The sequence below is a fragment of the Macaca thibetana genome, chromosome 18, assembly GCF_024542745.1.
Source record: "Macaca thibetana thibetana isolate TM-01 chromosome 18, ASM2454274v1, whole genome shotgun sequence".
NCBI lineage: Eukaryota > Metazoa > Chordata > Mammalia > Primates > Cercopithecidae > Macaca > Macaca thibetana.
In genome coordinates this window covers 44,821,662-44,965,840 of record NC_065595.1, presented here as the reverse complement: position 1 = coordinate 44,965,840, position 144,179 = coordinate 44,821,662, and the positions used below count along the sequence as shown (strand labels likewise).

General features: G+C 43.0%; 1 pseudogene; it reads left to right on the top strand.

The window, feature by feature from the left end:
• Positions 1-72,642: 72,642 nt before the first annotated feature.
• LOC126941059 (nuclear receptor-binding factor 2-like) lies at positions 72,643-73,545 on the top strand (annotated as a pseudogene).
• The last annotated feature ends 70,634 nt before the right edge of the window (positions 73,546-144,179 follow it).

Below are 144,179 nucleotides of genomic sequence, written 5' to 3'. Positions count from 1 at the left end.
CTGTGCTGGGGCTGGCTTGTGCCACCTCTCAAGGGTTGATTATTAAATTTTCAGGAATTTTACATGCTGCTTCTTCAACAGTCATTATTAAAAATTAAATGATGTAAACTTACGAGTAAATTACATTTAAAATCAAGGTAATAGATATTTGAAACTCATTGTTTCATTACGTGCCTGCAATGTATGCTGTTGAGGTCATTCATATCTGTTGTGTTTTTCTGGTGGAAGGATTATATGCTGGTGTTCAGTGAGGTCAGGCTGGTGGCTTGAAATGCACCATAGTGGGAGCATTTACAAGCCAGCACCCCACATTTTCTTTCAATAAACTGATTGTTAACCAGCATGTAACCACTGGTAACAACTGGCATGACCTGGAGGTGCTATGGGCCTCCATTCACCCCTCATCTCTCTGGGGGCGCCCTCACGAGGTGCCCACCAACCTCTCAGGGGGTTGTCAGCTCTGGGCAGGACAGTGTAGGGAAGGGAAGTTGCTTCCCTCTACCCTTCTAGTTCTTTGGCTGGTCTATTAATTAAGATGATACAAGACACATTAATAGGAGAAAAAACGTTTTAACTACATACATAGGCATGGGAGTCCCACAAAAACATGAGACTCAGAGAAAGGCCAGATGATGGAGGCTTTTAAGCATTCTTTCTGTTTTTGTTTTTGTTTTTTGAGATAAAGTCTCACTCTATCGCCCAAGCTGGAGTGCAGTGGTGCGATCTCGGCTCGCAGTAACCTCCACCACCCAGGCCTCAGCTTCCAAAGTAGCTGGGACTACAGGCGCACACCACTACACTTGGCTAATTTTTGTATTTTTAGTAAAGGTGGAGTTTCACCAAGTTAGCCAGGCTGGTCTTGAACTCCTGGCCTCATGGGATCCACTCACCTTGGCCTCCCAAAGTGCTAGGAATACAGGCATGAGCCACCGTGCCTGGCTGAGGATTTTAAGCACTCTGAGGTACAGAAAGGAATAGGGGTTTGGGGCTTCTGGGGGGTGGTGAAGACAAATTACGGGACAGGAAGTGGAGGAAATGTCTTGTGAATAAAGGTCAGCTCGTTATGCAGATAAAAGATTCTCAGGTGATAAAAGTTGTCTCAGAGTAACGCCCTTCCCGGTACAGACACCTTTACTAATAACAGTGTCTTTTATAAATGTACATTTTCTTTACAAAATGTAAAATTTTTACCTTATTTTAGGCCGTTGAAGGGAAGGTAAAGAGCTTTTCCTGCATTGGCTGGTTGTCTATTTCTTTTAGCTCAAAATAATCAAGACAACAAAGTGGCACATTTCGGGGTGACACATTCTGAACTTCAACAGCATCTGGCGGATGCCTAGAAGGGCAGCTCTGGGCATTGTAGATGTTTGGCTGGGGCCAAAGGCCAGCACGGTTCCTCTGTGGATGCAGCACAAAGTAGCAAGTAAACGCAGCTGCATGAAAAGCACCTCTAGACGGTCTGCTGGACTGCGCACCCCTTCCTCTTGGCTCTTAGATAATCCCCAAAGGGACCTGTCTCCCATACTCTTCTTCAGCCCTGGACCCACCTCTCCTGGAAGACATCCAATGCCTGAGGCCCCGCAGGTTTTCTCATCCTCAGGACGTCCAAGGTTCCCGCCTTGTGCCTGGATAATGGGAGCAGCCTTCCACTGATTTCTCAGCCCCCAGCCCACTCCCAGGCTGCGTCTAGCTTCACCTTACAAGGCTTTTGTGATGTCTCTTCCCTCCTCTAGGATCTATACTGCCCCCCTACTGCTGCCACAACCAACACCAACTCCCCACTCTGGCTGTCAGTGACCCCAGCCCTGCAGTCCAGGTACTCTTTAGAACGAGGCTCTGGGAGGGAGTTAGCTTATATTGGTGAACCAGCCCCATTCTATCATGGCCTAGGTCCAGCATCCTTTTGGCCAAAGAGAATCATTGAAATGGCCCAGGTGCCAAGTACCTGAGGTTTCTGCCCTTGGCCCCCATCCTCCAGGTGTCCCCAGCCCCTGTTGCCCTGCAGGGCCCCTGCTCCTGTGCTTGCTCTCTGGCTCCTTGTCCCCTTTGTAAAGCCTGTCCCTGTTTTGGGGTCCACATAAAGGCCATCACTGCCTCTAATCATTTGTCCCTTTAAGAACAAAGGGCCAGACCCACACATGTAATGGGGCATGTGAAAGGCAGTTTGGGCAGACAGCAAATTGCACAAGCTGCCATGTTCCAGGGAGGTGTGAGCCTACGAAGGAGGACTTGTTGGAAATTCTGTGACTTTTCTACCTCTAGCCCTCATCCAGGGCATAATGGGCTGAGTTGGGATGCGGGGGTTTTGCCTTCAACTTTGGTACTGAGAGGGGCTTCAGCAGGACACATGAAGAGCTGGATTCATGTTCTCTGTGGTTTGGTGGTAGCATGGACGGCGTGTGATGTCTGTCTGGAAAACATGCAGGGCAAGGGGCTGCCTGGCCCATGGCTTCTCATACAGGCAGGGCAGGGGAATTAAGAAGAGTCTAGAAGATCAAGGAGGGCATTCTAGGCAAGAAGAACAGCACAGAGGCTGTGGTTGAGATGGCACCTTCCAGCCTCAGGGGCCCCAGCAGCCTGGCTGAAGTGCAGAGAGGTCTTGCGAGAAATTGTGAGGGCCCTGGAGAAGGCAGTTGGGGCCAAGTGAGAGCCCAGCTTCCCTAACCACTCTCCCTACCTCTCCGTCTCCTGTACCAGCTTCCTCTCGATTCTGGTGCCTGGTATGAGATCTCCAGGGCCTCTTCCATGTCTCTGTGTTGCCTTACCTCTCCAGGTTTTCATGCTTCCTCTGCTGCAGCAGCTTCTGGTTCATCCTCCACACCTGCACTCCTCTTCCTACAGCACTGCCTCCTTTACATCTCCCCTTGGATGTCCAGTCAACTTCTCGGTCCCAACATATCCCACTCTGAACTTGTCATTGCTCCCTCAAAACCTGTTTCTCCATTTTCCTCAGCTCTGTGAGTAACATCACCATCCTCCCAGTCAGAAGTCAGAGAGCTGCCTTGAGCCTCCTCTGTCCACATCCAATCTAGTACTACACCTGGTCAAATCTCTCTCTCTCTGATGGTCACTTAAATCCAGTCATTTCTTGCCACTCCCAACCCACACCCATATGCAAACAGCCACCAACACTTGTCCAGCTGCCTGGCCTCCAGCTGTCCGCTGCGTCCTCTACTCCCAGTGATGTATTCTTTACACAGCAGCCAGAGTGGTTTTCCTGAAAACACATATCAAATCATATCACTCCATGGCTTAAGCCCTCCAGTTGCTTCCCACAGCATCCAGATTTAAAGCAGTGGCCCTTCACCCTGGCCTAGAGGGCGCTATGTCGTCTGCTTTCTTCCCACACCACGGGTCATTGTGTCCTCCGCACTTCCTACACTCCCCAGGAGCCCCAGTGACTCTGACCTCCCCTGTCCCTGCCAGGGCACACCTCTCCTGACCAAGGGATTTCTACACATGCTGGTCTTTCCATCTGAAATGCTCTTCCCACAGGACTCCTCTTTCAGAGCTCAGCCTAAATTTCTGCTCCCTGCAGACACCTTCCCTAACACCTCTCCCCAACTCTCTGCTTCCACAGAGATTTTTCCCTCCTCCCCATCCTTTAGTCACCATTATGAAACCACCTTTGCAAAAATTATAACAGTGAGAAAATTATAACAGTGAAAGAGATCTGATCTAACCAATTCCATCTTGCCTTTAATCTCCAAACTGTTTTTGGTCATTACTAGACATGGGCCAAGCTGAATTTGGGAGAAATTTACTGTATAGTTTAAATGATATAATAGCCCTTCCTAAAACTAAACCAACTTTGTAAAGCTCATGAAAAACCTTAAGGTTAGGAAGATGAGATGGGGCCTGAATCTGCTAAGACATAGGCATAAACTTTTACCAGCCATTATTCTGGAGGTCACAAGATTTGCAACTTCCCAATTACTCCTATAAATAACATCACTATTGTGGAACCTAAGATTAGCCTTTTGAGATGTCTTTTCAGACTTTTGCATTTCTAACAACCAGGTGGCTCCACCTGAACCCAAGATTCATGACTCAACAGCCCTGTGGCTTCCCTCCATCAAGACTCAGTGCACAAGGACCATTTTCCATTTTTCAAACTCTTAGGATTCCATCCCCAACCATTCAGCAGCATCCATTCCCTAGCTCCCTGCTGGCCAAGCTATCTTTAAAAGACCCTAGCCTTGCCCAGGCACAGTCACTCCTGTAATCCCAGCACTTTGGGAGGCCGAGGCGGGTGGATCACCTGAGGTCAGATGTTCGAGACCAACCTGACCAACATGGTGAAACCCTGTCTCTACTAAAGATACAAAAACTAGCTGGGCATGATGGCAGGCACCTGTAATCCCAGCTACTCCGGAGATTGAGGCAGGAGAATCACTTGAACTCGGCGGAGGGCGGGGGCGGGGGGCGGGTGGGTTGCAGTGAAACAAGATCATGCCATTACACTCCAGCCTGGGTGACAGAGCAATACTCTGTTTCAAAAAACAAAAACAAAACAAAACGAAAAACAAAAAAACCCCTAGCCTCCCAATTTTGGGGGAAGCTGCTTTAAGTAATAATAAAACTCTGGTCTCCTGTTTGGCTCACTGTAGTGGATTAAACTCTTTCTCTATTGCAATTTGCCTGTCTTGACATCTGGGAAGGAAGCAAGAAGAATCCAATGGGCAGTTACAATTATAGCACTTGATTTTCTTCATAGCACTTTGTATTTTGCTTCCTTCTTGTTCATTCACGCATTGATCCCATAGATAGCATGGAGAGCTGTCCAAGGTGCTGGAGACACAGCAAGAACCACACAGACCTCATCTCTTACCCAGCTGACTGTTAGTTCCTCTGTGCCTGTTCTGTGGCCTACAGGCCTAGCACAGAAAGGGGGTGCAACAAATATTTGTTAAATGAATTTGTTTCCTTCATGGGTTTGTGTAGGGAATAGGCTTGAACTGATGAAAACAGTGTCTTAGCTGTAAAGTCTCATGGACATGGGATAGTTGCAAATCCAATAAACCAGCTGGAATATACCAGAAGGCATTTCGGAGCCCATAGCAAATCATTTTTTAGAACAAAGAATCCTTTTGTAATGGAAATCATCCGTTGCTTCCTCTTAATTCTTTGTTGTTCTTGCTCTGGAGCTTTTTCCTGGGTTCATGAACCCTCTAAAATGATATGCAAAATGTGCACATGCACACATCCTCGACACTTCTTTGAGGTGCTCATATCTTCCATTAGACTCTTAGATTTCCATTACTCTGAAAAGGTCAGGAGACGTGGCTCTGGCCTGTGCATTTTTTCAGTACTGTTTTGATGGTGCCCTTTCCTAGTGAGTCAAGTACACTGGTAATTGTCTATTTTTAGAAAACAGCTCTTTATTAGCTACAAACCTCCATCTAGCCATCAGTAAATGAATCGCCAGGTCCATGCACTCAGTGAAAACTCTTGTATATAAAGCATAACAGTGCTTTCTAATACTGAGATGGAAAAATATCTTTTCACTGTATTTCAAAGAGGCTGAAGGCAACAAGTCTTTAAAAATATGAAAAGCAAGATATGTTGCTCAAAAGCAGAAGAGCCCTTGGAAATTTCTTGTTAAGGCAAAAAAAATTTAAAGAAAGGACATTCTCAGTTTCAAGCTGCTACTGAGTCTCACAGTGAACTTCACTCATTCTGAGATGAAGGATTTCTTCTCCCAAGATTAACATTGCAGAGGAATTTTTAGAAGTCACAGTCCCTTGAGCAGCATCCCTTAGGAAAAAACCTGAGCTCCAGCTCCTTGAATCTAAGAGTGAAATCCCATCCACTCCCCATTCCCCATTCTGCCAATTCCCCTGTCCCTTAGGGAGCCAGCCTCCATTTATGTCCCCTCCATCAAATCCAAGGCCAACTCTGGCCATACCCTGCACCCCCTTGTGGCCAGTGGTACCACCTCACCTAGTCCCCTCCCTAGCCAGCACTCTGCCCAGGAATCTGCTCCAGACTCTGCCCCAGGGAGTCTTCCAGGAGGGCAAGTGTCTGTCACTTCCTCTCCTGATTGTCCATTGCCCTGTGTGGCCCTCCTGGGACTTTCCCCATGGTGCTCTTTCTTTTGTGGACCCATCTGTCCACCCACCACCCTTCTGGCCACCTCATTCCACATCCCAGCTTCCAAGGTAGGGGCAGGGAGCACGGTGGGTGGGAGCAGCCTGGAACCCTATGCTGAGTCAGGTCAAGTCACCTCTTTTCCCCCTCTGAGAGCCAAATCTGACCCTACAGCCCCCACCTGTGTTTTGCCTCCCAGAATACCCCAACCAAGTAGGCCTGTGAGAGGATTCCTGGGGTACAGAGGGAAAGTCACCCACAGATACCACAGAGTTACCAAAGGGTCAGGAAAAAGAAGCAGGAAGGAGGGGAGAGCAATTTACAATAGTGCTTAGGGCTGTCCTGTTACCTCCCTGCTTTAGGATCCTTGATAAGGTTTATAACATTTTCAAAGAGTTTCTAAAGCTTTCTTCCATGTCTGCAGGCTTTGAGGATGTACTGCCTTGACATAGTGGCTTCCAGGTCTGGACTGGTCTGGATAAGCTGATGCATTTTTGCATAGTCCTCAAGGTTAAAGAAAGTTACACTTCAGGAGATTTTGGTTTGTTTTGCTTTTTTGGGGTTCATTTTCTATTATGGAAAATTGCAAACACGTGCAACAGTAAAGTTAATAGAATGATACACCTCTATGTATCCCCCAGCCAGCTTTTGACAGTTTCATTTGCACCAATCTTGGTTCATCTTTGTCCCCCACCCCATCTGCCCAGTGAATTATTTTGAAGAAAATTCCAGAATTCATAGCATGTAAATATTCCCATATGAATCTCCAAAAGATAAAGAATATTTTATGTAAACATGACCATAGTACAATGATCACATCTAAAAACTTTGATGATAATTCCCTCATATCATCAAATATGCAGTCAATATTTACCTTTCCCTCACTGTTTCATAAATGGTTTTATTTTGATGCTTTGTTTAAATCAGGATCCAAGTAAGGTCTACACTTTGCAATAGGTTGTTATAGTTCACAAGTCTCTTTCAGTTGGAGTTACCCTTCCAACTCTTTTTTCCTCCTTATAAAGTGTTTGTTGGAGAATATACTTCACCGTTAGCCATTCTCTTCATTTTTTTGTCATTGCTTCTGCCTTCTCTGAGATTCTTGTTTTTTTCTTGCTCCACCTCTGTCTTTCTTCAAATATCTGATGGGGCTTGGCTGCCCACTCATTTCATTTAGAAGGAGGATGGGAAGTCTTTCTCTTGGGCTGTTTGTTTCCACAACTGGGGACTGTTTAGTCTTTCCCAAAGGGGATGCACGTCTGCCTACCAGCTTTTCCTTGGGCAAGGTAGGGGAGGGGATTTGGGGCCTGGCTACTATGTCATCATTAATTTAATCCCCTGTTCTGGAGATACACTCCTTCTTCAGCAGTGCCAGCTGCTCCGAGGCTCAGTCTTTCCAGAGTTACCTCCTGAAGAATGGGAGATGGGGAATGGGAGTCTGGGGCCTGTTGATGTTCATCAGTCAAAGAGCACCAAGAGCACACCTGTAGCCAGACACATTTGGGGTTTATTGACTTATTAATGAGGGAAACTGCCATCATGGAGAACTATGGGTGCCTCTGGAAGAGATAATTAGGAAAGACTTGGAATTGGATTTGAGTTCTCTGGATTGGGTGCTGGCAAATTCAAGAGTAATCCTGTGATGACTTCATGAATCTTGTCTGGGAGTTGGGAGGAGTGAAGCAGCGCAAAAGCTGTAATCAATGAAGAAGTCACAGCCACTTGTATTTGCCAGAAAGAGAGGTGCCTTGGTCATTTTTCAGGTTTGGACAGGGTTGCTGTTTTTATGGATGCCCAGGCGTGGTTATGGAGTGGCTTTGTTTTTATCCTTATCCATCACAGTCACAGAGTGGCCTTGTCTGATGTAAGTGTTCTGTGAAATTGTTTTTGTTCAGCAGGAGACTGTCAAGGGCTAGCTATCTGTGCCAGCCAGCTCCCAGGGGCTGGTCTTTCCTCTCTCTGGTCTAAACTGCACCTGTGTGCTCAGTCCCCTGACACCTCTTGTGCTGAATCCTCCCTGCTCTTGGCTCACACAGCTAGCTGACCAGCTCTCCTCCCTGCCAGCTCTCAGCTCTCAGCCCCCAGCTTCCTCTGGTTTGTGAGGTCAGCAGCCACTCAGACAGCTGGTTTCCACATTTTTATTGCCTTCCTCTCTTCTATGGTCTCTTCGCCTGTCTCTTTACCTTATTGGGCTTATGCCTTTTTGTTTGTCTGGACGTTTCTTTGCTGTCATTTTAGAGGACTTTGGGGAAAGGCAGAGGTAGGTGACAGCATCTCCACCACATATTTTATTGGAAGTCTTATCATGATTTCAGTTCAGCCCAGCTTCTCAGAAAACTGCTCCTCAGTGAGGCCTTTCTGCCTTTTGTGGGGAGATGCCTGATACTTCTGCTCAATAAATCTCCTCCTTGATAAAATAGGGAGAAGCTGTGTGGACTATAGACCAATATTGGGATGAAGAAAGTTCCAATTCCCTTATTTAATGAGAACTGTATTTTTCCGCAGGCATTTCACTGTGTCATCTGACCCCACACTGGCGCTATGGCATCATCGGGAATCTTATGGATTCGTTTGTCTTCCAAAGTGGATTTCCCTTGGCTGAGTTACTTAGTTCCTTTATGTATGGAGCAGGAGAAATATTTGCTTCTTGCAAACTGTCAAGGTAGCAAACGGACACTTTAATAAGAACCATACTTCTCATCTGTGAGATTCAGTATTTTTAATTAACTAGGTGGACAGATCCTTGTCTCTTTTTTTAAGGTATAAATTATTAAAGGCCACAAGGGGAAAATGTCCATTTAATGCAATGACATGCTCATACCATCTGTCTCAGCAACTCGGCTTCACTCAGTTGTACTCTGTGGAGACATAATGACAATATTACAAAAGAATCATCACTAAGATGCCATCGCAGGGAGCCAAGACTCTTCCACCATCATCATAATTACACATCCCTGGTAATGTGTCAAACGCGGAGAAAATATCATTGTAGATATCCCTCAAGAAGGAAGTCAGTCCTGGGGATGGGAAGACTGATTCCAGTTCTGAAGATCCCCAGGTGTTCACTTTTTTGTGGCAAACTTGTCAGGGGTGGGAGACTGCAGGTGCAGGAGCTGCACAGAGTGGCCTGGAGTGAAATCCACTTATGATACCTTTCACAAATCTTGTTCATATATATATATATATATATATAAAATCACATTTTTGAAGAGCCGTATTTGCATGTAGACTGAGATTTGTTACTGGAAGTGAATAAACTCTCTGAAAGAGGAGGGTATGTTATTATTAAGCAACCACTCTTATTAGTAGGAGGTACAATACTAACAATACAATAGCACTACCCACTGTGATTTATACAGCAACTCTATGTGCCACAGGTGGGGCATATTTTGTTTCACAACAGCCCAAGTTTGCCAGTGAGGACAAAAGGCCAGAGAGGTTGATAACATGTTACAGTTAGGGAGTGATGAAACCTCCCTTCAAACCCAAGTCTAACTCAGCTCAGGGTCCCCTCCTCCAGGAAGCCTTCCTTGACATCTGTAAGCCCTCCACTGTGGCACTTGCCTCGCACCCCAGGAACTGCTGTGTCTTCCCCGCTTGTTAGACCACAAGAGCAGGCTGAGAACTTCTTCCTCACTTATTCCCAGTCCTGATCCAAGGTATCCTCTGGATAACTTCCTCCCAAACTCTCCCAGTGCCAAACTGCGTCCCTCCCTCCTCTGTGGTCAGTGTTGCCACCTGTCTGTCTCTGGCTTATGCTCATGGGGACCTGGGATGAGAACTCTGAAAAGGGCCATTTCTTATAATACAAGCAAAACATGAAGTCACCAGCACTGGGGCTGAGGTTTTTCTACAAAAGGAGCAAGACTAATAAACAAAGAAGGAGCAAAGGATGAGAAACGGCCAGTCCAGCTGCAAGGCAGCCCTCCATATAGACATGCATTTTGCAGCTGATCTCTTGTGGGCAGCTCCCTGCAGTAAGCAAAGGCACGAATAGACTGGGGAGTTGGTGACAAAGGCCAAAGTCTGTGCAGCTAGGAGAGTAAAGACAGCACATGATGAAGGCCATAGCCCCAAAGGACTGAGAAGGCAGAAAAAGCCTTATGTTTTAAACTTAGAACCACATCCTATTTGAGTCTAAGACATGAGGAAGAGAAGACATTCAAAAGAAACAGCCTCCTTGGGTGTGACGGAGAACACTGGGTAGATTATGCTGTGGGTAATGATTTCCGACATTACAGTGGAGGACAGGCTCTAAGCGGGACTGCCTGGGTTTCGGTCCCAGCTGTGCCACTTTCCAGTATGGGACCTTGGGCTAATTGTTAAGCTATCTGTGCCGCAGTTAACCTTCCATAAAATGGGAGTGACAATAGTATCGATTTCGTTTTGAGGATTAAGTAGGTTAATACTATGAAGAGCTCAGAAGAGGACCTGGTCAATCAGCAGAGCCCCTGTGGACTGACACCTGCCATATGCCAGCTCCGTGCCCTGCACTTTATGGGGGGTGAATCACAGGAGCCTCTCATACTCCTCTGAGGCTGGCATTTTGATTAGCACCTCCCATTTCACAGGTAAAGAAACGAAGGCACAGATTGCCTACCTGTATTTCCCAAGATCACACAGCTAAACAGCAGCAAAGCCAGGAGTGGAATCTGGTAAGAATCCCTCTCCTAACCACTGGGCTATGCTGTCTTTCAAAAGCGCTCTTCTTATTAGGGTAGAGGTACCGGTTGGGGGTAGAATTGTGTCCCTCCAAAAGATCTTTTGAAGTCCTAACCCCCCCATGCCTGTGAATGTGACCTTATTCGGAAATAGGGTCTTTGCAAATGTAATCAAGGTAAGATGAGCTCATACTGGATTAAGGTGGGTGCTAGTACAATGACTGGTGTCCTTAAAAGAAGAGGGAGATTTGGACAGACACACAGAGAGAACACCATGTGACACCAGAGATTAGAATAATGCATCTACAAGCCAAGGTATGCAAAGGGTGTCAGCAACAGACAGAGGCCTGGAAGAGGCAAAGAAGGATCTCTGCTAGAGGCTTCAGGGAGGGCATGGCCCTGCCTGCCCCTTGATTCCAGGCTTCTATCATGCAGAAGTGTGACAGCACACATTTCTTGTGTTTTAAGCCACCAGATTTGGGATGCTTTGTTACAGCAGGCCTAGGAGTCTAATATAAATGTATATAGATGTATAGATGTATACATGTATAGTCTAAATGTATTTAGATGTGTATTTCCATAGAAACTTGCTCTTTGAGAGTACGAACTTCTTCCTACAATGTGGTGTATGGTTAGGTAGGTAGGCTTATGTATGATTGCCAGCCAAAGCTGACTTGGTTGCTAACATATTTTATTAATAACTACAGATAAGGCCTGTCTGAATAGGAACCTTTGAGGAATGAGGTTGTTCATAGGCTGACGGAATTCAGGTTGGAGCTCACATCCTCTCTGAATCACAGTCATCAGTCTGGTGGACAAAGGGAAGAACAGAGTGATACATATTGATACTTAGGTCCTAAGTTAAATGTACGAGGTCCCCAGTTCAAGTCCTAGGGTGTCGATCACCCACAGAGCCTGTGCAGAGTAAGTTCCAGGCTCAGCATGTGGGAAGGAAAACAGAAACATTGGATGCAGCAGATACTTGCTAGATCCAGTCATCCTTGGAGGAGAGTGTGAGAGCTTGTATAGAAAATTCAACCCCAGCTAAGCTGTATAAAGTCAGTGGGTCCTGTCTGGACAGCGTGGCATGTGGTTTTATTGCTTAACATGTAGTTCTAGTTTGCACTTGCTGAAGATGGCAGGGCTGTCTGCATGAATGATGAGAACACATACTGTTGGGAGCTTCAGTCTGTTTTTCTGCTATACTATAGACTTCCACACAAATGCAGACCAGTAGTTGAGGAAATGATCAGCCTGTCAGGGATGGCCTTGCAAACTTTCAGAATGATAGCAAATGCCACTGGACAGAGCATGAGGGACCCAGAGACCACAGGGTTCCACATAGCAAGAACCTTCCATTCCCATTGCCAAGTGGCTGGAGGAAAGTTGCATTTATTGAGTCTTTTTCTAAACCAAAGACAAAGTTCGTACCCAAAGTCACAGCTCTGCCAAGGCCCCTGAGTGACCCCCAGAAGAGAGCATCAGCTGCTTCTCTCCAAGACACAGCCCTAACCGAGCCTTGTTTATGCTGGGCCTTGCGTAAACATATGTTTCTTATTCTCTCAACAACCATATGAGATAGGTATAATATTTTTCTATTTTGCTCATGAGGAAATGGCCTGTCTAGAGTCACCTGCTGGGATTCAAACATTCATTCTGACGTCTGAGAATTTCTCTCACACCTCCATACCCCACGGACCTCAGTTCCAAAGGAAAGTATCTTTCCATCATGACACCCAAATTGTCAACGTGACATTTTGAAACATATGTGAGAGACTGAATGACTGACTACATATGATGATGAGATTCTGACTTGCAATCTGTATAGGCACAAAACTGCGAAGCTAAACCACAACCACTGTGGTGACCAGCCCGGAAGGGTCAGCACCCGGCGGCGACTGCAGCTTCCCTTTGTTTTATCCTTGTCCCCTCCCCAACACAGGACAAACCAGAGAAAGCCCAATATGTGCCCCAAAGCAATCATATAGGATGCCCCACTTCTAGTCTGCCTCCAGCTCCCCCACACCAACAGCCTCCAGTCAGAGCACACCTGAAGCCTCCCCTTTTCCACTAGGAAGCATCCCCACTCCCTGCCTGCCTTGGAGCCTCTGCCCAACACCATGGTGCTGGCTGTGGCTGACTCCCTTGCTAGAGCTCTGAATGAATGGCTTCCGCTTGCTCTCATCTGGATGGTCTTTGTTGTTTTCACCTACGTTTGTTAAGAATATTCTGCATGTAAAAGAAACTACCATCAGAGTGAACAGGCAACCTACAGAATGGGAGAAAATTTTTGCAATCTACTCATCTGACAAAGGGCTAATATCCAGAACCTATAAAGAACTCAATCAAATTTACAAGAAAAAAACAAACAACCTCATCAAAAAATGGGCAAAGGATACGAACAGACAGTTCTCAAAAGAAGACATGCATACAACCAACAGACACATGAAAAAATGCTCATCATCACTGGCCATCAGAGAAATGCAAATCAAAACCACAATGAGATACTATCTCACACTAGCTAGAATGGCAATCATTAAAAAATCAGGAAACAACAGGTGCTGGAGAGGATGTGGAGAAATAGGAACACTTTTACACTGTTGGTGGGACTGTAAACTAGTTCAACCATTGTGGAAAACAGTGTGGCGATTCCTCAAGGATCTAGAACTAGAAATACCATTTGACCCAGCCATCCCATTACTGGGTATATACCCAAAGGATTATAAGTCATGCTGCTATAAAGACACATGCACACGTATGTTTGTTGCGGCACTATTCACAATAGCAAAGACTTGGAATCAACCCAAATGTCCATCAGTGATAGACTGGATTAAGAAAATGTGGCACATACATACCATGGAATACTATGCAGCCATAAAAAAAGGATGCGTTTGTGTGCTTTGTAGGGACATGGATGCAGCTGGAAACCATCATTCTCAGCAAACTATTGCAAGAACAGAAAACCAAATACTGCATGTTCTCACTCATAGGTGGGAATTGAACAATGAGATCACTTGGACACAGGAAGGGGAACATCACAAACCGGGTCCTATTGTGGGGAATGGGGGCGGAGGGATAGCATTAGGAGATATACCTAACGTAAATGACGAGTTAATGGGTGCAGCACACCAACATGGCACATGTATACATATGTAACAAACCTGCACGTTGTGCACATGTACCCTAGAACATAAAGTATAATTTAAAAAAAAGAATATTCTGCATGTACAAGTGCTCAGATAACTGGCGATGAAACTTACCAAATAAACAGGACCTTGGTGATAATATCACGCACGGCCTCCGGTGAGGAAAGCAAACTAGGGAAATTAAAATTCTGTTTTACACTAAAATAAAATTCTTTAAATTCTATCTCCACCATTTCAATATTACATTTTAAATATTGCCTGCCTCATTATCCCACCCACCCCAAAGGGTCTCTCTTGGCAGGAAGGGGAAAGGGTGAGAGTGGGGACAGATTGTTTTTGTCACATCTATCTGAGAAGCAAGGACTGCCTGACAATTTGGAAACAGCGGAACTCAGTGGCATGTCCTCTGAAGAGAGGGAAGGACAGGGTTTGCGATGCACCGGGGGTGCCCTCTAGGTATAAAAGGACAATTTAGCATGTGCAAGCCATAGCTCAGCAAGAAGCTCCTGCTTTGAGAAATTATTGCTGGGCAGTTATAAGCCAGCAGTCTCTACAGGTACGGAAAGCCATGTCCATAAATGAGAAGGCAGGGTCCTGGACTCGCTGCATTTTTGTAAAAAAAAAAATGGAAGGACACAAACTGCAGTGCCAACAGAGGTGAATTCTGAGTAGCGGGGGCGGTGGGGTAGGAGGAACAGATGACTTCTGTTTTGTTTTCATTTACTTTTGCTCTGTGTTGTGTGTGTGTGTGTTTTGTGTGTGTTGTGTGTGTGTTGTTTGTGTTGTGTGTGTGTTGTTTGTGTGTTGTGTGTGTGTTGTGTATGTGTTGTGTGTGTTGTGTGTTGTGTGTGTGTTTTGTGTGTGTGTGTTGTGTATGTGTTGTGTGTGTGTTTTGTGTGTGTGTTGTGTGTTGTGTGTGTGTGTTGTGTGTGTTATGTGTTGTGTTGTGTGTGTGTGTGTTGTGTGTGTTGTGTGTGTGTTGTGTGTGTGTGTTGTGTGTGTGTGTTGTGTGTTGTGTGTGTGTGTTGTGTGTTGTGTGTGTTGTGTGTGTGTTGTGTGTGTGTGTGTGTGTGTGTGTTTTCCATGTGTTCTGCAATAAACACCCCAAACTTCTGGAATTAGAAAAGTTAATTTTAAGAATATAAGTGTTGGGGTGTGGGGGAAGATGGCGTATCTTTCAAGACATCATGAAGTGATGGCATAAAAATCACCATATGAAAGGTCACTGCTGAGAGGCAAGCTGTGAACTCATAAAACGTTCCTGTGAGAAAATATTTTGAAATTGATAGGAAGTGTTGGAGAGTAAAGAATTTGTTAGTATCTCTAGGGTTAGAAATCACAGTGAGCACAGTGAGCTCAGGGCGCTTGCACTGACTGTTTCCTCTGTCCTGACACTTTTCCCTAGATTTCTGCCTGCCATCCTTCCTCATTTCCTCATTTCCTCAGGTATTTGCTCCAGATCTTCATCAGACCACGCCATATAGAAAGCATCCCCCACACTCTGTCACAAACATGTTTACCTGCTCATTGTCCTCCCCTCACTAGTCCCTGCCTGACAGCAGGGACTAGGTCTGTTTTGTTCATTGATATACATATGCCTGGGGCTTGAAACAATAGATATTATAGGTGCTCAAAGTATTTGTTGAATGGACAAATGAGTAAATGAATGAAGCAAATCCAAACCAGTTAGAGGTTTTAAGGGTGGTACAAGTGTTACTTTCTGGTATTGGGTTGGGAGACCCAAGTCTGTCTCCTCATGGGCTCCTTGAAGGTGATATGTACACTGGACTCTCAAAGCAACGCAATGGCCTTGGCCTCAAACTTCCACATATTTAAACTTTAATGAGCTCTTCCAGCCCATGAGAACAGGGTTTAAAGGACTTAGGGCTATAGAACCCAGATTGTGGCTTAAAAGTTTCAACTTCCACTAAAAGGAACCAGAGTTCCTTAGAAGAGTGGCTGATTTCATGCCTGGGGCTGAAAGCATACAAGATGAGACTGGGACACATTGTAATGCCTGAAAACAAGAAGCTCTTAATGTCTACTAGAGTGACGACAAAATAGACCCCAGAACCAGCCTGATGGGGTTCCCATTGCGCAAAGACAGGGCCATTTGAATAATGATGGCAGTGTTTTGAAACATACCAAATATATTAAAATCTATGAGTTCATATAGATACTATTTAAACAATCCAAAATAAAACAAAATTAATCCATTATCTTGGGAAATTGATAAGGTGCAAATACATTATTCTGGAAATTTATAAAAGGAAGGGAAAAAAATTGAGCATTGTTCCTGTTCTTTTCTACAGTCTGTATTTCAAGATAACCAAATAAAGAGAAGAGATAATGTTTCCTCTGTAGAAATCTGTTCAAGCTAATAAATGAAGAGGGAATGAGATGTTTAGAAAATCACCATTTTGCAAATCCCCAGTGAAATGATGGATTTAGGTAGCAATAATTAATGGTTGCTAACCATTAAGTAAAAGTCAATGGAGGATATGATAATGGGTGGATCAGGGTGAAAAACTCAACCCACTGATCAATGTCATAGTCACTGAGGGTGGCAACCAGACTTAGGTGTCTCTTGGGCTGATGCAATCGGAAATACATGGCGCCACCTACGAAGTAATCTTGCACACAAGCACATACACACAAACACACACACAAGCATGAATCTAATAAAGCCTTTGACTGTAACTCACAGGAGATAGGAACTACTGGGGATAGAGGAAGAGATTAACAGACTGTCCCTGGAAGCAGTAAGCCAAATTCAGATATGTGAAAAACTCTACAGGATAAATGACTCTCTTTCTTCAGCAACCATACGGTTTTAAAGAAATAGAAGAGGGAAGTGTTAGATCAAAGGAGACCTGAGACAGACCAGTCAAATGCAGTATGTGGCCCTTGTTTGCATCCTGACTTGTACGAACCAACCTCAAAGTTATTTTCAAGATAATCAGGAAAAAGTGAAGATAAGCCAAGTATTAGATACTATTAGGAATTATAATACTTATTTTGTTGAACGTGATGATTTTGTGATTAGAGTTTTTAAGTCATTAGTTTTAAAGCTACATACTGAAGTAGTTGCTCACACAAGTATATGATGTCTAGGATTTGCTTTAAAATACTCAAGCAAAAAATAGAAGTGGAAGAACAGCTGAGACAAGAATGTTGAAAAGTGGAAGCAGGTGTGGTCCCTGTGGTTTTACAACGATGTACCTTCTCCTCCTCTTGGGAAGGAGGGCAGATTTGCTTATTTTAAAAAACTTCCAATTTATCATAGACTAATACTTTTATAAAATACAATAAATACAAAATACTTTTATAAAATTACAAAAAAATTAAATGATAAAAAACCATACATACAAGATGTAAGTCAAAATTTGTCATTGTACTCAACAGGCATAAAATTATGTTTCAATAAATATAATCAAAACAAGCATATCATATAAAAAGAGCAAAGACTTTTAAAACTCTTTTTTTTTTTTTTTTTTTGGCAGAGTCTCACTCTGTCGCCCAGGCTGGAGCACAGTGATGCTATCACAGTTTACTACAGCCTCCAACTCCTGGACTCAGGTGACCCTCCTGCCTCAGCCTCCTGAGAAGCTGGGACTACAGGCATGAGCCACCCCGCCTGGCCAAGGCAGAAGAGATGTTAAAGCAATTTCAGCAAGCTCAGAATATTCATTTTAAACTGTTATCCAAAAATAAAGCAAATAATGTTGTATTTTCAAAATTTGTCTTCAGTCCTTGGTCAGTAGCCAGTTTCAATTTATTCTGTAAAGTCATAGTTTCATTTAAATTATCCACATCTATTGATGAAAGAAATAGATTCCAGAACCATAGTTTTCTTATGTGAGCATTATATTTGATATAAATAAAATTCAAATTTCACAAGTATACAGGTATACAGTAATAGGCCATCCACTACATTTCTGATTATTGTTGCTGAGACAAAACATGTCATAAAAATCTGTAGAAATTCTAATTTTTGGTTTTGCCTTTTGATGTTTTCTTGCCTTCCTTCTTTACATGAAAATTTAAAGATCATTAAAAATACCTAACAAATACCATATGATCTCACTCACATGTAGAATCTAAAATAAAGTAGAAGCAGAGAGTAGAACAGTGGTTACTAGAGAGTCAGGAGGGGAGAGGGAAGAGGAGAATGTGGAAAGGTTGGGGACAACCAGTACAAATGTACAATAGGCAAGATAAGTCCTAGTGTCTATGGCACAGTAGGGTGACCATGGTGAACAGTAAGGTATTGTATATTACAAAACAGCTACAAGAGAGGTTTTTGAATGTTCTTACCACAAAGAAAGATAAGTACATGAGGGAGAAGATATGCTAAATACACAGATTTGATCATAACACATATGTATCAAAACATCAAATTGTACCTCATAATATGTGCAATTACAGCGTGTCAATTTAAAAATTAATTAAAAAATAAATGTAAGAGACCTAAGATATCAGAAAAATCAGCAAGTCTGGATGTCCAATTTACATCTTTAAACACTGGATCAAACGGATTCCTTATCTTGCAGAAGCATGATGACTTTATTCTGCATTTTGTTCCTGACAGACTTCTGCCAAAACGATTGAATCTCAGCATGCAGTAAGAGATTATTGGGTTCCACTCACATATTACCACATAAAAGAAGGAAAATCTTTAGTGCATTTGTCTTCATGTAATTCACAAATTCTTAATTCATTCCTGGGTATACTATTCAGTTCACTGGGGGGTCTTTTAGGATTTTTTTAGTGTTTTTGGTAGCAAGACTTTCTCACTGAATGAAACCATGCATTTGACTTACATTCTGCCACAAACTCCTTAATCTGGATGACTGCTCTCTCTGCTCCAGAATATTCTCCTGTCACTGCAGCGGTCAGAACACAAGAATACACTCTCCACACACTTTAAACTCAAAGCCACATTTGTGGACAATGTACCTTTCATCGGTTTTTGTTGTTGTTTGAGATAGGGTGGTCTTCACCCTGTTGCCCAGGCTGGAGTATGGTGATGCAATCATGGCTCCCAGGTTCAAACGAGCCTTCCACTTCAGCCTTCCAAGTAGTTAGGACCACAGGTGTACCACCACCTGGTTGATTTGTTTAGTTTTTGAAGAGACAGGGTTCTACTATGTTGTCCAGGCTAACCTCAAACTCCTAAGCTCAAGGGGTCTTCCTGCCTCAGCCTCCCAAAGTGTTGGGATTACAAATGTGAGCCACCACGCCCAGCCTCTTTCATAGTTTTATGTAGTTCAGAGCTAGTTGTGTTGATTGGTAATGGAGCTAAATTCTTCATATCGGCATCATGTTCAAATTGCACACATACTAGAATTGCAACATTGGCAAACCCACACATTCTTTGAACTACAGTGAAAAATTCACCAGTTTTATCTGTTCTAAGGGTTGGTTTTCTCTATCAGTGGGCAGTTCTTGAGTACATCAAGCTATGTTGTTGAAACATGGAGTTAAAATAACACAGGGTTAAAAATAAATAATTGGACTGTTATTTCTCTAATTTAATAATTTGCTAAACCAAAACCGAACAAGCTTGAATAAAAATTGAAAATAAGAAATTATAAAATAAGTAAATGCTTACATTTCTCAGATTTTTATAACTTTGGATTTCAATCATCAAACTAAACTGAAACCATACATGTTGTAACATGTATGTAGTACACAGATTATACCATGCACAATTTGTCATGAGAGCAAACTGGTCCTACCCTGGAGATGAGTCTAGTGGTCAAGCACTTGGGTGTCATGGCAATGTCCGACTGCTATAGAAGTTACTCAATGCTTGCTCTAGTTTCTGTACTGATTTCCTCAGGGATCAGGAAGAGATTGTAGACAGTATGGGTTCATGGAGCACAGGCATTGCACTATTCTCTGTGCTTTTGAGTGTATATGTTTTTTATTACTGCATAACAAACTATCACAAAATTAACATCTTAAACCCACACACAGCTATCTCACAACTTTCTTGGGTTAGGAGTCCAGGCGGGCCTAGCTGGGTCCTTTGCCCACAGTTTCAGAAAGCTGCAGTCAAGGTGTCAGGGGGCTGCATTCCCATCTGAAGGATGCAACTTGGAAAGAATGCGCTTCAAGCTCACTCAGGTTTGGAGAACTTCAGCTTCTCACAGTGGTGGGACTGGGGTCCTCAGCTCCTGTGGGCTGCTGCTCCCCTCCGGCGGTTTATAAGGCAGCTGTTTGCTTCACCGGGACCAGTAGAAGAGAGAGAGTCTCTGCTGCTCAAAGTCTCTTTTAAAGAGCTCACTTGATGAGGTCACACCTGGCCAGGTAAATCACTCTTTCGGTTAAAGTCAATTGATTAGAGATCTTAACTGTATCTTCAAAATTCCTTCACCTTTACCACTTAAAGAAACCTATTCACGGACACCACCACATGGGGACATCATGGGACTGTCTTAGAAGTCTGCCTATCACAGTATGTGTTTGAAAAAAAAAACTTTAAAAAATTTTCTTAATAATGGTAACAAAAGGAAGTTATGCCTAAATATCTGGAAGCAAGATAAGTTCAGCTTTCTCTGTAGCTGTTTTAGACCCAGGCCCCAAGATCATTCTCATTACTGCCCAGCACCAGAGGGATAAGAGGGCATGTTGTCCTGTGCCCGGAGCAGGAGGGCAAGAAGGCCTTTCCACTGTCACCCTCAGCACAGGGCACATACTGTGCGGACAGAGCAAGCATCCCAAAAGGAAGGAGGATGGATGGCTCGGCCTTTCCTGCCCTGGGGGAGCAACCTGCCCCTTGTAACACTTTGCCTCGTGAAACCATGGAAGGAAGAAATGAGAAAGATCACTTCACATATGCCGCATCCTCATTCCCTTAGATAAGACCTATGCTAGGCCAGGAACGGTGGCTCACACCTGTCATCCCAGCACTTTGAGAGGCCGAGGTGAGCAGATCACTTGAGGTCAGGAGTTCAAGACCAGCCTGGCCAACATGATGAAACCCCGTCTCTCCTAAAAATACAAAAATTAGCCAGGCATGGCAGCGGGTACCTGTAACCCCAGCTACTCGGGAGGCTGAGGCAGGAGAATCCCTTGAACCCAGGAGGCAGAGGTTGCAGTGAGCCGAGATCGTGCCATCGCACTCCAGCCTGGGGGACAAGAGCGAGACTTCGTCTCCAAAACAAACACAAAAAACCTATACTCCGTGCACCCTCCAAAAGTAAGCAGCCTCTTCAGTGTCTCTGAATTCCAGCAACATACCTCCAGTCGGGCAGGGGTGGGAGGAGGCCAGGATGGTGTGTGGAGCTTCCTGCCCCTCACCCTCATTCCTCCCTAGAAACAAAAAATCATAGCAGCAAGGGAATGGAAGAGTGACTTGAACTCTCCTGGAGTCTGGCAGTGACTTCTGGGGAAGATGCTTTTGTTCTAGTGGACCAGCCACGGGTGTTTAGTGGAAATATCCTTGGACTAGAAAAAGGTTCACTGAGTTTCCAAAACTCACTGGAAATACTGCCCATTGTATACATTTTGCACTTCACTTTGCAAATTTCTGATTTTTCACTTGGTCTGGGCAGAATTGTAGAGAACTTGAAGCACTGAAGACCTGAACTCATTTATTAGTTTTTAGTAGATTCCTCGGGAGTCTCTTTATACAAGACATGTGATCTGCAGATAGAAATGGTTTTACTTCTTCCTCTGGATGCCTTTTATGCCCATTGTAAAGGAAGCACCTAGCCTCCTGGGTTTTCCAAACCTGGCTCAGGGAGAATCCTCAGAGCAGATGAGGTAGAGAACTCACAGAACAAAGTTTCCCACTCTTCAGCTCTGAGGACCAAACTCTACAATGAAAATCCAAAGGACCACACCAAAGTGAAGACCACCAGCCTTAAGTTGCAGTAGAGCTATTTTTGATAGTCCTAAAAGCTTCAAACTAAAAAGAGAAGCCACCCGGGGCAATACAGGGAGACCCTGTCTCTACAACAACAACAACAAAAATTAGCCAATGAGCCTGTGGTCCCAGCAACTTGGGAAGCTGAAGTGGGAGGACTGCTTGAGCCCAGGAGGTTGGGAGGTCAAGGCTGCAATGAACCATGATTGCACCACTGCACTCCAGCCTTGGCAACAGAGCAAGACATTGTTTCAAAGATAAATAAGTAAAATAAATATAAAATAAAACTATGAAAAACAGGGTGACTAAAGAAGACCTGTGAGATCTCTCTTGCATTTTTGGAATTAGTAACTGAAGTCCTTAGGTGTGGACAAAGTATGCTAATGACCTTGCCTTCTGAAAAGTTTAGGATTTAAAGGAGAAGCTATCCATATGGAGTGGGTAGTGGGAGAAAAGGGCAGGAGTTTGAAGGAGCAAAATTGCTAGCAGTTTTTGGGAAAATATGATAGCTTCTTGTTGATACCTCAAGACACTGAGACTCTACTCAGCCGGTTACAAAGTAGGGAGGAAAACTAAACCCAGGATATGGGAGCAGATGAGGAAGGAGAGCCTGCCGTGTTCACACGGTTCCACACTGTAGCCTGGAATTCCCCATCACTGTTTGTGTCATTCCTACTTTGTGCAGGGTCCGATTCTTGTTGCTGGCCAAATCAGTGTTCAAATCTCACCTCTGTTGGTTGTGTGGATATGCTGGCCTGGTCCTAGAAACCCCACAAAGTAAATGAGCTTTGGAGATTCAATTGGCCAAGATAACATCTGGGAATTGTCAGCATGTTCAGGTGTTCCGTGGGCAGTAGCTGTTGGGCAGTGGGTTCAGCTACAAAGACCGTCTTGCACAGAGTAGGGTCATGAACCTGCCTCCAGAGATGGGTGAATGAACCTCACTGGACATGTCATGTCTGGGGTTGTTTGGCTAGGGAAACTTCTTGCAGGACAGAAATTAGAAGTGAGAGGCAGACAGGTAGGCAACAGAATAGTCACTCTGGCACCATCTGGGTCTGTGGCTTAGAGGATCTGGCTGGTAGTTTTCGGGTGTCAGCATGCCTAAGCATCACCACAGATGCCACAGCCACAATGTAGGTCTCTGGGCCCCATTGGAGGAGGGCCTGAGATGATAAATCTTGAGTAGAGCCCAAGAATCTTCATTAACTCTCACTCTAGATGATTCTGATGCTCGTGCTGAGCAGGCCACACTCAGATCCTGTAGTCCAGGTGTGGCATTCTCTTGAACAGAGTCCAGGAGGGTGGTACTGATGAGGAGAGAGAGGCCTCTGGGCCACTGTTGCTGATCTTGGAACACTCAAGGAGAATGGAGGGGGAGCCAAGGACTTCAGTCACTGCTATAGACCTGACTTTCACACGAGATAAGCTTGGGTTTCATAGAAATACAAATTGAGTTTTGTACATTGATCTTGTGTTCTGCAGCCTTCCTGAACTCATGTATTAGTTCTAATAGTTCTTAGTAGATTTCTTCAGGACTCGAAGTGTACAAGATCACGTGTTCTGCAAATAGAGATAGTTTTACCTCTTCCTTCCAGATGCCTTTCATTTCATTTTTTTACCTAATTGCCCCGGCTAGAAGCTGCAGTCTAACGTTGAATAGGAGTGGTGAAAGCGGACACCCATGCCTTGTTCCCGATCTCAGGGGGAAAACGTTCAGTCTTTAACCATTAAGCATGGGCCAGGCACGGTGGCTCATGCCTATAATCTTATTACTTTGGGAGGCTGAGGCAGGCCGATCACCTGAGTCCAGGAGTTCGAGACCAGCCTGGCCAACATGGTGAAAACCTGTCTCTACTGAAAATACAAAAATTAGCTGGGTGCGTTGGCTGACACCTGTAATCCCAGCTACTCTAGAGGCTGAGGCACAAGAATCTCTGGAACCCAGGAGTTGGAGCTTACAGTGAGCCAAGATGGCACCACTGTACTCCAGCCAGGGAGACAGAATGAGACTCTGTCTCAAAACAAATAAACAAACAAAACACAAAAAACAAAAACAAAAACAAAAAACGTATAATGTTAGCTGCAGTTTTTCAGATGTCCTTTATCACGGTGAGGAAGTTTCCTTCTATTCCTAGTTTGTTGATTGCTTTTATCATGAAAGATTGCTGAATTTTGTCAAATGCTTTTTCTCTTTCTATTGAGATTATGTGGCTTTTGCCTTTATTCTATTGATATGGCATATTATATGAATTAATTTTTAGATGTTGTATTAGCTCAGGCTGCCATAACAAAATACCATAATCTGGATGGCTTAAACAACAGAAATTTATTTTCTCACAGTTCTGGAGGCTGGAAATCTGAGGTCAGGGTGCCAATATGATCAGGTTCTGGTGAGGGCCCTCATCCTGGCTTGCAGACAGCCACCTTCTCCTGTATCCTCATGTGGCAGAGAGAGAAAGAGATCTTTCTTTCTCTTCTTAGAAGGCCACCAATCCTATTAGGTTATGACCCCACCCTTATAACCTCATTTAACCTTAATTACGACCTCAAAGCCATATCTCCAAATATAGTCACATTTGGGACTAGAGCTTCAACATATGAAGTTTGACAGGGACGCAATTTAGTCCACAGCAGATGTTAAACCAATCTTACATTCCTGGGATAAATTCCACTTGGTTATGGTATATGACCCAAAAGTAGGTTTTAGATCCCAGCAAAATTCCTGAGCGCATTAGCATTTAAAAGAGAGAGAGAGAGATTGGGAAAGAGAAAGAGAAGGGAGGACCCTCATACCCTCCCCACCACAGCCAAGGCCAAGAGTGACATCATGTGAAATGGGGCAGTCACCTGGCCTACCTCCATCTAGTCCTACGGGAGTCCCATGTCCCCTGCAGCTGAAGTCAGCAGCTGAAGTCCTTGCTAGAATGGGGTGGGAGCTCTCACTTGCCCCTGGCTTCCCTAGAGGGAATAGCATTGGCTGAGAAACAGAGGATCCCACTGCTGTCCTTGCCTGGACAGCCCAGCCAGTGCTGGAAATGGCCCAGCACATCCACCATGCAGCTCTAACATCATGAGAGGTTCAGCACCCAGCAGGCCCATGCTATGGCCACCAATAATCTCCTTCCATCACCCCAGAGGCTTCCAGCTTACCAGCAGGACTTTTGAGGATAAAAAATAATATAGAATTTATTTGGAGGTCATTATCATTAGAATAATAAAGACCTAATTCTGTTTGATGCTGCATGGATAAAGAGGGTTTGATATTCTACCTCTGAATTTATTAGTACTGCTACTTTTGCTAATTTTATCCTGTATGTTTGAAGTCATAGCTCATTTCTATACTTTTATGAGAATTCAGACTTTTAATGTATCTCAAGACTGGGCAAACACTTGAGCCAGTGACTGTCCAAAATCAGTCACCTTCAAATTCAAGAGCCACAGATACATACTACTTTTATGCAGAAAGGTTTCTAAGAGTAGGCTGTAATCCCCAACTTGCTATGTTCTTGATCCCGTGATAACAAGAGGCCTTTCATCTTGTTTTTAGTATCAGTAGTAAGGAGGGTTGTAACACTCAAGTACCAAAAATTTTAAAAATATGCTTTATTAGTCACTTGTCTTACTTCTTCTTGCTTGTCCCCTATGGCTCATCTGCTGACACCTCCCCACCACTGCCCTCATGTCGAGCTGTCCTGCCAGGAGCAGGCAGCAAACTGGCCCAGGAGGAGCTGGGATCAGGGCTCAGGGGATGGCCTGAGTCTGCTGATGGATACCAGGTGTGAGGAAGTTGAATGGTGCATGGTCATGATTTATTATGTTTCTAAAGGAAATGGTGACATCAAACAGGCCGACTTGTAAGTCATATGATGCAAGTGTCTGCTGTCATGCACCTGCCAGGTCCTGCAGTTCCTGCAGTGCCCATGGAAAGGCATTGGCAGAATGTGTTCCCTCAGAATGAGGCTTCTCGCTTTTCCTTTATGCCCAGTTTTACTCATTTTGAAACTGTTGGTTGTTGAGTATTACAATGCATAAGAATTTCAATAGATGTTACCAAGAAGTCCTAGGAATAATTACATCAATAATATATATTATTATGTTGCCAGTTATCATTAACTCTTTTGAGCTAGAATTATAGTAGCTGATTATTTGAATAAGAAAAAGAAAAAGGGCCGGGCACAGTGGGTCATGCCTGTAATCCCCGCAGTTTGGGAGACTGAGGCGGGTGGATCACCTGAGGTCAGGAGTTTGAGATCAGCCTAGCCAATATGGCAAAGCCCCGTCTCTACTAAAAAATACAAAAATTAGCTGGGCTTGGTGGTGCATGCCTGTACTTCCAGCTACTTGGGAGGCTGAGGCAGGAAAATCGCTTGAACCCAGAAGTGAGAGTTTGCAGTGAGCTGAGGTTGTGCCATTACACTCCAGCCTGGGCAACAGAGCAAGACTCCATCACAAAAAAAGAAGAAAAGAAAAAAAGAAAAGAAAAGAAAAGAGATCTTTAAAATAAAAATAAGAAAGGGCAGGCTTTGCAGAAGTAGCAGAAAAATAGTGTTGCATGAACTTCCTTTCCATCATGCTGGGGCTGGACAGTCCGCAGGAGGCCAAGGAATGTATAGGGTCTTTGAAGTTCCCTCACTGTGAGGTCTTTAAGGGATGAAATGACTGATGCTGAGCGGTATGATGAGGCTGATGGGTGAATCTGCCTCCAGATAAGCAATGTTTCCACAGTCTGTTGGCCAATGGCTTTCATGCTATTAATGGGGCCCCTAATTGGGACTCCAGAGCAGTGTCTCTGTCCTTATCTCAACATTTTTAGCAGTAACTTCGATGGTTATTCCATTTTCCAACAAAACACAACTAGGAAGAAAAGATAAAGTGATAAGCAACAGAGTCAAGACTTAGAATTATCTTGGGAGTCAGGAAAGTCAAGTTAACACAAAAAAATACTAATTTGCACAAGGATGAAGATGAGGTTTACACAGGCATCCCCCAAATCACTCACAAATTGTGAGTGTGGGGGAGACCTGAAAGAATTCTTGTGAAAACCAGACCTAGTGATCTCAGTCAATGCCAGGCCCAGTGTCACCCGAGAGTGTGATATGGCAGCAAAAAAGACGAGTCCAATCGGGTCTGCATTAATCCTTTCCAGAGAGCAGGATTAGGGCTGCACCACCCTGCCCATGGGCTGCCACGTGTGGGTGTTATGCTCCGGGGCCTTCTCGCTGGCTTCTCAGTGTCCAGTCTTCCTTTCCTACCCTTTCTGCACCTTGCTGTTACCAGCTCCACCTCAAGCCTACATTTGCTAGCCCTGAAGCTCCATGACTATCTTCTCTTATGGATATTTAAAAATCATGTCTGTGTGCTGGGATTTCTAGGTGGAGTTCTGGTGCTCATTTAGTGAAATTAGGCTTAGGGTCCCAGGAATGCCTGCTTCTCCACCTTCTCCTCTTGGGGGTTCAGATTGAGAAATCTGTCTATAAAGAACAAGGAACAATAACTGAATGAGACTAAAATACCATTATTAAACGTGAACCAATGCCCTTGATCCACAAAGTAGAACCCACTAGGAAAATTAAGTTGAAACAGGCAGCTTTGGTTCAAAGTCAAAGTGGGACTCCTACTCTCCCCTACCTTACCTCCAGTGGGGAGAGAGACAGAGAGAGACAGATGGAAATGGATAACCCGCTTACCAGATGGGGAATTTGACATAGAAACAGCAGATGGCTGGCCTGCCATTAGCTTCCAAGTCTCGCTTTGGTGTCAAACAAGAAAGTGGGAGAAGGCACCACAAAGGGTGGTGATGATCTTTTTTTTTTTTTTTTTTTTTTTTTTTTTTTTTTGAGACGGAGTCTAGCTCTGTCGCCAGGCTGGAGTACAGTGGTGCAATCTCAGCTCACTGCAAGCTCCGCCTCCTGGGTTCAAGCGATTCTCCTGCCTCCCAAGTAGCTGGGATTACAGGCACACGCTGCCACAGCCAGCTAAGTTTTGTAGTTTTAGTAGAGACGGGGTTTGCACCATGTTGGTCAGGATGGTCCTGGTCTCCTGACCTCGTGATCCACCCACGTCGGCCTCCCAAAGTGCTGGGGTTACACCCATGAGCCGCCCACGCCGGCCTCCCTAGGTGCTGGGTTACAGGCGTGGGCCGCTGCTCCCGGCCGCGTGGTGATCTTTTAAGGCCCAGTCACTTGGTCCTCCAGTGAAATGTGGCCATTAACTGTCCTGAGATCTGACCAACCATAGCAGCGACTTACCCCTTAGAGGGAGACTGTGTTGGGGCTGAAAGAGAAGCATGGAGAGAGGGTTTGGAAATGCTCTTTTTCCAAGTAGAAACTCTTGGAGGACAGGGATATTATTTTATACGTTTATAAATTATCCATTTTTGGCTGGGTGTGGTGGTTTACACCTGCAATACCAGTACTTTGGGAGGCCGAGGCAGGCGGATCACAAGGTCAGGAGTTTGAGACCAGCCTGGCCAATATGATGAAATCCTGTCTCTACTAAAAATACAAAAATCAGCAGGGTGTGGTGGTGGGAACTTGTCGTCCCAGCTACTCTGGAGGCTGAGGCAGGAGAATGGCGTGAACCCAGGAGGCAGAGGTTGCAGTGACTGAGATCGCACCACTGCACTCCAGCCTGGGCGACAGAGCAAGACTCTGTCAAAAAAAAAAAAAAAAAATTATCTATTTGTAATGCCTCATTCCTAGCACTTACCTGGCACTCAGTACTCAGTAAATATTGTAGAACTGATTTTGAGATTTACATTTTAAGACTGGTATTGACAAGTGTGGGTCAACCCAGGATATGGCATCTGGAAGGTAGAGAGGTCTAGAAAATGTATAATATGAGCCACACTTGCAGGTTTGGGTCATTGCTAGGGCTGGGAGGGGGATTTTCTATATTACAGAAATAGGGCAGAACAAAGGCTAGTGACTGAAGGATACAACAGGGACACGGTTTAAGGCTCTAACAATATAAGGAAGACGCTTCCAACAATCAGCCATTCAAGCAGAGGAAGCGCTGCTTTGAGAAGCTGCATGAGCTCAGAGCAGCACAAAGGGACCTCTGGTGCCAAGAAAAGAATTAAACTCAAGAGCTTCCAAATCTGAGTTTATGAAAACTAACTTCATATGGGATTTGAGAGAAAGATAAGGGAATGATTGAACCAAACATTTAAAAACCAGATTTACATTTTGAAAATCCCATTTAAGAAAAGAAATCCTATTTCTTTTCTCTTTATCCACTCTGCAGATAATGTATTTCAAAGACATTGTACGCCTCACATGTTTATGTTGTATTATCATTAGGTCTTTAGAGTTCAATATAATCAGTCTTTGGGAATATTGAGTTTTTGTGCCATTATGTCCTGAAATCATTTATATCCAAGCTGAAATGGATTAAAATAAACATACTTTTGTCTCCGAAAGTTCAAGGTTATCTATGACTTTGGATTTGGTACCTAGCTTTCATTTACAGGAATATAGCTGGCGTTTGACTGAAAGCATTCTGCATCAGGTACAAAGGTCACATTTTACTTCAGTTTTCTGTTTTTCTAACAAATGATTTGTTGCAAAATTAACAAATCTGAAACAGTTTAGGAAAATGATAGCTAGTATATGTTTAAGCATATGAACTAATAAAAGCCACCTTCTGAAGTTTCAAAGAATGGCAGGTATTTCTAATTTACAACTGGGTGACTGCTGTTTTAATAGTAATGTGATGAACTTGTGAATTTTAGTAAATGTAATTATTGAGGAAATAACTGCATTTTGCTTATTGCATATTTGGTGTGATTAAACTTTACAGGTAAAAAAAGAATCCTCCATGTAAGAGTTTTAAGCATTTTTCTGACTGCCTCAGTGACATTTGGTGCAAAACGAATGAACTCTATTTTACACCTAATGTAGAGTTATATATCTTTATCACAAGCTGAGCTAGATTTGGTCAGAAGTAGCCTGTTGTAAATCAGCCGTTGCTGCCACAATTCACCAGAATCAAGCAAATTCTAGAAAGATTGTTTCTTAACTTGAGCCCTTTCTTTATTAGTCATTTGCCACAATTTTATTTTACAGTCTCATTTCATCCTAATGCTTTCTGTATCATAAAAATGTCAATTATTTCTGTTAATATTTTATATTAATTTGTAAAAGCAAGCTTATACAATGCCATAAACCTGTTTTGCCAGAGATTTGGTTGGGGGTGGGGAAGCCAACACAACACACCAGTATCATAGGTCAAATATCAAATCCAATTGTTAAAAAAAGTTAATTGAGGGCTGGCAGTAGTAGGTAAAGAATATAAACTAGGCTCCTGACTTCAGGAACCCACAGCCTGATGGTGGAGACACACATGTGAAGAGGCCATTATGTTACAATTCAGGGGAATAATGGCGGGAGAGAAGAGGGGCACCAGCCAGCCAGCCCAAGGGAAAACATGGTATTGATATGTCTTTTCAGAGGCCCCTTGACTTAGTGGCCCTTCACTAGATTTAATAAAATTAAGAGTAACATAATGCATTTAGATCTCTTTTTATTTTAAAATGCAAAATAACCTTGTGTTTTGGTAGGCTGGGTACAGTGGATTGCCCTCTCCAGTGTAGGTGGGCATCATCCAATCCAATTAAATCTTGAACAGAACAAAAAGGTGGAATAAGGGAGAATTTGCTCGCTCTCTCTGCCTGACTGTTTTTGAGCTGAGACTTCTGTCTTCTCCTGCCTTAGGAATTGGACTTGAACTGAAACTTATTCCATTGGCTCTCCTGGGTCTCCAGTCTCCAGCTTGGCAACTACAGATCTTGGGATTTCTCAACTTCTATAATTGTGTTGACCAGTTCCTTATGATAAATCTGTATCTCTCTTCAACTTCCAAAGGGGTCGCATCCCAATAAGCCCATCCAAAATTAAAAATATTATAAGTCAAAATGCATTTAATACACCTAAACTACTGAACATCATAGCTTAGCTTAGACTGCCTTAAACATACTCAAAATACTTACATTAGCCTACAGTTGGGCAAAATCATGTATTTTATAATAAAGTGTTGAATATCTCATATAATTTAACAGAATGGTGGTATGGGTGCTCAAAGTATGATTTCTACTGGATGCCTGTCACTTTCACAACATCTAAAGCTGAAAAAATTTACATCAAACCATCATAAGTCAGGGACTTCTGTATACAATAGCATATATATACTATGTGTACACACACACACACACAGGAGTCACAGCCCCCTTATCTGCAGTTTCAGTTACCTGCCATCAATATGGGAAATTGCTGAAATACAGAATTCATAGTTTTTTTTTTAAAGGAAAACATAAAAGAAAGAGAAAAAAAGAATTCAGGGTTTTTAATTGCATGCTGTTCTGAATAGAGTGATGAAAACTTGCGCCATCTAGCCCAGGATGTGAATAATCCCATTTCATCCCTTTTTCTGGTGTGTCCACGCTGTATACCCCACCTACCCATTAGCCACTTAGTAGCCATCTCAGTTACCAGGTCAACTGACATAGTGTGTATAGGTTTCATACTATCTGAGGTTTCAGGCATCCACCGGCAGTCGTGGAATGTATCCTCCATAGATAAGAGGGGACTACTTGCTCTCATTCTCTCTCTGTCTTTTGTTCTCTCTTTCTACACACACACACACACACACACACACACACACACACACACAAAATTAGTTCTGTTTCTCTGGAAAATCCCAATAAAATATACATAATCAACCTGTGAATATCCATCAGTTTCCAGTAGAAATGGTGTGTTTCTGCCTCCACAGAGGTCTTCTCAACCCAATTAGACAAACTGAACCAATATTAAAATATTTATTTCATTGACCGAATATTTATTTCATTGACCTAATATGAAAATATTATTTCATTGGCCAGGGTATTATGTGGAATGTGCTGTTCAATTTAATTTTCCAGTTAAGTGAGGACAAATCCATTTCTTCCTCAAAGACTCCAAAGCATTCTCCTTTCTCCTGTGAGTTTTACCTTCAGAATGAACATTCTAATCAGGAGGAATCAAGACAGCCTCTAAGACTGTCTTGTTTCTAAAACTGGGGTGCTCAGATGAACAGCCAGAACCACGCAGAGCCCCATTAAAAGTGTGGACTTCTGGGCCCCCTCTTATGCCCCTGGGAAACCCTATGGGGGTGACTGGACTTCAGGGACCCATATGAAGCTGGAGCACAGTCCAGTGAGAAGATCTCAGAGCACATCCAACAGTCATTTCACTGCTGCCTTTTCCAGTTAATTATAGCGAGATGTGTTCTCTATGTACAATATTATTTTGTTTTGTGCAGGTTTTTTTTTAGAACCAATTCTAGTTTCTGCCATTTCCAATCAGTCTTAATTTTCACAGCCCTGCTAGTTCACACAGACACCTGACACTCCTATCTACTGCAGAGTAGCTTTAGGGAAAGAGATTATTTCCTTTTCTTCTTCTCCATTTCCACCCTAGGTTTTTTCTGTTTAAATAAATCAGAAATTGGTCAAATCTGTATTTTCGGGGGATCTTTGTTTAGCTGTGTTAGGACTGTACTTGGTGATGTGGTGGCAGAATAATCCCCTGATTAATAAAATGTGCCATGTCTAGATGTTCTGGCAATAAAATTGTGCTCTCAAAATGAGAACAATGGCCCCAAATGGGGTCCTACAGGGATTACCTAACAAGGGAGAGGTCTAGTTTTATGGAGTCTTTCATTCCACCCCACACTGCTGTCCTTTCCTCCTGGGGCATCTCTACCTTTCCAAAGCTACAGGAGAAAAGGCAGTGTGTAGATTGAGATGTTTAAGCATCACTGTCCAATTGTTCCAGTCAACTACATAAATAGGTTGGCATGACCTTTTTATATAAAGTTCATAATTTAACTCTATGACCCTTTCTCTGGAAGTTTCGTCCAAATTTATGTAACCTGATGAACAGATAAACCAAAATGTAGTATATCCACACAATGCAATATGAATTGGCCATAAGAAGAAATGAGTGAGCCTGAAAGCATGCTAAATGAAACAATTCAGTCACAGAAAGCACTTGAAGAGCCCTGCTGGACCAAAACCACAGTATATCTGTACCCAAATGGCAAATCTTCAGTGAGGGCTCTGGGAAAAGATACTCCTTCCCAGAAAGAGAAGAAGGATGGCTCAGCAATCTGATCCTAGACTTTGGACCTTCTGTTTACTAGCTTTATGGCCTTAATCAAAACTCAGATTTCTCTGAACATTAATTTTCTCATCGGTAAACTTAGGAAAACAGTGTCTTCATTTGTGAGGATTGAATGAGACTGTGTGTTTCAGTGCTATAGTAGTTTGTGACATAAATTGGCCCCTGATCACTTCTTATTTCTACACTCTTGGTAGTCCCCTCCACATTGATTCTGTGATTAGTCATGTGACTTGCTTTGACCAATGGCACATTAACAAGCATGATGGACGCAGAAGTTTAATACATACTGTGTATTGGGGTTTGTCTTATACCACCTAAGTCTACCACATGAAGATGCCTGGACTAGCGTGCTGGAGACATGTGGCTCAGCTGTTGGCCAGCCCGACCACTAGCCATGTGAATGAAGCCATCTTAGACCATCTTATCCCAGTTGAGCTGCCAGAAAACTGCAGCCATGTAAGTGACTCCAGGTACAGAAGGACCGTCTAGCTGAGCTCAGCCCAAATTGCTGACCCATATATTAAAGACTAGTAGAAACACACTTGTAGTCAAACAAGTGTGTTTAACTTGCTGCATTAAGGGAGAGTTATTCCAGAGGAACCAGGAAGGTGGAGTAGGGAGGGGCATATTATTGGATTTGAGTGTCTGCTGGGTGATTCTATAATGGGTAGAGGTGGGGTTTTTTTGGTTTGGTTTGGTTTGGTTTTGAGACAGGGTCTCACTCTGTCCCCCGGCTGGAGTGCAGTGGCGTGATCTCGGATCACTGCAATCTCTGCCTCCCAGGTTCAAGCAATTCTCCTGCCTCAGCCTCAGTCCCTAGCTGGGACTACAGGCGTGCACCACTATGCCTGGCTAATTTTTTTTTTTTTTTTAGCAGAGATGGGGTTTTGCCATGTTGGCCAGGCTGGTCTGGTACTCTTGGCCTCAAGCAATTCACCCACCTCAGCCTCCCAAAGTGCTGGGATTACAGGTGTGAGCCACCGTGCTGGCCTAAAGGGACAGGTTTTGATTGAGTGCTGTCAGGAAGTGGGGGCAACTTGGTGACTGGATCTCTTGGTAATTTTTACCTATGAGGCAGGAAGATTATAGTGGGACTAGAGCTCTCAGTGATAACTCATATTAGCTGGAGGTAGGGGAATGTTTAGTTATTTCTGAATTGCGGAATGTCTGTCCCTACATTCTTTCAGGCATCATCACAAAATGGTTTTTTTCTCCATGGTCAAAAAATGGCATTGTCTGAGTATTGTTTGTATGTTATGAAAATTGTTCATATACATTCAGAAACCTTACAGCTGTCAGCTGCTGGCTGCTGGCTGTTGGAGACATCTTTTACTTTTTTATACATAGTCATGAGCAAATACAATGGTTGTCTTAAACCTCTAAGTTTTGGGGCTTACATTCAGCAACAGATGAGTAATATGAGCATGTGTAATGCCTAAAGTGCTATGCAGCTGTCTTAATTCCTTCCATGGTTATATACACAGAAAGCTCCAACTCTAGGGGATTATGAGTGGAGGAGGTGGGCAGAATGTGGACAGTCAATCAGGACCTGCCAAGATCTAGGGACTAGAAAGGGCCTCAGAGGCCTGAGGGGGCCACAAACCTGGCAGCAGACAGGGCCCGTTTAACCACCTCCTCCCTGAGCCTGGCTCCATCTCATTCAGATGCAGCTTCCCAGGACCAGACCTTGATGCTCTGTCTACCATCCCAGCCCCACTCCACCCAGCATCCACTCCTGGTTTAGGAGGCATCAAGACTAAAGGCAGGACTCTGGGACCTCTTCTTGGTTAATATATCTGATAGGCATAGAGCAGTCTATGATCATCTCTGCATGAACAATCTATTCTGTTCACAAATATTTCTGTGGATTTGACCACATAAACCACAGTGAAGCCTCTTTGATTTTTGGTAGAAGGATATACCTGCTGTTGCTCTGCATACAGAAGGCACTGACTCATTTCAAGGAGGCATAGCTGAGAAGTAATATTTCTTGATTATTTTTTTACCCCTTGAATGGCCAATAACCCAAGTGTGAACTCTTCTGCTTTTCAAGCAGGGGGCCTTATCCTAAATCACCATTGGTCAGACCTTGGTCATACATCTCCTGAGGACAGGCCATGCTTCTTGCAGTTACCTCTTCTCTAGCAAAAACCTTCAGTGAAGTTCAGAGGGTTGTTGGGGTAAAGGGCGATAAATCTTATTTTCCTCTTGTAAATACTCCGTAGGGTGTCTCCTACTGACAGTTTTAAGATGGACTCAAACCTAACCAACTCCTAAGAAGCATTATTTCACTCAACCACAAAAATGTGTTTTTCCATTCATTCTCAAAGTCAAAGGCAGTTACTTTATCAGAATCTGTCAAAGTCAGGTACAGAAAGACCCAAATGACTGAAAAGCAAAAACTCATACCGGCTTCATGAAAACGAAGCAAGTAAATCCCAATGGGAACACTGGGACATGTGTCTCAGTTCAATAACTTCTTGCAAGAAAATAGGAAGCATTCCTTTCCATTGAGAGTGTTGAATTACACTTTATATGAGAAATTATTATTACTAGCAATCACAGGGGACTTTTGAATCTCAGTGGGTCCTTCCTTCCTTCTTGCTCTATCAGAGCAGCAGACAAGCAACAGTAGCTAATTGCAGTCAGATGTATCAACTCAATCACGATAAACTGGATCTTCCACTCCTGACTGTACAGTTTGTCAGACAATGTCAATGTTAAAATAGAAATAGAATCCATACTTTGAAGACACAATCACTCAGAAAAGTGTTTCTACCCTTTTAAAAAATCCTCTAGTCAGATTCCTGGCTCTGTACCCCACTGGCTATCTCATAAGACTTTTGCATTTCAATTCCCTTGTTTTAGAAAGTGTAGGATTGCTATGAGGAACAAGAGAGAAAATGCAAAATTGCTTTGAAAAATATAAAATAATAAGCATAGTATCTGTGAGACTTCATAAATTTATTTAATTTGTTAGTTCATGAAGTCTTACCATAATTCTATCACAGTAAGATAAATGGCAACAACTTAAAACACATCTTTCCCAAAAGTAACAAGAATAAATTGTGAGCTTCTTGAGGATGAGAGCTAATTCCAACCCACTGTATATCCATTGTCTATCACCAAGGAAAAGTTCCCAGGATGTGTTTGTTAAATAGAGAGAAAATAGAATGCTGAGTTGACGGATGAATGGATGCACGGACAAATGGATGGGCAGATGGGTGGATGGAAGGATGGATGGATGAATGAATGGATGGATGGATGGATGGATGGATGGATGGATGGATGGATGCAGGTCCAAGATAGTATGCACCAGGATGGGTATTCAGGTTGTCAAAATATTAAAATACTTCTACATTAGTAGGTAAACATCTATTTCCCTGAGCTCCTCAAATGCCCCCTGTTGTCCTGGCCTCCTTGGATCATCATTCTCCTACAAAGCCATAGTCCTTTCAATAGTTCAGCAACTAAAGGTTTGTTGTCTGGTACAGCAATCTATGTTGGCAGGCAATCTAAATGGTAGATCGACAGCTTCCTCCTCTTGGTAGATGCCCGTGCATCCCCTAATTGTGAGATATTTTGAATATTCCTCTTGCTTGGATGGATGACCATTTCATTATTGAGCTGGTTTTAGGCTATTGGCTGTAGGCAATTTTCCTAATAAATCCCATGGGTTTTAAATTTGTTGTCAGTATTTCCTAGCTCATAGGGTAAAACTTCTTCAAGATATTACATTGTAATCTGAGGTCCTTTAAGGTTTTACTTTCTTGTTGAGTTTCTTTTTTTCACCACACTCCAAATTTTCCAAATAATGATTTCTACATGTAGCCTTGGATTGTTTTCTTAAGTAATTCCTTATTATATTCACTCACTTTCTTAATAGTATGGGTTTGGGGGATTTATGTGAGAGAAAATGCCTGCTCTGAGTATCATGACCAATAAATGCATCTAGAACAGTTGATATGGTTTGGCTGTGTCCCCACCCCCAAGTCTCATCTTGAATTGTAATAATCACCACACGTCGAGGGCAGGGCCAGGTGGAGATAATTGAGTCATGGGGGCAGTTTCCCCCCCATACTATTCTCACTGTAGTGAATAAGTCTCATGAGATCTGATGGTTTTATAAATGGGAGTCCCCCTGCAAAAACTCTCTTGCCTGCTGCCATGTAAGAGGTGATTTTGCTCCTCTTTCATCTTCTGCCATGATTGTGAGACCTCCCCAGCCAAGTGGAACTGTAAGTCCATTAAACCTCTTTCCTTTATAAATTACCCAGTCTCGGGTATGTCTTTATTAGCAGCGTGAGAACAGACTAATACAACAGTCTTTGATTCAACCACAGAAGAACCTGTGACAGCTGTGTATGAATTCATTTTCTGTCATGCCTGTGGAGAAGAGGTGTTGGTCTCATACCAGCCTGCTCCAGCCACATTGCTGGCACCTCATTATGTGACTCTGAGCAACCCAGGGCCTTTGGCTCCTCCACTGCTGACCACCATTTGGAATTCTGGGACCACTGCTCTCTACCTGCTCTGGTACCACCACTGCACAGCTTTGGCAGGAGTGGAGTCCCCTGCTGCATTTCCTCTCAGTTCCCTGCAACAACCTTGGGCAGTAATGTCCGCCTCCTACACACACACTTTCCAATGATTAAATAATTTTCAGAAGCAAAAAGTGTTGGGCACTTGCTGAGCCCTTTGTCTGTCCTCCTATTTCCAGACCATGCCCAGGGTACAAAGGAAGGAGCTCTTTCCCACCCCTTATCAAACAGCTCAGAGCTTTAGTTAACAAGCTCTGGGTCAGGACCTTGAAATATAAGTTCTTTTCATTGGGCCAGACTGGAGTTCTTGGGAAGGTGGCCCCCTCCCTCACCCCTCCAATCTTCAAAGATTCATAAGCAGAAGGGCTACCCCTGAGAATTTATTCTCCAGGTTAGAGGGCAAGAATGGGACTTTTCTAGCCCCAATTATATATCTTTCTGCAGCATGTCACTGTTTCTTAAAAGCAAAGGATGCATAAACTACTTGGGAAGTTTTATCAAAATAAAGTTGCTGTAAGAAATATAACAGTTAGCATCCCGAATGTGCACCATAAGAAAGACTGTCATACAGCCAGGACAAGGCAATGAAATGTATCAGTTGTCTCTCGTTTTGAGAAGGGAAAAGCATAGTGGCTGTCATTCTTCAACAGAGAATATATTGAATGATATTTTATAATTAGCTCCCATTCCTCTGACACAAAGCATGAAAGAATTGGAATATCTCAATTCCCTGCATCAGAGTAACAGAAAAGAAGTATTGCAATAATATCAGGGCAGCCACCTCCAACAGCACCTGCCAAATTGTAAGTGAAGATTTTCTTCTGCCAACATTATTCTCCATTCCCCCACCACTAGGGAACTGGCTGAATTTTCTTCTTTGTATGTAATACAGTATTCTTTTTTTTTCTGACAAGGTATAATAACTATAGTGTCAAATAATAACACATTAGAAGAAACAAACATAACAAAGATGAAAGAAGGCTTCAGTGTTTGCTGAATGCACCAACTGCATGAGTCTCCAGTGTTCCAGGATTGACTTACATCATCGTTAACTGCTCTTTTCCCCCCTCACCCCATTCCCTCCCATGCTCCCTGGAGATCCCAGCACAGCAAATGGCATTTGCAAGTTCCCATGAAAGATTCCCCTCAAGCTCCCAGCCCCTATCCACCAGACCTGGGTCTGTGCATCTGTGTGTTTCCAGGGCATGGCTTGTGCCTGGGGAACTGAAGCATTGAGCCATGAGCCTCACCAGGAAGGACTTGTAGCCTGGCTCCCAGCAGATGGTGACAGTTGTCTAGGGGTGCGAATGGCACTAGCTGTTCCTATTATCTGACCTCCTTGCACAGGCGCTGACAATCTGTGGGAACGGACAGTCCTCTCAGTCTGATTGGAGGGTCTCATTATCACTGCTGCTCAGGGCTATCCTTACTAACAGATAAGTTCTATAATCATGACAAATAGTTTTTAAAAAGAAAAATGAGTTCTGGTCTCTTCACATCTGAGATGGGCAGGGAGAAGCAAAAGAATAAAAGCCTCTCCCTTCAATTGTTCTCAAACCACTTGGTAAGAATTGGCCTTTGGATGAAGAACTTTATTTTTTTAAAAATGTGTGTGTGTGTGAGAGAGAGAGAGACAGACAGACAGACAGACAGACGGGGTCTTGCTCTGTGGCCCAGGCTGGAGTGTAGTGGCACAATCATAGCTCACTGCAGCCTTGAGTTCCTAGGCCCAGGGGATCCTCCCACCACAGAATCCCAAGAAGCTAGGACTACAGGTGTGCACTGCCACTTTGCCTGGCTAATTATTTTTATTTTTTACAGAGGTGTGGTCTTGCTGTGTTGCCCAGGCTGGTCTTGAACTCCTGGACTCAAGCAGTTCTCCTGCTTCAGCCTCCCAAAGCATTGGTATTACAGGTGTCAGTCACCATCCCTGGCCTGGATGGAGGAATTTGATACAGGGAATTGGTTCATAAGCTGACAGGAGAATTTATGATTTAAACAGGGGAGAGGGGAAAGGCAGAGATTAGCCACAGAAGGAAGCCAATAATACATCAAGATCCATGAAAAAGGGAAGCAGAGGGCTTTACTAGAGGCCAAAACCAGCAGATGCTGAAACTGGTGGGATAGCCCTGTGGGAGCCAGGACCCTAAGGGAAGGGCTGTCTGGAAGAAGCTTGAGCCATGAGGGAAACACAGCCACCACTGCTGAGATACAGGAAGCCAAATAAAGGGCAAGAAGCACCAGGCAGTTCCCTTCCTTCCTTCCTCTAGTTTTCCACCAGGCTTCCCATGGGCCATGCCTACTAGAAGCCATGGAGTAAAGGAGCCTGGGAAATGCAGTTCCCTGTGATCAAAAAGAACCACAGAGGAAAGGCTGGCATGGATCTGAGGCACACCAGGTGCCCAGTCTTTTTTTATGCCCCAGTTTGTAGATCCGGAAGGCTAAGACCAGGAGGTTAGATGACCATGCCATGAAAAACTTCAGCTTAGCCCTGCTGGCACCCTCATACCCTTGGAGAAGAAGAAAGAGTGTGCTCAGATACAGGGATGAAAGATCCCCAAAAGAACTGGGGAGTCCCAAGGGCTGAGAGAGCCACAATATGAGTTTGCTGGGCTCCTAAGGATGTTTGGGGTCTGGAGTCTAAGGGTTGAGGTTGTCTTGGAGTGCAAGAGAAATCAAAATCCTCAAATTCCATTAGGAGACCTGGAGTAGATGTGGTTCATGATAAAGCAGAGAGTGAGAAGTCAGACTGGAGCTTCCGGCTATATAAAGGTGATTTTGTAACCATAACATATGCTTGCATTGGACAATCTATATGTTCTTTGAACTGCTAAGGCTTTACACTATAATGAAATTGCCCTTGTCTTTCATAACATTGGTGGGGGCAGGGGGAAGGGTGTGCTGTTGTGGGTTGGGATAGCTTCATGGTTATGAGTCCAAGCTGGCCTGCGCTGGAAGTCCAACACCGTATCTGCTGTCACAGCCACAAACATGATCTAACCTTTCCATTTCCTCTTTCAGAAGATGGGGTTGCTAACACCTTCCTCACAGAGCTGTTGTAAGGATTACATGAGACAAATGGATTTAGCCATGAAACACTTATCCCAGAGCCTGGCTCCCAGAAAGTGCTCACCTAACGCAGGGCTGGTCTGCAGGGGAGAGAATTCTCTCACAGCCTCCAGCAGACCACCCATCCCCAAAGACCTCTGGGGGCCTCCATCCCTGGATGCTGAGCCAATGAGAACACGCAGTGAGGAATAGTTTCCTTGCCATCTACCTTCACAGCAGGGTGAATGTAGGAGCCCAGAGCACACTGAGGGTGGCAAATACCTTCCCAGCCTGTGGCTCCTTAGTCTCTCTCGTTCTCTCTCTCTCTCGCTCTCTCTCTCTCTCTCTCTCCCTCTCTCTCTCTCTCTCTCTCACACACACACACACACCCCACAAACACAGACCCACAAATCACAGCCTGTCAAGACAGTCCCAGAAGCAAAAGGACAGAATGCACCTTTGCTGGCAAAATTTACAGCATTCAGATGCCCATGAAAGCCTTGCGGTATGATGTGTATTATGTGGAAAAAAAGAAAGACCTTCACAGAGACAGGGAAAGCTCTGCTGTGCTGTTCCCACTGTCGAGGAGGCTGCTGGTCACAGATTACATTAAAGTGAAATATAAACAAATGCTTTAACAAACATGTAAGTAAAATTTAAATGTTTTTAAATATTTAAACTCCAAGCAGGATACAGAGAGCATCCTGATGAGGGGACAGCCCAGCACAGGGTCTCTGAGTCCAGGCATCAGCACGGGGAGGGGTAGGCCTGAGAAGGGAGATTGGCTACCTACTGGTGGATTAACCAAACAAGTGGATGTATTAAGGATGATGCTAGGTTCCTCACTGCCAGAAAAAGAGCTACAAATACGGAAGGAGACAACCAGAATGAACCTATGGTGCTGAATTTAGGAGTATCAGTGTGTGTGTGTGTGTGTGTGTGTGTGTGTGTGTAAAGAGAGAGAAATATAGATATAAATGTTATGTGTGTGTGTGTGTAAGATATTTATATATATATATATGTGTGTGTGTGTATGTATATGTGTGTATATATATTCTCTAGCTCTTCCCACCCCTGGAAGCAGTGACATCCCAAAAGCAATGAGCACACTTAGACCCAGACATTCACTTTTAAGTACCGTTTCCTACTAAAAGAACCCAGGGCTTCTTAGAGAAGTTACTGGTTCCAGGGCTGGAACAGAGAATATGCAAGGTGAACCTGGAGCATCTTGTTGTGCTAGAAAGCAGGAAAATGCTCAAACAACAATAAGGATCTGTCAAAAGGACTGCAGCCTACAGGCCAAATCCAGGACAATTTGAGCATCAAAATAAACGTCAATGCCAGTAGTTGAACCATTTGGTTTCATTACCCCTTACAGTAAGGAAGAGTGCACACCATGGAGACCATGGTGGAAGGGGTCTCAGTAAGAAGGTTTCAGAAAAAACCTATTATAGGATTAGGCTTTGGTTTGGGAGGGTTTTGGGAGAGTCCAGGATGGGTTCACTGTGGATTGCACACTGTCAGAAAGTAGGGACGATGCTATGACTGGACACCTCAATAAACCTTCTATACAGGAAAAACAAGCTAGAGCAGATAATGCGGGAATGGCCAAGAAGCAGCGGTCTCTCTTATTAGCCAGGAGACAGGGATGGGATTGTGTGGATTGCAACTTGGTCTTGTCCATATCTAGACAAATATGTGAAGTGGCCCCGTTTTGTCTTAATTTACCATGGTCTCACAGTGACGCTCTCTGACACTGATGTTGTGTAAGACGATTTATGTCCAACAGATATCTAGAAACACCAGGCCAGTTTCTAACAACACTGAGTACTGTTGCAAGTGTCAGACCAGTTCCCAGGTTTCAGGGACTACCTTTTTCTTTCTCAGTACTAATAGATTTATTTACTTTACCCATGGAGTGAAATAAAGATCTAGGATTCCAAACAGATATAAAGTAATTATTTAATTAACTAAATTGGAAGAATGGTGAGAAATGGGATTTAAAAAAAAAAAATAGACTTTATTGTTAGAGCAATTTGAGGTTTATGGGAAAATTGAGGGGGAAGTACATATTACTGTATTCCCTTCCTCACCCGGACTGTTTCCCCTATTTCCTATCTTGCACATTTGTTATGGCTGATAAGGCAATATTGACACATTATTTTTAACAAAAGTTCAGGGTTTACATTAGGTCTCTGTGTCACACATTTCACAGGTTTTGACAAATGTATGACACATCCACCATTATAATATAATACAAAATAGTTTCAGTGCCCTAAAAATCTCCTATGCTCCTCCTCAGCAAATGTAAAAGAACAGAAATCACAACAAACTGTCTCTCAGACCACAGTGCAATCAAATTAGAACTCAGGATTAAGAAACTCACTGAAAACCTCAATACCGCACAACTACATGGGAACTGAACAATTTGCTCCTAAATGACTACTGGGTAAATAACGAAATGAAGGCAGATATGAAGATGTTCTTTGAAGTGAGAACAAAGACACAATGTGTCAGAATCTCTGGGACACATTTAAAACAGTGTTGTAGAGGTAAGTTTATAGCACTAAATGCCCACAAGAGAAAGTAGGAAAGATCTAAAATTGACACCCTAACATCACAATTAAAAGAACTAGACAAGCAAGAGCAAACACATTCAAAAGCTAGGAGAAGGCAAGAAATAACTAAGATCAGAGCAGAACTGAAAGAGACAGAGACACAACCCTTCAAAAAATCATTCCAGGAGCTGGCTTTTTGAAAAGATCAACAAAATTGATAGACCGCTAGCAAGACTAATAGAGAAGAATCAAATAGGTGCAATAAAAAATTATAAAGGAGATATCACCACCGATCCCACAGAAATACAAACTACCACCAGAGAATACTATAAACACCTCTATGCAAATAGACTAGAAAATCTAGAAGAAATGGATAAATTCATGGACACATATGCTCTCCCAAGATTAAACCAGGAAGAAGCTGAATCTCTGAATAGACCAATAACAGGGTCTGAAATCGACTTCATCCCTGGGACGCAAGGCTGGTTCAACATACACAGATCAATAAACATAATCCATCAAATAAACAGAACTAATGACAAAAACCACATGATTATCTCAATAGATGCAGAAAAGGCCTTCGACAAAATTCAACAACCCTTCATGCTAAAAACTCTCAATAAGCTAGGTATTAATGGAACGTATCTCAAAATAATAAGAGCTATTTATGACAAACCCACAGCCAATATCAGACTGAATGGGCAAAAACGGGAAGCATTCCCTTTGAAAACCGGCACAAGACAAGGATGCCCTCTCTCACCACTCCTATTCAACATAGTGTTGGAAGTTCTGGCCAGGGCAATCAGGCAGGAGAAAGAAGTAAAGGGTATTCAATTAGGAAATGAGGAAGTAAAATTGTCCCTGTTTACAGATGACATGACTGTATATTTAGAAAACCCCATCATCTCAGCCCAAAATCTCCTTAAGCTGATAGGCAACTTAAGCAAAGTCTCAGGATACAAAAGCAATGTGCAAAAATCACAAGCGTTCCTGCACACCATTAACAGACAAACAGAGAGCAAAATCATGAGTGAACCCCCATTCACAAGTGCTGCAAAGAGAATAAAATACCTAGGAATTCAATTTACAAAGTATGTGAAGGACCTCTTCAAGGAGAACTACAAACCACTGCTCAATGAAATAAAAGAGGGCACAAACAAATGAAAGAACATTCCATGCTCATGGATAGGAAGAATCAATATTGTGAAAATGGCTATACTGCCCAAAGTAATTTATAGATTCAATGCCGTCCCCTTCAAGCTACCAATGACTTTCTTCACAGAATTGGAAAAAACTAAAGTTCATGTGGAACCAAAAAAGAGCCCACATTGCCAAGACAATCCTAAGCAAAAAGAACAAAGCTGGAGGCATCATGATACCTGACTTCAAACTATACTACAAGGCTACAGTAACCAAAACAGCATGGTACTGGTAACAAAACAGATATATAGACCAATGAAACAGTACAGAGGCCTCAGAAATAATGCCACACATCTACAGCCATCTGATCTTCGACAAACCTGACAAAAACAAGAAATGGGGAAAGGATTCCCTATTTAATAAATGGAGCTAGGAAAATTGGCTAGCCATATATAGAAAGTTGAAACTGGATCCCTTCCTTACACCTTATACAAAAAATTAATTCAAGATGGATTAAAGACTTAAATGTTAGATCTAAAACCATAAAAACCCTAGAAGAAAACCTAGGCAATATGTCCATTCAGGACATAGGCATGGGTAAGGACTTCATGACTAAAACACAAAAAGCAATGGCAACAAAAGCCAAAATAGACAAATGGGATCTAATTAAACTAAAGAGCTTCTGCACAGCAAAAGAAACTACCATCAGAGTGAACAGGCAGCCTACAGAATGGGAGAAAATTTTTGCAATCTACCCACCTGACAAAGATCTAATATCCAGAATCTACAAAGAACTCAAACAAATTAACAAGAAAAAACAACCCCACCAAAAAGTGGGCAAAGGATATGAAGACACCTCTCAAATAAAGACATCTATGCAGCCAACAGACACATGAAAAAATGCTCATCATCACTGGTCATCAGAGAAGTGCAAATCAAAACCACAGTGAGATATCATCTCATGCCAGTTAGAATGGCAATCATTAAAAAGTCAGGAAACAACAGATGCTAGAGAGGATGTGGAGAAATAGGAATGCTTTTACACTGTTGGTGGGAGTGTAAATTGGTTCAACCATTGTGGAAGACAGTGTGGCGATTCCTCAAGGATCTAGAACTAGAATTACCATTTGACCCAGCAATCTCATTACTGGGTATATACCCAAAGGATTATAAATCATGCTACTGTAAAGACACATGCACACGTATGTTTATTGCGGCACTATTCACAATAGCAAAGACTTGGAATCAGCCCAAATGTTCATCAATGATAGACTGGATTAAGAAAATGTGGCACATATACACCATGGAATACTATGCAGCCATAAAAAGGAAGAGTTCATGTCCTTTGCAGGGACATGATGAAGCTGGAAACCAACATTCTCAGCAAACTATCACAAGGACAGGAAACCAAATACTTCATGTTCTCACTCATAGGTGGGAACTGAACAATGTGATCATTTGGACACAGGGTGGGGAACATCACACACCGGGGCCTGTCAGGAGGGGGTGGGGGGCTGGGGGAGGGGTAGCATTAGGAGAAATACCTAATGTAAATGATGAGTTGATGGGTGCAGCACACCAACATGGCACATGTATACCTATGTATCAAACCTGCACGTTGTGCACATGTACCCTAGAACTTAGAGTATTAAAACAAAAACAAAAACTCCTGTGTTCTCCTGGGCTCAAGGGATCCTTCCACTTCAGCCTCCTGAGTAGCTAAGGCTATAAGCATGTGACCATACCAGGCTATTTTTTTAAAATTATTTTAAGTTTTTTTTTCTAGAGATGGAGTCTTGCCATGTTGCTCAGGCTGGTCTCTAACTCATGGCCTCAAGCAATCCTCCGTCCTTGGCCTCCTAATGTGCTGGGATTACAGGAGTGAGCCACCATCCCCGGCCACCACTAAGTTTGTAACTTTCTCTGCAGTTTTGCCTTTTCAAGAATGTCACATGGCAGGAATAATATATTATGTGGCCTTTTCAGATTGGCTTCATTCACTTAGTAATGTTCACTTAAGGCTCCTCAATGTCTTCTTGAGCCTTGCTAATTCATTTCTTTTTATTACTGAATAACGTTCCATTATCTGGATATACCAGTTTGTTTATCCACTCGCTTATTGAAGGACATTTTGGTTACTTCCAGTTTTTGGCAATTACAAATAAAGCTTCTATAAACACTTGTATGCAGGTTTTTGTCTGGGCATAAGTTTTCAACTCATTTGGGTAAATAACTAAGAGTGCAATTGCTGAATCATATGATAAGCCTAAATTTAGCTTTGTAAGTAACTGCTGGACTGTCGTCCAAAGTGGCTGTATCATTTTTGTATTTCCAGCAGCAACGAATGAGGCATGATAACTAAATATAATGTGGGATCCTGGAATAGACATATACAGTCAGTAAAAACTAAGGAAATCTGAATAAAGTATGGACTTTAGTCAATAATAAGGAATCAGTATAGATCCATTAGTTGTAACAATTGGCTCACAGCAGTGTAAGATATTAACAAATAGGGAAAACTGGATGTGGAGTCTACTTAATTCTCTGTACTATCTTTTCAAATTGTTTATAAATATAAAACTATTCTAAAACAAAAAGTTTATTTAAATATTAAGAGAAATGACAGAACGTCACTATTTTGCAACCACCAAATGAATTCAGATAGCCATGAAGCATCGACAACTTTTATGACTGCAAAAAAAGACACAGTCAGATAAGATGCACCTCCTGCAGTCCTGTCGATAGAATTCAACTTGAGTCTGCTCCAGTCCCTGGCTCCAGCGTCAATTTGCAGGAAACAGAGAAGACAGGAGCACGTTCACCTGCACCATAAATGTTTCACCAACAGAAGCCAATACCACCTATCAATAGTGAAAGAAAACTAAAAAATAAAAAACTAGCAAAGAGAATGGAACAACACACTAAAAAATTCCCAGCACTTTTGGGAGGCCAAGCTGGGAGGATTGCTTGAGCTCAGGAGTTTGAGACCAGGCTGGGCAATAGAGTAAGACCCTGTCTTTACAAAAAATAAAATTAGCCAGGCATGGTAGCACACGCCTGTAGTCTCAGCTACTCAGGAGCCTGAGGTAGGAGGATTGATTGAGCCCTAGAGATTGAGGCTGCAGTGGGCTATGAACACATCACTGCACTCCACCCTGGCTGACAGAGCAAGATTCCATCTCAAATAATGCTACTAATAATAATCCATCATCATATATGTTTAAAATAGAAAGAAGAGGTTAAAAATTATAAAGAAAATGGCAAAATTTAATTTTATTTGAAATCGTATAGACATATACCTGGAAAAACCAAGATAATCAATTGAAAGTTATTAGAAATAAGAGAATTTAGCAAAGTAGTTTTAAAAATTAATAACCAAGATTGTTGTGGGATCTTTGGGGTGTCACTTTTCTGGCCAGAAACCTCTGTGGCCAGTGGCACCTTTGCCCGAGTTCTTGTCCTGCCTCCAGGAATGCAGACAAGTAGAAGGTGAACAAAATGAAGAGAAGCTTTGTTGAGCGTTACCAGCTCAGAGGAGACCCGCACTGGGTAGCTCCTTTCTGTAGGTGAGTCTTCCCCATGGAATGCTCAGCTGTCAGCAGAGAGGAGGCCCTGGAAAAGGTGGCTTCTCTCTGTCCACAGGTCATCCTGTCATCTCTGCAGCTCTCAGCAAAGAGGGTAGCTCCTCTCTGCAGCTGGTTGTCACCTCTCCATCCTCTGCCCTGCTGTGGCTGAGTCCCTGACTTTTATGGACCTCAGAGGGGAGGAAGTGCCTACAGATTGGTCCATGGGCACAGAAAAGGTACCACAAGTCCCCACTCCAGTCTGCAGGACTGGAAGCCCGGCCCCCAGTCTTCAGACCCTTTCTGCCTGAAGGTGGGACCTTACCCAGGACCTGCCTCCTTCCACCCAGGAGCCTGTCTGCCTCCCGTGACTGTCCATGGCGCCCAGACTGCTGGCACCGAGGAACACCTGCAGGCCAGCACCCAGCCACACTCAGCCCCGTGCCTAGCCACCCTTAGCCTGGCCACCCTCAGCTTCCCCCCAGATTCTGGAGGTGGGAGGGCACTGTCGTGTCAGTGCTGCCCTGAGTGTGTGCACACCCCACTAGGCTGTGACAGTCCCTCATCACAGGCCGGCCCCGACCCCGACCCGGCTCCAAGATTGGAGTGGGTGCCAGGCAGTGGGAGCAGACACTCCCAAGGGGACGGGGGTGGGGTGGTGGCAGGGGCACCTTCCTGGCCGGAAGGTCCAGGCTGCAGAAATGCCCTGGTCCTGCACCTGGAAGGGAGGCTGCAGATGCACCCAAGGAGCTCCCCCAGGGCCAACTCGGAATGGGCGGGGCTCCCACTTGTCCTGGCTCCTGCCCACTCCGTGTTGCAGGAGGCCCAGATCTGCAGCCATAGACTGAATGGCTGCAGTTGCACCCCAGAGGGCAGGGATCCTGCCTGCTTCCGTCCTGCTTCAATGGAATAAGAGGCCTGAGTCTACAGCTGGGGTTTGGATGGCTGCAGCGGAACCCGGGGAGCTCCTGCCTCAACTCGGAAGGTACGGGGCTCCCACCAGCTCCACGGAGCGTGCAGCCCCAGCTGGCCTCGCTGCTGCAGCCTGGGTAATGGCAGCAGCAGGCCGTCTGGAGCAGCCACTGCCAACAAAATCAATAGCTTTCCTACATGCAATAATAACTAGCTAGCCAACATAACAGAACGCAAGATTTTACTTCAAGATGACACAAAAACAAAGTAAACATGGCTAAGAATAAGATGATTTGAAAGTACATTATGAAGAAAAATGTTAAATTCTTGACAAAACTGAAGAGACAAACACGTAAATGGAAATATACCCTGTTTGTGATAGGAATATCTACCATAAACGGTAATTTTATCTACAAATTTAATGTGACCCCAATAAAAATACCATCGGTTCAACATCCAAATAATAGGAATTTCAGAAGCAAAGAAAAAAAATGATAGGGAAAAAAATCAAAGAAAAATACAATTTGTTGCGCAAAAATATTCAAGATTGAAAGGGACTTTAGAATTCTCAGTAATATAAAAGAAGAGGAAAAAGACCCAGGCCAGGGGATATGCCTAAGAAATTGTAAAACAAAAATAATAAAAAGGAAGCTCTTAAAAACTTACAGGAAGGGAGAAAAACAGGTTATATAAAGCTGAGGATGAGAGCTCAGAAAAGCACTGGACCTCTTAGAAACAAACCCTGCGAGTTAGAAGACATCAATGGAGAAACCCCTTTAAAATTCCAAGGAAAAATCTTTTCTTACAGTTTATATCCAGCTGAGGTATCACTAAAGTATGGGGGTAGAACAGTGACTTTTTGTTGTTGTTTTTACTCATTAAAAAAACAAAAACAAAAAAACAGCCTGGCCAACATGGTGAAACCTTGTCTCTACTAAAAATACAAAAATTAGCCAGGCTTGGTGGTGGACACCTGTAATCCCAGCTACTTAGGAGGCTGAGGCAGGAGAATTGCTTGAATCTGGGAAGCGGAGGTTGCAGTGAGCCAAGATGACGCCACTGCACTCCTGCCTGGGTAACAAAGTGAGACTCTGTCTCAAAAAGATAAAACTACTTTGTTGAAAAGTTCAAACATTTAAAAGTAGAGGCAATCGTATAATTAATTTCCATGTACCTAACACACAGGTTCAGCAATGATCCAATCATGGCTAATCTTGCTGTATCTACATCTTAATTATGTCCCCCACATGTCCTATCAGTGTGTCTCTCTAAAAGATAAAAGCTTACAAATATGGGAATAATATCATTATTATACCTAAAATAAAATTGAACAACAGCTTCAGATATTTAGTGTTCAAATTTCTCATCATCTCATATATGTCACACTTTAAAAATATCATTTGTTTGAATTAGGACCCATATAAGGTCTACCCATTGTAAGTAGTTTGCTTTTGAAATCTTTTAAGCTATAGTTTCCTCCTCTATTTCCCTTGAAAATTATTTTTTTGCAAATGCTTTTTCCCCTCTTTGACATTTATGTGTGGAAGAAACCGCATTATGCGACTTTTCACATTCTCCAGGTTTCGGATTATTTTGCTGACTGTGTTTCCATGGTGTAATGTTCTCCTTTGTCTTCTCTATTTCTTGTGAATTGGTATTTGGACCTAGAGGAGAACAAGGATTTCCCTGGCACCCTTTCTTGGGAAGCTAAGGGGGATGTGTTCCACTAAAATGACAGAGTAGACCAAAGACCTGCTATCCGGCTTAAGAGAGAGTCAGGGAGGCTTCCAGGATAATGTTGGGTGTTTCCAGATGACAGTTGTGGAGCAGATTCTGGGGGCAAAGTCTGGATGGGAGCAGGAGAATGGGAAGAGGCCTAAGGAGAATGTCTCCCAGAAAAAATGGAAATTGATCTTATACCTGATGTGTTTGATTATTTTGAAAGCAGATTTTCAATTACAGGGCAGAATTTTGGACTGACTTGGTGATAACCATATAGAAGACAAAGAAATGTAAAAAACAAAAAACAAAAAAAATCATTGTATAAGAAAGTAAATATAAGCATAGTCCATTGCTGGTTCAGCCATGAATTATATTTACCTCATCATAATGTAAACAGTGAATACTGATTTAACCTAAAAGGGCAATATAAATTTATCACAAGGATGGGAGGAGAGAATTGTGTAGGTTTGTGTGTGTATGCATATGTGTGTGCATAAGCATGTTGGAAGGGATACAGCTAACAAGCCAAATACTCATCTTCTGGAATAGGACATCAATCAGTAACACCTACAACTAAAAAATTAAGACGTATTAGAGGCCAGGTGCAGTATCTCATGCCTGTAATCCCAGCACTTTGGGAGGCCGAGGCAGGTGGATCATCTGAGGTCAGGAGTTTGAGACCAGCCTCACCAACATGGTGAAACCCCATCTCTACTAAATATACAAAATTAGCTGGGCATGGTGGCGCATGCCTGTAATCCCAGCTACTTGGGAGGCTGAGGCGGGAGAATCACTTGAACCCAGGAGGCGGAGGCTGCAGTGAGCCAATACTGCCTCATTGTACTCCAGCCTGGGAAACAAGAGAGAAACTCTGTCAAAAAAAAAAAAAAAAAAAAAAAAAAAAAAAAAGCATTAGAAAACTCATGTGTGGTGAGCTGAGTAATGCTCCCTGCAGATATCCAGGTGCTCAGCCCTGAAATCTGTGAATTTTTTTTGTAATATGGCAAAGGGGACTTGGCAGATAAGCTTAAGTTTAAAATCCTAAAATGAGATTTTCCCAGATTATCTAGTTGAACCCTAAATATTATCACAGATGTTTTTATAAGAGGGAGGCAGACAGAAATTTGACTACAGTAGAGAAGATGATGTGACTACAAAAGCAGAGATTGGAGTGATGGGGCCAGGAGCCAAAGGATGTTGGCAGCCTCTGGATATTGAAGAGACAAGGAACAGATTCTCCCTTAGAGCCTCCAGAAAGAACCAGCCCTGTTGATACCTCAATTTTAGCTCCTTAAGACTCATTTTGGGGTGGGCACAGTGGCTCATACCTGTAATCCCAGCACTTTGGGAGACTGAGGCAGGTGGATCACTTGAGCCCAGGGGTTCGAGACCAGCCTGGGCAAACTGGCAAAAACCCCATCTCTACAAAAAAAAAAAAAAAAAAAAATCAAAAATTAGCTAGGCATAGTGGCGCATGGCTGTAGTTCTAGCTACTCAGGAGGCTGAGGTAGGAGGATTACTTGAACCTGGGAGGCAAATGTTACAGTGAGCAGAGATCATGCCACTGCACTCCAGCCTGGGTAACAGAGCAAAACTCTTTTTCAAAAAAAAAAAAAAAAAAAAAAAAGAACAACAAAAAAAACTCATTTTGGATTTTCCATCTCCAGAACAGTAACAGAATGTGTTTAAAGCCACTATATTTCATTTGTGGCAATTTGTTACAGCAGCCACAGAAAAGCAATACAGCATATTATTTAAAAATTTGAAGGTAAAAATCAGAAGCAGCTGCTAAAATATTGAATGAGGATGACTCCAGGGCTGGATGGGATTTGATATGAATGATTTTTATTATAAGCTTGGTGATACCATCTGACTTTTAAATATGCACATATATTGCATTACACTGAGGAAAATGAAAATGTAACGTAAAAAAATATACCAGATTGCATATAGGCAGAGTTTTCCAAGTAAGTTCTGACAAACACTCAATATTCTTATACACATGGTTCCAGAGAGTAGAAAAAGAATGAATCCCCACCATTCAGTCTATGAGGCTGGTATAACTGTAACAACAATCTAGACAAAAACAGTAGAAGAAGAAATGATTGATCAAACTAGCTGATGAACAAATATGCAAAATAGCTAAATAAAGTATTAGCTAATTGAGTCCAGCAACATGCATAAGTGTGTGGACTCTTTTTGTATTGATGTCATAACAAATTATCACAACTTAGTGACTTACAACAGCCCAAATTTGTTATCTCACATTTCTACAGGTCAGAGATCCAGTATGGTCTCTCCTGGTGGAAATCAAGCTGCCCACAGCCATGCATTCCTTTCTGGAGGATCTACGGGAACATCAATTTCCTGCTTATTCAAATTGTTGGCAGAGTTCAGTTCCTTGCAGCTCTCAGTTCAAAGGCTGTTCCCAGCTTCTAGAGGCCACAGGAATTCCCTGGCTTGTAGCCTTCTGCCTATATCTTTAAAGCCAGCAAAGAGGCCTCTTCCCAATGCCTCTCTCTAACTCACTCTTCTGGCTTCTTCTTCCACTTTCAAGGACTCATGGTCATAGGGAACCCATTCCATGTTAAGCTTCCTGTATTAAGGTCTGCAACTTTAGTTTCACTCAGAAAGTTCCTTTTGACATGTAAGGCAACATATTCACTGGTTCCAGGAACTAGGGTGTAATCCTCTTTGGGGAGCCATTATCCTGCCTACCATGGTGTGTTAATAAATTTACATCATGATCAAACAAGGTTAATCTCAGCAGTGCTAACAAGGATGTTTTATGATGGTTTAATGTTAGAAAATCTACTAATGTAATTCACATTTATAAATAAATGAAAAAATGACTATAAGATCATTTTAATAAATTTAGAAAAAGCATTTGATAATATTCAACACCCATTCATGATACTCTTATTAAATCAGAATTAGAAGAGCTTCTTTAGCCAAAAACCTAAACCAAACATCATTCTTCATGCTACGTGTTTAAGCCAACCCTTTAAACCAGAGGATACCCAAAATAAATAGTTCCAACCAACATTGTCCTAGCTATTCTAGCCAACAAAAAAGACCATGAAAATATTAATAAGTAAGAATCATAAAAGGCAAAAAAAAAAAACCCAAGGCTATTATTATTTCCATGTAATATGATTATATTTGTGGAGAATCTTCAAGAGAATTGACAAACAAACTCTTAGAAATAATGAAAGAACGGAGCAATTTTATTAAACACAAGACCAATATAAAAAATGTCTACATATTAACAACAAATTATGTGTGTGTGTGTGTGTGTGTGTGTGTGTGTGTGTGTATATATGGCTATATTCTGTATATTTAAAAATTTAAATACACATATAATATTTTAAATGACCACAGGCTAGGTGCAGTGGCTCACACTTGTTATCTTAGTGCTTTGGGAGACCATGACAGGAGAATTTCTTGAGTCTAAAAGTTTGAGATCAGCCTAGACAAAATAGTGAAACCCCATCTCTACAAAAATAAAAAAATTAGTTGGGTGTGGTAGCACACCCCTGTGTTCCTACAGTGTTCCTCCTTGAGCCCAGGAGGTTGAGACTGTAGTTAGCTGTGATTGCACCATTGCACTCCAGCCTGGGCAACCAAGGGAGATCCTGTCTCCAAATACCTACCTACCTACATACATATATACATACACGCATACAATTAAAATAAAATGACAACAAAAACCCTAAAGTACCTAGGAACAAATCTAACAAAATATGTCCAAAATCTCCATGGAGAAAAGTATAAAGCTTAACCAAAGTATTTAATAGAAAACTTAAAGAAACAACGAGATACACCATGCTCAGGGAAGGAAAACTTAATAAATAAGTAAATAATTTTAATGTGACAGTAATCAAAATTCTCACAGGGTTTATTGTGGAACCCAACAAGCCAATCTGAAAATTCCTGTGGAAGAGCAAGGATCAAGAATAGCCGAAACACTCTTGAAGAGGACAGAATATTGAGACTTATGAGAGCCACGGGGCACAGAGGGGAAATCCTCACCATGCAGCACTGTAATTGCTGTTGTCGTTGCTATTTTTGGAGTGTTCTCGATGAAGAGAACTCCTTGCCTGCCACCATTGTTCCCAGCACACAGAGAGGGTTAATGTAAGTTTGCTTGATGCATGAATCAACTTTACCCCTTTTCTTCAGAAGGTAGGAACACTACACCTTCCCCGTTTGGCTCCCATGGCCCACAGCCTGCCCTGCAGTAGTCAGCTCTGCACCATCTCCCAGGGACCACTTAGGGGACCCCCTTGTAGCTGCGTCTGGGAAATGTGCCCCAGGGGCTCCAGGGCAAGTCTGATATTACCCTGCCAGGAGTGCCCACCTGAGTCAGCCCCATCCAACCTTCCATCTTTGCTGGTTTTTAAAAAATCCATTTATGTAGTCATGCATGGATAATACTTAGTACTAAAATGAGATAGAGTTCAGTGAAAATTCTGTTCCTCTTGTTCATTTTCATCAGTGTAAGTATGGAATATCGTTAGTTACATAAATAAGTAGATGGGAATGGGAGGAGATTTGTTACAGCTCTTCATTCAAATCTTTGAACTCCTTCCAATTTTATGCCAAAAATCACAAAGAAATATATCATCAAATAATTGAAATGTAGAACTTTAAAAAATTTCCCTTGTCTGTAATATGCCAAGTATTAAAATATTTCTTCTGGATTGAATTAAAACTATAATTATTCATAGTATGTATTTTATTAAAATGCTATGTCATTTTATGTATTATGACTTTTTAAAGCAGTTATTAAACAAAGAAAAGTTAAGAAAGGCACTTCCAAAATGTTACTTTCAATAATTAGCTTTCAAAGAATTGATGCGGGCATTATGTCACAGGAAAATGGTTAAAGTTTTCCTTTCAATTATTATACATATTCTGTATGACAAAGAAGTACATCAGGCGATGAATAAAGCTTAAGTATTTTATAATAGGATAAAATACTCAGGAAAGTAGAATGGAATAGGGGTGCTGGAGACTGATGCTTGGAGCTAGAGACCAGGTCTGGGAGCTGAGGACTCTAGGGTTGGGGGCTGGGGGCAGAGGGGCCCAAGCTGGGGATTTGGGGTCCTGGCATATCCCTTCTCTACACCCAGCTTTCTTACCCCCAGCCTCCATTTCTTTTCCACATATCATTTCTCAAATGTTCCTGAAAGAAGACATTATTCTTTTTTGCCATTTTTCACATTCTTTTTTCAACATGTTCATATTCTTCCATTATCCTTTTCAAATGCTGAGGGCTTTTGACTCATACAAGAGCCCTGTGGTGGCATGATCACAGCTCACTGCAGCATGGACCTCCTGGGTTCAAGCAATCCTCCCACCTCAGCCTCCCAAGTAGCTGGGATTATAGGTGTGTGCCACCATGCCTGGCTATTCTTTTGATTTTTTTTTTTTTTTTTTTTGGTAGAGACGGGGTCTTGTTATGTTGCCCAAGCTGCCCAACTGTGATTTAAGACAGCTCCCCCTTTGATGCCTAGGATATTTACCCTGCAGCACTCAGGACTCTCAGCTGCTAGTGGCAGACGTCTCAACTGAGACTGGCTCAGGCCCACAGGGAATATCCCTGCTTTGGGAGGGCCCCAGGCCAGCTGGGATCTCCAGGATAACGTCAGGACCCTTCCTTCTTTTGTCCTTCTTTGGTCCTGCCTGCCTAGGACCAAAACCCAGAGACACAGGCATTATATTTTAAGAGTCTAGGGTGGCCAGGTGCAGTGGCTCATGCCTGTAATCCCAGCACTTTGGGAGGCTGAGGTGGGTGGATCACTTGAGGCCAGGAGTTCTAGACCAGCCTGACCGACATGGCAAAACCTTGTCTGTACTAAAAATACAAAAATTAGCCCAGCTCAGTGATACGTGCCTGTGGTCCCAGCTACTTGGGAGGCCGAGCCACGAAAATTGCTTGAATCCAGGAAGCAGAGGTTTCAGTGAGCCAAGATCATGCCACTGCACTCCAGCCTGGGTGACAGAGCAAGACTCAGTCTCAAAAAGAAAAAAAAAAGAGTCTAGGGTCTTGTGAGGTCTCTTCCAGACAGCTGAAGACAAGAGACCTGAACAGGGACTTAAGAGCACCCAAATATCCCACAGTCTAGGGTTTCCAAACAAATCTCTCAGAACCTCAAGGGGAAAGCCAAAGAGTCACCTCCCCTCTCAGAACCAGAAGTACTTGCCTCCCTTTGAAAGGTCTTAATGAAATGTAAATGTTAGGAGGCAAGAAAACAGAAATCAGCTCAAGGTTTCCTCTCATCATTTATTCCCTATGAAAATTCAGAACTAATTAGAGAACATTTTCTAATAATAAACTCTCTGTCACTGGTGGCGTTAGCAAAACATAGTCTGTCATTAAATTATTGTCTTTGAGTTTTGTTGATTTTATGGCTGAGATTTTATTTTGGTTTTCTATAGCCATGAGCATGTGTTTTATGTTGGCACTTGCTATAAAAATAATTTAAATTCACACAGGGAGTCTGAAGGGGGTCTGTACCCTTGCTCAAAGTTGAAAAACACTGCCTTAATGTATTGTACTTTACAGACTTGGGAGGGCAGCAGTAACGAGAAAAGGAAAGCCAGGCCCCAACTCAGACGTGCTGTGTACTGCTGCCCCAGAGAGAGGAACTGGGAACCAGCACTGGTGACATTCACTCCAGGGGGCTGTGGCGTGGGTGTGGGAGGGTTGCTCCAGGAATGTACAAGGGGGTAACTGCACCATACCCTGCAGCACTCAGGACTCTCAGCTGCTAGTGGCAGACGTCTCAACTGAGACTGGCTCAGGCCCACAGGGAATATCCCTGCTTTGGGAGGGCCCCAGGCCAGCTGGGATCTCCAGGATAACGTCAGGACCCTTCCTTCTTTTGTCCTGCTGCCCTTTGCATCTTAGTTCCATTTTGGCCAACGTCAGGAGGGATTCATCCACTAGGGAGTGGGGATAAAACTTCAATTTAACATCTTCCCATCTTGGCACCCACAACAGAAGCAACCTTATTTCTTCCATGGTCTGCATATCATCCGGCCCAGAGCATGTAGACCAGCTTAAGTCCAGGAAATAGCCCAGATCTGAATCCTGTGCCTGTCCCATGGCCAGTGAGAAGGGGCTGGTACTACAAAAAGGGGATGAAGGGGAAACTATGCTGGCCAAGGCAATAGGCCCATCATTCGCCACCCTAGTGTGCCTGCTGGACACTGTTTCCATAAACCCCAGTCCCTCAGCAATACCAAATACTGGCAGGCAGAGTGGTACCCTGTGGAAGTATTAAAGAAAAAATTATTTCTACATTTATTAAAATAAGGAAGAATTTATTCAAGACTATTGCAATAAGATTATTTCAATAGAGATGAGAGATTGGGCTCAACTTTGAATACAGCAAGGACCAGTAGGTATTGATAGCTGTAGGAGACCAGAATATGACATCTCCAAATATGACTGCAGAGAACCAGAATATGTCACCCCAAGATAGGCCTTTTTGGCATAAGAATAATTTTGAGAAACTGCAGTCACAGGAGAAGCACTGAAGACAGAGTGGGAGTTACCCTTTTGTAAGGGAAATTTACATCTGTAAAAGAACTCTCCATTTGTAATGGTGCCTCCCTCTCTGTACCAGGAAAGAAGGATGACTAAGCCACTAGAGACTCTTATTGACAGAGAAAGCACTGACTTAAATTTGCATAACAAACCTTATCCTTGTTGACCCAGCTTTTTCTGGTCACCTTCCCATAACCCACCTCCCCCACACTCTTCTTGCTTTGTTTCAGCAGATAATGGTACTGAAGCCTGAATTTACAGGCAGCTCTCAGAGATTTATTCATTTCACTGGGCATGAAGCCAAGGACAAACCTGACTAGGCTCTTCAGACTTTAACCTGCTTGTCTTGCTTTTAGCTGTTTTTTTGTTTGTTTGGGGTTTGTTTTGTTTTGTTTAAAGACTCCTTTCAGCCTCACTATAGATAACTTCTCTGAATATGGGTCACAAAGGTAATGGTTGCCTAAGTTGTTTTTCAGGAACTTAAAGTCAGCTGTTGTCCAGTTCAAACTGGTTGAAACCACCAACCCTTCAACTGGGCCCGTGCAAATGTCCAGTGGGTGACCTTTTGACATCAGAGACCTGAGAGCTCCACCCTTAGATCATGCTAACAACACAATTTTTCAAACATGCATCCTATGAAGAGCCATGAAGCTTGACTACACTTATGCAGAACACCAATTATCTCACTTTTCCTCATCCCCAATCACTTTTCCCCAAGCCTCAGACCATTCTGCTCCTCTAACCCATAAATAGCCCTAAACCCCATCTTTGGGGAGGCGATTTGAGATCTATTCCCTTGTCTTCTTGCTTGGCTGCCATGTGAATAAACCCTTTCTCTGTTGCAAAACTCATTGTCTCAGTGATTGGCATATTGCATGGCAGACAAAATGGGCCTGGTTCGGTAACAGATATCTCCTATGTACACATTAGGTATACATGCTATTAAACCCTGTATGTTTTTCTCTTACAAATCTGTCATTTGTTACAGGAAGCTCCAGCTAAGAACTCAGAAAGGGTAGAGAGAAAATTATTTTTCCTCCCCACCAATATAGCCAAGGAGCAAAGCAAAGGGGTCAGTGGATGGAAAATTACTAAGAGGAGACATCAAAGACAGGGAAATTCTTGCTACACTGACTGAATAGGATTCTTGCCAAAGGCAAGCCAAGGACTTAGACATCAAAGGTGGAGGGTAAGAAACTCGATCAGATACGCAGGACAGAGGATTCTCTCTAAACTGACTTAGCAGGATTCTTGCTAAGACTGGGCTCATAGGCCTGGGAAGGACAAGACAGGCGCAGAAGGCTAAGGCTGAGGCCAAATCAAGAAGAGAGCTCCAAGGAGCCTGATTAAAGTTTGATGAAGGAAAATTTGCCAGAAAAATTACCTAACCTGGGGCTTGAAGGCAGGAAGACACAGGGGAAAGGGGCTTTGGTCTCTACTGTTGAAGAGCAAAATCAATTGCAAGCATATGCTCCTGAGTGCTAACCCAGAATGGGGACACCCATAGGGAAGTCATGAAGCTGCTCTTGGGCTGTGGGAACAACTTCCTGCAGCAACCCAATGGGTTCATCTTGGCCACTGCTTAGCCAGAGCCAATTTACCAAGATAGGAATTGCAGTGAAGAAAGAGTAATTCACACAGAGTAGGCTGTATGAGAGACTGGAGTTTCATTATTATCCAAATCAATCTCCCCAAGTATTCAGGGATCAGAGTTTTTAAGCATAATTTGGTGGGTGGGAGACCACTGAGTTGGGTGTACTGATTGGTTGGGTCAGAGATGAAATCATATGGAGTAGAAGCTGCCCTCTTACACTGAGTCAATTCCTGAGTGGAGGCCACAAGACCAGATGAACCAGTTTATTGATCTGGATGGTGCCAGCTGATTCATCCAGTGCAGGGGATGCAAAATATTTCAAGCACTGATCTTAGATTTTATAAGAGTGATATTATCCTCAGAAGCAATTTGGGGTGGGCCAGAATATTATAGCCTCCAGCTGCATGACTCCTAAATCATAATTTCTAATCTTGTGGCTAATTTGTTAGTCCTACAACGGCAGTCTAGTCCCCAGGCAGGAAGGGGGTTTGTTTTGTCAAAGGGCTATTATCATCTTTATTTCAAAGTTAAACTACAAACTAAGTTTCTCCCAAAGTTAGTTCAGCCTGTGCCCAGGAATGGACAAGGACAGCTTAGAGTTTAGAAGCAAGATGGAGATGATTAGGTCAGATCTTTTACACTGTAATAATTTTCTCAGTTATAATTTTGCAATGACAGTTTCATTCCAAAAATGTGAAGTCCCAAAACTAAAGCAAAAGATTACTGTGTGCCCCTTTAAACTCACAGAGGAGCATTGCCTAACATGGCTAGGGGGCATTTTCTGTCTAGAGAAACCTGGTTTGCCATACTATTGTGTCAACCTAAATAACAGAGAAAGACTCTCTAAAAGCAAGTGATACTTATTCAGGAATATAGCATTGCAATGCAACTACATGTGCCACAGTAAACTGTGTATTCAGGTGAGTAAAGGAAGACAAAGGTTTTTAATGGAAAATGAGGAGAAGGGTAATTGGTGTTGACAAAAAGAGTCAAACTTTGTAAAATGTTTAAAGAGGTTTATTCTGAGCCAAGTATGAGTGACCAAGGCCCAAGACACAGTCTCAAGAGGTACTGAGATTGAAACAACCCTTGCAAAAACTATAACTGAGGAAATTATGACAATGAAAGACATCAGACCTAACCGACTCCATCTTGCTTCTAACTTAGCTGTCCTTGTTTATTCCTGGGCATAGACCAAACTAACCTTGGGAAAGAATTTAGTTTATGGTTTGACTCTGAAAAAAAATTGTTAATAGCCCTTGCCTGAAAAGACCACCTTCTTGCCTGTGGACCAGTCTGCCTTTGCAAGACTAGCAAATTAGCTACAAGATTAGAAAGTACTGCGAGGCGCAGTGGCTCATGCCTGTAATCCCAGAACTTTATGAGGTTGAGGTGGGAGGATTGCTTCAGGTCAGGAGTTCAAGATCAGCCTGGCCAACATGGTGAAACCCCGACTCTACAAAAAAAAAAAAAAAAAAATTAGCTGGACATGATGGTGTGCAACTGTACTCCCCAGCTACTCAGGAGGCTGAGGCAGGAGAATCACTTGAACCTGGGAGGCAGAGGGTACCGTGAGCCAAAATTGCACCACTGCATTCTAGCCTGGGTGATGGAGCAAGACTCAGTCTCAAAAAAGAAAAAGAAAATAAAGGAAGGAAGGAAGGAAGGAAGGAAGGAAGGAAGGAAGGAAGGAAGGAAGGAAGGAAGGAAGGAAGGAGAGAGAGAGAAAGCAAAAAGAAAAGAAAAGAAAGAAGGAAGGAAGGAAAGAAAGAAAGAAAGAAAGAAAGAAAGAAAGAAAGAAAGAAAGAAAGAAAAGAAGGAAGGAAGGAAGGAAGAAAGGAAGAAAGAGAAAGAGAGAGAAAGAAATTACAGTTTAGGGGTTATGCAACCTCTTGCTGCAAGAGTCTGAACCTCCCCAAATTGCTCCTGGGGATAACATTACTATTGCAAAACCTAAGATCCGTATTTGATCTGCAGACCCTGAATTTGATGGATTAGCTGACATCACCCAGACCAGTAATCTGGCTCAGTCAGTTCTGTGATCCCACCCAGGAACAGAAGACAGCAAGAAAATGTCACTTAGACCCCCCTATGATTCCATCTCCAACCTACCCAGTGAGCACTCCCTACTTCCCAAGCTGCTTCCCACCAAAGTATCTTTAAAAACTCCAATCCCCAAATGCTTGGGGAGACTGATTTGAGTAGTAATGTCTTTGTCTCCTGCACAGCCTGCTCTGCATGAATTACTCTTTCTCCATTGAAATTCCCCTGTTTTGATAAATCAGCTCTGTCCAGGCAGCAGGCAAGGTGAATCCACTGGGTAGTTACAAGAACATGTGCCTAAGATGTCTGGGTTATAGTTTGGCTTTATACATTTTAGGAAGACATAAGATATCAGTCAGTACATGTGAAGTATATATTGATTTTGTGCAGAAAGGTGGGACAATTTGAAGCAAGGGGCTTTCAGGTCATAGGTGGATTCAAGGATTTTCTCATTGGCAATTGCTTAAGAGAGTTAAGTTATTATCTAAAGACTTAGAATCAGTGGAAAAGAGTGTCTGAGTTAAGATAAGGAGTTGTAGAGACCAAGGTTCTCATTATGTAGATAAAGTTTCATGGGTGTCTCATAGATGTCTCTAAGGGAGTGCCTTAGAGATAATAGATGGCAAATGTTCCCTATTCAGACCTTTAAAAGGTGCTAGATGCTCAGTTAATCTCTTCAGGATTGGGAGAACCTGGAAAAGGAAAGATCTAGTTATATTAATAGAAGTTCTTCACAGATGCAAATTTCCTGCCACAAAAGATAGCTTTTCAGGGCCATTTCAAAATATGACAGATAAACATATTTTGGGGTAAAATATTTTTATTTCCTTCTTTATCTGTCATGTAATTGTTGTTAAGAACAAATAGTTCCTCTTCAAAGGGTTTTGGTTCCTGGTTCTTTGTTCTATTCTAAAAGGTAATCATACCCATTCATCTATCAGCTCTCCCTAACTCTGTTGTGCCCAAACACCCCAAGATGTACCATCGTACCTGTCCTTCCTGTCAAACGCCCACCCTTGCCTCCTTTGATGATGTCAACAGCAGTCAATCAGAATTAGCTTAGATTGTGTGGTCTGACCCCAGCCCTCAGGAGGAGGACACAGGAAACAGGGTCTGTGTTAGGGATAAAAAGAACTCCTGCTCTCCTTTGTTTTGCATGCTCTCCTTTGCCTCTGCATTGCATGAAGAAAGCACCCTTCTATAAAAGTAAATTGCCTTGCTGAGAAAACTTTTGCCTGAGTGCTGGTTTCACCTTGTGGCACTGAAAATTTGCTTCTAACAATTTGGGGGCTCATCCAGGATTCCCATTCCCCTCCAGGGAAGGGGTCTCTGATCATCTCCCAGGGGGAGAGGAGTCCCACTGCCTCATTGCAGTGGCCTCAGGGGCTAGAGATTGAGATCCACCTGCTGTGATGGATAAACCTGGACTCTCAGCAACATGGGTAGAAAAGGCTTGCCTACAAACACCACAGCAACCAGGTAACTTTTTACACAGACCAAGGTAAGAAAAGCCATGGGGCATGGGGTTGGTGGTGAAGTACTTCCTTGGTGGTCGGGATATCTTGGAGGCTGAAAGTGTGTGTGAATGATGAAAAGCACTACTGCTTATGGTACTACTTGTGTGAATGATGGTAAGTACTACTGCTATGCAGAGTAAGTAGGTCCTATCTGCAATTCCCTGGTCACCTCATATGGCTTAGGGCAGATCCTGCCATGGGACTTATACCAGCATGCCAGTGCTAAAAGGGATCTAATTTCCCACAAGAGAAGTGGCCAGATAGGATGGAGCGAATGGAAAGGAGTACAAGAAATCTCAAGTAAGGTGGGGTTCAGTCTCTAGAGAAAAGGGAAGACAAGAAATCTCCAGTAAGAGACGTTGAGCCACACACACTCAGGGAGCATCCAAAACCTCCAAGATGGGAAACACTTCTAGTACAACAAGGAAAGGTAAAGACAGGAATAGTCAGATTCCCTCCAATAGCCCTTTGGGTCTCATGCTAAAATATTGAAAAGAGAATGAGAGGACTAGACATAAGAAGAAGCAACACATGATAAAATATTTTTGTTTCACTTGGGCCAAGGAAGCCATTCTCAAACTTGCCATCTTCTGGCCAAAATATGGATCAAATGAGGATTGGGTCTGTCAACTTTTAATTCAGTATGTAAATGACAAAAGTCCAGTCTCATAGGAAGAAATAGATTATGCTGTCTGCTGGAGAAAAGGACTTGTCCTCCTCTTTCCCCTAGAGAACGCAAGGGAAGTGTCAGATTTCACACGCCCCAAAGTAGGTGCAGTAAATCCAACCCCTAGGCAGAGAGATCCCAATGCCTGGGACCCTCTAAACCACTTTCCCCTGTTTAATTCCCCCCCACTTGACCTGTCCCCTCCCCAGACAGCTGCTGCCACCCCAGACCCAGTCCCAGATCCTTCTCCTACTCCTATTATTCCTCCCCCTTATTACCCTGACTCTAGGGAATTACTGACACCCCATGAGTCTGCTCCTTGTCAGCCTAAGTATCCTCCCTGAAGGAACTACAACATGAAATAGAGCAATGTAAAAAAGATATTCAAAATCTTCCTTTCCCCTCTACCTCTAAGGAATCAACTCCAACTCTCTTCCTTCCCTTACCCCAGGGAGGAGGAGCTATTGACTTTGTAAATGCTCCTTTGACTAGTTCAGAGGTTCGAGGTTTAAAGAAAGAACTTAAGCCACTGCTACATGACCCATACGGTGTAACAGACCAAATTGCTCAATTCCTAGGTCCCCAGTTATATACCTGGGCTGAATTAATGTCCATCCTGGGTATCCTTGTCTTAGGGGAAGAAAGGGGGATGATTCGCAGGTCTGCTATGACAATTTGGGAATGTGAACACCCTCCTGGCCAAAACGTTCCTGCAGCAGACCAGAAATTCCCAGCCCAAGATCCTCAATGGGATAACAACACAGTCCACTGGGAAAACATGAAAGATCTTAGGAAAATGATAATCAAAGGAATTTGGGAGTCAGTGCCCCATGCTCCGAATCTTTTCTGAGCCTTTGACTTACAACAGGAAAAAGATGAAGACCCCGTGAAATTTCTAGAAAGACTAAGGGAACAAATAAGGAAATATACCGATTTAGATCCAGAAGACCTTCTTGGACAAGAAATGTTAAAGCTACATTTTGTCACAAATAGCTGGTCAGACATAACAAAGAAGTTGCAGAAACTGAAAAACTGAAAAAACCAGTCTGTAGAGGAACTCCTAGGAGAAGCCCAAAAACTGTATGTGAGGTGAGATTAAGAAAAGCAAAAACAAAAAACGAAACTTATGCTATCCACCTTCCAACAGATGGCTTCAAGCCCAAACACTTCTAAACAGAGACTCCAGGGGGCCAGGAATTATAAAGGGTCCAAACCTCTGTTTGGAGGACCCAAGCCTCCAGCTAGGGGAGCCAGACCCTCAGCTACCAGGCGCTGAACAGAGTATGGGGGAACAAGGTCAAAGAATCCTAGAACTGAGAGAGAGGAAGGAGAGGATTGGTGCTTCAAATGTGGAACAACAGGCCACTTCAAAAGAGAATGCCCAAAGTAGGGGAAGAAAAGGGAAATTGTCCTGCTCATGGCATTTGAGGAGGAATAGGGAGATCAGGGGCTCTGTCTTTTCTATCTCAAGTCCCACCAAGAGCCCCTGATAAATTTAGAGGTGGGAACCAAACTTGAGCTTATCACCTTTTTAATAGATTCAGGGGCGTACTCTGTTTACTATTGGCCCTCTAATACAAACTACTCATTAGAGGAAATTTTTGTCTCAGGAGTAAAAGGGGAAGGATTTAAAGCCCAAGTTTTAGAAGAAACAGAAGTTAAATACAAAAATTGATAAACTAGTATTAAATTCCTACTAATCTCTGAAGCAAGAACAAACCTGTTAGGGAGAGACCTGATGTTAAGATTACACATAGGCTTGCGTGTCTGCCCTGAAGAATTTTTCACTTCATTGAACCTGTTCACCACCACAGAAAAAAGTTACGTTCATCCCAATGTGTGGTCAAAAGAAGGGAACCGAGGGAAAATATGAATTCCGCCCCCCCCAACATTCATATAAAGTTGAAAACCCCTGGAAAAAGAATAAGAAGAAGAAGAAGGCAATATCTAATTCCCCTAGAAGGCAGGATAGGCTTGAAAACTGTAATTGAAGGTGTTATTGAGGATAAGTTACTTGAACCCTGTATGTCTCCATATAATACCCCTATAATACCTGTAAAGAAATCAGATGGGTCATGTCGGCTAATACAAGACTTCCAGGCCATTAACCAAATAGTCCAAACCACTCATCCTGTTGTCCCCAATCCGTATATTATCCTCAGCAAGATTCCATATGACCATCAGTGGTTTATAGTAATAGCCTTAAAGGATGCCTTTTGGGCATGTACCTTAGCTGAAGACAGCCGAGACATATTTACTCTTGAATGGGAAGATCCTCATTCAGAACAGAAGCAACAATACTGCTGGACGGTCCTGCCCCAAGGATTTACAGACTCTCCAAATCTTTTTGGCCAAATTCTTGAACAAGTTTTGGGGAAGATCTCTGTCCCAGAGTCTATATGCATGCTCCAATATGTAGATGACATACTTGTGTCTGGGAAAGTCATGGAACAAGTATCTGATTTCTCCATGAGTCTCCTCAATCACCTGCAAGGGGAGAGATTACAGGTAGCAAAGGGGAAGCTCCAATTTGTAGAACCTGAAGGCAAGTATTTAGGGCACCTGATAAGTGCAGGCAAGCGAAGAATAGGACCCAAAAGAGTCAAAGAAATTGTGTCCTTACCTCTGCCTATACAAAACAAGAGCTTAGAAAATTTTTCGGGCTAGTTGGATATTGCTGCTTGTGGATTGATTCATATGCTCTAAAAGTCAAGTCTCTGTACCCTCAAGCTTACCCAAGAAAAAGAAAAACCTGAGCCCCTCCTTTGGGCCCCAGAGGAAGTCAATGATTTTACAGAATTGAAACACTCATAACTGCTCCTGTTTTAGCTCTGCCTTCCCCCAAACAACCATTTCACCTCTTTGTCAACATAAATAAAGGAGTAGTTTTAGAGGAGCTTACCCAAGAACATGGGGCCAATGGCAGCCTGTGGCCTTTTTATCAAAAATTTTAGACCCAGTAACCTGTGGATGACCCAAATATATTCAATCTATAGCGGCCACTGCTTTGTTGATTGAGGAAAGTAAAAAGCTAACCTTTGAGGGAAAATTAACTGTTGACACACCTCACCAAGTTAGAACAATATTAAACCAAAAGGCAGGTAGATGGCTTACAAGCTCAAAGAATTCTAAAATATGAAGTCATTCTATTAGAAAAAGATGACTTCACTTTCACCACGGACAGTGCTCTTAACCCAGCTGCTTTCCTAACTTGGAATCCAAACCCCAAAGATCCTGAACATGACTGCCCAGATCTCATTGACTACCATACTAAGGTTAGACCTGATTTAAGAAAAACCCCTTTTAAAACATGACATCATCTTTTTATAGATGGCTCCTCCCTGGTGGTTGAAGGAAAAAGACACAGTGGATACTCTGCCATAAATGGAAAAGTTCTGCTGAAATAGAATCTGGAAGATTGCCAAAGAATTGGTCTGCTCAAACTTGTGAATTGTTTGCATTAAATCAGGCTCTAAAATATTTACAAAAGCAAGAAGGTACCATCTATACTGACTCTAAGTACGCCTTTGGGGTAGTGCATACCTTCAGAAAAATTTCGACTGAGCGGGGCCTAATCGCAAAGATCAGGACCTTGTCCACAAAGAATTAATCACTCAAGTTTTAAAGAGCTTACAATTACCAAAAGAAATAGCTGTTGTACATGTCCCAGGGCACCAGAAAAGTTCTACCTATGAAAGCTGGGGGAATAACCTCGCTGATCAAATTACAAAACAAGCTACCATCTCTCAAAAAGCACCTATCATCCTCCTGACTCCCTGTCTCTCACCCCGAGTTACAATCCCTATCTTCTCTTCCACTGAAAAGGAAAAGTTAGAGAAACTAGGAGCTAAAGAAAACTCAGAAGAGAAGTAGGTGTTACTAGATCAAAGGAAAATGATTTCTAAACCACTTACGAGAAAAATCCTGTCCCAACTACATCAAGGGACTCACTGGGGACCTCAAGCTATGGTTTTTTTTTTTTTTTTTTTTTTTTTTTTTTGAGACGGAGTCTCGCTCTGTAGCCCAGGCTGGAGTGCAGTGGCTGGATCTCAGCTCACTGCAAGCTCCACTTCCCGGGTTTACGCCATTCTCCTGCCTCAGCCTCCCGAGTAGCTGGGACTTTTGATGCAGTTCTCAGAGTCTATGGATGTATAGGAATTTATACCTTAGCAAAACAAGTTGTGGACAACTGCCTAATATGCAAAAAAACTAATAAACAGGCCCTAAAGAAACAATCTTTTGGGGGCAGAAGCCTAGAACTAAGGCCATTTCCAAGTACTCAAGCTGACTATACTGAAATGCCCCCACTAGGTCGCTTTAAATACCTAAGAGTAATAGTAGACCACTTCACTCGTTGGCTTGAAGTCATTCCCCTCCCCAGCACAACAGCTAATAATGTGGTTGAAATATTACTAGAAAACATAATACCTTGGTTCAGGATAGTAGAAAACATTAACTTAGGCAATAGAACTCATTTTACTGCAAATATCATTAAAGGGCTTACTTAAGCTTTAGAAATTAAATGGAAGTATCATACCCCTGACATCCATGCTTGACAGAAAAAATAAAAAAGATGAAGCAGACTTTAAAGAATCATCTAACTAAGTTAATTTTAGAAACTCGATTACCCTGGACTAAGTGTCTCCCCATCACTCTACTCAGGATCCAAACTGCCTCTCGAAAAGATGCTGGTGTATCCCCTTATGAAATGCTCTATGGGTTACTATGTTTAAGTTTCGCTAGTGATATGCCCACTTTTGAGACCAAAGATCAATTCCTTAGGAACTATATACTTGGTCTATCTTCTACCTTATCTTCCCTTAGGACTAAAGGTCTCTTAGCACAAACCCCGCCTCTTGAGTTTCCAGTCCATCAGCACCAGCCCAGAGACTACATCCTCATTAAGAGCTAGAAAGAAGAAAACTTAAACTGTCCTGGGAGGTACCATATCTAGTGCTCCTCAACTAAAACTGCAGTCCAAACCGCCGAGAAAGAATGGACCCATCACACCCAAGTCAAAAAAGCACCACCCGCTTCAGGGTCATGGGCCGTAGTCCAAGGGGAAAATCTTACCAAACTAAAACTAAGGAAAGTTTAACTCTCTTTCATCTATTCTATTACTCCTTCTTTCCTTGTTCTGTTGCTAGCCACCTCGTTATTAATGTAACTAAATCAGACCCACCCAAGACCATAACCTTTGATGCTTGTTTAGTTATGCCTTGTGGGGATTTCCAAAGCCAGAGACAGCTTGCAGCAGCAAAAAAAATCTCTGCCCCTCCATAGCAGATGCTTCTAAATAGTTTAGGAACTTATTTTGTCATACTTGAAAATATGTCATTTGAACCACTGAACGTCAAGACTGGATCCTGTCAGAAGATTTCCCACTATCAGTTCTAAAGCCCTGTATCCATTTTACTAAAGAAAGTGTCCTTCCCAATTGTCAACATAACCAATGTAACCCAGTACAAATTTCCATCATCATCCCAACTCTTCAAGATTCCTCCCCGACCCTAGACCATTTTTATGGTCTGAGAACAGATGTAACAAAAAAAGACCCCAGAGGATTTTTTGATTTGCACCTCATTACATCCTCATCCCTCACATCTCCACCTCTATCCTCTTCTAAACCTGCTGACCAGACCACTGTCTCTTCACCTAATGACAAAACCAAAGTAGCTATGGTAGAGGTTAAAAATGTAAAACAAACACTGGCAATTGAAACAAGATACCAAGATACAAATGCCTGGATGGAATGGATTGAATATTCTGTTCACACTCTAAACAAAAACTGTTACACTTGTGCGCACTAGGCCCAAGTTGTCCCCTTTCCACTTAGATGGTCTTCTGACCAACGGGGCATGAGCTGTATGGTAGCTCTTTTCCAAGACCCCACAGCCTGGGGTAATGATTCTGTTGAATTCTCTCTCTGCTAATCCCTGAAGTTCAACACCCTGCAGGTCAGCCCCCGAGGGCTATCCAGCCTCCATCTCTAGATGCCAATTTTACTTCATGTCTCTCACAACAGGGAGAAAATTTGGCATTTCTTAGAGACGTAAAGGGATACAGTGAGCTTAAATCTTTCCAAGAGCTTACCAATCAGTCTGTCCTTGTTCATCCCTGAGCTGATATATGGTAGTGTTGTGGTGAACCCCTACTGGACACTCTGCCAAGTAACTGGAGTGGCACCTGCATTCTAACTCAATTGGCCATCCCTTTCACCCTGGCAATTCTTTTTTTTTTTTTTTTGAGACAGAGTCTTGCTCTGTCACCCAGGCTGGAGTCCAGTGGCACGGTCTCCGCTCACTGCAAGCTCCACCTCCCGGATTCACACCATTCTCCTGCCTCAGCCTCCTGAGTAGCTGGGACTACAGGCGCCCACCACCACGCTCAGCTAATTTTTTGTGTTTTTAGTAGAGATGGGGTTTCACCATGTTAGCCAGGATGGTCTCGATCTCCTGAACTCGTGATCCGCCTGCCTCGGCCTCCCAAAGTGCTGGTGTTACAGGCGTGAGCCACTGTGTCCGGTTCACCCTGGCATTTCATCAACCAGAAAAGGGGAAACCACAGCACTGTAAAATGAGAGAGGCCCCTCATGGATCTTTCAACTTTCATGTCTATATAGATGCAATTGGAGTCCCACAGAGGGTACCTGATAGATTCAAAGCCTGAGACCAAATAGTGGCAGAATTTGAATCATTATTTCCATGAGTAACTATTAATAAAAATGTAGATTGCGATAAACTACATCTATTATAACCAACAATGATTTATTAATTACACTAGGGATACTGTCAAAGGAATAGCTGAACAATTAGGCCCTACTAGCCAGATGGCTTGTAAAAACAGAATGGCCCTAGATATGCTATTCACAGAAAAAAGTGAAGTTTGTGTTATGATAGAAACCCAATGCTGCACCTTCATTCCCAGCAGTACAGCCCCTGATGGAACAATTACAAAAGCTTTACAAGGTCTTACCTACCTATCAAATGAATTAGCCGCAAATTCTGGGATAAACGACCCTTTCACAAGATGGTTAGGGAAATGGTTTGGTAAATGGAAAAGACTCATGGCCTCTATTGTTACTTCTCTAACAATTGCAATAGCTGTGTTTATTCCTGTTGGATGCTACATCATACCCTACATTTGTAGACTAGTCCAAAGACTTATAAAAACAATTGTTACCAGAACCTTCCCTAGTTCTTCCCAATCCTATACAAATAAATTCTTTCTCCTGGAAAAACAATAAAGTCAAGTCAGGTTAGATAAGTTTGAAAAAAAAATGTATAAATTCAAGAGGGGGAAATTGTTGTTAAGAACAAATAGCTCCTCTTCAAAGGGTTTTGGTTCCTGGTTCTTTGTTCTATTCTAAAAGGTAATTGTACCCATTCATCTGTCAGCCCTCCCTAACTCTGTTGTGCCCAAACACCCCAAGATATACCGTACCCATCAAATGCCCACTCTTGCTTCCTTTAATGATGTCAACAGTAGCCAGCTGGAATTAGCCTCGATTGTGTGGTCCAAACCCAGCCTGCAGGGGGAGGACATAGGAACAGGATCTGCATTAGGGATAAAAAAACTCCTGCTCTCCTTTGTTTTGCACACGCTCCCTTGCCTCTGCCTTGCATGCAGAAAGCACCCTTGCGACACCGAAAATTTGTTTCTAACATAATGTTATGCCAGCATCAGGTTGAAAAGTAAGCCACATTATATAGGATTAAATAAAACCCATCCGATGACATTTTACGGGGGCCACCAACTCCACCTTGCTTCTAACCTTTAAGCTGTCCTTGTTCATTCCTGGGTGTAGGCTGAACTAACTTTGGGAAGGAATTCAGTTCATGGTTTGACTCTGAAACAAAATTGATAATAGCCCTTTCCCGAAATGATCCCCTTCTTGCCTGGTGACCAGTCGGCCTTTGTAGAACTAACAAATTCGCTACAAGATTTAAAATTACAGTTTAGGGGTCATGCAGCCTCTGGCTGCAAGAGTCCAAACCTCCCCAAATTGCTCCTGAGGATAACATCACTATTGTAAAACCTGAGATCAATGTTTGAGATATTTTGCAGACCCTGCACTCAGCTGACACCACCCAGATCAGTAATCTGGCTCAATCAGTTCTGTCATCCCACCCAGGAGCAGAAAACATCAAGAAAAACTCACTTTGACTCTCTTATGATTCCATCTCCAACCTGACCAGTCAGCACTCCCTGCTTCCCCAGCCCCTACCTGCCAAATTATCTTTAAAAACTCTGATCCCCAAATGCTCGGGGAGACTGATTTGAGTAATAAAACAACTCCTGTCTCCACACAGCTGGCTCTGCATGAATTACTGTTTCTCCATTGCAATTCCTCTGTCTTGATAAATCAGCTCTGTCTAGGCAGTGGGTAAGGTGAACCCACTGGGTAGTTACGAAAGTAACCTTTCCCTCGCTTTGTTTCTTGCTACATTTATAGCTACCTATTTGCTTGAAAATTCCAAATGCTAATCTTTAAACAATCCAGGCAAGAAGCTGAGATGGCAGTTGCAATTTTCCCCTTTTTGAGAAGAAATCAGTGCATGGTTAACCCATAACCCAATCCCTGCCAAGATAAGGCCAACCAGGCCTCTAGATGTCCATTACTCAAACTAGCCATCAGAAAACGGCAAGCAGTGCTGCACCCCAGACCACTTCTGTGCATGGTTTCCATGCAACCTTTCCCCTTAAAGTCCTTTTAGTGGCATAGCGCCAAAGGAGGAAGTGGTGAGGTTGTTGCCTGCTCTGTGCTCACCGCTGGCTCTTGGGGCGCAGAGAGGGGCCGCAGTCTCCATGGCTGCCTCACGCTCCCCTGCAGTCCTCTCCATGTTCCCTGGCACCACCCCTCCCCTTCCTAAGGCCGCCACTTACCCCAGGGTCTATGGAAGTAATGGAAGGACCCCTCAACCTGGCTCATCGACAGAGCAGATGAGCAGACCCGTTATTAGCAGCAGGCAAATATGAAGAGGCTATTTCTTGTCACAAAAACGCTGCGGCCTATCTTTCTGAGGCCATGAAGCTGACACAATCTGAACAGGCTCGGCTTTTACTGGAATGGCAAAGGAATAGCTCCTCCTCATCCAAGAGAGAAGGAAAAGGCCCCAGCGTGAAGAAAGATCAAAAGCCCAGCAGAACACAAAGGATGTAGTCGCCCATCTTCAGGCATCTCACAAACCCTCCGCAGAGGATGCAGAGGGCCAGAGCCCCCTTTCTCAGAAGTACAGCCCTTCCACAGAGAAACGCCTGCCTGAGATTCAGGGGATCTTTGACAGGGACCCAGACACCACTACTATATTTACTTCAGCAAAAGAGTGAGCCAGCAGAGCCATGTGTTGGAAGCAAAACCCCAAAAGATGACAAAACAATTATAGAGGAGCAGGCATCCAAAATTGCAGATTTGAAGAGGCATGTGAAATTCCTTGTGGCCGAGGATGAAAGATGAAGGAAAGAAAATAAACAACTAAAGGCTGAAAAGGCCAGACTTCTAAAAGGTCCATTAGAAAAGGAGCTGGATGTAGATGCTGATTTTGTAGAAATGTCAGAGTTATGGCGCTTGCCACCACATCCAGAAACTGCTACAGCCTCCTCAACCTGGCAGAAGTTTGCAGAAAATACCGGGAAAGCCAAGGACATTTCAGTTCCCGATTTCCTCCCTTGGATTTTTCATCTCCAGAACTTCCCTTTAGGGAGCTCTGTGAGGATATTCTGAAAGGATTTATGAATGATTAAAATGGAAAGTCACAGAAGAGGGAAGAAGGGGAAATAATATAGTAATAGTCAATCCAGCAAAAAAAATGAAAAGGGAAATACACATAGAAGGGTCATTCCGGAAATGCTTCATCTGGCGGACTGTGGGAGCAGAGGCATCGCCAGGACTGGGGAAACAGTGTCTCTGTGAAATGCGTCGCATATCTGATTCACTGACTTGAGCTCATGATTCCAACTTGGCAGACACTGAACTCGTGGAGGTTCAATTTCTCCTGATACAAACCAAATGCCTACCTGGAATAATTTTTTTCAAGCAACAATTATTTTTCTTATCTTCAGGGTTAAAATGTATAAAAGTATGTTATGCATAATTGCTCTGTAATGCCATAAATGATCATGCAAAACCTAAATAATATGGTGGCCTGAGGGGTTCCCTTATATTTGAAACATGCTTTCTATCATGCATTGACTGTATGCATCTTGTTAATGCACATTTTTTTTGTTTAAATAAGGTGTTTTTTGTTTAAATAAGAGACACACCCTTCTAGATGAAACTATATGTGCCACACTTTGCACTACTCATAATGATAACCTTAAGACTATCAGGAGAAATATTTCAATTTCTACTTTATGAAGAAAGGACCCAAATTATCATGCTTTTAAAACAAATTACCAGTTTACATAATTAATCAGGGTGCATTTGTTTATTGTATAATGCATCATTTGAAAATACCAAGGAGGAATTACCCTTTGGTTTTAATGATGTAAGAGTGGAAATAATGCTAGTTGGCAGTATTTGATTGTAAGAAATCAATAAAGTAATTGTGTGGGTTTTTTTGTTTGTTTTTTTAAAAAAAGGTTGAGCGCAGTGGCTCATGCCTGTAAATCCCAGCACTTCGGGAGGCTGAGGCAGGCAGATCACCTGAGGTCGGGAGTTCAAGACCAGCCTCACCAACATGGAGAGACCCCGTCTCTACTAAAAATACAAAATTAGCCGGGCGTGGTGGTGCATGCTTGTAATCCCAGCTACTCAGGAGGCTGAGGCAGGAGAATTGCTTGAACCTGGGAGGTAGAGGCTGCAGTTAGCTGGGATCACACCAGTTCACTCCAGCCTGGGCAACAAGAGTGAAACTCTGTCAACAGAACAAAAACAAAAGCAAAAAAACCCTTTAACCAGCTTGAGGTCTCAAAACAAAACAAAAACAAAAAACCAAAAAAACCTCAAGCTGGTTAAAGGGTTTTTGTGCTTTTGTTTTTGTTTTGTTTTGGGACAGAGTCTTGCTCTATTGCCCAGGCTGGAGGGCATTGGTGCAATCTCAGCTTACTGCAACCTCGGCCTCCGTGGTTCAAGCAATTCTCCTGCTTCAGTCTCCAGAGTAGCTGGGACTACAGACATGTGCCACCATGCCTGGCTGATTTTTTTTTTTTTTTTTTTTTTTTTTTACATTTTCAGTAGAAATGGGGTTTCACCATGTTGGCCAGGCTCGTCTTGAACTACTGACCTGAGGTGATCTGCCTGATTCGGCCTCCCAAAGTGCTGGGATTACAGGCATGAGCCACCACACCTGGCCCCAGCTTGAGATTTTGAGATGGCTTTTAGAGACTTGAGTCTGGCCATCTCCCAAGCCACTAGCACTTGAATAAACCTGCTTTCCTTTTGCCAATCCTCACTTCTCACATATCTGGCTTTTTGAGTGGTGAGCAGCTGAACGTGAGCTCAGTTACAGAATAACACAATTGTTTTGAGATAATTATCCTTGGCTACAAGGATCAATAACAAGGGGTGGGGGGCACCAGTCTGAGATTGGACAGGCAGTTGCTAGACAGAAGTCCTTGCAGAAATATATTTTGTGTAAGGTTGTGATGGCCTTTGTGCAAGTTTGTAGTTTTTGCATAGTCTTTTGTGATAGTTCTTATTAGGCCTACAACTATGAGAACCCTCTCTTCATGGCTTTCCCTGACTCTATTAATCAGGGCTTTGTTTTTTTTATTTTTATTTTTTTAACGCAAGTGACTCTTTTAATTCTGACGCCTTTCACAATTGGCTACTATGGACATACTATTGACTGATCAGACTGTGATGCTAGATATTGACTTATAGATGATTGATAAGTTGTAAATGATTTCTGTCTATTGGTTATGAATTTCTTACCCTGTGGACATTTACTAGTTCTGTTCCAAATTTAGCAATCTCATCACTGAATTATTTCTTTCACTGGTGGCAGTATACGTGGATTTCATTGAAAATCATTTTATTGCTTAGGCAACAGACTTGGGCAGTGTTTTTCAACCAGTTTATGCAAATACTCAAACTAAGCTCTAATAATGGTCACTCCCAAGACGATCTGAGCATTCCACCTGCAGAAGATTTAAAACACTGTCAGACACCTGAGGATTTTCTAAAGCCCCCACAGGTACTAATCTCAGCAAGGGCGGTAGGAACAGCTATTTGCATAACTCACATTTCCCAGGTTTAGAAACTTATTGATTTAAATATGCAAAAAAGCCTGGGGCAGGGACTGAGTAGGTGTGAACGACAGCCGATGGCTCTGCTTAGCATCAATTAGCATTTCAAAAAGTGTTAAGTTGCTGGAAGACCTTTTTATAATTGCTGCTAATGGGGGGTTCTAAAGGCAGCAAAGGAACTATCTGGGTGCAAATCTCATACAAGAGAAAGGTATCCAAAAAGGGAATGTGGGAGGTGAAGTGAGGGGTGGGGTGGGGCTTCAACAATAAATATGAAAAGACACTTACAACGTCAGATTTTGGAATCCTTAAAGCTTGGTTTTCTACAGAACCTCTTGAATTTTTTATTCACAGTGGATCATCAGTGCCAGGGTTGGCCACTTGCCTTTAACATCCCTGTGGGTAATGCAGAGACCGCTGCAAACACTAAAAAAAAAAGATGGCTTTCTGTTGCCTGCTGTCATTTGATTGTACTCTTTTAAAGAAAATAGAGCCCATCAGCACAAAATCACTCCCTTCTCATTACTGAGGATATTTTCCCTTTGAGCAGTTGAGGGTAGGAGATGGCAGGAAGTTGAAAAGCTAATATGACTTACCTAGTGTGGAAATAAACAAAAATCACCTGGATGAGAGCAGCAGAGGGAGTCAGCCACAGCCACCATCATGGTCTTGGGCAGAGACTCCAAGGCAGGCAGGGAGTGGGGATGCTTGATAGTGGAAAATGGGAGACTTCAGGTGGGCTCTGACTGAAGGCTGTTGGTGTAGGAAAGTGGAGGTTGGCTGACTAGGACTGAGAACTTCCATATTGTTGCCAGGTAGAATGAGGTCCAGCTGCTTGTTCTTGTGATCCAATAATGAGATGCAGACAGACTGGGAAAGAAGGGAGTTTATTATTGAGGTGTGTTATTTCGGCAACCAGTTACAGGGAGAATGTGAGAGTAACTCATCATACCAACTCAAAGTTACAAGTTTTTTCTAGTGCTTATATACGTTCAGTACATCTACAAGCCAAAAGCCAAGGTGTTTCACTCTATCTAATCTTTAACTAGGGTCCAGGATCTAGTCAATTACTTCAGAGCTTTGGAAAGATGACTTAATCTAAAGTGGATCCTGGTACCAGGTGTGCAAGAATGTCTCCATTATTTTAATTAAACTCTGAGATCTGAGAAAGTCCAGGAGGTTTCTTAATGAACTTGTTTTTACATTCTAGCCTTTGTACTAAGTTTAACTTATGTTAAACTTAATTAATTAAGTTAACTTATGTTTAACTTATACATTTACGAGAGCTACAGGAAGGTGCTGGTGAAGGCTGATTGCCCTCGTTACTAATGGAGACCCAGCCTACCACAATGTGACTGCTTGCTTTGGTGTGCATATTTAGTTGTCTCTGGTTGGTACCAAATTGGGGAGGAGGCAGGGATAAAACATAGGGAAGCCACAGTCAATGTCAAGTGCTGACCCTCCTGGGCTGGTTGCTGCAGAGGTTGCGGGTCAGAATTCCACTGTCTTATATGGTCTGGCCATTGTCTGCTTGTATAGTCTGTCTCCCACCAGGTCACATTAATCATAAAAACCAAGAGGAAATGACTTGTTCTCGGATCATGGCAAGAGCCCCTACAAATCTGGAGCACAAATGACCACCAGTTTAGGAACACCTACTATTATGCCTGAAACAGCACTCAGGGGAGCCCTTGATTCTTTATCCCACTGTCACCAGGAAAGTGGGCTGCTTGGCCAGACGCCAGTAGCAGTTAGATGAGCTAACTTGCTGGGCTAGTGTAGTAGTCCGTTTTCACACTGCTGAGGAAGACATACCTGAGACTGTGTAAATTATAAAGAAAAAGAGGTTTAATGGACTCACAGTTCCACATGGCTGAGGAGGTCTCACAATCGTGATAGAAGGTAAAAGGTACGTCTTACATGGCAGCAGGCAAGAGAGAATGAGAGCCAAGCAAAAGGGGTTTCCCCTTATAAAACCGTCAGATCTCATGAGACTTATTCACTACCATGAGAACAGTATGGGGGAAACTGCCCCCATGATTCAATTGTCTCCCACCGAGTCCCTCCCATAACATGTGGGAGTTATGGGAGCTACAATTCAAGGTGAGATTTGGGTGTGGACACAGCCAATCCTTATCAGTTAGGGTCCAAGGGTCTGAGGATGCTCGGCTGCCACGATGCCTCTCCTGGGCTTCTTGATCAGTGGGCCTCCAGACGTTTCCTTTGGGGACTTCTTGATCAAACACCACATTCAGTGGGGACATCCATGCTGTGGTCAGAGCCAGGAGTGGTCAAGATGCATGTGTGGTGGGTCATGGACTTGGGAAGGGCAGCCATAGGACCTAAAACCTCACCCCCTCAGGATAGCCTGCTGACCCACCCAACCCAGAGGCCTGGGGCCCAAAAGACTGGAGACATAGCACAGGAAGAAAGTCTAGAATAAAAGACTGATCAGTCAACAGAAGGAATGAACCAAGGAGAGCCAGAAAACCAGAATGACTTGCCGTCACCACAGTTCACTAAGTTGGAACAGAATCTGTTTTGGACTGCAGCTCAAGCTGCTCACAACCACATGATAGAGGATGGAGGAAGTGCCCTCAGCAATGGGTGGTCACAGTCACCCAGAGGGTCAGACCACCCAAAAGAGACCTCAAGTCCCTTCTCACTCTTTTCTCCAAACAGAGGAACCCTATTGTTACATTGTGGCTGTTCGGCAGACTGTCTTTTTTGTTTACCTCTATTCTTCCTCTCCTAGAACTTTTGCAGGGGGCGGCTAGAGAAGAAAAATGGGAGGTCACTGGAGGCCCTTGCTGGAAACCCATCTTGGGTGGTGTCTGTTTGCCCTTCAGCTTAAAGTAACCTGGCCCTAGAGGCTAAGTGGAAAGAACTTTGTGTTTAAAGTCAGGAGATCTGGGTGTCAGATGGCCCTGGCTAAGGCATTTAAACTCTCCCTGTTTATTTTAGAAACTGCCAAAATTAGGGATGCATCCCTGTTGGAGCCCGGTCATGCTCTCCTTCTTTTTATTGCAATGTGATATAAAGCACGGGACTCCGAGAAACAGGCAGCAGACAAAGGGTTTCATTCTCTTATTTGCTATGAAAGGCAAGTTGTATAGAGTCCACACCTGGGTGCTCCTTCCTGCCTGAAAATGGGATTCCACACCTGACTAAGTGCCCCAGAGCTGGCTCAGTTTACTTGTCTCTGGGGCAAAAAAACAGAGAGGGCTATGACTGAGACTGTATCTCTGCCACCTTTCCTGGGGTTAAGGGGTCCTGGACACTTCTGTCTCTTTCTTCAGGGCAGAAACTCTGGGTTAAAAGTGACAAGTAACCACAATGTTCTTCCCTCACAGGGTACACAGGAATACAGACTTCCCCCTAATCCTGACTAAGAATATTATTCAACACACAGGCATGATTTTCAAACAAAAATGAAAAATTTACCAGAAATTTGCAAAATTGCAAATACTTTTCCTTGTTGCAGATACACAGTACATGTCCTGGAAAGGAAAGTGTTAATCTTCATATCCCTCACTTTAAAGAGACAACTGTTCTATTCATCCCATCTGTTGACAATGAGAAGGGAAAATCCTTGATGCCATAAAGGAAAAATTTCTCCCAAATTCTCTGATGGTTAATACTGGGTGTCAACTTGATCGGATTGTAGGATACAAAGTATTGATCCTGGGTGTGTCTGTGAGGGTGTTGCCAAAAGAGATTAACATTTGAGTTAGTGGGCTGGGGAAGGCAGATCCATCCTTAATCTGGGTGGGCACAATCTAATCAGCTGCCAGTGCAGCTAGACTATAAAGCAGGCAGAAAAATGTGAAAAGTAGCCTCCCAGCCTACATATTTCTCCTGTGCTGGATGCTTCCTACCCTCAAACACCAGGCTTCAGTTTTGGGACTTGGACTGGCTCTCCTTGCTCCTCAGCTTACAGACAGACTATTGTGGTACCTTGTGATCATGTCGGTTAATACTTAATCAACTCATATATATATGAGCAAATGCAGAACCCCTGCGTTGGCTCCCTGGAGATATATATATCCCATTAGTTTTGTCTCTCTAGAGAATCCTGACTAATACAGATTTTGGTACTGAGGGTGGTTCTAGAGGAATAGAATATTAAGGATGGAGTCCTTTCATTGGTTTTGGGGTTCCTAGAGTTGACTGCTTAATATGATTGGCCCCAAAAATGCTGCTAAGAACTCTACTTCTTAATAGTATGGAGAACCCTGATAGCCCTTGTCATGAACTGTTTAGAGAGTTATGCAAAATAAATGCATTTGACACTTCTGAGTCACTGGTTGTGAGAGGCAAGGAGTTTAGTGACTCTATACATAATACCTTTGACCATATATGGAGAACTAAGAAACATAATGAAGCTGGCTGGTTGTTCCTAAGTTCACTGGACAAATTGATGAAAGAAAATTATGAACTCAGGGATTCTGTCTCCTGGCTTCAGAAGCAGATACTGAGCCTCAAATCTGCTAAGATTGCCCTGAGTCAGAGTCTTACCTCCTGTAGAGAAAGAGCTGAATGAGTGGAAAAACAGACACAAGCTCTTATCATACGAGTAGCTGACCTGCAATGAAAGATGCGTGCACAGCCTTGCCTGGTGTCTACTGTTAAAGTGAGGGCATTGATTGGAAAGGAATCAGACTCCAAAACTTGGAATGTGAACATGTAGGAGGAGCCTGATGAAGCTGAGAACACTGAGTTTGTAAACTCCGATGAACCTTTTTGCCAGAAGGAACAGCTTCCCCATCCCCAGTACTGGCAACATCCCCTCCCTCACCCATGCTGCCATCAGCCTTTCCACCTTTGTCTGAGGAGATAAACCCTGTGCTGCCTGAGGAAATAGTGATTGCCTCCTCTGGGGCAGCTGCCAGGCAAAATAATGTTGATTCTCCTCAGGAGCCACCCCCAACACCCTTGTTTGCTTCTAGATCTATAACTGGAATAAAGCCCCAGAGGGCCCCTAGAGGTGAGATTGAGATTGTGACCCATGAGGAGATGTGCTACACTAGAAAAGAACTGTTTGAGATCTCTAATTTATATAAACAGGAATCTGGAGAATAGGCATGGGAATGGATATTAAGGATATGGGATAATGATGGAAGGAACATGGAGTTGGGTCAGGTTGAATTTATTAATTTGGGCCCACTAAGGAGGGACTCTGCATTTAATGTTGCAGCTTGGGGAGTTAAAAAAAGGTTCTAATAGTTTATTTGCTTGGTTAGCTGAAATATGGGTTAAAAGGTGGCCCACTGTGAGCGAACTAGAAATGCCTGATCTCCCTTGGTTTAGTATAGAGGAAGGGATCTAAAGGGTTAGGGAGATTGGAATGGTGGAGTGAATTACTCATCCCAGCCAAGGGGGTCCAGAAGATATACCCTTGACCAATGCCTTGTGAAATAGATTTGTGAGGGCAGCACCTGCATCTTTGAAGAGCCCTGTAATTGCTGTTGTATGTCAGATCTAACAGTGGGAACTGCAGTCACTCAACTACAAAATGTAAATACAATGGGAATAATTGGATCCTGAGGTGGCAGGGGCCAAGTGGCAGCACTGAACTGTCAAAGACAAGGAGGGCATAGCTATGTAGTGGACAGCAGAGACAAAGCAGCGATCAGAATAGTCTGACTCATGTAGTGCTCTAGCATTGGCTAATTAATCACAATGTTCCCAGAAGTGAAATTGATAGGAAGCCTACTGCATTCCTACTTAATTTATATAAGGAGAAAACTTCTAGGTCAGATGGACAAAAGACTAATTTTAATTATAAAAACAGGATCACGGCCCCTCAATTTCCAGACTTGAGCAAGTTTACGGACACAGAACCCCTTGAATAAAGAGGAGGCTAGGTCCCCTTGAGGAAGGACTCCACTACACTACCCACAGTTTATGCTGTTAATCTTTCTCCCACCCTTCCCCAAGGAGCCCTCTGGCCTTTTGCCAGGGTAAATATGCACTGGGGAAAAGGAAATGATCAGACATTTCAGGGACAAAGCTGAAGGTGACATTGATTCCAGGGGACCCAAAACATCATTGTGGTCCTCCAGTTAAAGTAGGGGCTTATGGAGGTCAGGTAATTAATGGAGTTTTAGCTCAGGTCCAACTTACAGTGGGTCCAATGGGCTCCCAGATTCATCCTGTGGTCATTTCCCCAGTGCCAGAATACATATTAGCATAGACATATTTAGCAGCTGGCAGAACCCCTGCATTGGCTCCCTGATTGATAGAGGAAAGGCCAAATGAAAGCCATTAGAGCTGCCTCTACCTAGAAAAATAGTAAATCAAAAGCAGTGTCACATCCCTGGAGGGGTTACAGAGATTAGTGCCACCATCAAGGACTTGAAAGACACAGGGGTGGTGATTGCCACCACAACCCCCTCAGCTCTCCTATTTGGTCTGTGCAGAAGACAGATGGATCTTGGAGAATGGCAGTGGATTATCATAAGCTTAAGCAAGTGGTGACTCTAATTGTGGCCACTGTACCAAATGTGGTTTCATGGCTTGAGCAAATTAACACATCTCCTAGTACCTGCTATGCAGCAATTGATTTCGCAAATGGCTTTTTCTCCATTCCTGTCCATAAGATCCACCAGAAGCAATTTACCTTCAGCTGGCAAGGCCAGCAATATACATTTACTGTCCTACCTCAGGGGCATATCAGTTCTCTGGCTTTGTGTCCTAATATTATTCAGAGATACCTTGATCGCTTTTCACTTCCACAACATATCACACTGGTCTATTACATTGATGACATTATGCTGATTGGATCCAGTGAGCAAGAAGTAGGAAACACACTGGACTTATTGGTGAGACATTTGCATGCCAGAGGATGGGAAATAAATTCGACTAAAATTCAGGGACCTTCTTCCTCAGTAAAATTGCTAGGGGTGTGGGGCCTTTGAATATATTTCTTCTAAGGTGAAGGATAAGTTGCTGCATTTGGCCCCTTCTATAACCAAGAAAGAGGCACAACACCTAGTGGGCCTATTTGAATTTTGAAGGCAACACATTCCTCATTTGGGTATGTTACTCTGGCCCATTTATCGAGTGACCCGAAAGGCTGCCAGTTTTGAGTGGCATCCAGAAGAGAAGGCCCTGCAACAGGTCCAGGCTGCTGTGCAAGCTGCTCTGCCACTTGGGACATATGACTCAGCAGATCCAATGGTGCTTGAGGTGTCAGTGGCAGATAGGGATGCTCTTTGGAGCCTTTGGTTGGCCCCCATAAGTGAATCAAAGCAGAGGCCTTTAGGATTTTGGAGCAAGGCCCCCATCTTCTGCAGATAACTGCTCTCCTTTTGAGAGACAGCTCTTGGCCTGTTACTGGGCTTTGGTGGAAACGCAACATTTGACTGTGGGTCATGTCACCATGTGACCTGAACTGCCTATCATGAACTGGGTGCTTTCTGACCCATCTAGCCATAAAGCGGGTTGTGCACAGCAGCATTCCATCATCAAATGGAAGTGGTATATATGTGATTGGGCTTGAGCAGGTCCTGAAGGCAAAAGTAAGTTACATGAGGAAGTGGCTCAAATGCCCATGGTCTCCAATCCTGCCACCCTGCCTTCTCTTCCCCAGCCTGAACTGATGGCCTCATGGGGAGTTCCCTATGATCAGTTGACAGAGGAAGACAAGACTAGGGCCTGGTTCACAGATGGTTCTGCACGATATGCAGGCACCACCGAAAGTGAACAGCTGCAGCACTCCAGCCCCTTTCCAGGACATCCCTGAAGAACAGTGGGAAGGAAAATCTTCCCAGTGGGCAGCACTTTGAGTAGTGCACCTGGTTGCACACTTTGCATGGAAGGAGAAATGGCCAGATGTGTGATTACATACTGATTCATGAGCTGTAGCCAACGGTTTGGCTGGATGGTCAAGAACTTGGAAGAAGCATGATTGGAAAATTGATGACAAAGAAATTTTGGGAAGAGGTATGTGGATGGACCTCTCTGAGTGGTAAAAAACTGTGAAGATATTTGTATGCTATGTGAGTGCTCACCAGTGGGTGGCCTCAGTGGAAAAGGAGTTTAATAATCAAATGAATAGGATGACCCGTTCTGCAGTGACCACTCAGCCTCTTTCCCCAGCCACCGCTGTCATTGCCCAATGAGCCCATGAACAAAGTGGCCATGGTGGGAGGGATGGAGGTTACGCATGAGCTTAGCAACATGGACTTCCACTCACCAAGGCTGAGCTGAGTGCCCACCAAAGCCACTGCTGAGTGCCCAACTTGCCAGCAGCAGAGACCAACACTGAGCCCTCAATATGGCACCATTCCTCGGGGTAATCAGTCAGCTACCTGGTGCCAGGTTGATTACATTGGACCTCATCCATCATGGAGAGGGCAGAGGTTTGTCCTCACTGGAACAGACACTTACTCCAGATATGGGTTTGCCTATCTTGCATGCAATGCTTCTGCCAAGACTACCATCCATGGACTCACAGAATACCTTATCCACCATCATGGTATTCCACACAGCATTGCCTCTGACCAAGACACTCACTTTACAGCCAAAGGAGTGTGACAGTGGCCTCATGCTCATGGAATTTACCAGTCTTACCATGTTCCCTATAATCCTGAAGCATCTGGATTGATAGAATGGTGGAATGGCCTTTTGAAGTCACAATTACAATGCCAACTAGGTGACAATACTTTGCAGGGCAGGGGCAAAGTTGTCCAGAAGGTTGTGTATGCTCTGAATCAATGTCCAATATATGGTACTGTTTCTCCCATAGCCAGGATTCATGGGTCCAGGAATCAAGGGGTGGAAGTGGAAGTGGCACCAATCACCATTACCCGTCGTGATCCACTAGCAAAATTTTTGCTTCCCGTTCCCGCAACATTACATTCTGCTGGCCTAAAGGTCTTAGTTCCAGAGGGAGGAACACTGCCACCAGGAGACACAACAACAATTCCATTAAACTGAAAGTTAAGATTGCCACCTGGCCACTTTGGGCTCCTCCTACCTTTAAGTCAACAGGCTAAGAAGGGAGTTACACGGTTCGCTGGGGTGATTGACCCGGACTATCAAGATGAAATCAGTCTACTACTCCACAAAGGTCAGAAAGAGTATGCATGAAAAACAGGAAATCTATTAGGGCGTCTCTTAGTATTACCATGCCCTGTGATTAAGGTCAATGGGAAACTATAACAGTCCAATCCAGGCAGGACTACAAATGGCCCTGATCCCTCAGGAATGAAGGTTTGGGTCACTCCATTAGGAAAAAAAACACGACCTGCTGAGGTGCTTGCTGAAGCCAAAGGGAATACAGAATGGGTAGTAGAAGAAGGTAGTCATCAATACCAGTTATGACCATGGGACTAGCTGCAGAAACGAGGACTGTAATTGTCATGAGTATTTTCTTCTTCTTTTGTTAAAAACATGTTTGTGCATGTATACACTTGTACTAAGAAAATATCTGAATTTTGTTTCCTTTTTTCTTTATCATGTGACATAAGATTTATTGATTTCACATCAGCATTTAAGTATTGTTAACTTTATGTAATAGTATTTGGGTTAGGGACTGGTGCGTTTCTGGTTGCACAAAGGACAGTTGTATTATGTTAGGCATAATTATGACCTCATTATTATCTTTATTTGAAGATTATGTATGATCTCAGGAGATGTGTATGGGTTCAAGTTGACAAGCGGTGGACTTGTGATGGTTAATACTGAGTGTCAATTTGATTGGATTGAAGGATGCAAAGTATTGATCCTGGGTGTGTCTGTGAGGGTGTTGCCAAAGGAGATTAACATTTGAGTTAGTGGGCTGGGAAAGGTAGACCCACCCTTAATCTGGGTGGGCACAATCTAATCAGCTGCCAGGGAGGTTAGAATATAAAGCGGGCAGAAAAATGTGAAAAGAGGAGCCTGGCCTAGCCTCCCAGGCTACATCTTTCTCCCATGCTGGGTGCTTCCTGCTCTTAACATTGGACTCCACATTCTTCAGTTTTGGGACTCGGACTGGCTCTCCCTGCTCCTCAGCTTACAGATAGCCTATTGTGGGACCTTGTGATCATATCAGTTAATACTTAATAAACTTTCCTTTATATACATATATGTGTGTGTGTTTATATATAATTTAATAGGATTTATATAAATATATAAACATATATTTGTGTTTATATATAAATATATAAACATATATATATAATATATAAACATATATAATATAAATCCTATTAGTTCCATCCCTCCAGAGAACCCTGACTAATATGGTCTCCCAAAATAGTGCCAGAGTTTCTCTGCTAGTAAAATGTCACAGCAGCTTGGTCTGTGTTTGCATTCTAGAGACAGGGGCATGAAGGGTAAAAAAACACCCCCTGTGATGAAAAGAATTCTTTTTCTTGCAAACCAGGATGTATGTTGATAAAGTAAAGACTAGGTTCTTGCTTAGGTTTGGGGGTGAAAGGAAAAAGGCAAGAAGAGAAGACCCATCCTTTTCTTTTACCACAAGTAAAGCTCCCGATCTTACTGAGAAGGAGCTTACCAAAGAAGGAAACATGGCTTGCAGAGCCACCGTGGAATGAAGCCTGCAGGGGACAAAATAGTGAAGTGGGATGTGAGCAAGCTGCTTAAAGTCTCATCAGCAGCACCCCAGCCTGCCAGGGAGCTCACAGCATCCACTCACAGCTAATCCCACTGACCACAGCCAGTCAGGGAGATTAAGCGACTTGCTCAGAGTCACATTCTGACTGTGGTTACAGTTCCTTGTGGTTTGTAGCATAGGTGATTATTCCAGGAAAGAACATTTGGGGACCCATTTTTAAATAGTTCTCGAGACAGCAGTGAGAGAGGAGAAAAGAAGAAAATGGTCGGGCAGGCAGTTAGGGTGGGTCCTTGGTTGAATTCTTTCAAACAAAAGAAGAGCCTGAAAAATCAAGCTGCAGGCACAGATAAGGGAACTTGTACAGGGAGGTTTGCCTAAGACATGCCCACAACGCATAGATAAGAAAGGCTACGCAGGCGACTTACCCAGACATGCCCACAATGGAAAATTCCATCCCCTGATACACGTGCAATAAAGGGAAAGCAATATAGAGTAACTCAAACTAAGGGCCCGCAAGTGCATTAGGAGGATGGGGTGGAGCTACCAAAAATTAATGCCTTATGCAAATGAGATGCCCAGCCCTTATTGGTTTCTTATAAAAGCCTTTGCATTCAACTGTAAAAATGCCAACCTCTTTCGAGCTTGCTCTTTGCAGCTGAGAGCTTTCTTCTTTTGCTTATTAACCTTTTGCTCCAATCTCGCCCTTAGTGTCTGAGCTTCTTAATTTTCTTTGTCGTGATACCTTGGGCAAGGAGAGACTGCTTTGTTGTGGTGCATTGGCCAGACTGTAACATTGAGGTCTATTTGTTGATGAGACTGTAATAGCAGTGCACAAAGTTCTCTTATGTCCTAGAAGCATTTCTCATGGCAATATGAGAACCCTACAGGCCAGTGTGGGCTACTGTGTGAGATCAGTGACTTGCAGGAAGGCCCAGAGGATCTGAGCATCAGACTGCAAATGCTGACAAATAGGAGGAACAGTGGATGTGATGGTATCAGTATTTCAGCAGATGTGGAACTACTGACCCCAGAAGCACTCATCAGGCCAGCCAGTGCTCACAGCCCAATAAATTTGATCTCAGGAAATTGAATGGGGGCGAATATGAGGTTCTGCTAGTGCGCTGAAGTGCAGGTAGAATCCCCGGGAAAGAAAAGCAGAAGTTTAACTTCTTTTCTACACTCCAACTGGAGTCTTGGTAGAGTTATGCAGAATCTTAGAGCTGAGAAAAATGCAAGAAATGATCTAGCCCAACCAGTACAGATACAGACACTGGGACCCAGGGAGATTACAACCTAATGAAGCTGGCCTCAACTCTGACAGAAGTGGTGCAATTATATGTGCTGGCTGGGAGTTTGCACAAGCTATTTACCCCACTGTTTCTTCATCTGAATGTGGGGTAAAAAGTGCCTGCTCATAGCACCTTTTTTTTTTTTTAGACAGAGTCTTGTTCTGTCACCCAGGCTGGAGTGCAGTGGTGCAATCTCGGCTCACTGCAACCTCCGCCTCCTGGATTCAAGCAATTCTCCTGCCTCAGCCTCCTGAGTAGCTGGGATTACAGGCATGTGCCACCACGCCTGGCTAATTTTTGTATTTTTAGTAGAGACGGGATTTCACCATGTTGGTCAGGCTAGTCTCAAACTCCTGATCTCGTGATCCACCCGCCTCGGCCTCCCAAAGTGATGGGATTACAGGCATGAGCCATCGCACCCGGCCCATAGCACATTTTCAATAAATTTAGGTAGTATCCACATAGCATGTTTCCTACTTTTTGGAATTCTTCATGTAAAAGAGCACAGATATAACTAAATAAGTATAGTTTAGAAATATACGTATAACTGTAGGACGAAGAGGAGCAAAGACCAGCCTCTGAAAAAAAGTCCATTTGAAAATTTCTGGAGGTTTTAGTTGAATGCAAATTCAAGAGGAACTAAGGATATAACTAGGCTGCTAAACAAGCTAATGACACTCCAGTCTCTATTCGGAGTATCTAGAGAGGAAACAGCCTCAATGTTTTCTGGGTTAATCAGATCACATTTAGACCATTGTTCCCAGCTGCAAATCACAGTGACTGTCACCAAGTGACATCCAGATGGTGGGGAATCTGGAAACCTTGTCTTATAAGGAAAATTTCAAGGCAATGAGGAGTAGCCAAGAGAACACTTGAGTGTAAAGGGTGGGATATAATGTAGTAGGGAAACTGTCATGAGAATGACGGAAAATGATCCTAACAGTAAAATCAGAACACTAGATGGAAGCTAAAGGGATGTATATTTCACTTCACTTTACAGATGACATTTGAGCTAGGCATGGTGGCTAATGCCTATAATCCCAGCACTCTGGGAGGCTGAAGTGGGAGGATCATTACTTCAGCCCAGGAGTTTGAGACCAACCTGGGTAACACAGTGTGACATCATCTCTACAAAATGGATGAATGAATGAATAAATAAATAAACAAATAAATAAATAAATAAAATTAGCCGAGCATGATGGCATGTGCCTGTGGTCCCAGCTACTCAGGAGGCTGAGGCAGGACTATCACTTGAGCCCGGGAGTTTGAGGCTGCAGTGAGCCGGGTTCACACCACTGGACTTCAGTCTGGGCAAGAGAGAGAGACACTGTCTCAAAAAAAAAAAAAAAAAGAATGAAATTTGATGCAATCATAGATATCCACAAAGACACGGTTTTACATGCTGCATAGGAAGTTGCTTGGTACTGTTTGAGCAGTAACTAGCTGTTGTAAAATGGTTCTTGCATTCAGTAGTTGGAAATGATAACAGCTACCATTATTATCTCTAATTCTTACAACAACTCTATAAGGTAAGGCATAGTGTCTTCATTTTATAGAGAAGAAAACTGAGCTCAAAGAGGTTATTCAACAGGTCCAAGATCATAATTAATATGTCTATTAATTAGATGAGCCAAGATTTAAACTCAGATCTGCCCCTAAATTACCCATTCATTCTTTTGTGCCATGATACCACCCTGCCAGTTCACTTTTTCCCATGGTTTCCATCATTTCCATCTGTCTACCCTATTTCTATCTGGTTGGTCAGAATTAAATCCAGAGTAGCAAGTCTCCTTATTACTTTTTCTAACTTTGGTCAAAGTTGTTTATATCCTTTTGAAACAACTAATAGGACCACCAGAAAGATGCAAAAAACAAAGTATTCTTAAGAGTTAATTTCTTGAATATAAATGCAAAGAAAACACCTTAAATAGAAAACAAAATGTATTCCTTAAAAATTCTAATGAACACAGGACCAGATTGGCAATGGTCTCCACAGAGCAAAATGAACACGCACTCTATCTTCTCTGTTTGCACAGTTGCCATCCAGGTGTTGCTCCTGACTGCATGAGGCTCTAACTCTCAACCAGTAGGAGATGCCAGGACCTGTGCCAAGACCAGAGAGCCCACTGGGAACAACACATCAGAGGAAACTTTCAGGTCTTCACAGGATGCAAGAGCAGAAAGGTTCTTAGTAATCATACAGTCTGCTTCCTTCTTACTTCACAAGTGAAGAAATTGAGGCCTAGAGAGACGGAGTAACTCTCCCATGGCCCAGAGTATTTGAATATAAGGCTAGAACCATGGCGTCTGCCCTATACCAGTGGGAGCTATGTTAAAGCTGCAGAGGCCAGGTCTCACACTAGCACTGGTGGATACGTACATAGGCATTCCTAACGCACTACTGAATAATTTGCTGTGCATACGTGATTATACACTTCACTATAACAGCTATTTTAATCTGTATTTTTATTTGCCAATTTCTCTTTGTATTTCTGTTTTTGTGTTTGCCTACATAATAGCTTTATTAAGAGAGAATCACACACCATACAATTCACTCATTTAAAGTGTATATTTCAATAGTTTTTAGGATATTCACAGTTATGCAACAATGACCACAATCAATTTTGAACATTTTCATTGTCCCAATCCCCATGCCCATTAGCAGTCACTCTCCATTTCCCTCTATCTCCTCCAGTCCTAGGCAGCCACTAATCTATTGTCTGTCTACAGACTGGCCTATCCTGGATGTTTTATTTAAAGGGAACCATACAATATGTGGTCTTTTGTGACTGGCTCCTTTCACTTTAGCATAATATTTTCAAGTTTCATCTCCATGTTGTAGCATGAATCAGAACTGTACCTCATTCCTCTTTATTGCCAAATACTATTCTATTGCATGGATACACCACCTTTGAAAAATCTTTTCTTTTTTTTTTTTGAGACAGGGTCTCACTCTGTTGCCCAGGCCAGAGTGCAGTGGCACAATCAAGGCTCACTGCAGCCTCAACCTCCTGGACTCAAGAGGTCCTCCCACCTCAGTCCACCCCCACCCCGAACCCCACCCAAGTAGCTGGGTCTACAGATGTGCACCACCATGCCCAGCTAATTTTTAAAAATTTTTTAGTAGAGATGAGGTCTCACTATGTTGCCCAGGCTGGTCTGGAATTCCTGAGCTTCAAGTAATCCTCCCAACTTGCCCTCCCAAAGTGTTGGGATTACAAGCATGAGCCACTGTGTCCAACCTTAAAATCTTTTCATCAGTTGATGGATATCTGGATTGTTTCCACTTTTTTGCTGTTATGAATAATATTGCTATAAACATTCATGTACACACTTTTGTATAAGCATATGTTTTCTTTTCTCATGGATATATACTTAGGAGTAGAACTGCTAGATCACATGTTTATACTATATTTAGCTTTTTGAGGAAATGCAGACTTTTCCAAAGCAGCTGTACCGTTTTACATTCTTATCTAACAGTATGTGAAGACTCTAATTTTTCTATATTCTCAACAACACTTGTAATCATCTTTTTATTATAGCCATCCTACCAGGTGCAAAGTGGTATTTCATTGTGGTTTTGATTTGTGTTTTCATGATCTATCTGTTTTTTATTTTTATATTTTGAAACCATACATCTAGACATGTAAAAATGTATGGTTATTACATCTTCTTATTGGAAAACAATTTCTTATTTTTGCTTTCTAGAGACAGGGTCTCAATATGTTGCCCAGGCTGGTCTCAAACTCCTGGGCTCAAGTGATCTTCCTACCTCAGCCTCCCAAGTAGCTGGAACTATGGGTGCCTCCTGCTGCACCTGACTTGGAATATAATTTTTATTAATATGAAATAACCCCTTATCACAGAGTATGTTTTTTGCTTAAATTCTATTTTGTCTGATATTAATATTATAATATGTATTTTTGTTTTTGTTAACATTTTCCTGACATGTATTTTTCTGTTTCATTTTATTTTACAGAGATTCAAATATAGCACATAGCTAATTTATTTATTGTAACCACTCTGAATTTTAATAGAATATGGCTCATTTATATTTATTTTGATTATTTGTAGGGTTTATCCTATCCTTCAAATTTACTACAGTTTCTCAGTATTTTTTTTTCTTTTATGTCTTATAAGACTGATTTAATTTTCCTCACTCTGTTTTGTTCTTTTAGTGGTTTTCCTTAAGTCATTAAAACACATATTTCTGTTAATTGGTGTCTTTAACTTCTCCCCTGAAAGGGAAAAGAAACTGAACAAGATTCTCTTTCCTCCTTATTACTCTTGCCTCCTCTCCTGACAAATTATCTGGAATTTCTGTTCTAGTAATAAGGATACTGTTAATAATTACTGCAGCAACTAACATTTATAAAGCAACTCACTTTATTCTACAACTTGTATTAAATAATTTATAAGCATTAATTTCTCTAATCTTACCAGAATGTTTAGGAAGTATGCATATGGTTATGTTACCCATCAGAGATTACACAGTTAATAGCAGAGCTTTTATTAACATTGTTTGTCAACACTTATTTACATTTTACACATAACTCAAGTTTCTCTGGTTCCTTTGCTTGTAGTTACTAGCTCCTTTGGATTTAATAGAGCAAATCCTTCAGTATTACTTTCTGAGACAGTTTAAGGGTGTTTCTTAGATGTCCATGTCTTTCGTTTTGCTCTTACACCTAGAATATTAGCTTGGATATAAAATTAGGTCCAAAATAAGTTTCCTTCAGAATATGGCTTAATTAAGTTTAACACGCAAGTTACCATTGGAAATCGTGATGCCATTCATATTCTTATTTCTTTGTAGATATTTTGTCTATCTGTCTGTCTCACTCTGCTACACATTATTCTATTGTGTGAATGTACCCTAGTTTATTTGATCAGTCTCCTAGAAATGGGTGGATACATAAGTTACTTGTAATATTTTATAGTCACAAACAATGCTGCAATATATAACATCTTATATATGTATTTTCAAATTATTGGAGATATATATAACTTTACAGAAAATTTCTAGAAGTGGTACTGCTGAGTCCAGGGTAAACTTATGTGTAGTTTTGTTGGATATTACAAAATTCCCCTCCATGAGTGTTGTACTCATTTTCATTCACACCAGGAATGTTTTACAGTACCTATTTGTCCGCAGCTTTACAAACAATGTGTTTTTATATTTAAAATTTTTTGCTGACCTGATATGTGAGAAATAGTATTTCAGCATAGTTTTGACTTGATTTTTTAAAATTATGAGTGAGCTTGAACATTTTTTGTGTGTGAAATGTCTGTTCATATTTTTTATCCATTTTACTCTTGGGTTCTTTGGTCACTTATCCTTCAATTAACTCCTTAGCTGTGATATATGCCGCAAATATGTTCTCCAAGTTTGTCATTCATTGTTTAACTTTGCTTACGGGCTTTCGTTTGTTGTTTTCATCATGCAAATATTTTTAAAAACATAGCTAAATTGATGCATCTTTTCTTTTATTGTACCTATATTTTGAGAGATAGTTTAAAAGCCTTCCTTATATCTAGATTATAGAGAAATTCACCCATATTTTCTTCTAATAAATGCATGTTTCTGTTTTTACATCTCTGCTCTTTTTGTAGTTTATTCTTGTAAATGACCAAGTATATGAATCTAATTTTATCCTTTTTACTATCCAGTTGTCCCAGCATCATTTTTAAAAAATGTCTATCTTTTACCCAATAATTTGAGATGCCACCTTTATAATACACTGTAACTCCAAGTGTATTTGGGTCTGTTTTCTTTTCTACACCACTGGTCCATCTGTCCAGTCTATTTATGTACTAGTACTTGGAGTGTCTTAATAATAGAGGTTTTATACTTTGTTTTCATATCTGAAAGGGCTAGTCCCCTTATCACTGTTCTTTTTCCATGTTTTCATAAGTATTCCTGCACACTCATATGAACTTGAATATCAACTTGTATAGCTCCATTGAAGATCGTTGGTATTATTGGGATTGAGTTACATTTATGAATTCACATAAAGGGAACTGACGTCTTTAAAACATTGAGTCATCCTGTCCAAGACTGAGCTGTGTACTTCCATTTAAGTCTCATTTTTTGTCTTTTAGGGGAATGTTTGTTTCATATTTCTTATTCCATTTTTGTTAGGCATTTTATCTTCTTTATTGATATTATAAGTGAGTTTTCTACTGTTATATCATCTAACTGGTTATTGTTCATACTTATGAAGTATTGATTATCATATGTTTTCTATTTTTCTAATTTACTGAATTTTTTAGTTATTTGAGTTAGTTTTATCATTGATTTTCTTTTTGAGGAAATTCCAAAGGCTTCTAGGTATATTATCATATTTTCCAAATATAGACTTTCACTTCCCTTTTTCTAATTATTTTGCCTCTAATTTATTTCTCTTTTCTAATTATATTGGCCAATACATTCAGTAAAATATTAAATAGTAGTGAAGATAGTGGTCCTTCTTGCCTTAATCCTGACTGTACTAAAAATACCACTAGTGTTTCTCCATTAATGAAAGTATTGATTAATTCTTATTTCCTTGCAGATTTTCAATGGAAATCTTGTCAAATACCTTTTTCAGCATCCATGGAGAACATTAGATGATTTTCCACTTACAACTATTAATTTGGTGTATGTATTTATGGATTTCCTAACACTGAACCAACCTTGCCTAACATTGAACCAATTTTATTATTTATTCCTAAAATAAATTCCACTTTGTCATGATGTATTATTTTCTTAACTTGGTGTGAGGTTCCTTTTGATAATATTTTATTTCACATTTTTGCATAGATATTCATAAATGTTGTGAGAGGAGAGAAAGAGAAATCAACTAGGCAGATAGTTAGGGCAAGGGTCCTCAGTAGAGTTCCCTTCTAACAAAAAGCAGCTTCTCTTCTAACAAAAAGCAGCCCAAGAGGTCATTTCTCTTTCAGCAAAGAGCAGCCTGAGAAATCAGGCTGCAAACACAGATAAGGAAGGCAAACTCTAACACATAAAGGGGCCTCCTGTGTGACATATGGACATACAGTGGGTCCCAGTAAGCATAATCCTCTCCCTTCTTGGAAATGCTAAGACAAGGAGGCTTGCACAGGGGAAGGAGAATAGCAGGGGGAATGCCCCCACTGTGTTCCTCTCCACCTGGGTCACTCTAAAAGGAGAGAGAAGACTAAGGGATGCCTTTCCTTCCCCTCCCCTTCTTTCTAGATGGGTAACAAAGCATCTTTAGCCTCAGCCTGCTCTCCTCTTGAGTGCATTCTGAATCACTGGAACTCTTTGACCCTGGGACTGAAGAAAAAGTGGTTATATTCTTTTGCTCAAGGGTGTGGCCTTCTTACCAGCTTGGGGATGGATGAACCTGGCTTTCTGAGGGAAGTCTTTATTTTAATACTATCCAACAATTAATCTTTTCTGTAGATGAGATAGCAAATGGTCTGGGGTCCCCTATGTACAAGCTTTCTTTGCCCTGCAGGCCAACTCTGACCTCTGCAAGTGATACACAATTGACCCAGCTCTTTTAGCAGTCATATCAGGCAGACCCACAGGGAATAATTCCCCAAAGCTAAGAAAACAAATTCCTGGGAAATCCTCTGAAACAACTACTGAGTGTCTCAGTCCCTCTTGTCCCCCTTATCTGGGGCTCCCTCCTCCAACTGTGCCATCAGCTCCTTCAGTTCTACCGCTTCCAAAACTCCCTACTTCCCCAGCTTCGCTTTAATCCCTGCAAGAAATGCCCGATGGACAAGGTTCCACAAGGGTGCACGTTCCCTTCTCATTGCAGGACCTTAGACAAATAAAAGTAGACCAGGGTAGATTCTCTGATGACCCCAACAGATATATAGAGGCTTTCCAAAATCTAGACCAGGTGTATGACCTCACATGGAGAGATGTTATGTTACTCTTAAACCAAACCCTAACAGCTGCTGAGAGGCAGGCAGCTCTGCAGGCAGCAGAAAAATTTGGGGATGGACAGCATGTTTCTTATATCAGGCCAAAAAGGAAAAGAGGAAATAAGGAAGGTGAGGAAATTAAGGAACAACCATTCCCAGTAGGGAGAAAAGCAATACTCCTTGAAAACCTTGGCTGGGACCCTAGTGCCCCCACTGATGAACTGAAAAGGAAAGGGCCTACAAAAAAACTAGTGCCAAACCTCTTCATTACTCTAAGCTCTCCATGATAGATGAGAGACCAGATAAGAATCCCTCAGCTTTTATGGGAAGACTGAGAGAGGCCTTAATGAAACAGAATTCCCTGTCTATTGACTCAGGTGAAGGATAGCTAATCCTAAAGGACAAGTTTATTACTCAGGCAGCACCTGATATTAGAAGAAAATTACAGAAACAGGCTATAGGACCAGATAGTACTCTGGAGAACTTCCTGAGGGTGGCCATCTTGGTCTTTTACAACAGGTATCAGGAGGAGGCCCAGGAGGAAGCACAGGAGAAGGACAGAGGCTCTGGTGGCCACTTTACAGGCCTGTAAAGTTCACAATCCATGAGGTGCATCCACTAATTGCTATCGGTGTGCCAAATCAGGGCACTTTAAGAAGGGGTGTCCAGGCAGAAAGAAGAAGCCACCTCTACCCCGTTCAGTGGGGACTACAGGAGGTCAGACTGCCCCCAGAGACACAGGTCACCAGGTCAAGAACCGGTCTCCCAAATGGTCTGGCAAGCCTGACAGGTCCTGGGGCTCAGTTCCCCAGCTCCAGTGGCCCAAACTGCCATTACTGCCCAGGAGTCCCAGGTGATTCTGGAAATTGAAGGAAGGAGGATGGACCTCCTTCTGGATGCTGGAGCCAGTCTACCTGTTCTCTTCAGTCCAGGCCTCCCCTCTTCCCATAGCACAACCATAAAGGGCATCTCAGGAAAGGTTCTAACCCAATATTTTTCTCAACCCTTTAGTTGTAGCTAGGAGAGCCTACTATTTACACATACCTTTTAAATCATGCCTGGAAGTCCCACTCCCTTACTAGGTAGAGATATTTTAGCTTTCATGGGAGCCAGCATCCTTACGGCCCTGAGACAAACTCTTTGTCTTCTCTTGGTGGAAACCAATATTAGCCCGGAGGTGTGGGCAAGCCAGGGAAAAATTAGCGAGGCTTTAACCACTATACAGGTCCAGATCCATCTTAAGGATCCCACTTCTTTTCCTAACCAAAGACAATATCCCCTAAAGCCAGAGGCTAGAAAAGGGTTAGAGGTCATTGTTAATAATCTGAAGAAGCAGGGCCTCCTCAAACCCTGCAACACCCCAATATTAGGGTTGCAGACACCAATGGGGAAGGGAGACTAGTTCAGGACCTCTGCCTCATTAATAAGACCATAGTCCCAATTCATCCATTAGTCCCTAATCTCTATACTTTGCTAACCCAAATACCCAAGGAACCTAAATGGTTCACAGTGCTAGACCTAAAGGATGCCTTTTTCTGCATACCACTACACCCTGACTCATATTATCTACCTGCCTTCAAAGATCCCTTTGGCCAGACTGCCCAGTTAACCTGGATGGTGCTGCCACAAGGGTTTTGGGACAGTCCTCAGTTGTTTGGAGAAGCACTATCTAAAGACCTTTCTGAGTTATCTCATTCTCAAACTAAAGTCCTACAGTATGTAGATGACATTCTTCTCTGTGCCCTAATGGAGAAAGCCTCTTAGGAGGGCAGTGAGGCCCTTCTCAATTTCTTAGCTAATAGGGGATATAAAGTTTCAAATTCCAAGTCCCAGCTTTGCCAAACCTCAGTGAAGTACCTGGGTTTAGTATTGTCTGAAGGGACCAGAGCACTGGGAAAAGAAAGGATTAAGCCCATTTCCTCCTTCCCCCTCCCTAAAACCCTCAATCAACTAAGAAGATTTTGGGGGTATTACAGGATTTTGCAGGCTGTGGATACCTGAGTATGGGAAAATGGTTCATTCCTTATACCAACTAATAAAGGAAACCCAGGCAGCAAAGACTCATTCCCTAATTTGGGAACAAGAGGCAAAAAAGTCCTTTAACAAGTTTAAACAAGCCCTGCTTGAGTCATCAGCCCTTAGCTTTCTGATAGAGAAGGCATTCAGTCTTTATGTGTCAGTAAGAAAGGGAATGGCCCTGGGAGTTTTAATTCAGACCCAAGGGCCAGCTCAACAGCCAGTGGGTTACCTAAGTAAGGAACTGAACCTGGGAGCTAAAGGATGGCCAGCCTACCTCTGGGCAGTTGCAGCGGTAGCCCTACTGGTGACAGAAGCCACCAAATTAACCCTGGGGAGTAGCTTAACTGTTTATACCCCACATAATGTGTGGGGAACAGGATTGCTGTTCTCTAACACATTGGCTAACAGCCACCTTCTTAAATACAAGGCTTTACTACTAGAGGGATCTGCAGTACAACTAATGACTTGCTCTTGCCTGAATTCAGCCACCTTCCTCCCAGAGGAAATTGGAAAACTTGAACACGACCGGGAGCAAGTTGTGATACGTATCTATATAGCCAGGGAGGATCTCAGGGGAGCTCCCCTAGAAAACCCAGACTGGACCCTCTTTACAGATGGGAGCTCCTTTGTGGAACAGAGAGTCCATAAGGCAGGATATGCAGTAGTCACCCTGAATAGTATCATTGAAAGTGCATCTCTCTCGCCAGGCAAAAGCATTCAATTAGCTGAGCTGATAGCTCTTAAAAACTATCAGCTTTGATATGGTTTGGCTGTGTCCCCACCTAAATCTCATCTTGAATTCCCGCACGTTGTGGAAGGGACCCGATGGGAGGTAATTGAATCATGGGGGCAAGTCTTTCCCATGCTGTTCTCATGATGGTGAATAAGTCTGAAGAGATCTGATGGGTTTATAAAGAAGATATCCCCTGCAAAAGCTCTCTCACTTTGCCTGCTGCCATCCATGTAAGATATGACTTCTCCTCCTTGCCTTCCGCCATGATTATGAGGCCTACCTAGTCATGTGTAACTGTAAGTCCATTAAACCTCTTTGTTTTGTAAATTTCCCAGGCTCAGGTACATCTTTATCAGCAGCATGAGAACAGACTAATACAGTGCTTGAATTAAGCAAAGGAAAAACAGCTAACATTTATATTGACTCCAAATATGCCTTTCTTATCCTCCATGTTGATGCCACCATTTGGAAGAAGAGATACTTTCTCACTGCTAATGGGTCTCCCATAAAATACCATTAGGAAATTAACAGGCTGTTATCCTCAGATTTCCTTCCATGAGAAGTAGCAGTAATGCATTGTAAAGGACACCAGAAAGGAACAGATGAAATAGCTGAGGGAAACAAGTTAGTTGACCAGTCAGCAGGGCCAGCAGCATGAAAGGCTCAGGATGCCAACACATTTGAAGCCCCTCTAATCTGGGAAGGCTCCATCAGGGGAATAAAGCCTCAATATTCCTCTGCAGAAATGTAATGGTCCACCTCTCAGGGATACACTTTTCAGTCCTCAGGATGGTTGCAGTCAGAGAACAGCAAGCTCCACTTACCAGCCTCCAACCGGTGGAAGGTCCTTAAAACCCTTCACTAAACTTTTCATCTAGGGAACAATAAAACTTATCAATCTGTCCTAAGATTATTCTCAGGGGAGAACCTGCTAAAAACAGTCAAGCAGGTTGTTAATGCTTGTGAAGTCTGTCTTAAAAACAACCCCCTCAACAGATGGCTTTTTCCCCCTGGAGCTCAAAGAATGGGAAGTTATCCAGGGGAGGACTTGCAAATAGACTTCACCCATATGCCAAAATCAAGGGGCACTCAATATCTCCCGGTGTAGGTGGATACCTTCACCAACTGGGTGGAAGCATTTCCATGTCGAACAGAAGGGCTTCTGAGGTAGTAAGAGTATTAATCAATGAAATAATTCCCCGCTTAGGACTCCCTAAATACCTGCAAAGCAACAATCGCCTTTCATTTAAAGCAGCTGTCACTCAGGGGGTCTCAAAGGCACTAGACATAAAATATCATCTCCATTTTGTCTAGAGACCCCAGTCCTTGGGAAAGGTAGGAAAAAAATTACATTATCAAAAGACACCTCAGAAATTTGTCTCAAGAGACTCATGTCCCTTGGGCTACTGCCCTTCCCATGGCCTTACTATGGATAAGAAATACCCCTTCAAAGTTAAGTTTAAGCCCTTTTGAAATGTTGTATGAACGACCTTTTCTTACACACAATTTCTTATTAGATCAGGAAAGCTCTGAATTGGCCAAACATGTAACTTCCCTGGCTCACTTCCAACGGGAATGAATACAGTTAACAGAGGCCCAATTACAGGAAACAGGACCACCTTTATTTAATCTGGGAGTCTTAGTACTGGTCAAGGTTCTCCCTTCATTCCCTTTCTCTAGACCCTAGTTGACAAGGACCTTATACTATTCTTCTCTCCACCCCCTCGGCTGTAAAAGTTGCAGGAATTGACTCTTGGATTCATCACACTCAAGTCAAAGCCTGGAAGGCTGAGGGAGAAGCCTCAGACAATCCAGAAGAACACTCTGAATATCACTGCAAAGAAATAGGGGAATCTTCAATTGAAAATCACCAAAGATAAGTAAATGAGTGAGGGCTACTCATCCTACTCAGTTCCACCCCTGCCTTACCAGATATTTTCAATCGTATCTGCCTTTCCTCTTGAAATTACTCCATAGATCTCCAAAGGGAAATTCTACATCTTGGTGAGCAAAATTTTAGATGGAAATTATTTACTACACTGTATCTGTGGATTTGCTAGACTTACCCTTCTATTTGCAATAGGACTATACACTGCGGTACTCTCTGAGTGGAATTTTGGACAAAGAGCCGCAATTGCTGTAGTATATTGTTTGATTGTTTTCCTTATAGTGGGTCTTTCTCTTTCTCAAAATGACCACCCACAGCCTGTATTAAGATTAGCCTTATCAGGCTGCCAGGTTTTGCTGCACCCCTCCAACAGTTAATAAACTCAAGGTACCTTTTAAAAACTTTAAATTTAGCACAGAAGTTGTTAACCACCACCAACCCAACTTTGAAAATGGACTGCTGGCTTTGCCTATCATCCTCATCTCAATACGTTGCCATCCCAGTCCCAGCCCAATAGTGGGCCCTTAATAAGATGACCTATCAACCCAAATATAAAAGGGAGTCCCCTTCGGGTTAATGAAGTTCCACATTGATGAGATGACAAGGGTCACATTAACAGGTCAAGCTGTAAACCTTTTCCAGTCCTATCAGGGCAACCTTTCTGGGGTTGCAGCCCCCTAGAAACCCATTTGGGGCTCAATATCAACAAACACAGAACTAAAATTCCAAGCACCACTTTGCATTAGGGGAAGTCAAAATTTTGTTCAGGACCTGAGAACCCCAAAAAAAAATCAGTGCAACTACATCTTAGAGATTAACCCCTCCCTCACATGACCATATAAACTACATGGTTACCCAGACTGCACCATTTAGACCTGTATGCTTCTTGGGGAAGCCATCCATAAATAAGGGGACTTTGAAGGATGTGCAATCTGGGTATTGAGTAAATAGACCCACTAGTTGTGTTCATATTTTCCCGTGGGAAGATTGTACTGCCCCTGAGGAGTCTAAGTGCCTGTTAATCCACCAGTATGAAAAAGCTCCTGAGTGGCTGCTAATGGATATCAGATGCAACTACCTACACTGGGGAAACAAAACTGTTGGGGTAAAACAGGATATTTCCCAGGGCCCTTTCCAACCTTTAACTAGGGTCACCTTGGCAGGTACCCTAACCACCTGGGAAAGTGAGAATGGCAAACAAACCTGTATGTTCTCCATATAAAATAATTTCTGCCTCAAAAAACAGGGAATCTTCGGCCTGGCGCGGTGGCTCAAGCCTGTAATCCTAGCACTTTGGGAGGCCGAGACAGGTGGATCACAAGGTCAGGAGATCGAGACCATCCTGGCTAACATGGTGAAACCCCATCTCTACTAAAAAATACAAAAAAACTAGCCAGGCGAGGTGGCGGGTGCCTATAGTCCCAACTATTCGGGAGGCTGAGGCAGGAGAATGGCGTAAACCCGGGAGGCGGAGCTTGCAGTGAGCTGAGATCCGGCCACTGCACTCCAGCCTGGGTGACAGAGCGAGACTCTGTCTCAAAAAAAAAAACAAAAAACAAACAGGGAATCTTCTTCCTGTGTGAAACCAACTCATACCTATTTCACCAGCCAATTGGAGTAGAACCTGTAGCTTCTTTACCTGGCTCCTGAAATTAATATAACCCCACAACAACCAATCCCTTATTATACCTTTAACTACAACAGTCGAGCATAGATGACCTATCCAGTTCATACCTCTTTTTGTAGGGTTGGGAATCACCACAAGTGTAGGGACAGGGGTTGTAGGACTCGCAACTTCTCTTTCCTACTATGAAGACTTGTCCAAAGATTTTACAGAAACTTTAAAGGACGTGGCCTGAACCATGGATACAAAATCAAATAGACTCCCTGGCAGCAGTTGCTCTACAAAATAGGAGGGGACTAGACCTCTTAGCTGTTGAAAAGGGTGGTTTATGTCTCTTTCTAAAGGAAGAATGCTGTTTCTATGTCCACAAATAGGGATAGTAAGGGATGCCACCTGAAAATTAGCCAATTGGGCCTCTAAGATATGATAATGACTGTCTGAGTCATGGGCTCTTGGTCTAAATGGCTGAATTTGGGATGGCTCCTCCCTTCGCAGGCCTGCTATTAATAATTATACTAGCTTTAATCTTTGGACCATGCTTGTTAAATCTAACCAGATTCATCTCTTTTTGCCTAGAAGCTGTCAAACTCCAAATGGTGCTACAAATGGAGACACACATGAACACACCATGGTTCTGAGGACCTTAGATCGACCTCAGGAGGAACCCTAGCTGCTGTTTCCCCACTCAAAGACCTCCTCCAGCAGGAAGTAGCTAGACAAGTCATCAACCAAACCCCATAACAGCAGTTAGGGTCTCTACTCCTGAGGGGTTAATATGAGAGGAGAGAGAGAGAAATCAACTAGGCAGATCAGGCAAGGGTCCTCAGTAGAATTCCCTTCTAACAAAAAGCATCTTCTCTTGTAACAAAAAGCAGCCTGAGAGGTCATTTCTCTTTCAGCAAAGAGTAGCCTGAGAGATCGGGCTGCAAACACAAATAAGGAAGGTAGGCTCTAACACAGAAAGAAGCCTCCTGTGTTACATACAGACATACAGTGGACCCCAGTAAGTATAGTCCTCTCCGTCCTTGGAAATGCTCAAAGAGGCTTGCACAGGAGGAATGCATGGAGCAGCACCAATAAGAAGAGGCACACTGTTGGGAGGCTGATGTGGGCGGATCACGAGGTCAGGAGATTAAGATCATCCTGGCCATCATGGTGAAACCCCGTCTCTACTAAAAATACAAAAATTAGCTAGGCATGGTGGCACACACCTGTAATCCCAGCTACTCAGGAGGCTGAGGCAGGAGAATGGCTTGAACCTGGGAGGCAGAGGTTGCAGTGAGCCGAGATTGCACCACTGCACTCCAGCCTGGAGACAGAGGGAGACCTTGTCTCATGCGCGTGTCTCTCTCTATTTTACACATGCGCACTGGGAAGAGATAAGCAACATAGAGTAACTCAGGCTAAGAAACCCACATGTGCACTAGAAAGGATGGGGTGGGGACTCAGAAATTCATGCCTTATGTAAATGAATGCACCCCTCCCCACCAGCTTGTCTATAAATACTCTTTTATTTCACTGTAAAACAGCAACCCATCTTTCTGTGACCCCTCTCTGTTCAAGAGAGCTTTCTTCTTTTCACTGATTTAACATCTGCTCTAACCTCACCTTTGGAGTGTCCACATCCTTGATTTCCTTGGCTGTGAGGCCAAAACCTTTGGGTGACCCCTCAGACAATGAGGCCAGTTTCAATGTTTTATTTTTTTAATTTAATTTATTATTTATTTATTTATTTTGAGATGGAGTTTTGCTCCATCACCTAGGCTGGAGTGCAGTAGCGTGATCTCAGCTCACTGCAACCTCCGCCTCCTAGGTTCAAGTGATTCTCCTGTCTCAGCCTCTGGAGTAGCTGGGATTATAGGCATGGACAAGCATGCCTGGCTAATAGTTGTATTTTTTGTAGATACAGGGTTTCACCATGTTGACCAGGCTGGTCTCAACCTCCTGGGTTCAAGTGATAAACCTGCCTTGGCCTCCCAAAGTGCTGGGATTACAGGCGTGAGCCACTGTGCCCAGCCTTAATATTCTGCTTTGTTGTAGAGTCTACAAAACAGGTGTCAGTGTAAATCTTTCATCATAAAAATGATTTGGAAGTTCTCCTTTATTTTCACTGCTGTAGAATGATTTATGTAACATTGGGATCATCTGGTTTTGAAGGTTTAGTAGAATTCCTCATGAAACTATCTGGGGCTAGTGCTCTTTTGTGAGATAGTTTCTTGATGACTTTTTGTGTTTCTTCTAATTGGAATGATTTTGGTAAACTGTATTTTCCTAGAAAATTATACATTCAAATTTATCTGCATAGTTTCATATGATTTTCTTTTTTTCTTTTTTTTTGGGGGGGGGACTGAGTCTCTCTCTGTCACCCAGGCTGGAGTGCAGTGGCACAATCTCAGCTCACTGCAAGCTCCACCTCCCAGGTTCACACCATTCTCCTGCCTCAGCCTCCTGAGTAGCTGGGACTACAGGCACGTGCCACCACACCTGGCTAATTTTTTTTTTTTGTATTTTTAGTAGAGACAGAATTTCACCATGTTAGCCAAGATGGTATCAATCTCCTGACCTCGTGATCCGCCCGCCTCGGCCTTCGAAAGTGCTGGGATTACAGGCATGAGCCTCTGCACCTGGCCTGATTTTTTTAAAAGTTTATTTCAATGATTACTTTCCCCTTGTCAGTTCTTATTTTGTGTATTTGTGGTTGTTTTCCATCTTAGCTATTGCTCATCTATTTTGTTAACTTTTTTCAAGGAAACAGACTTCTATTAATTATATTATAATTAGTTTTGTTACTTTTACGTTCATTACCTCTTTGTGCTTTCTTTTTTTATTATTATGACTTGAACTGTTAGAGAAAATTGTTCTTTTTTTTTGGCTTTCTTTCCTGTTCTTTTTCTAGATTTTTGAATGAGGATTTTAATTCACTTATTTTCATCCTTTTGTTTTTATTAGTATCAGTTTTTAAAGCTATGAATTTCCTCTGATCACTTTTTAAAGTATATTCTATACATTCTGGAAATGTAGTGCTATCATTAGCATTACTTTTTTAAAACTCTGTAACTTTTAATAAAATGTTTTTTATTTCTATGTGGAATAAAAATCAGGAATACGCCAGAAATAATTTTTTAATTTTTTCTGATTTTATAATTAATTTCTAGTTTTATTATATGTTATCAAAGGATAATGTTAAACACAGATGAGCCAGTTGCTAAAAGTTAAATTTAAAGATAGGAAAACACAGATATTAAGAAATACATGAATACAAATATAACCAATAGAACAAAGTACAAAATACAAACCTTCCTCACCTTCCCTAGCTGTACCTGAACATTGCCCTTATTCTTCCTCAGTCAGTACGGACATGGCTCCTTTCTTTCTTTCTTTTTTTAGACAGAATCTCACGCTGTCACCCAGGCTGTCACCCAGGCTGGGGTACAGCAGCAAAATCTCGGCTCACTGAATCCCCTGCCTCCTGAGTTCAAATGATTCTAGTACTTCAGCCGCCCAAGTATCTGGGATTACAGGCGCGTGCCACCACGCCTGGCTAATTTTTGTATTTTTTTTTTTTTTTTTTTTTTTGAGACGGAGTCTCGCTCTGTCGCCCAGGCTGGAGTGCAGTGGCCGGATCTCAGCTCACTGCAAGCTCCGCCTCCTGGGTTTACGCCATTCTCCTGCCTCAGCCCCCCGAGTAGCTGGGACTACAGGCGCCCGCCACCTCGCCCGGCTAGTTTTTTTTTTTTTTTGTATTTTTTAGTAGAGATGGGGTTTCACCATGTTAGCCAGGAGGTCTTGATCTCCTGACCTCATGATCCGCCTGTCTCGGCCTCCCAAAGTGCTGGGATTACAGGCTTGAGCCACCGCGCCCGGCAATTTTTGTATTCTTAATAGAGATGGAGTTTCACCATGTTGGCCAGGCTGGTCTCGAACTCCTGACCTCAAGTCATCCACCTGCTTTGGCTTCCCAAAGTGCTGGGATTACAGGCATGAGCCACCACACACAGCCAGCTTCCTTTCAAAATAACAAAAGAACATAAACTGACTGCATTAGTTTTCTAGGGCTGTTATAACAAATTACCACTAACTGCGTGGCTTAAAACAATAGAAATTTATTCTTTCAGAGCTCTGGAGGCCAAAATCCAACAAGTCCAAAATTAAGGTGCCAGGGAGAAGTCAAGCTCCCTCAAAGACCCTGGGGGAGAATACTTCCTCACCTTTCAGCTTCTAGCAGCTCTTGGACACCCTGCCTTGTAGCCCCAGCACTCCCATCCCTGCCTCCTTCTTCCCATGGCCTTCTTTCCCGTGTTTCTGTGTCTGTGTCTCAAATCTCCCTCTCGTTTCCCTTTTAAAGACACCGGTTACTAGATTTAGAGCTCATCATAAATCCAGTATGATCTCAAGATCATTAATTTAATTTCATTTTGCAAAGTCCCTGTTTCCAAAGAAAGTCATATTCACAGGCACCGGGGGTTACAGCTTGGACATTTTATGGGGACAAAATTCAACCCACTGCATGAATCATTCACATGCCAACAATGGTGCTAAGCCATTTACATGAACAGGTCCATTTGGCACTCATAAAACATCAGATACTACTATTATTTTACCCATTTACAAACGAGAAAACTAAAGTTCGACTAGAGATTGAGTTACTTGCTCAAGATTTCGCTTCCAATAATGCAAAGACTTGGAAATCAGACCCAGGCAGGCTGACTCCAGAGCTATCACCCTACATCATGACCCTGTACCTCATCTTTTACACACCAGGCTTTGTGGAACTGCTACATGTAAGGGAGAAGAGCAGAGGAATGCCAGGTCTCATTTGGGAAACCATGGACTAGAGTGTAAAAGGGGGAGAGGCCAGGGAACCTTTTCCCTATTCCTTTATCTTCCATCTCCTCCATGCTGTCTTCAGACTTTTAATACCTCTAATTGGTGTCTCCAGATTCCAAGTAAGGTGTGCTGTCTAGTTTGGGGCCCCATACATATTTTAGTTAGGCTTGTCTTTATTGTGAAGATCAGAGACCCATACAGTATAATTCTGTTAAAGGGTCTGCTACGCTCAGGGGATGACAGGCACCTAAGGAAACAGCAATCAGATGGGAGCTCAAGAGCAAAAACTGCAGCACAGTAGGGAGGGCATCATGAGAATTCCAGGTGGGAGTCGTCTGGTCCTGAGGCAACTTGAGGGACGGTGGTTCTCCTGGACCTCCCTCGTGGGCCACTGGTCTGTGGCTTTTCTCTCTGCTCCATTTGGTACTGTCTCCCCCTGCTCCCTCATGATTTGGCCTCCTCATTGGCTTGCACCCTGCTTTAGCTGGCGTGGCCTCAGTTTCCCCTGTTGCTCACTGCCCTGTCTCCTTGGTATTTCTTAGTTTAGATTATTGGGAGAGAGAGTCTGCACAGTCCAGCCCCTTTCCTCTGGCAATTCAGACTGACTGCCTTAAGCCATGTGCCCATCCTGCCCAGCCAGCCACAGTGAGGGGGAGGGCAGCATGTGTGGGACAGTGATGCACCATATGGGTCAGTGAAGCAGGTGTCCTCATAGGTGCTGTGGGTGTAGTAGTCATTTTAAGAAATGGCCCTTCTACGGATCATTTGAGGTCATGAGTTTGAGACCAGCCTGGCCAACATGGTGAAACTCTGTCTCTACTATAATACAAAAGTTAGCCAGGCATGGTAGTACATGCCTGTAATCCCAGCTGCTCATGAGGTGGAGGCAGGAGAATCGCTTGAACCTGGGAGGCGGAGGTTGCAGTGAGCTGAGATCGTGCCACTGCACTCCAGCCTGGGTGACAGAGTGAGACTCTGTCTCAAAAAAAAAAAGAAAAAGAAAAAGAAAAAGAAAAAAAGAAAGAAATGGCCTTTCCAATAGCATCTCCACTCCATTTGCTCACCCTCACCCCATGAGCAAACATAAACCACATTTTACCCACTGTGATGTTCCCTCAAGATGAAGCATAAAGTGGGTTGGGGGTGGGGCACGGTGGCTCATGCCTATAATCCTAACACTTTGGGAAGCTGAGGGGGAAGGAATACTTGAAACCAGGAGTTCAAGACAAGCCTGGGCAACAAAGTGAGACTCCATCTGCACAAAGAATACAAAAGTTTTAAAAAATGGTCCTGGTGTGGTGGTGCACACCTGCACTCCCAGCTATTCTAAAGGCTGAGGCAGGAGGATTGCTTGGGCCTAGGAGTTCAAGGTTGCAATGAACTGTGATCACACCCCTGCACTCCTGCCTGGGTGACAGAGCAAGGCTTTTTTTTTTTCTTTTTCTTTTTCCTTTTCTTTTTTTTTTTTTTTTTTTTTGAGATGTGGTCTTGTTTTGTTGCCCAGGCTACAGTGCAGTGGCACAATCTTGGTTCGCTGCAACCTCCTCTTCCCGGATTTAAGTGATTATCCTGCCTCAGCCTCCTCCCAAGTAGCCGGGACTACAGGCACGGGCCACCATACCGAGCTAATTTTTTGTATTTTTAGTAGAGATGGGGCTTCACCCTGTTGGCCAGGCTGGTCTTGAATTCCTGACATCAAGTGACTCACCATGTCAGCCTCCCAAAGTGCAGGGGTCATAGGAGTGAGCCACTGCACCCGGCCCCTCCATCTCTAAAATAAAGAAATTTTAAAATTCTTTTAAAAATTGCATTAGTGGTTTGAGCTCCTGCCCTGTGAGAGTCCAAGAATCCCAAGCCTGTCTAGTATCTGGTTTTTTGGCCATAATGCTAGGATAAACTGAGTCCCATTGCTGAACAGGTTACAGCCCACCTAACTAGCCCATCACTGACTCATTTTGGTTCTTGTTCTAAGACTGTTCCTGTCCTGTGTACAGATCTGCATGGAGCTTGTACTACTTTTGTGTTGTTGCTGTAGCAAACTATCACAAGCGTAGTGGCTTAAAACAATACAAATGTATTATCTTAGCATTCTGCGGGTTGTAAGTCCAATACAGACCTCACTTTGACACCTTAAAATCAAGGTGTGAGCAGGGCTGTGTTCCTTACTGGAGACTCTTGCAGAGAATCTGTTCCTTGCCTTTTGCAGCTTCTAGAGGCCACCTGCTTGTGCTCCCTTCCTCCACCTTCAACAGCAGGTTGAGTTCTTCCCACATCGTATCACTCTGACCTCTTCTGCCTTACTTCTCCACTTTTAAGGAACCTGGATAGTCCATGATGCTCTTCCTATCTTAAACTTGGCTAGTTGGTGATCTTAAGTCCAACTCTGGCCTTAACTCCTCTTTGCCATGTAACATATTCACAGGGTCCTGGGATTAGAATGTGGACATCTTTGGGGAACCATTATTCTGCTATTCTGCCTACTACAGAGCTCAGCAAACATTTAATAAGGTTCTGCCGTATGTAAGGAACTGTGATGAGGCAATATCATGCTCCAAAGTAGAGATTGAGTAGAAAGACCAAGGTCCTCTAGACAATACATGAACTTATTTAGATCTTCACTCACACCACACACACACACACACACACACACACACACACCCCATAAATCATAGGTTAGGAATCAGGGATTCAGTATACAAGTTATCCAAAGCACAGTGGGAGTAAAGACCAGCTTTAAGGAGATGGCTTTACTTGGATTCTGTGATCTGGAACCTCATGACTTTTAAAAGGCCATTTCAATGGAGCAATTGTGATGCTAGTAAATGCCACAGATCGAAGGATTGAGAAGGAGGCAAGAAGACCAAGGTTCAGTGAGCATCACTTACAGTCAGAAATTTACCAAAGAAAGAAGGAAACAGAACTGGAGTTAGACTGTTTGTCTCCTTTTGACATTTCCAAGATCATGGCCCCACAATGTATTTGACCTGGAACCTCAGAACACTCCTGGATGAGATGTTCACTGGAACCGGAGCATGGCAGGAAAAATGACAGCTACCTGACTGCACAGGTGACAGGTGCCTCTCCTACACTCTCATGGTATATGACGCTCACCTGAACCAATTCTGCAGAAAGGACTTATGGTGCTGCAGGTATCATTCAGGGTCTCAGCAGTCAAAAGATGGCTGCTCAAAGGGGCAACTGAAGAGAGTTTAAAGAAGGGACTATTTTCAGAGGGGAAGGGAGGGTTAGGGAAACTGAAAAGCATGAGAAGCACTGAGGAATATCATTAGACCCCTAAGCCCATAGGGGAAAGGGGCAGGCAGGAGCTGTTATTGGAAGAACCCAGTGAGAGCTGTGGTCTCAGGACAGGGTCTGCTGATGAGAGCTGTGTGGCCAGGCCCTGGGTGGAGAATAACTATCTCCTCCTCTTTCATGCCATCCTCTGATCTGCTGCTGGTGCCTCCATGGCTGCTCTAATCAAAAGCCAAAGGACAAGAACCCCCGTTGGCTGCAGACCCTAGAAGTCAGCCTTTGAGGCATAGAAGGGACAGAGGGTAGAGCAAACAGAAAATATCCAGCCACTACCTGCCTCTCGTTTACCCCTTTTCCCAGCTCTTTTCCCAGCAGTTCTAGAAATGGCTGGATCAGGTAAAGCTCTTTGCAGGGATAGCAGAGTTTCAGTCGCCATAACTAGAGGCCAGGGGTCAACAGCTAAGGAAAGAAGCTTCAAGAGAAAAGAGAAAGAAAGGCAATGGAGGTTGGGCACAGTGGCTCACACAGGTAATCCCAGCACTTTGGGAGGCCAAGGCATGCGGATCGCTTTAGCCCAGGAGTTTGAGACCAGCCTGGGCAACACGGTGAAACCCTATCTGTACAAAAATTAGCCAAGCATGGTGGCATGCACCTGTGGTCCCAGCTACTTGGGACGCTAAGGCAGGAGGATCACTGAGCCTGGGAGGTCAAGGCTGCAGTGAGCTGTGATCACACCACTGCACTCCAACCTGTGTGACAGAACAAGACCCAGTCTCAAACAAAGAAACAAACAGGTAGACAAACAAACAAAGCAAATAAAGAAAGGCAATGGAAAGGGAGAAAAGAGATGCCCCAGGCGGGGTTGAGAGGCAGAGAGTAATGCAGTGGAAGAGACTCTCTGCTGTCACTCTACGGCAGGGCTAAGCTCTGAGGCTTTGTTTAAAAATCAGTGCATTGAGCTGTTTACCCACCTTGAGCACATTCAACAGCCCTACATCTGTCATTAGTTTGGATGTGCTCATGGAACCATCCATGCTGCTCCTGGATGTTATATTAAAGCACTTTTTAATTACCGCATTTTCCAAGGCAGAGAAAGCCTAATCTGAATGCAGTTTTAAAACCAACAGCAATCAGCAGAGATTCATCAATTAGCATTCGGCATTAAGCAATGCAGAACATTTTCCAAGGCTCCAAGGGCCTCTCCACACCTGAACATTTTTATAAGGTTCATTCTCTCCTGTTTGAATAATATTCGGGGATCTTGACTTGCAGTCTTGACTGACAGATAGTTTTTCTCAGCTGCCAAAAGAATAACCAATTTTCTACTGTAGCCTCTTTCTAACTCAAACAGTACAGCTTCAACAAAGCTCTTTACTCTGCTACACAATTTTTTTTTCAAAGAAAAAAAGTAGCTCTGCTTCAAACCACTAATCATAATTGATTATAACAATGCTTCCCAGGAAGCAGAGTTCTTGCTGTAATTAACTGCTGAGGAGCAGGAAGGAGCAACTGTTTAGTTTCAATCTACTTGTTCAGAATTTGTCACCCATTGAAACTTAACTCACAATCAGATTTAAATTCAAAATGTTACGGAGGCATTGTCAACTTTGGGCTAAATATTTCCTAGTTATTTTCTCTCTTTCTTTCAAGAATTTTATTTATGTTATGTCTGCCCTTTTTTCTAATTGAGGGGGGAAAAGTTTATCCTAAAATGTTAACACATTTGTGCCTTTTCCATGAGGTTGAAGTGTACGACTCTTGGACATCAGAGATATTTTCAAATGCCGGATTGTATTTGGAAATGTGATATTCTGCCGGGTACTCCTTCATCAAGTATCAAAATGAAGAGTCCTCTTGTTCCATAGTCATACTACTGAGTTTTGTACTGATCCTCAGTTTCCTTATCTATACAATGGGGATGATGATATATAGCTTACACAAGTGTGAAGATTGAGTATAATCTAAGCACTTGGCACAGGACTTGGCATATAGGAAGCAGTTCTTACTTTTATTCTTTACCAGTTAGGGACAGGCAACATGACAAACAGTGAAGTGGGTGAGAGAGTAAAGTATTTTTGCTTACGGCTGATCTCTGAGTCCATAGTGGGAACTGCCTACAAATAAACAGCAGAGCATGACAGTCTCTAAGCAGGCCAGACTTCTGAAATTCTCAATGCTTAATTCACACTGCAGTCACCAGAACTAAATGGTTTTAAATTACTTGAGTCTCAAGTGGCTGGGATGACAAATACATCATCCAGTCACCTTCTTAGCTGTTCCTGACTTTCAGATCATTTTGTACCATGGACTGAGATTTCCTTCTTCCAAAGGAAGGAAGGGATTTGGCTCCTGGCCTTCTCTGGTGTGAATTCATAAGACTATAGAGTTCTGAAAATTCCTGGCAAGAAAGTAGCTTCATAATGATATATTTCACCTATAGTGATTAAGATGTCACTTCTAGCAGCTGAGAATGTTGTTATATAGAGATCTAATTCGGTGACACCTAACAATATGAAAATGGCAGCACACAAACCTTTCTGATGCATTTCATTTTTTGTGGATGCAATTCATAGTTTAATTGCTGTCTGTAATGGGATAAAGCAATATGCGGTTATGGCAAAACACTAAAAATGAGAAAAGCAATGTGCAGTGAAGAGTTAACTCAGCAGGTTTGGGCTGCTCAAACCCTGCACATTCTCAATCTTCAGGACTGGCCCTTGACCCAACTCTTGATTGATAACCTGTGAGCTTGTGTATCCTGCCTGAAGCCTGAGGCCCTGGGCCACACTAGATAGTGTGTGCTCATAATGTGATTTATGGTAAACAACTGTTTTTCTGTGCCTGAGACTTTCGGCCACACTGTATCAGTTTCACCTCTGGAATGCTGGGTTCTGAGTGGCTGAGGTCAGGCGTGCAGGTGCTGTATGCTTATGTGACTGTTCTCCCGAATACCAATACTCAGGTGAGTTTCCCTGGTGGGCTACACTTTGCACATGTCACATTGTTGCTGGGAAAATTAAGCACTATCTGTGTGACTTCACTGGGTAAGGAAAACTAGAAGCATTCCCTAGTTTTTCCTAGACTCCATCCTCTGTGCCTTTTCCCTTTGCTGATTTTAATCTGTATTCTTTTGCTGTGATAAACTGTAACTGTTAGTATAACAGCTTTTCTGAGTCCTACCAGCGAGTCATAGAACCTGAAGATGCTCTTGGGAACCCTCAGTGCAAGCATAAAAAATAAACACCACCTATTATCCTACTTCTAAAGATAATATTTTCCTTAAAAATATATATGTATACATGTATGTGTATATATTCTATACACTCAAACACTTTTGTTTATGGAAAATGGATCATACTACATACTCTGTTTAGTAATCTTTTCTCAGTTAATATATAATGAACAAATTTTTATGCCCTTAAATATAGAAATATTATTTGTACACCATTCCATTGTATAGATTTTGGTGCATTTATTTAATCTGTCGTCTACTGATAGTCATATGGGTTCTTTATCTCTTTTTTGGCATTATTAACAATGTTCCAATAAACACTCTTATAGGTAGTCTCTTTGTAAGCTCATCTAATTGTTTGTATTACAGGGGCTGTAATAAATATTAAATATTAAAAACTTTGGTGACAATCATTGAAGTGATTAATAAGATGTGTTAAAACAGGTGAAGTTTTCAGACTTCTACCCAGAAGAAACCTGATATTTAAAATGGTTGGCACTGGGCTAGAATCTGAATCCAGTAAATTTATGGAAACCAGGGTAGCCATCATTTATCAATATGTCCACCTCATGGGTTATTAGATCCTAAAATATGCATTCTCCATTGGTCTTAAAGATTTATCCCATGAGTTTCCATTGAGATTCATTATAATCCATTTCCCAAAAGTTAGTTAGCTATTTAAAAAACAAAACAAAACAAAACAAAACAACCTGGCCTGGCCTAAAACCAATAAGTTATAAGTTAAAAGAAAAAAAATTACACCAGTAGTTTAACTGCCTACCAGGATAAAACTTAACAATCTTCCACTAGTAGTTTAACTGCCTGCCAGAATAAAACTTAACAATTTTAGATAAAAACAACATAGCCCAGGATCTCTACAATGTATCATTCACAATGTCCAGCATTCAGAAAAACTTACTAGAAAATGTGATCCGTTACAAAACGTGATCCATAATAAAAAGCAAATTAAGCATACCCATTAATGACTCAGATATCAGAATTATCAGAGAAGAATTTGGAAAGAAAAAAAAACAGACCAAAAAAACCCAAACAAATTAGTATAAATATGTTAAAGGAGTTAGAGGAAAAGATGTAAAATGAGTGAACAGAAGATGAAAAATTCTAAAAGAGAAAGAACTCTTAAAAAGAATCAAATGGTTCTTTATAGAATTGAAAATTCAATATCTAAAATAAAGAATTCATTAGAGGGCTTAACTGAAAACTGAACACAGAAGAAGAAATGAACAGTAAAATCAGATAGGTCAGTAAAAACTATCCAAAATAAGTCACATACAGAAAATAATAATAAGCAAAAACATCTGACCAAGCATGGTGGCTCTCGCATATACGTGTGGAGTCCCAGAAGAAGAACACAGAATAGGGGAAAATATTTTGGGAACAATGAATAAAATTGTTCCAAAATTCATGAAACACATCAGTCTACAGACCCAAGAAGCTAAGTGTACCCCAAGCAGAAGAACCAAAGGAAACCACACTGTATACATTATAGTCAAACTTCAGAAACCAAAGATAAAGAGAAAAATCTTAAAAGTAGCTGATGGGGGAAAAGGGACATGTTGCGTTCAGGAGAACAATGTCAATAATAATTGATGTGGTGGTTTATTTTAGATGTCAATCTGACTGGATTAAGGGATACCCAGATGACTGGTAAAGTATTTTTTCTGGGCATGTCTCTAAAGCTGTTTCCAGGAGAGACTGGCATTTGAATCAGTGAACTGAGTAAAGAAGATCTACTTAAGGTGGATGGGCAACATCCAATTGGTTGAAGGGCCATAGAATAAAAAGGCAGAGGAGCTGGGCGCGGAGGCTGACGCCTGTAATCCCAGCACTTTGGGAGGCTGAGGTGGGCAGATCACGAGGTCAAGAGATCGAGACCATCCTGGCTAACATGGTGAAATCCTGTCTCTACTAAAAAATACAAAAAATTAGCCGGGCATGGTGGCGGGTGCCTGTAGTGCCAGCTACTTGGGAGGCTGAGGCAGGAGAATGGAGTGAACCCAGGAGGCAGAGCTTGCAGTGAGCCGAGATCGTGCCACTGCACTCCAGCCTGGGCGACACAGCAAGACTCTGTCTCAAAAAAAAAAAAAAAGGAATGAAAAAGCAGAAGAAAGGTGAATTTCTCCCTCCCCCCACCACTCTTGCTCTCTCCCCTGGAGCTGGGTCACCCTTCTTCTCCTGCCCTTGGACATCAGAACTCTAGGTTTTCCAGCCTTTGGACTCTGGGACTTGTACCAGCAGCCCCCTTAGACCTCTGGCCTCAGATTGAGTGTTACACTATTAGCTTCCCTGGATCTGAGGCATTCAGACTAGGTAGGACTGAGCCACTTTACTAGCTTCCCTAGGTCTCCAGCTTGTAGATGGTCCACCATAGGACTTCACAGGCTCACAAAATCACGTAACCCATAATAAAGCCTCTCTCATATATCTATGTCTATCTACATATCTATCTCTCTATCTCCTATTGGTTCTGTCTCTTTGGAAAACTCTGACTAATACAACTGACACCTCATCAAAAATGATGGAAACCAGAAGACAGTAGAATGTCATTTCTTAAGAACTAAAATACTAGTCTACTTAGAATTCTAGACCCAGTAAAAATATCCTTCAAAATGAAGACAAACTACAAACATTTTTCACACAAATAAAAATAAAGAGAATTTATTACCAAGAGACCCACACTGCAAAAGGATGCTAAAGGAAAATGATCTTAGATAAAGGCCCAGATCTGCAGGAAGAAGTAAACAGTCATGGAAATGGTAATGATGTGGATAAACATAGGATTATTTTAAATATTTTTTTCTTTTTAAATTTGAAAACAAGTTTATTCTAAAATCTACATGGAAAGGCAAATGACCTAGAATGGCAAGAAAAGCTTTGAAAAAGAATAATAAAGTGAGATAAATTACTCTACCCAATTTTGTAGACTTACTGTATAGCTACAGTAATCAAGACAGTGTGGTATTAGTGGAGGAATAAACATACAGATCAATGAGACAAAACAGAGAACCCAGAAAAAAAACCAACACAAATAGGTCCAAATAACTTTGACAAATGTACAAAAACAATTCAATGGAGAAAGAATAGTCTAGTTAATAAACGGTGCCGGACCAATTGGCAAAAACAAGACAAAACAAAAACAATAAACTTGATGCCATTTTTTTAAGAGACAGGGTCTCATTCTGTTACCCAGGCTAGAGTACAGTGGCATTGTCATGGCTGACTGTAACCTCAAACTCCTGGGCTTGACTGATCCTCCTGTCTCAGCCTCCCAAGTAGGTAGGGCCATAGGCATGTGCCAGAATACCTAGATAATTTTTACTTTTTTTTTTTTTGTAGAGATGGGGTCTTGCTGTGTTGCCAAGGCTGGTTTCAAATTCCTGGCCTCAAGAGATCCTCCTGCCTCATCCTTTCAAAGCACTGGGATTATAAGCACCTTAAATCTTACATAAAAAAAATTAGGCTGAGGCCGGGCACAGTGGCTCACACCTGTAATCCCAGCACTTTGGGAGGCCAAGGTAGGTGGATCATTTGAGGTCAGGAGTTCAAGATCAGTCTGGCCACCATGGTGAAACCCTGTCTCTACTAAAAATACAAAAAAATGAACCAGGTGTGGTGGCAGGCACCTGTAATCCCAGGTACTCAGGAGGCTGAGGCACAAGAATTGCTTGAACCCAGGAGGCAGAGGTTGCAGTGAGCTGAGATCACGCCACTGCACTCCAGCCTGGGTGACAGAGTGAGACCCTGTCTCAAAAAAAAAAAAAAAAAAAAAAAAAAAAAAAAGAAAAGAAAAAAATTAGGCTGGGCATGGTGGCTCCTGCCTATAATCTCAGCACTTTGGAAGGCTGAGACAGGAGGATTACTTGAGCCCAGGAATTGAAGTCCAGCCCTGGTAACATAGGGAGACCTTGACTCTACAAAGTAAAAATTAAAAAATTAGCTGGTGTGGTGGTGCGCACCTGTTGTCCCAGATACTCGGGAGGATCACTTCAGCCTGGGAGGTCAAGCCTGCAGTGAGCTGTGGTTGTGCCACTGCACTCCAGCCTAGGCAACAGAGTGAGATCCTGTCTCAAAAAAAAAAAAAAGTTCGAAATGAACCAGAGACTTAAATGTAAAATGTAAAACTATAAGACTTTTAGAAGAAAACATGCAAGAAAATATTTGAAACCTAGAGCTAAGTTCAACATCGTTAGACATTAATCCAGTGCCAAAAACATGAGCCATAAAAGAAAAACTGATATATTAAAATGCTTTTGTTTTGTAAAGGACCATAAGAGGATGAAAAAAACAAGCCACAGACTGGGAGAAAATATGTGCAAACTACACTATCTGACAAAGGAATTATATTGACAGTATATAAAGAAAGTATATAAAGAACGCACAAACTCAACAGTAAAAAAGCAAGCAATCCAATTAGAAAATAGGCAGAAGACATTAACAGACATTTGACAAAAGAGGATATAAAATGAACATAGAAAAGTTGTTCAAAAATATTAACCATTAGGGAAATGCAAATGAAAACACACTATGGTTTGCATTTGTCTTCCATATTTCATGTGTTGTTGGAAACTTAATCCCCAATTTAATACATTGATTGGATGTGGGGCATTTGGGCAGTAATAAGGATTCTATAGAATCATCAGGATAGGTCCTCCATGATGGGACTGGTGGCTTTATAAGATGAGAAACAGTGGCTTGAATGACATGCACACTCTTGCTTTCTTGCCATGTGATGCTTTCCACCATGTTATGATGCAGCAAGAAGGCCCTCATCAGATGCTGGCACTGTGCTCTTGAACTTTCCAACATCCAGAATTGTGAACTAAATAAATTATGTTTATTATATATATTTTAAATTTAAAAAAAAATTTAGAGGTAGACATCTCACTAGGTAGCCCAGGCTGGTCTTGAACTCTTGATCTCAAGCAATTCTCCCACTTTCACCTCCCAAAGTGCTGGGATTACAGCCATAAGCCACCATGCCCAGCTTCTGTCCATTAAAAATTACCCCATCTATGGTATTCTGTTATATCAACAGAAAATAGAATAAGACAAAACCATAATGATATATTATCACAAATCTATTAGAATGACTAAAATAAAAAATAATAATAGTAAAACCTAGGGAGAATGTAAATAAACTGGATCTCTCATACACAATGGTGGAAATGTAAAATGGGACAATCACTCTAGAAAATAGTTTGGCAATTACTTATACAATTAACATACACTTACATTTGACCCAGAACTTGCACTCCTGGGCATTTATCCCAGAGAAACTAAAACTTGTACATGAGTATTCATAGCAGCTTTATTCATAGTAGCCAAAATATACAAACAGCCCAAATGTTCTAAACGAGTACATGTATAAACAGTGGTGCATCCCTACAATGGAATACTATTCAGCAATAAAAAGGAGCAAGCAACTGATACATGATGCATATTACACTGGTCTCAGGGACATTATTTCAAGTGGAAGAAGCCTAACTTTAAAAGATTATGTACTGTATTATTCCATGTATATAACATTCTCAAAATGACTAAATTAAAGAGAAAACAAATTAATGGGACACAACTGTCAGGCTTTTCCGCAGTAAAGTCACTTTCTTGCCTTTGGAATCAGTGGGGATGTACTTTGAGATTACATAAATACCCTGTTGCTCACCAAACTTTTGATTTATTCATTTTTAAATGTCAGCATGGGTTCATGGTTTCCTACTTTATCTTATAACAATTATAATCTGTCGCTAGTAATATGGATTTGTTTTGTTCTGTTTTTGTTTTTTGAGATGGAGCTTCACTCTGTCGCCCAGGCTGGAATGTAGTGGCGTAATCTCAGCTCACTGCAACCTCTGCCTCCCCGGTTCCTGCCTCAGCCTCATGAGTAGCTGGGATTATAGGCACCTGTAACCATGGCTGGCTAATTTTTTATTTTGGGTAGACACAGGGTTTTGCCATATTGGCCAGGCTGGTCTTGAACTCCTGTCCTCAGGTGATCCACCCACCTCGGCCTCCCAAAGTGCTGGGATTACAGGTGGCCATATGTATTTTGATGATTAAGTAATCCCAAATATGGCCAGTGGAGGCCTCTTCATCTAATTTCTTGTCCTTTGGACAAATTTTCAACATTTTCTAAGAGATTTCTTACTTTCTTTTATAAGATGTTCCAGGTTCCTTTTGTATCTCTCCTGCCCCAGCCCTGGAATCAGACAATTCTCCAAAAAGTTCTGGGCCCTTTCAGTGGAAAATGACATTTAGAAACCAAAATCTGGCACAAGGTGTTCAGATTTATTGGGATGCCACAGCTCCCAGGCCCCTCCCAGTGCAGAGTTAGGGAATGGTGTGTGTGTGTGTGTGTGTGTATGTTTTCTATATCTATCTCTATTAAAAACAATATGCTTACACTAATACCTCCAACCTTACTCCAACACTACAGTTTATTCTGGTGTCCTCCCTTTACATATTAGAAAACTCCCTCCTTTGACAGAGATATACTGGTTCTATTTTCCTGAATATATTTGCTTATTTGATTACCCTATGTAACCAATTTTCCTGACAATGCCCTGTGCCACACAGATGCCTCTCCTCACCTAGCTCAGTTCCAACTCCTCCTGGTGAGCGGCTCCCAGGCGTGCCCACTCCTCACCCATCTGCTCTGGACCAGTGTGAGGGTCCCCACCTTGAGGCTCCTCTTAGCCCCACGTAGTGGCTTTGGGAAGAGCAAGTAGTAACTTTTCTACGAAAACATAATAATAAAAATCCTACAACATGGCTTGCCTCCATAGTGATTCATATCTAGTTCATGCTTATTTACTTTCGCAAGTTTTGTCTGAGTTCCAGCTCTGCATTTGTCCCAGTCTGGTTTGGCTCCTGCCAGTCTTTACCAAGATGGACACTACAAAAACAGTTTCCAGGTTTCCCACACAGAAAGCAGTGTGGCTGCCTTAACCTGATCTGTTCTGTAATGGAACCTGCTGGGTTGTCCGGGCTATGACGGTGACGCATGACCCAGAGCCTTCCCTGTATCTCGATCCTCTCAACTTCCTGGCTTTCCCCTCAGTTTCCACTTAAATGCAGCCTGTCATTTTATGTTAGTTCCCTCCAGATCATTCAAGAGAAGGAAAAACACTGAACCAATTACATTGTAAAACTAGTTTATTTCTTGTAAAAGAGGAGGCACTGTGAACACTATGAGGCTGGTGAAAAGCAAGGGAATAAATGGATGCTTTCTATCTAGGACACAGGGTTGGTGTGGAAAGTGACACGCAGGTAGTCCTGGGGGCCAGGGGTTCATCTGGATCTGACTGAAGGATGCTGCCCCGAGGGCAGGCTCTTTGGAAAAATTGGACCCATAGTCCTCAGCTGTGAAGGCAGGGTCACTCAGCGGCCCCTGCATCCAAGCTCCAATCCAGGGCTGTGACAGCCTGCACAGATGAAGGAACCTTGCTTTTGACACCTCTCACCTCCAGTTTTAGGGTTCTCTTTTGGGGCTTCTTCCCTATTGGGAGTTCATAATCTGATTTCATTTCCTTCTGGAGTCTCTGTCATGTTGGCAGTAATGTCTTCAATGAAACCAGCTAATGCCTACAGTGGTTTAATCTCCCACCTCGCAGAAAATATTCACATTTTAATAGACAACTCCTAAAAATGCAACACTTTTCTTATTCGGAGCCCAGTGGTGGGTTTCTCATCAATGAGAGAGACGTTTGGGGAGAAGCTGCCTTCCTTGCTACCCTCCCAGTCCCACTGTGGAGTCTCAGTCACCTGGCCTGGGGCCTGGAGGTGAGGAGCAGAAGGCATCCTCAAAGCCCAGACAGACCCAAAGTAGGCTGTGTCACCCTGCAACTGGCACCAGCTACCTGCACTGGGCCAGAGGTGAGCCAAGCTGCGTCCGGAGAGGCAAAACTAGGACAAGAGACAGGGCTGAGTGGGTGACATCTGGGGTGGTCTGGGTTGGCCTCTCTCCCAACACCCCACCCACCTGCCCACCAGAGTCTGGTCTTTCCCATGGTCTCTGTGCAGTCCCCTAGGACAGCGGAACAGGCTCTGCTGCGGACCTGCGTCCCTCCGGCTGCAACACAAGACACGAGGGGTCAGAGCAGCACCCGGGTCCTGTGTTGTAGCCCGAGGTCTCACACTGTGTCATAGTGAGCCTGACCTGCAACACCTGCCCGGCCTCCTCTTCCAGCTGGGCTGCCCAGCTTCTGCTTGGGGAATCCGACTTGCTGTGCATCCCGATGAGGAAGCTGTAAAAGAACAGAGGCCAGCATCAGTAGAGGGTCCTGGGACTGGGGCTCAGCAGAGGCCTTGACCTGAGGAGTCTTGGCTGTGATGGGCGAGGAGTCCTGCCCGGGGCAGCGTAGATGACCTGTGCTCCAGGTGAGCAGTGAGCCTGATGGGAATGCTCAGAGAGGTGAGGGGCTTTGCACACAGATACTTCACTGTCCACATATCTTTTCCTTTAAACAATGAATTATGGCTGTTTACAAGCCACTAATTCTTTTATCATAACAATACTTCCTAGGAAATGGGTTCCTACTCTAATACGATGATGAGAATTTTATAAACGCCAAGCTAGTACAATGAATTGCCCTGAGTTATAATAAATATCTGCACTTTGGGAGTACGGCAGTAAACACAACACGACTGCTATCCATTTTCAATAGGCCTCCAAAGGATTTATTACTTATTTATGGTTTCTTTTTATTCAAAAACTCCTGCATATCATTTTTATGTAGATTATTTTGGATGACTCATTTCTGGTTTTTCTTACAAAATAAAACGCGATAGGCCCAGAACCCAAAAAGCATCCCAACTTCAGTCCCTCCAAAGGTGACCTGTTGAGATTCCTCCCGGAGGCACGCAGTCATCGGCTGAGCTCCGCAGAATTCCTGGGCTGTGCGAGTGAGGAGTGAGCGGCAGTGTTGCTCTCCTTATTTCTAGCTTCAGTAAAATGGACCCATCAGTTTTGTTCAATGAATCTTTTGGGAAGGCTGTAGGCTTTGAGCCCAGATGAGACGTTAAACAGAAGTGTAGAAATTAGGTGTCACATGGTTTTCTACCAACAAAAGAAGATAAAAGTAGAAGGAAGAGGGATAACAATATCATGCCTACATTTTGTACAGGAACTTAAAATTGAACGATTTAGAGGGAGGGAAATCCCTTCTCTTCCTAAATTGTCTAAAAGACTGAGGGGCTCTTCACAGCTGACCAGGGTACTCCCCATTGTATCTGAGTCTGCAGATCTATAGAGGCACACGTGCTCCAAATAAGTTATTTTCCCTCCAAACTCCTTTCTCAGGCTGGGCACTCGTGATCTAAGACTGCATCAGGCCCTGAGAAGCAACAGAGGACTCATACACTTTTTAAGACATCATTGTCTCAGGGCCCAGCACAGGGCCTCTGAAGAATGAGAGCCTGTCACAGAGCCACCAGGCAGTGGCCCACTACTGGCTGTTGGGAGAAGCTACCGGGTCCCCAGGACCCGGGCGCCTGCTTCACAAGTCCAGACACCTGATGCTATCCAAGTCCCCAAGCTTGGGGGACTGGCTCCTGCTGACAAAACTCTGAAGAAACTGAATTCTGCACATGCTTACCTTGCCTTTGAAAGGCAGCACAAGTGGAGTTGCATTAGTGGGTTCTGTCTGTAGAAAGTAAAGGTATCCCAGTACTCGTCTGCAACTTCCGACTGCGAGCGTGTGCAGCAGGCACCCTGGCACTGTATTTTCAGAAACTAAGGAACACAGAGGCAGCTAGGACAGCAGGGAGAAAGCCCAAGGTGATGTAAGGACAGAGAGACCTAAGTTCTGGCTCCGGCCTCGCAGCAGGGAGCAAGGCATGATGAGCAAATCCCGGAAGCCGACCCAGAGTGGCTGCCCACATGACCTGCTTACTTGCGTGATGCTTAGAGAGCTGGCTGATTCTCAAATTCCCCACGAACAAAAGTACAGGCCAGGCAGTGATAGAGCCTCAGCCTGTGGGAGCCCCCTGCACCTGCCTCACAGCACATCCTCCCAGGTGCTGCAGACCAGGCCTTCTTTCTCGAGTCAGAAGCCAGGCCCATACAGGGGGCTCAGCTGGAACAACAGAGGTGCAGGTCCAAGGCCCAAGCAGTGGAGAGCAGGTGGTATTGCAGGAAGATGAAGACAAAAGAAGCCTCCTGTCTCCCCTCACTGCCCGGGACCTTCTATCCCAACCCTACCCAACATGGTCCTGAGGAGAACCAATCATTTCCTCTATGCCCATGCTGAGATGGGGCTACCTGGCTAGTTTGTGCCAACAAGAGGTCAGAGTGAACAGAATGGGAAGCAGAAAGGAAAGCCTGGAGGAAAATTTCAAACTCATGAAGCCCACCTGCAAGACAGGGGAACAAAGAGATCAGTGGGCAGGGGGGTGCAGTAGGCTGGGGCAGAGGGGAAAGAACGCTGTGGTTATTAAGTCTGTAGCAAGTGGAGGGCCAGGGGTCTTCTCAGGAATAAGTTCTCAGAATTTATTTTTATTTTTATTCTCCTTATTTTTTATTTCTTTTGAGACAGAATCTCACTCTGCCATCCAGGCTGGAGTGCAGTGGCGCAATCTTGGCTCACTGAAACCTCCACTTCCTGAGTTCAAGAGATTCTCCTGCCTCAGCCTCCTGAGTAGCGGGAATTACAGGCACATGCCACCATGCCTGGCTTAGTTTTGTATTTTTAGTAGAGACAGGGTTTCACCATGTTGGTCAGGCTGGTCTCGAACTCCTGACCACAGGTGATCCACCCACCTCTGCCTCCCAAAGTGCTGGGATTACAGGCGTGAGCCACTGCACCCAGCCTCAGAATTATTATTTAAGGAAATTACTCACTCTTGTATTCATTTAACAAACGTAACAGTTATTCTGCTAAGCACTGGACATAAGGTAGTGAATGCCTCACCCGTTTGGGCCATGGTCGGATTCTGTTACCTGCAGCCAAATGCTATCCTATTTCACATCCAAAGGGACAGAAGAGAGGTTAAGGGTTTGGGCTGTACCAGGGTCTAAGCTTCAGAAGCCTGGAATGGGGAAGGATTTGGGGAAACAAGGGGAGAATTTACTAACTGAATGGCCAGTGGCCTTGGTGAAGTGCAGCTGGATCTCAGGGAAGAAAGGAGCCCACATGGAGTGCCCTGGCAGCACCCCCCAGGCAGGGTACTAGGGGGTGCTGGGCAGACTCAGGGCAGACTGAGGCCTGCAGCCAGAAGGCTGTGGGCAGAACTCCCACCCTGGGCTACACATCCAGGGTGCAGGCCCTTGGGTGTCTCCAGGAGGGAAAGAGCTCACTATAGCCTGTCTGGTAGTTTGAAAAGAAGGGCTGTGCCACAACCAAAGCACCCAGAGGCCCCTGATTGTGTGCATGCCAGCAAAGGCCTGGCTTCCCTGGGAGACGGGCTCCTCGGCACCTCATGGGGCGACCCCCAGCGTACCCCAAGCATGAACATAGACTGTCCTAGTATAACAGACTTGGCTGAGGGAGCAATGAAGAAAGGAGCTGTGGTCCTCTCTCCAACCCTGCTGCCTGGCCCAAGGACAGGAGGAGCGCTCTGAGAGAGGTGGCGAGGATGAGGCCGCAGGAGTGGGGCAAGAGAGACCAGGACAAAAGTACTCTTCATTCACTTGGAGCTCTAGAAACCTCCTAAGACTGGCCAAAAAGCGTGAGACTGCAGAGCTATTTGAAAAATGGCCATCATTATGCGGGGTGGTGGGCTGTAGCCAAAGCGCCATAGAAGCAGGCCCATTTGCCTTCCATTTGCCGCAGGTTCTTTTTGCACTCTATTTTCCTCTATTTATTTTTACACCCTAAAAAAAAAAAAGGCTTGTACATTAAATAGTCACCTTTCATCCATTTGTAATTCTCTCCCTCTGGGGCACCATAAATTTCTTTTATATTATTATCATATTAGAGAACCTAATACGTTTTCTCTCCTTGCCTTCAGCACATGGCCTCACAGATGCTTTCCAAAGCAGGCCCAAGAACACATGGAGAGGGGAGAGGAAGGCAGAGGAGGGAAGGGAAGGGCAGGAGCTACTGCAAACCATCCCTACTCCTCACCAAGCCGCATTCACTTATTTTGTTCAATAAAACACCTCCTTAATAAAATGTCTACACACATTTTTTAAAGAATGCTAATGAGGCTGGTTCACACCTGTAACCCCAGCACTATGGAAGGCCAAGGCAGGAGGATCACTTGAGCCCAGGAGGTCGAGGCTGTAGTGAGCTGTGATCATGCCACTGCACTTCAGCCTGGGCAACAGAGTGAGACCCCATCTCCAAAAACAAAGAATAAATAGGCCAGGAATGGTGGCTCATGCCTATAATCACAGCACTTTACGAGGCCGAGGCCGGCAGATAGTTTTGAGTCCAGGAGTTTGAGACCAGCCTGGGCAACATGGCGAAACCTTGTCTCTACAAAAAAATACAAAAATTTACTGGGTGTGGTGGTGCACACCTGTAATCCCAGCCACTTGGGAGGCTGGGGTGGGAGGATCACTTGAGACCAGGAGGCAGAAGTTGCAGTAAGCCAAGATCACACCACTGTACTCCAGCCTGGATGACAGCCAGAACCAGTCTCAGCAAATAAATAAATAAATAAATAAATACTGCTAATGAGAAATAATAAACACCTTAGATTCCACCATGCTATTTGGAGAAGAACATAGAGCAATGGAGAAGTTGTACTGACCTCAAAATCAGAAAAACAGCTTTTGAATTCTACACTGCAATGTTCTTACTCTGTGACTTTAGACAAGTCATTCAAATTCCTAAGCCTCAGTTTTCTCCTCTGCAAAATGGGCACATTAAACGTGTCCTGGCCTCTGGACGACTCTTTGTCTTCATAGGTAAAACAGCATAGGGTCTTCTCTGTTACCTCTGAAATGAGAATGCTGGTAATTCTAGAAACTACCAGGAATGAACACTAACAATAAAATGTTACATTGATGCAAGATATTAGCAGAATTATTATTTAAGGAAATTACTCTGTATTCATTTAACAAACATAACAGGCATTGTGCTAAGCACTGGACATAAGGTAGTGAATGCCTCACCGTTTGGGCCATGGTCAGGTTCTGTTTCCTGCAGCCAAATGCAATCCTATTTCACATCCAAAGGGACAGAAGAGAGGTTAAAGGTGTGGGCTGCACCGGGCCCTAAGTTTTGGAGCCAGTTTGTTCTAATCCAGTTTAGGAGCTATGTCACCTGGGGAATATTACATAATCTCTCTGAAAACAAGTTTCTACATCTGTAAAATGGGAGTAACAGTACAGGATTGACGGGGTGACCATGAGGAGAATGAGGTATAATTCACAGAGCACTCCATGAGTAGCAGCTGCTGTTGCTGCTGCATGTACCAGTGTAATGAACTGAACATTCATACATTAAAATCGTTAGGATTTTTACCAATGTGATGGTATTAGAAGGTGGAGCCTTTGGGAGGTAATTAGGTCATAAGGGTGGAGACTTTATGAATGGAACTAGTGCCCTTATGAAGAGACATGACAGAGAATCCCTCTCTCTCTTTCTCTCTCAGCCATGTGAGGACACAATGAGAAAGTGGCTGTCTGCAAGGCAGGAAACGGATCCTCACCAGACACCAGATCTGCTGGCACCTTGATCTTGGACTTCCCAGCCTCCAGAACTGTGAGAAATAAATTTCTGTTGTTTATAAGTCTATGGCACTTTTATATAGCAGCTCAAATGGATCAAGACAACCAGCAATCCTGTTTCCTTCATGATGACACATTTTGTGATGACACAATGGCTTACCCCTTAGGATCCCCACAGAGATGATCTTGCATCTACTCCTCTCTGGTGGTCACCTAGATCCCACTCAGTAGACGAACCCGTCACCCCCTCTGTCTCCCAAAGGATGAAGTTGCCAGTGAGGCAAACCCAGGATGTGCCCACACTCTTCTGAGAGCAGATTTCAGAGAAGGGACAGTCACCTGGCTGGCAGTCACAGAGGTGGTATAGCTCCTTGCATATTGCAGGGGCTTGGCATGCTTGGCTGAATGAACAGACCAATCAGTGAGGGTCTAACTTGAGGTTGGCCTTTCATAGAAATCATGGTTATAACCTTTTGCATTTGCCGTGCACATACTGTATGCCAAGCACACTCTTGGCAAGTAGGAAAGATCCTAACCAATTCTGGGGATAAGTTTGGGACTCCCAGCAGGTGTGGCTTACCCTCCTGGAGATCCAACGCACATCGCATGAAACCATATGAGCGTGGGATCAGTTCAAAACTACAAAATATCAGCCTGCATATAAAATAGATTTAGTGAATTACTTTCAGAATATTAAAGGTGGGGAAGCCCCTCTGGACAGAGAGAAGGTGTCTTGGAGGCTGGGACCCCTTCCCTGCTGTAACCTGTACATCCTTATCAAACACATTGCAGGAGGCCAGAACATCATTTTAATGTAACTCACTGGCTCACCTTCCTCCAGACCTTGCTTGACACAGTCTTGTCAGAATCCCCGATACTATTTTTAAATTGCCACTTCCCCTCACAGGCCCTCTAGTTGGACCCCTGCAGTGGTCTCCTAATCAGGCTTCCCTTCTCATTGTCTCCCCTCATGTCACCTATTAGTTACCCCACTTCCCAAAGAATAAAGCTGAATCCTTAGCCCAGCATTTAAGACGCTTTACTTAAAAGCATCTGGTCTCTGCCATACCCCTCGATGGGTATTTCACAGTCCAGAAGAATTAACTGCTTGCTTGCCTCCCTCCCCCACGACTCTGCCCACACCCTGTCCTCCTTGGGGTACTTCCCCTTCCCCATTCCTGCCCTTCATCGCACTGTCCACCCTTCCAAGGGCAACTCAGGGGTCCCTTCTCATAAGATACCCCACTTCTTACCTCCTCAAGTGTTAACCTTGTCCCACATTTTTGACGTTTTTTAAAAATACTGCAGGTCTTTGTGAACAATAAATGTTTCTTAAACTCCAGGGTTGTAAAGCTCTGTTTGATTAGGAACTGACTCATGTATGCCTTTGTGTAACCTGTGATCTCTAATAAGATATCTTGGATATTGAGGTATGTAATAAATATTTGTTGGACAAATTAATATGTAATTACTTCATACAAATTCTCCTATTTATCATTGAAATAGCCTTTTTCTTCCACACACATAATACAACAATTCAATATCTCAGAAGTTTTCACTGATACCATTTTCTCGAGCACAGTTATTAATAATTTGCCTTAAAATGCTCATTTAAGTGCCCAACGTGAAGATAAGAGATGTGATTTCCTGTTGACGCTCACACTCAACCATAATTATCTGTCAGAAGAGGCACAAAGAGGTGTGACGATGAAACCTCAGAAGGTCGGATGTGCTGTCTCAAAATCCTGAAGTGGGGGACAATTATCAGCAGCCTTAAGTGCTGGGGGGCACTGTTAATTGTATATGCAGCCATTGGTTCTGAATGTCATAGAATTCAGTCTCCCTTCCCCCATCCCACCCCACACACACACACACACACACACACACACACACACACACACACACACACACACACACCCCCAAAACACACACACAGATGCAAAGCCATCCTTCTCTCTCCTGGGAAGGAATGTCCACAAACGCACAGGTTTTGAGATAACTGAAGTGTGCACACTGAAGAACCAAAACTCAAAAACATACAAGGGTTCAAACGGGACTGCCTAGCCTTTCTAAACACGAGATTCTCAACATAATTCAACCTTTCATTTACTGCTCAGGGTCATTACCATAAATATTGTTTGTTGTGCTCTGCAGTCATACTGTGATTTTCTCAGCAGCACTGTGCCTCTTCCTCTCAATTGCTAAAACATTTAGTTTCTGCATCTGCTTTTCATCATCTTGCTCTCTCGCTATAACTGTCAGATTCTTTGTTGTCGTTTCATATGGGGACGGCCTGCAGAGGCAGTCTCTGCCACCCCTGCAACAGACATACACGTCTTTGGAAAGGCCAGGAGACTAGATGGCCAAGTTGGTGAGAGCTGTATCAGAGTAAGATGCATGTTGCTAAGGTAGAGAACAACCGGTTCCTGTTACATTCATGCTGGGAGATCCGAGGCCTTTTCTTACTTGCTCCCTACATCCCTAGAAAGTTCAAGTTGTACGTAAAGAAACACAGTTCCGAACAGAGATGGCAGGAAAGCTCTGAAACAGTGTCACTGTAATCTCTTCTTTGCATCAGCAATTTAGTTTCAGCATACCAGCACCATTCATCACATTAGATGAATGCCACTAATTTGAATGTTATTGGTTTTGTAGTTTTTATTATATTCGGTTTAGAAATTTGTTTTGGCTTCATAGCTGTATATGAGCTTTCGCATATTTAAGCAGCATTATAACAATAAAATCAACAGTGGGGATCCATAAGAATTTTTCTCAGTTCTGCCTTGCAAAACCTTCCTTGGTTTGTACCAGCACCTGACATTTGACCTGCTCTCACTGGGGGACCTGTCCTTTGACTCAGTTCTTGACTAGTAGTTGTTACTGTTTGGTGCAAAATGTCTGGCAATAAACACTGTTGCCCATGACAGTACTGATGGCAGGCAGGGGAACTAAGTTATAAAGCTATCAAGGGGTCACCCAGGGCATCTCAGATATACCGACATTCATCTTTTTATGCTATCAAAATATCCATGAAGCTTTTTTAAAAAATTAAACTTATTGAGATAATTGTGGATTCACATGCCATTGGAAGAAATAATACAGAGATCCCATGTACCCTTCACCCAGTTTCCCCAATGGTAACATTTTGTAAAACTATAGTAGCATCACAAACAGTAAATTGACATTGATACAATCCACTCATCTTAAACAGATTTTACATGCACTCACTCATTTGTATTTATTTTTGTGTGTTATTTCATGTTGAGTTCTATGCACTTTTATCATATGTGTAGGTTCACATATCCACCACCAGACAAGGTACAGACCAATTCCATCACTACAAGGATGCCTGGAGCTGCCCTTCTCTAGCCACATAACCCCTCCCTCATGTGCCGCACACAACCTCAAGCCCCTGGCAATCACTCTATATTCTCTATCCCTATAGTTTTGTCATTTCAAAAATGTTATACTATAGACTCATACAGTATGCAACCTTTTAGGACTGGCTGTTTGTACTCAGCATAATTCCCTTAACATCCATCCAAACTGTTGCATCAATGTTTGCTCCTTTCACTGCTGAGCAGAATTCCATGGCAGGCGTGGCTGTATTGCAGTGTCTTTAACCATTTACCCATGGTAGCACATCTGGGTTGTTTCCAGATCTGGGTTATTATAGAGCTGCTATGAGCATCTGTGGACAGATTTTTGTTTGAATGTAAGTTTTCGTTTCTCTGGGAAAAAAAAATTCTAAGAGTGAGCATGCTAGGTTGTAAGATAATCGTATGTTTAGTTTTAAAAGAAACTTCCAAACCTTTTCAGAGTACCTGTAGCATTTTACTCAACATAACATTTTAGAATTATCTTAAAGAATGTGTGGGCCGGGTGTGATGGCTCAAGCCTGTAATCCTAGCACTTTGGGAGGCCAAGGCAGGAGTACTGCTTGAGCTCAGGAGCTCAAGACCAGCCTGAACAACATAGGGAGATCTCTTCTCCACAAAAATATTTAAAAATTAGCCAGGGTGTAGTCTCAACTATTCTGAAGACTGAGGCAGGAGGATCGCTTGAGCCCAGGAGGTTGAGGCTGCAGTGACCCATGATTGTGCCACTGCACTCCAGCCAGGGTGACAGAGAGACCCTGTCTCAAAGCGCGCACGCACACACACACACACATACACAAGAATGTGTGGACCCCAGTTTACAAAACACTCACTTAGTGAGTAACACCAGATAACTAAAAAAGCGGCAAGGTGTTCTAGAAGATATAAGAAGGGAAATGGCTAGTACTGGGGAAAAAATAATTTTTCAATCATAATGAGTAGATACCAAAAAAACTTACAAGAGTTTCAATTAGTTTTCTGTCTCCCAAATGGTGGAAGCTTGAGTTCTGGAGACAGTGTCCCTTGTTGCGGGGAAAACATTCCAAATGGTCTTTTGGCTATTTGAATATAAACCAAGTCCCCACTTCCTCAGGTCTCAAGGTCAACCTACCTCTAGAAGTAGATCTGCAGGAAAGGAGCTGGAGGTAGGTTGATGCTGTACATAAAAGGTGCCTTGCGACTGACCTAGGTAGGGCTCTGAAGCTCTAGTTTCAGGTCCCTCTCCTGTACAGGTCACTTCCTGGACCCTGGAAACATGGTCATAAATTTCCATAAGCTTTCTGAAAGTAAGATATTTTAACTGCAATTGAGTAAGACACTGCCTAACTCTATACCAGCCTTCCCTATCTATGTCACATCACCTGAAGGCCAGGTGATGGTGGAACGGTCACAAGCATTTAGGGGATGCGGTAAGAGAAATAAAGTTGGGGACACATGTAGTTTGGGTTTAGTGAGATCTTCTACATGGTTTGCAGTCACTTCCATATGCAGTTACTGCCAGCTGCCCTGATGCAAGAGCATCTTCCAGGAACGTCCTGCCACCCACTGAGCCAACTCCCCTGGCCTGCCCCCGAGGGTCGAGGGCCAGTGGTCAGATTGTAACAAGAACATATCTTGGGGCCCCCAGCAACAGAGGTATGTGGGTAGGAGGAAAAACAGGTTTGGAATGCACAGAGGCAGAAGCTGATCTGTGGAAAATTCCTTGAATCATCAAGATGAGTAAAATTATAAGCAGAAAATTCAGATCTCATCAACCCTATTCAAAACGGAAGTTCTCCCTTGTCAGTAATAGTTTCGATAACGCAGCTTATACAGTTACAAATGCACCACACTCTTCCCATTTTTGGTGAAATAAACTTTGTCAGAATTTCTGTGTTTGTGTGACATGACTTGGAAAATACTACCAACACCGAGTATGTCTATGTGGGAGCTGCATGTTTTATGTATCTCAACATATCAGATCACATTTTAACACATTTGAAACATCTTGTTCTGATGAAGCCTGGTAGTTCCAAGTGAAATAAATTGTTATCACTCTTGTAAAGGAAAATATGCTAATTAAAAATATGTTAAATAGAAAGTATTATCTTTCTATTCTGTCTATAGAATCTGATAGATAATCAAACAGTATGCAGCCAAAAAAAATAAGGGAAAACATAGAAGCTATGACTTGATTAAAATAATAAGCTATTTTCCTAGATTTAGTGCTATTCAAGATATTTTTCAGCTTTTTAAAATTTGCCATTTGGGTGGGGTTTTCTTCTCATTCTACATAAACACTTTCATAACTAATTTTGTATTCATAATTCTGCAATCTGCCCCTCTCTGAAGACCACCTCTTTAGAACAGCATGAGTGTTTTCCGGGTGGACTCAGACTGACCTACCTCTGCCTGTAAAGTGTCACTTTTCACTGTCTGTTTGGGTGGTTGTTTTCCAGAGGTCCACAGTGAAAGTTCAGATTGTGAGAAACACAGTCACAGATTTCTCCCTTCACCCTGTCAGCAAAGGAGGCTGTTCCTCAGTCTAGAGCTTATCAGACTGTTCCGGGCAGAGTAACCCTGATATTTTTTCAGTTTCTAGAAACCGTCTGCTTCCTTAGCTCATGACTGTGTCATTCTGACGGCTGCTTCCATTGTCACATTCTCTCCTTGACACTGACTCCTCTGCTTCCCTCTTATGTGAAACTTGGGATTATACCTGGATACTCCAGGATTAGCTATCCCCCCTGCCATCTCAAGATCTTTTTGCCATATAAGGGAATATACAGGTGCTAGGGATTCGTATGTAGACATTTTGGGGGGTCATTATTCTATTACAACCCTCAACTTGCTGTGTGATCCTGAACAAGTCATCCACCTCTCTGAGCCTGCCTCATCTTGCATATCACGAAGAATTGAACTAAATTATGCCTTTCAGCTCCACAATGAAAGACATAATTTCATTTGGTTATGTGGTTCTGTGACCTAGGGTTCACCAGCATACGTTGGTGAGATGGAAACTCAGGCCAAGTGCCATCTCTCTGGTTATGACTGAGATTGTCCCTGTGGAAGCAAAATAGCATGGGGCTGACACCAGGACTTACGGCATCTCAAGGTGTTTCCCTATTCAAACTAGCCTGGTATATTAGATTTTGTTTTACTTGCTATCTCTTTGTATTATTATTATTATTATTTTTGAGACAGCGTCTCACTCTGTCACCTAGGCTGGAGTACAGTGGCATGATCTTGGCTCACTGCAACCTCCGCCTCCTGGGTTCAAGAGATTCACCCCCAGTCTGCCTCCCCAGTAGTTGGGACTACAGGCACCCACCACCATGCCCAGCTAATTTTTTGTATTTTTAGTAGAGATGGGATTTCACCATGTTGGTCTCGAACTCCTGACCTCAAGTGATCCACCCGCCTCGGCCTCCCAGAGTGTTGGGATTACAGGCGTGAGCCACCGCACCCGGCCTGTTTTGCTTGCTATCTTGAATAAAGCTGTCTCGTGAAGCAAAGGTAATAACCCTTTCTTGGTCTTCATGGATTTGGATTTGCAAAATCAGTCCTTAAAACGTTTATTTTCCCTTAGTTGCTTTATTTAACTAACATAACATGTTGCTATTTACTACAACCTCTGCCTCCAGTCACACTCAGTAGGATTGTTCTTTTACCTCCTCCCTCGGTGACATTCTGATAGAACTTGGACCCTACCATGTCACAGCCTTGACCTCACATCCAGCAAGGTTTCCTCCTCGCCCGTCTGGCCAGAGGAGCCAGGGGTCAGGAGTGCAGAGGGGTCTCCTTGGAGAGCCGGCTTCCCCTCCTGCCTTCCCTCCTCTGGGTCTCCACTCCTCAGCAGGGTGGGGAGTGCGGGGAGGCACGCGGAAGGATGGGTGAGAAGGAGCTGAACAAGCAGCCTCCCTTGCCCAATGCCTCCAAGTCAACCCTGCTAGCTGTCGATGTCCTGTGGGGAACGGGGTACCCAAATGCTGTTGTGTCAAGGGGTGAGACAGGCTTCCTCAAAGGCCTGCAGGAACCATACCAGCACTCCCTTCCCTCACCCGGGAACATGGCAGACCTGCCCTACTCAGCCTTCTCCACTACCCCAGCTCCAGCCTCCAGCAGCTCCCACGCCCCACATTCCTAGCTCAGCCAGCGACTCAATGACACTTAAGCCAGGGAGCCACCACCATTTTGGCCACACCTGTAGGCTGCTCCACTGCAGGTGACCCTCTCCTTACTACACCAGCTCTCATAGGTTCCTATCCCCCCACACAACAAGCATGCTGCATATGCAGACACTCGACCAGGGAATGACCGGCCAGTCACCTTTTCTGCCAATCATTCATTCACTCTGCAAACATGTATCAATCACCAAGGATCAAGCAGGCACAGCTGGAGGCATTGGGAATATCACAAAGATATAAAACTCCTGCCCTTATGAAACTTACAAATAAGTAAATCACATGTTAGAGGAGAGGGGAAAGGGGACGGACCAAGGTAAGAGGGTGAAGGGTGCCAGCGGCGTGGGGAGTTTAAATGGATTGGTCAGAGAAGGTGACGTTTGAGCAAAGACTTGCAGGGGGTGAGGAAGCAGTCCCTGCAGATATCTTGGGGAAGGTGCCAGGCAGAGGGAGCTGGTACAAGGTCCTGAGCAGGAACTTATGCAAGACGTCCAAAGAACAGGGAGGAGGCCAGGGTGGTTAGGGCTGCGTGGACAAGGGCGAGCAGCCAAAGGTGAGGTTGCAGAGGTAAGCGGGGGAGGGCAAGTGAGAAAGGCCAGAGAGCCTACTGTAAGGTCTCAGGAACTTACTCTGAATTCAAGAGAAGACACTGTAGGGAAGCGGGCAGGACAGTGATCCGTCATCTGGCTTTTAACAGGACCCCTCTAGCTGCCCTATGGACAGCAGACTCCAGTGAAGCAAAGGCAGAGGCAGAGACACGAGTCAGGAGGCTGCGAGTGAGCCAGGCCAGGGGTGCTTGGACCAGCAAGGTAGCCACGGAGATGGTGAGAAAAGATTAATTCTTGACGTATTTCGAAGTAGAACCAACAGAATTTCCTGATTTGATGAGAAGCGTGAGAGATGAGAGAAGTCAAGATTTTTTTCCCCTTGAGCGCCAGGAAAGATGGTATCGCGATTAACTGAGATGGGAGGAGGAGCAGGCTAGGCGGGGAGAGGGAGATCACATTAGTTTGGACATATTCACTTCGAGGTGTCTGTTAGGCATTCAGGGGTTACAGCAGGGAGGCAGTGGACTTCAGAGGACAGGGCCAGACAAGATGTATAAAGTGTATAAAGTGTATAAAGTGAAGAGCTGTCAGCATCTAAATGATATCGAGAGCCATGAGATATGGGAGAAAAATAGAGCCCAGAAATAGATCCACATAATGTAGTCAATCGATCTTTGGCAAAGACAAATTAAGTAGAGAAAGAATCATCTTTTCAACAAATGGTGCCGAGACAACTGGATGTCCATATACAAAAAGTGAAACAGACATAGAACTCTACAGTTTTCACAAAAAAAGCAACTCAAATGGATTATGCACTGAAATGTAAAATATAAAGCCATAAAACTTGCAGAAGAAAATGTAAGATTAAATATATGTTACCTTGGGTTTAGTGATGAGTTTTCAGATGCAATGCCAAATGCACGATCCATAAAAGAAAAAAATGGATAAGCTGAACTTTTTAAAAATAAAACCATGGGACTGGATAAGACCACTAAGAGAGGGAGTGCAGAGAGAAGAGAAACAGTCCAAGGACAGATGCTTTAACATTTCCAGCACCTCCATAAACAACTTTCTTGAACTCCCTTTGTTTTAAGAGAGTTGGGATAGGCTTGGAGATACAAATTTGGAAGTCAGCATAGAGAGTATTTAAAGTACCCACCAGTCTCTAGGAGATAACCTGGAGGGTGTTCCAGGCAGAGAAGAGAGGAATAGAATCAAGTGCCGGAAATCTCCACCCTGTAGTGGTTGATAATGATGAGTGGTAGCCAACATGGCAAAATGAAGAGAAACAGTAATGAGGCAGCTGAGCCAAGAGACATGCTGTTCCAGAGGCCAGCGGAAAAAGTACTTCAGGAAGGAAAGAGTGATCAACATGTCAAATACAACTGATAAACCATGGGAGGCTGAGGATTAACTGTTGGATTGGCCACATGTGGTCACTGGCAGCCATGCTGTGGCCTGTTTTGGTGGAGTGACAGATGCAAAGCCCCACCTAGAGGGAATTGAAGATATGGGGACAGCTACCTTAGACAGCTATCTTATTTCATCAGATAATTTTCTGAAAAGGGAATCAGAGATAATGGGCAGTATTTGGAGGATAAACCCTATCAGAGAGAGGGCTTTTGTAAATGGAAGAAATTGCAGCAAGCTTGCATCTGACACAAATGGTCCAGTAGATAGGGGAAAGTTGACAATACAGAAGGGAAAGATGAGAATTTCAGGAGGAGAGGGTCCTGCAAAGAAAGGAGACAGGGTGAGACAGGAGACACTCAGCCATCTAATACTATAGGAAATAAGACAAGATTCAAGTATATCTGGGAGGTTCTGAGGAGTTGAAACATTGGGCCAACTTCCTCATGAAGTCTGCTGTGTAATAGCAGCTCATATTCTGAGCAGCACCCAAGGGTACAAGTTAAATCAATGACATGGAATTTCAGAGGACAAGAAAATGGTAAGCAATAAAAATATCTAGGCATTTATCCTACTTTCTCAAAGGCAGCTCTACAATTATTTAGCAATGTGAAAGTTTGGACCTTCAGGTCAGTTAATGAGTTTCACTAATCTTTCACAGAATATATATTAAAAGATGATAAGCATTAGGTGATTGTATCCTTTTTTAATTTTTTTTGAGACAGAGTCTCGCTCTGTAGCCTAGGCTGGAGTGCAGTGGCACAATCTCAGTTCACTGCAAGCTCCACCTCCCGGGTTTACGCCATTCTCCTGCCTCAGCCTCCCGAGTAGCTGGGACTATAGGCGCCCGCCACCACACCTGGCTTATTTTTTGTACTTTTAGTAGAGATGGGGTTTCACTGTGTTAGCCAGGATGGTCTCGACCTCCTGACTTCATGATCCACCCGCCTCGGCCTCCCAAAGTGCTGGGATTACAGGTGTGAGCCACCGCACCCTGCCGGGTGATTGTATCTTTTAACACGTGAAACTTGTTAAGTCTAATACGTTTTTTCTTTTATGGGAACATCAGCTTATGCAAAAATAGTTAAGTTTTCTGTGTTCTGCGTCACTCCAGGTGCAGGGCAGAAGCTGTGTTTGCAAAACATCTTCTGTTTCATCAGCATATAAAACTGTTCACAGAAAATAGAGTAGTAACTGCCTAGGCCTTGGGGGTAAAATTGGGGTGTCAATGTAAATGGGCAAGAGATTCTTTTTGGGGTGATGGAAATGTTCTACAATTAGATTGTGTAGTATATTTACAACTCTTTAAATATACTAAAATTCATTGCATTGTACACTTAAAACAAGTGAATGGGCCGGGTATGGTGGCTCACACCTGTAACCCCAGCACTTTGGGAGGCCAAGGTGGGCTGATCATGAGGTCAAGAGATCAAAACCATCCTGGCCAACATGGTGAAACCCTGTCTCTACTAAAAATTAGCTGGGCATGGTGGTGCGTGCCTGTAGTCCCAGCTACTCGGGAGGCTGAGGCAGAAGAATCACTTGAACCCGGGAGGTTGCAGTGAGCCAAGATTGTGCCACTGCACTCCAGCCTGGTGACAGAGTGAGGCTCCATCTCAGAAAACAAAAACAAAAACAAAACAAACAGGTGAATATTATGGCATGTAATTATATCTCAAAACTGTTTTAAAAAGACAAAACTGTTCAGAGAAGACATGGGTGCTCCAGGAGGACGCTGCTAACCTCCAGCTCCAAGACTTCTTGCTCACTTCTCAGAAGCCAGAACTTGCCTTTGGTGCTGCTGGATCTGGAAACTCCGAAGCCACCTGCAGAAGTCAAGGCTCTGTCTAGTGGCAGCTAAGAATTCTGCAAATTCAACCAGGTCTAGCCCCCAGTATGTTTGTGTGGTGACTTGATTCATCATTACGTGACCAGTAATCCACAAAAATTTGTATCAGCCAGTGAAGAGTGCAGTGCCTCGTATTCTTTGCTAAGCAGTAGTAGTCTTCAGAGATGAATACATGGAGTGCATGTGGTAGAACCAACACTTGCTCATCCAACCAAATTTTCCACATTCACCTTGTTCCATTTACACAAAGATTTCCATTTTCTCCTTGAAGTCCAGCTTAGTGTTTGGGCTTGCTCCTGACTATGCCAAGGACTCTGAATTTCTGTCTCCATCCCCTGCTTCAATGGGGTTCTCCTACACAATGATAATCCACCATGCACCTCAGCATGGTCCTTTTTAGAAAACTGTCCTGAATTGGCATGAGCTCACTCAGAACGTGATGATTTTGCTGAGTTACTAAAGGGAAGAAGTGAGTAAGCCTTGGCTGGAACTTTTTCTACTGACCTAACCCCTCAAATCCCACAGCTGTGGCTGCCTTGAACAGGACAGAGGCTCAGCGATGGCCTGAATATATGAGATAATTTAGCTGGTAGATGACAGCTTTTCTAGGATTTCTAGGTGAGTTTTGTCTCGCTCTGGTTCAAGGCTGTGGGTCTCCTGTCTCATCCTCAAATCTGCCTCTGCTACTGGCCTCTCTTTGACTATTCTCATACTACTTACATCCTCATTCCTCACGCACCCATTGTCCATCCCCCGATCACTGGCACCTCAGACCACTCTCATCGATACAAATCCTTCCTTCTTTTTAATCTGAACAGTAGGAAGCAGAGACTCAAATCCTGGCTTCTTCTATTTACTGGGTACTGTCGACAAAGAGTCAAACTTGGTAAAATATTTGAACAGATTTATTCTGAGCCAAATGTGAGTGACCATGGCCCATGACACAGCCCTCAGGAGGTCCTGAGAACATGTCCCCTAGGGTGGCTGGGGCGCAGCTTGGTTTTATGCATTTTACAGAGGCATGAGACAGCAATCAAATACATTTAAGAAATACATTGGTTTGGTCCAGAAAGGCGGCACAACTCAAAGTAGGGACTTCCAGGCTATAGGTGAATTTAAACATTTTCTGTTGACAATTGGTTGAGTTTGTCCAAAGACCTGGGATCAACAGAAAGGGAACGTTCAGGTCAAGATAAAAGACTGTGGAGGCCAAAGTTCTTTGAAGTGTTACAGTGGTTGCCCTTAGAGACAATAGATGACAAATGTTTTCTATTCAGGTATTAGTTAATCTCTTTAGGATTGGGAGGGTCTGGAAGAAAGAAATCTAGCTATGTTAATAGAGATTCTTTACAGATGCAAATTTTTCCCCCATAAAGAACAGCTTCGAAGGGCCTTTCCAAGAAACATGTTTTGGGGTAAAGTATTTGATTTTCTTCCTTGTCTCATAATGTTATGCCAGAGTCAAATTGGAAAGTCAGTTATGATATACAGGGTTAAATAAAACCCAACTGATAAGAATTTATTATTTGTATGCATGACTCCTCAGACCCCTTAGATAGATAGGAATTTGGGCAAGATAAAAATCAGAGTTTAGTCCTTAGTATGAACAGTCACCCGGGGCACCACTCTGTGATTCAGTTTCCCCATCTGCTGTGAGAATTAAGTGGCTAAAGCAAAGTGAAGAGTTTGTTAGCACAGTCAGGTGCCTGGCAGTAAGTGCACAGTCATTGCTGGTGCTTCCTGTGGTCAGTGAACCAAGCCACCCTGCTGCAATGCCTCTGGGGGTGCTTCGGGTTTGGGGCACTTTCCAGCTGCCTTCGGTGTTGTTTGTGGCTCAAGGATTGGCATTTTACCAGCAGGGACCTCCTTCTCCTCTCTTTTGTGCTGTTGCAGAAGTTTTAGATTGCTGGGCAGTCAACTCTCCGTAATAAACTTGCCTTCTATTAGTTGTTTGCACTTATTCTAACGTAGACCACTTTCTAAGCTGTGTCTGATAGCACAGCAGCCTGAATTCCTGCTGGCAGCTACTGCAGCTTCCCTCTGTGGCTTTCCTCACCCCTGCTCTGTCCCCACCCTCCTTGGCTCTCTGTCCCGACAGAGCGTAGAGAAGAGCTGTGTCCCAAGCAGTCACATTTGTCAGTGCAAAGCCCTTGTCCTCTGCAGGGAGTCATTTCCCTTCCCAGCCCTAATTCTTTGCCCTTTTAAACCAGAGCTATTATTACTTCTAATTTGCATTGAATGGTCCCTTAGCAGCCATCACACACTGAACTTGATACTAACTTGCTTCCAGTACCGCTAGATTTCCCAGAATCTTTGCTCTTCCGGAACACAACTTAAAATGTGATAAACAGAAATGTAAACAGCTTTCATCATATCAACAGCTGTAAATATACTCCTTTGCAGAATATTTGCACTACAGCCAAGTTGAATAGATAGCACATTTTAGATTAATCTTATTTTTTCCTTGCTATGAATGAAAACAATCTCATAGATCTACTCCCCTTGAAACATTTTTGGACCCAAAACAGTGCCATTACTCTTAAGAATAAGGGAAAGCAAATAGAATGGACTGGGTCTGTTAAGGGCTAAGGAGAAAAGGAAGATAATACTAAAAATTGTTAATGACCAAATATTCTATAAGAAATGCAAAAAAAGCTTATTTTCAAGCCTTCAAACTAGTTAAGGAAAGCAAAATCATTTCCTAAATGCATATCGTTTGTGAGGATTTCTCATTAATATCCTGAATCATTCATTTTTGCTAAGGCTTCATGTTGACTCGATTTGTCATCTAGGAAAGTACTGTTTCGTGGTCCAAACCTGTTGCTATAGTTAGTAAGGCTTTCCTTTAAGTGTGAAATATTTAGATGAAATTTTCTCTTTTAAAGTTCTTTATAGGATTAGGGTGTGGGAAAATGCTATATTAATAAATCTGTAGTGGTTTGTATTTATATGTTCAAAACCAGAGTAGACTGGATTGAAAGATGGACTGGGTCTAATTTATCATGACTGATAGATCTGGTTAAGTTGTGTAGTAAAGCATTAGGAGGGTCATTCCTGTCACAAAAGTGCCACTAAAACAGCCTCAGGAGAATAAATGACTCGCTTTTCTAAATCTCAGGTTTTTCTGGGCTCTATCATATAGACAGACTTCTGATAGTTTGCAACTGTAAGCAGAAACCTACATATAGTTAAAATCCTGGTCTTTCTTGGTAAACAGATGTAAACTCTCTGATGTAAAACATGCCACAGGAGAATCTGGGGATTTGAGTTTCTCTGAATAGCACATATATGATGCATCAGATCGATTATTGTGATTTTATTGGAAAAAGCCAATTGTAGTTTTCATTATGAAGTTTTCCCAATAAACCAGGTATTCTAAACTTGTTTAAAAAAAAAGAATAAGGGACAGATTTTAAATAACATACAGCATCTAAATAAGTAGGTAATTTCATTAAACCTTTTAAAAACACATTTGGACTCCACCTTTTCTAGAAAAGATATAAACAAAGGTGGGATGGTAAACTGGCTCCCTTGGGGCAGGAGAAGATCTGTTTTGGAGCATTTGCCTATATCCATAGTGTAACTATTCCCAGTATGGCTGATTTCAAACTATCAACTGTTTAAGAAGGGGCACACAAAATTTCTGAATATTTAACAAGTGCAAAGGTTCTAGCACACCCTTGGAAGCCAAATCTGAAAACATACATAAACTACATCAAGACACATAAAAAGGTAGGTGAGAAAGAAAGAATGAAACAAGAGTAGGGGTTTAAAATGGAGCTAGGAATTAGCAGATATAAAAATGCATACTGTAAAGCCTATAGACACGTTTAAATCCTTACATTTGGCTTTCAGAAGCTTTTAACACTGAAAGGAGAAGCTTACCTGGTTCACAGTGTTGTTAAGATAAAAATAAGTGGCATGCTGAGAAGTGCCAGTCTCCTATTCTTCAAGTAGGCCACATTTCTCCTCGTGAGGGTCCCAGGAAAGCAAAGACTGTGTCACAAAGTGAATATCCTCATCAACTCAGCCTGATGGTCTGGCCTTGAGATTGCAATTAGGTGAAAGCGATGCTGCAGAATGCCAAGCCCACTCATGGTCCAGAGCTCAACATTCCCACATTCCCAGCTTAATTCCTGGCAGGTGGAGCTGCGGATGTATGCCACCACCTTGGACAAATCTTCCAAGCTTTTTCTAACAATCTGACTGTAGTAAGTTTGAAATTGCTCTTCCAGGCAGATTTCCAGACCTGAAACAAGGTTACTGACTCCAGAACCTGACACATGTGTCCTAACTGACAATCAGCACACAGGAAAGAATGACAATCCCTCTGGAAAACAGGTGTCCACCAGGAGCCACTTTCAAGGACCTGGCTCCTCTACTTGGAAGTAGAGTAATTCCTGATCCTATATTCAAAGTGCGTAAGGAAATGCAAATACTAAACATCTAGGTTCTGATCTACATTGGCACAATGGTTTTCTACATCCTAAAGAAGAGCAGAATGACAGTTGCACAATGAATTGAGAATTTCCTCAACTTTATGGGTCTCAATCCCAAAGGTCCATAAAAGAGAAAAGGTCACCTTACCATTCCCTGGCATTTGGAATTTGGTGAAACAATTTCAGTTAAAAAAAAAATTTTTATTGAAGTATAATATACATGCAGAAAACTTCACAAATCATCATGAAAAGAGAACCAGAACACGAGCACTCGAACAAGAAGCAGATCATTACCTGCCCCAATTGTCCCTCCCCACCAGTTACTATTCTGTAATCATTGACTTTTTTTTTTAATCTATCTTTGAACTTTATGTTAATGAACATGTACAGTAAGTGATGTTTTGTTTCTGGTTTCTTTCACTCATCATTCTTGTGAGATTCATCTACATGGTTGCAAATAGGTACAGACAGTTCATTCTTATTGCTATGTAGAATTCCATTGTTTGAATGTATCATAAGACATGGACAGGAGGCAGGGAAATACTGTGTAGAAAAGAGCAGGGTCCCTGTCGAGGGCTCCACTCTAAAGCCTGGATCTGCCACCCTAAATGAGAACATGCATTCCTTGTTTTCCCACCTGAATGCTACCTTTTCCAAAACCATCCTGGCCCACCACACCCCCCACCCTGTACCCATAAAAACCCCAAGTTCCACTGGCAGAGGAGCAGAGTAGTGTAGCAGACAAGGAGAGAAAGAAGCAGCATCTGAATGTTGAGAGTTTGGCCGGGGCTGATCAGGGATTATCTTCCCATTTAATTCCCTTTCCAGCTCCCCATCCCACTGAGAGCCACTTCCATTGCTCAACAAAATCCTCCACATACACCACCCTTTAATCTGTTTGTGTAACCTGATTCTTCCTGGACTCCAGACAAGAATTCAGGATGCACTGGGTACGGGAACCCAAAAAGGCTGTCACACTGACTCTTCACTGAGCTGTTTAACACTTAAGCCATCCACTGATGGCAGGGCTAAAAGAGCATTGTTTGTAACACATGCCTTCTGGGCCTCCAGAAATCGTGGGCAACCCCTAGATGCTGCCGTGGGCCGGTACGGAGCTCGTTCCTGCTGGCACCCAAAGGTACTCGCCTGGCTCCTGCACCTGCTCGCCTGCATGCTCCCCCTCCTGCAAAGGGTTTGAGCATGGTGGCTGAGTACATGGGCCACCCCTGTCGCAAGTCCAGTGTGGAGGTCAAGGGAACTCTCCTGTCTCAGATCCATTTTACTTACAACGAGAATTTGGATTGTTTGTGGTTTTTAGCTACTACGAATAAAGCTTTTATGAACATTCTAACCCATGTTTTTTGTAGGACATAGCAGTCATTCTGTGGGATATATACAGGAGGAAATTGCTGGATCATATTATATGTTATTGCTTTA